Below are 141518 nucleotides of genomic sequence, written 5' to 3' on the forward strand. Positions count from 1 at the left end.
GTGGCTTATGCTGTCAACAGATGAAGCCAAAAATTATTAAGATAAATGTCAACTGTATCTAGAAATTGGTGAAAAATTAATTAGATCCTAATTGGGCTTCGCCTGCCACTCAATTTAAATTTGGTTCCTTATTCCATATAACCAATCCTCGCTAATCACCGCCAGCAACATCATTTGCTGCCCGTTGCAATCACCAGAAGAAGTCTAATGAATGGCCGTGCTCAGTCACGGCCTCATCACATGATGGATAATGCTTCTTCTTCGTCTCTTCGTCTCAGTCTCAGCCTAAGTCTCTACCACTGCCTCAGTCAGTCACAGTCGCTGTTGTTGCTGGCTTCGCATTCGAGTCACTTCTTGTTAGCCAACATGGTTTGCCTTCGTCGCAGCCGTTCAAGGCGCTAATTAGGCACGTTGTGGCGTCTTTGGTGATAGCTTTACTGATGCCTTTTAGCTTCAGCTCTAGATTTTGGACAAAACAAATTGCTGCCAGACTAAAGAATGTGCAAAAGAAAATGAAAAAAAAAAGGCAACAGAGGGCGGTTTAATGCTTGCTAATAAAAGTGAAGAATTTTCAGTCTTTTACTCAAATCAAACTAGTCATTTGCTGCAACTAATGGCAATTAAATTGAAGAGCAGAAAGGATCCCTTGGACCGAATCTATGTACTGCAAAATTTCTCCATCTTATTTTCTAATTTTGACGTTTGGTTTCTATATATTAAAAGGTGGAAATTCTAAATAAAAATTACAGATAATGAGGCTCACGGTTTTCAGGCATCCTAACTCTATGTAGATATGCGTGTCTTTCTCTGCACAATTAAAACAAACATACTTATATGTATATAATTAACTTTGAACCAGTAAAATATAATTTCCTTTGATTACAAAGTTAAAATCAGTTCAATCTTATGCCTCTCATTTACAAAACTTTTTCACTTTTCCAGCCACCTGTGGCCATTTGCTATCAAACCAAACTATTTCCGGATGCTGGTATTTATCTAAATTCGTGTATATAAACACAAAACCTGTCAAAGTTGAAATCTGTTTGGGCCAATCAATTTCCCATAGAAAAGCTAACGGTCTCTCACTGTGATTAGTCTAAGACTCTTGAATGATAAAAACTAATTAACAAGAAAAGAAGTTAAATCAAAAACACATCGCATCGCATCGCATCGCATCACAAAGCAAAACAAAACAAAATCAACAAAAGATTATTCGCTTACTTTGAATTGAAATGGTGAAAGGTTATACCTTTTGCTCTGTTCCCCCATTTGTCGCTGCGATCAGCTGACTGAATGATGAACAGCCTCCATGGGACACCAAATGAAGACCGGAATGAGGGTGAGGCAAACGGTCGCAGCAAAAAGTAAAAGCCAGTTTAAAGAAAGGCCACTGAAAGACCTAACATGGCAAAAAAATATTTAGAACAAGCCCAAATAAAAAAAAAAGATGTTTAGTCTATGCGAGAATGCGTGTGTGTGTGTGTGTGTGTGTGACAGTGCGTGTGGAAAACTGGAAAATGTGAAAAACTGGACACTGGTTGATCTTAGCCTGCTCCTGCGGCTAATGCTGTCATAACGATAGCTTTTGGTGTCAGACTAAATAACACAAGGCGCCCCAAAAACTAACATAATCACAGAGAGAGAGAGAAACAGAGAGGCAGATGGAGAGAAAGAAAGATGAATAGAGAGAGTCACCAAGTTAGAGACTGTTTGAGAGAGATGAGAGTTGAGAGAACGGTTTATTTGAAGAGTTGTCTCAATCCGCTGTAAAGTAATTGAAAAATTTCTTATTTTTGCTAGCAACAGCTTAGTTATTCACTATATAGAAGATAGTCAATTAAAGTTCAGTTGAGATTAGCACACTAACAGATTACTAACAGATGGAGATGGATATAATAGCCTGATTTTAATGAAAGAGATATATACTAGAAGGTCCTTCTTGAAGTCACTCTTTGAGTGTGAATAGGAAATTTGAATGATCCATTTAATATTTTTCTGCAATTTAGTTTTCTAATGGCTTCTCTTATGTAATTCGATTGATGATTAATTGAACTTTCTGCATACAATGTATATTGTAACTTTCTTGCTGATCTTTAAGCTATTTTTTTACGCTTTCGCGGCAAAGTTTCACTTTGACTTTGACTCTGAAATGTGCCACAATTCGTTGCAATCTTAATTATTGTCATTGCATTAAGCTGATCTCTATCAATTTATCTCTGTCTGTGATCTAAACGTCTTATGGCCAATATACGGACACATCATACATGCCGATGCAAATCGAAGAGAACTCTGTGTGTGTGTGTTAACAGAACTCTGTTAAGTTAGTCACAGGCTGTTACTAACAGCATGCCAATGACCTGTGTGCGTAAGTAGTATGAATGTTTGCCTCTTGCTTAGAGTTTAGTTTACTTGGCTAAAATTCTCATTACTCACAGACCTTACCTTTACCCTTACCGCCATCGCATAACCGCTTGTATTGCCTCCCCATTCCTCCTTCAACTCGACCCCACTCCGACCTTAGCTCACTTTAATGTTTGTTTTCTTCATTTCTTGCTACTTTTTACTTTTTTTTCGCTCTTACCCTGTACTTGCTGAAGGGTATACAAGGCAACAGTTGCATAAACGTCTTGGCATGAGCATCTGACAATGGCTTAGGGGATATTTCCAAGTCGATATAGAATGATGTATGGCACTTGCCACCCGAGATCCACCACCACCAGCAGCAGCAACAGCAGCAGCAGCACCCCTTTGCCCTAACTATCTATGTATTATATATCTCTCACTCTATACACATTCCCCTAGACCTGAACCTGGGCATGGGCCGTTAATGTTTAATGCAAATATGTGTTTCACGTCGTTTTTCTTCTTTCTTTTTTTTTTTTGTGTAGGCATGTTGTTGTTGTAGAAGTAGTAGTAGTAGTTATATGTAACCACATATGAGTACTTACATTTATTTGCCTGCTGCTTTTATATTTTTCTCTTCTTTTACTCACTTAGTTTAGAGTTCAAATAAAATGCCGCTTAGTTTCGTTTCGCTACGTTCCGTTCTGCTCTGCTCTGCTCTGCTCTGCTCCATACTGGGCGGTCGACAATCAAAATAAAAAAAAGAAAATTTGTCGTAAAGGCTTTTCCTTTTCATTTAATTGGATATATAGTAGACAAATATACATATAAGTATCCCATTCGACGCCCCTTTGAAATGATAATAAATATAAAAACTCTTCTATATTTTGTTTTTAAACTTTCCTTTGAAATAAAAGAAACTCTCTCATATACTTTCCATTCAATTATGTCGATCAGTTTAGCTGACTTTTCTTGAATTCGTCGTTCTCTAAGAACTCTTTTATCTAGTTCTGTTCTATTCAGAAGAATTCTTACACATAAATTCAATAGATTTACGGGTTTTGAGTTCTATTCTGTATCAAGTCATTCAAGGTTCTCTTTTTTTGTTAATTCTATTTACATTTTTCTTTGCTTTTTGAATATCTAGTTATATTATTAAACAAAATAAGATGCGGATTTGTGCTCCGGTTAAGCTAAATGAAATGGGTCAACGTTTCGGTTCATGGTTTGCTTTGCTCCAAATCAAAGAAGAAAAGACCCAAAGTCTAACTAACTGCATCACAGAGGATGACAAAAGAACATATGTATACACAAATTAGTAGTATAATCTGCTAAGCTGACTTTTCTCCAATTGTTGTTGTATTTAATTTGAAATCAATCAAAATTCTGATCCGTTTTTGGGGCCCTTTGCTGGCTGGTCTCATACAACACGGTAGCACAAAATGCAAATGGCCAGGGTCTGAAGCAGGTGCCATTGCAATAGAAGGTCGGTTGGTCGGTTCGTTTGCGTTGATCGGTCGTTTGGTTGGAGTTAGAGTTGGGTTAGCTGTTGCTGCTCCATCTCCAACTCAAGTTCAATGCTACGGCTGCGGTTTTGGGTCTGGGCTATTAAGCTTGAGGTCGGTCCCCCAACTCTACATGAAGATGTAAGTTTTTCTTCTTGTATTATGTTTGGAGAGCCGGCTCTCCTGGTCGCTCTCTCTTCCTCTCTTTTACACTCTGTCTCTCTTTCTCTGTATATCTGTGTCTCGGTCTATCTTCAGGTTATTGTGTGGCCCTGTAGAGCGTGCGTGTGGGGTTCGTGTTGGCTCTCTCGTTTGCTGCTTCGTTTGTTGGCCAAGTAGAAATGAGCTCGCTGCCGTTGCTTTAGCCTCTCGGGTTTCTGCAATTCTGTAGCTGTCGCTTGGCGTCTTCTGCATGTCTTGGCCATGGCCATGGTCGCTTTCTCTCTGTTCTTCTGCTCTCTTTCTCTTGCTCTCTCTCTTTCTCTGTGTGTGTGTGTGTGTGTGTATTTTTCTTTCTCTGATTCTTTTGGAGACCTCTGCCAGTGGGAAAGGCATAAAAGTGGCGAACAACCAGGCAACTTGGCCATTGCGCGTGATGCAATTCAAGTGCTAACAGCGAGTCGTCGAGTCAATAGTCTAAGCCAACAGCAGCAGCAGCACCACCACCACCAGTGTCAGCAGTAGCAGCAAACAAGCAACATCATCGTGGACATAAACTGATTTTTTTTTTTTATTTGGATTTGCAACTCCTTCCGCTGCACCAAAGTGAACTGAAAGTTGAAGTGTTGTTGTTGTGTGAGAAAAACCAAGAATAATTTTCACCAAAAACAAGTGACGGCAAATGACCCACCACCAAACGAGTGTGTGATTGTGTCCCAGTTTCGAATTATTGATACGGTGAAGAGTTTTTTTTTTATGTGTGTATCTTCCTGTTGACTATCACCCACACCGCCCCTCATAAGAAAAGAAAAAAATAAACAAGGATTATAAATACAATTTACGATTAACAAAACATAAAAACAATTGTGCAATATTCCATTTGGACGCTTTAAAAAAGGTAAGATTAACACAAAAAAAAAAATTCTTATTTGACCAAAAAATGAAGAGGGGAACAGAGAAAATTTGTTGAAAAATGCATTAGTCCCGAGTTCAAAGTGAGAATTAATAGACTTGGGAGGTCTGCAGCAATGTTTGGCCAACTAATTGTCACATTCTTGCCTCGAATCATCCACCTATGATTATTGTTGTCTTTAGTAAGAGAAAAAACAAAAGACTTAGACAACGAACTTGACTCGCTGCAACTTGAAATGGTCAAATGGTTTTTTGACTTGAATGTAAAAAGGTTTAACAAAGATAAAAACCAGATCCGAACAGCTTGCCTACTTATATCACCCTAACCGTTATCTTACTTATCATGTGCATTATAATCTTTAAAGTTTTTTTTTTGGAAATAAAAACTTCATTAAACCAAAGAAAGTGCAAATTTGTTACCAATTTCCATTCATTTAGAGAATTACTAGTCCCAAGGCTATCATTAGCATTCTCCACTGTCGGCTAGATCATTATCTTTAAGTCGAATCAAAAGACTTAGACAACGAACTTGATTGAAATCGATGAAAGTGCAAATGCTGGTAGCCAACAATATATTGGATCTTTCCATCTCTTTTTTTTTTTGAGAGCACATATGACCTCCTCTGGGTAAAAACCCCCCTCATCATTTCTCTCTCGCATTTCTCTCAATTTTTTTCTCCTTCGTTTCTGTTGCCGTATTATTAATGCTTGCGCTTTATATTTTCTGTTAAAGTCATTAACGCAATTAACCGTTATTACCGCCATAGTAGTCGTCGTCGTCGTCGTCGCCGCCGCCACCGAATGGTCACCCAATTCATTAAGAAAGCATTTAGTGTAAAAAAGAAAAGAAAAGAGACAGCAAAAATAAAAGCAACGGGCCAAGAGCATGAGAAACGCATTAAAAACTAACATAAGAAGAAAAGAACAAAAACAAAAAACGCAGCAAAAAAAAAAAAAACTAAAAGAGGAACAACTGTCGAACAGATTCAAAAGGCAGCCCTCATTCAGCCCGGCGTCTTGTTTTATGTCTTCATACACACTTCGACACACACAAACACACACACACACACAGATATCAGAACAAGTCGACACTATCAAAATACAGAAGAAAATATTAAAAAACTTTATTGTTTTGGGCCGCCCGGAAATAATGTAATAATGTTGCATAAATGACTTGTTGTTTTATAATCGAATCATAAAAGCATATACTTGTATGTATGTATATAGAACCAACAGGAACAGTAGTAAAATTTTTGGGTTATTAAAACTAATGAAACAACGGACACAAAAGTGGAAATGGAAACTTGAAGCTGCAAAACGGAACCTGAAGCACAGCCAGAAGTCGCCTGTTTAGAACAAGACCAAGATATTAAGCTAAAGAGAAAGACAGAAGAATAAAATGGAAAAAAAGGGGGAAAGAATAAGAGTTGGAGTAGCTAGGGACTTGCGACACAAATGCCGACATGTAAGCAAGTCTTAAGATGCTCCCTTCCCCAACCCCTAAGGGGCAGTTGCATTAGCATTAGCCGCCCAACAATAAACGATTAATTAATGCCACAAAAGAGTCATAATCATCTTCTATATCATCATCATCATCATCATCATCATCATCGTAATCATCAACGGCAATCATTCATCGGCAAAACTTTTCTCCTCATTAAAGACGGATTTTTCTTCCACTTTAAACTTCGAAACTTGAAACACGTAGAAATGCAACAAAAAGTAAGGAATATAAATTTCTCTCTCTCTCTCGCTCCAAATTGACCCAATTCAATTCACACCAAACAAAAAACAAGAACTGAAAACAGCATTTAACACTGAAATAGAGAAGAAGAAAATGGAAAAACAACAACTTAATGCAAACTTTTCAATTGATCTAGTTTAAATTGGTAGACAAACATGATTATTGCTTGTTTATTTAACGGAAATTGGCAATGGAGATTATCAATTTATCAATTATTTTGGTACTATTCGTAAATTCCAGTTTACTTTGGCAAGTTTTGTAATTCTCACGTTTTCAGTTCAAATGCTACTAAATGATTTTCATTAACAATCTTTGGTGATAACAAATAACTTTCTCTTAAAAGGTTAGTAACAGACCAAATGGAAACATATAAACAATGGAATTGGGAATATTAATTGTGAATTGGCATAAAATATTGCACTTTCTGGTTAAACGATCTGCTTAACCATACATTATCTGTCAGTGGTTATTTAGTTCCTCACTTGACTACTTAATAGACTCTTTAAGTGCTTCTAAAGCCCATTATAAAGATTTCATTAGCATCTCGGATTTCATTAGCCATGCACCGAGCCATCTCCATCTCTCCGTCTCCCCTTCGTTCATTCCCTATCTGTAAGTGGCGTTTTTTTTTTCTTTTTTTTTTTTTGTTTTTTTAGTCATCGGTCTCCTCTTTTTTGGCTTGTGCCGCTTGGCTGGGCCGCATTTTCGTTTTATTTCATATGTGGGTCAGTTTCTGATCTCTGTTTTTTTTTTGTTTCTGCACCTGTTCTAGGCCAAGGCGACGCATGACAAAATAAATTTATAGGTAGATATGGGCCACAGACATGAGACATGAGAACAAATTGTAGTGGAATAATTCGCAAAACATAAGTACAAATAAATACAATAGCGATAAATAGCCCCCAAAACATACTTCAGAGATCAGACAAAGATGAAGTGGCTGTTGAATGGTCAGCGATACGAGTGGTAGACAGTCCGAGTGGTTTTGCTTAGAGAATCGAGAAGCATGTTAAATATCTCAACTCTCAAGTGATGAAGCGCACTCTTTAAAAACTCCCACTCATCACATGCTACTCTCACTTAGATGATACTTTTCTTCTCAAATCCATTTCAAAAACAGAGCTCTGTATAACACAGAAAACTGTTCTAAATTCCAATTATATTGTAGAAGCAGAGACTATATTTAGGTATAGATAAAGTATAGGCCATCTTTATCTATGTACATATATTATGATCTGACTAATGATGATGATGACGATGACGATGAGCTGGCACTTTCCAGCAGCGTTCCAGCTGAAATCTTTTCGTTTTCTTTTGGAGTCGGCCCTGCGGATCTGAAATCTTTCACTCTGTCTCTTTCCCTCTCCTTCTCTCTCTCTCTGTTTCTCTTCTCCCAATCTTGCTTGAGGAATCTGTGTTATTCAACGGTTGTTTTTTCTTCTTCTTTTTCTTTCATTTGTTGTTATTTTTTTTAGGTTCTCTTCTTCATTTCCCCGCCCCATATCCCGCTTTAATTTTCTTACCATATTCGGGTATTATAAGCCATATTAACAAAGACTCCATGGCTAACAAAAGGGGAGGGGGTTAGTAGAAGAAATGGTTTTCTGGGTGCTTTGCTTTGCTGCCGCTTCGTCGCTTAGATGAGGCACAGAAAGATATTAAATAGAACCAGAATGTGGGCCAAAGTGTCGTCGAATTTGTATTTGTATTTGTATTTGTATTTGTATTTGAATCTGTTGGCTTGTCACAAAAGCGCAGCAGCTAACAACTTTCCTTTCCCTACCTTTGCCTTGGCCTTCCTCTCCCCGGCCCAATTAGGCCATTAAATTATTCATCATTCTTAGTTCCCAAAGTAGCAGTAAAAATCTACTATATAACGACGACAATGATGACGATGATAATAATGATGACCCAGATGAATATATTAGTCAAGTTTCTTGGCCCTCCCCCAAATGAATAATTCATTTAAATATTTAGTTGTATTGACTTGAAACTAAATCAATCGAAACACTCAACACCTTTAAGACATCATTCATCATTCATTCTCGCATGAATATTCATAGAAAGTATTCACTTTTTGGCAACAAATGTGACATAACTCACTTTCTCGTTATTCGGGATCACCTTCAAATCAATTTTGCTTTTGATTAATGATGCTGTTGAAGATATATAAGTATTCAAATTGATGGCCAAGAACTTAAAGTCAAAGAGGGGCGGAAAATTCAAAATAAAAAACGAAGAAGAAGACTGCTAAACAACCGCGTATAAGCACTTGTCCAATGGCCCATGTGTGAAAGTGTTCCCATTTTTGGGTGTCAATTTCAAGTTTCTACCGCGTGTGTGTGTGTGTAATTTCAACACGTTTTTAGTTTGGCTACGACATGATATCATTCCACTTGACATGCCTCTGCAAGTGATAGAGCATTCTGAGAGGGGGGAGTGGGGGGAGTGGAGGTACTTGTATCTGTGTGCAATCACAATGAGGGGGAATGGCTTTTCTTTTGGGTTCATACACCTTCAATGCTAGTCAAGTTCTTGTTCAAGTTGTTGTTGTTGTTGTTCGCCTTCCTTTTGTAGTTTTAATGAGGCAACAAAACGTTAATTAGACTTGAGGCATATGCAAATGTCTCTCTCTCTGTCTTTCTCTCTCTCCATCTCAGTGTCTGTCAATGGCTTATTTGTCTCCCTCTGTGGAAAGTGTGTTTTTAGAGTGTGCGAACTTGGATTCATCTTGGTCAGGTGCTGCTCCTCCTTCGCCTTTAACTCCCACAAATAGAATTGAAATCTTTCGTTTTGAATATCCAGAGCAACTTCAATCTTCAGCCAGGCGTTGCAATGCAATTTGCATAGCAATTTCATTTTGAGTTTGAATTGAAAATGATTTTCTAATTTTCTTCTGTTTTCTTCCTTCCCCCTTCAAGTCTTCAATTCTTTTTCTTTTGTTTTTTGGATTTCTCTCATTGAGAAGTCTTTTGTTGTTTGTTTGTTTGTTTCTTTTGTTTTATGGTTGCGACCCGTTTGCAATTCGGTCAAGAAAATAAATTTATTTATTTATTTATTATTGTCCACTCCCTCTCTCTCTCTCTCTCTCCATCTCTCTGTTGATCGAGTGCAAATTGATTGCAATATATGTACACATGCCCCATGCCTCAGCATTTCCTTCTTCTTCTTCTTCTTCTGCAGGTTTGTGTTGCTGCTGTTATTTTAATTACTCAGCATGTTGCATGCAAAATATCCGCTATTTCGTTTTGACCATTAAAAATGGGTTGGCTTTCGCACTTTCCACTCGATTTTTCTTTGGGCTAGGATTAGAAACGGTTTAGCTATAGAATGACTGTGGATGTGGATGTGGGTGTGGGTGTGGTAAATACATAAGCCAGGAATATCAATTGCCCATTAGGTAAAGCAGAGAGAAGGTAAAAGATGATGAAGAAGAGTCTTCTAAGTCCTCCTCTGCTGTTGCGGCTTTCATCGAGCCAACATCTTTGGTTTTGCTGCATTTTTACCTACTGGAAGTTACCGTTACGCAGCAACATTTCATTTTACAAGACACAAGACATGCTGTGTGTGTGTGCCTGTGTGTGTGTGTGTTTGGAAACCAGAAATTGAGAATCTCATCATTTGTTGATGGCAAACATTAGGTCAATATGCATTCCCTCCTCGCCCCAGCCTCAGCATAGACACAAAAAAAGAAAAGCGAGAAAAACTTGTTTTATGCATTTTCTGAACTGATTACTATTAATATTAGAAGAAATTTTTTTGTTGAAGTAATTAAGAGCCATTGTTTAAGCTCAAGTGCATTTGCATTAGCTTATCACTGCATCAATTAAGAGTGCCACATCTGCGTGTGTGTGTGTGTGTGTGTGTGTGTGTGTGTGTGTTACTTTTTCCTCTTTCTTCGTATCCATCATTGACAATTACCAGAGTAAAACATTTTTTTACTAATGATGTGTATTTTCTTTCTTTGAATAAATAAATCATGATGATTAACTTTCTAAAAAACGTTTGAAAACTTCATCACAACAAACACCAAAGAAATGTCTATATATATATATATATATCGGACCCATTGATTTGTTATTATATAATGACTAAATCAATTGACAATTTCTCTTATGAAAAATAAAAAATTGATACAAAGTTTTTTGTTAATAATATTTTCACTACTTTAATTACTGTTTTAAGCTCTTACAAAAATGAAAGCATCTGAGACTATTTTTAATTTAATTTTCAGAAATTTCATCTTAAATTGACAGAGTTCTTTCAAACACTTGACTTAAGTATACAAATTTTGTTCCTCCTTTTTTAATTTCAAATTCTGGCAAAAACTTTTGATTATTTTCAATTAACTTTAACATTTTTGTTGCATTTCTTCGATCGATCGTTTCTAAGTGAAAATCTTAATCAGATGGAATAGAATAAATTGTTATCACTCGATAGAAACACTTACAGTCATTTTATCTCTTTTACCTAATGGAAAGAAATGTATTCATAAGAGTTTATAAACATAAAAAGTTAAGATTTTTATGCTCTCTAGTCTTCTATATGTGAAATAAATTCTAATATAAATATTACGAGTGATTTATAGCCATAACGATGTAATTACATTATTCAGCTATGTAGAAACATATTTTTTTAGGGTTTTATTTTTTGAATATCTGGTATTTACAATATTTTAATATTTAATATTAAAGTGAAACTGTTTAATGACAATTAATTTCAATCTGATGAAAGATGATCTCACGGTTATTATGCGAGATCAAGACTTAAGTTGTAGGTTGGACTGAATTTATTTTTAAACTTCATTCACATCTTATAGAAGAAGGTTGTGTTTTCTTATTCTAAACTCCCGAATAAACAAAGTTCTTCTGTGCTTAAGACTGACTCTCTTATCCTTATCCTTTATAAAGGACTAGACTTTCCAGTGAGTTGTTTGAAAGTATATACATATATAATCAAGTATTAGCTTAGTTTGTTTTGAGGTTGATTAACTAACTTAATGATCTTCTAAAGCAATAATAAAAGAAAGTTGACATTAGGCAATTTTTTCCCATGTCTTCTCTAATTGATGTCAAAAAGAAAGTTCTCAAAAAAAAAATAAAACCTATTTTATATATTTTTTCTCTCTATTCTCTTTTCTATTTGCAGACCTTATTAAGCAGTTCTAGTTGAAGTAGAGGTAAGCAAACTAAATGCATAAATAAATATTAGTTAATAGAACGGAAATTCTTCATCGTCTGATGGGAATACAAGAGTCATAAAGTTGGATTTGTCTTTCCGCCATATAGCGACAGCGACAGGTGTTGAGATGTTAGAAAGGTGGAGTTTAAGTTCGCAAAATGAGGTTTGAAGTAAAAAGGGTCTTTTAATCATTCGAACCAAGTCTATTTATAAGACACATCTGTGGGCAATCATTTGGCAATTAGTCACTCAAAGTGACTGGAGTTGATCAGCTTTGGTTCTGTTTGGTTCTGTTCTGTTAATGCTTACCCTCAATAGTGGCCATACTTCACAATTAGAGTTTAGCCGCCGACTAAAGTAAGGTTTTTCTTCTTCTTCTTTGAGATAAATGTCCAGTGGCTTAGTTCTACCTAATTGACAATCAACGCTACGCGGCGTTGGAGGCTCTTTTCGGACTGGTGACATTGAGTAATGCCAGAGCAAAGAAAAAACAGATTCCAAGATCTTTGTCTTCGTCTTCACAGTCTACATCTTCTTTCGTGGTCATCATCAGCAGAGGCAGCAGCAGCAGCAGCAGCGGCAGGAACATCAGCCATAATAGCCGCCCATTGACCAATGTCCAATCTTTGGGGCCTTTGGCTTTTGATTTGTTGACGACTGGGCCAACAATTAAGTTTTGTTGCGGTTGCAGTTTGCCAAGTTTGCCAGGCCTGTTTGCCTGTTGCCAGTTGCCCCGTTGCTCCGTTGTCCTTACAAAACGAAAATGAATTGCCGCTTTCAAAATAGAAAACAAAGGCGGCTCCCCGCTCTCAGGCGGGGCAACAATTGGATGCAGGTTTCCAGGCAGGCATCCAACCACAAGGCAGGCTCAAAACCAAAACCATGATTCCCTAGCAACCCCAACCAAATGGCCAAATGGCCAAACGGCCAAAGACGAAGGCGCGTCTTGTCTCACTAATTTATTATCTGATGATGATGCTGTTGCTGTTGCAACTTTAAGCTGCATCTGCCACAAAGATGCGTTCAATGTGCCGCACCTTTCCTTTCCTTTAATTTTTCTTTTATTTAGCTTCGGTTCGTTTTTGCTTCTTGTGTATTGTTTTTCCTTTTTTTCGCTCTCTATCTCCCCTCTCCACTCTTCTCTCTTCGCTTTTACTTCTTTTTTTTTTGCAGTTAAACGTCAACGTCGCTGCCTAGGCAATTAATTTTCTATGTCTATTTTTATAACTAATTCGCTATTTTGATTGTTTTATGCAGTTTGTAACGGGTTTAGGACGTAGGGCGTAACCAACACAAAGAGACCTTCTGATTGATGATAATCGATTGGCAACCTGCCGATGTCTAATTATTCATTTCAAATGGCAAATTGAGTGCAAAACAACTGAAGGTGAATCTGTTTGGTATGAGGAAGTTGGCACCACATGCCCGTCTCCAGGTGTGTGTGTGTGTGTGTGTGTACTAGCTTATCACCAATTTAAGCATCATGATCATCATCATCATCATCATCATTATGGGTTTTTATTTCTTTCAACTCAATTCAACTCTTGGCCATAAAATACTTCGCTTTCATTGCTCCTCTCTTCACCTTCGGCTTATCGAGATCTCTTCAGGCAGCGGAAGTTACTACGAATAGGCTAAGCAAAAGGAGTGAGCAAAGAATCATCATTAATGACCACTAAATCTTTTTCCTAAATCATATTGTAATCCTTTGTTTGCATCCTTGAATCAAAAACAAGCCTCGCCTTCTCTTTGCACAGTGGTACAAAAGTGAAACAAAATCTTTCCTTTTTCATTCATTAAAGTTTGCCCTTCTTAGTTTACCCTTTTATAAGTTGGCCTGTTCTAGGACATTTAAGGCCAGAATTTAATGTGTTTGGCAATTAACTTGGTCAATAGTAAACGAAATACAATACTATTCATAAATTATCCAAATGGTCCTCAGTTTGAAATTCAATTTCCCATTGATTAACTTTTTTTCGACTCTTTTTTTCTTTTCTTTTTTGTTGTAATTTATTGTTTTGTGAGCAGCCGCAAGCATTTTATATTGATTCAGTTTGCCAATTATTGTGCAAATAAATTCCAAATTGCGTGAGGCAAACAAAAAAAAAAAAAAAGGTATGTACATTCAACCAACAGAACACGACAAAAGTGTAAAAGAGCTACATGAACTTGGCTCAATTGTGTTGCCTTTTGCCTCTGCCGCTGATGGTTTTGCTCTTGTGCTGCTGTTGCCAACGGCCATCTACAAGCAAACTACCCAAACACACACACATACAAACATTTTTCGTACTTTATGGCCAATTTTGCAAGAGGAACGAAAACATAAAATAAAAAAAAAACACAGAAAAAATAAATGTTTACCGACCACAAAGTGCGAGTGGAAGCCCGCAAGTAACGGAGCCCTAACCAAGAGGGGCAAAAATGGCCCCAGCTCCAAGTCTTTTTTTTCGGGTAGGCAGTAACAAAGCCAATCCATTGTCACATAGATACACACACACACAGAGAGACAAAAATGATCTCAGCAGCTAATGAGATAAGCCACAACATGAAAATTAAGAGCACCAGATAAATTCTCAACATCATGATCCTCCATCTACAATCCCCCATCATAATGTTGATGATCATTGGAACCAAAAAAACAAAAAGAAAATAATAATAATAATAATAATAAGAAGGAAGAAAAAAAAAACGACAACATACTATATAGCAGTGTGGTTGTGGAGGATCAGATTATCTGGAATGAGATAGCCTCCTAGTATACAGAGACTGAAACAGAAGCCATGTTGGCTGCCACATTTCATTTGTTTACTCACTTTATGAAACTGCCTTCTTTCTGCCCACAAAACTTCAACTAGAACTCGAGCTCCGATCTAAAAGCCAAGCTCTCCGACAGTCAACTTCATCTTCGTTAGCAATAACAGTAACAATAACTTGAACTTGGACTGGCTGCTGTTGTTGTAGCTGTTCCTGTTGCTACTCCGCCTTCTTTGTCTCTCTGTCTTATAGATGGACCGACTGACTGACTGACAGACAGACAGACAGACAGACAAACAGACAGAAAGACATTCGATTAGCATGCAATTTCAGTTACTTAAGGCCCATCAGTCAATCGGGCCAAATGCTGCAAAAGTTACTTGCAGCAAGTTCTCTTCTAACCTGTTGACAGCTTTGCCTTTGCTTTGTTTTGCCGTTTTCGGTTGAGTTTTCTCTGCTTAAAGTGTGAATACCTTTAAGAACTAAGAGAGAGAAAGACTAAAAGAGAGAGAGAGAGAGAGCTCGAGTTCGAGTTCGAGTTCAAATGCTTAATTGCCCATGAAGGCATTCAGTTAGTCAGTTACTAAGACTGACCTAAATTCCCGTTACACTAAAATGTGTCGCCAGTTGGACAGCATTTGATTAGAAACAGAATTTAACAAACTAAAAATGGTATTAATCATTAGCCGCATATTAGCCTAGCTAACTATATTTTCCCAATCAATTTAATTCTAAATCGTTTCGATAACAAACTATAGCCAAAAGACAAAATGGTAAAAGCAACACAAAAGCCAAATTTAGCAATTGAGCCATAAATGAAGCCAAACGAAATTGCCATTGGCGTCTAACTTGGCTGACTGCTTCTGTCTGGAGTTGAAGTTGCAAAAGACAAGATGAGGAACCGAAATAGCAAAATGACTGGCAGCACTGGGAGTCTCATTAAAAACGCCCCAAAATCCAAAACTTCAAGCTAGATTATGGGGGATTGAATAGGGGGCAAGGGGCAGTTGTGGGCAGGGCAGGGCAGGCCAAGGCAGGGCAATAAAGTTTCCTATCCCTTTTTTGAATGTCGATGGATGTCGTTGTCTTGGGGCTTCATTATTGAAATGTGCTCGTAAAATATGAGAAATAATTGCAATTATTGAATTTCCCCTCGTTTTGCTTTTGTTAACAAGAGCCGCAAACGATATATAGCCAAGCAGACAGACCAACTCACAACTAAGGACATTCAAAACTCCATCTATGGTGCGCCCACGCGGTATTCTCTTACCACCGAGACGTGCACAGACAGACGTTTTAGCCATGGCCAAAAGAATCATGGCCAAAGAGCTAAAGAGCTACAGCTACAGCTAGAGCTAGAGAGTTGTCTACTACCACGTTTGCCACGTTCGGACTCGAGCAGGTATGCCAGTTAACATTTGGATTTGTTTTTTTTCCACATCTTTTTGGGCTTTGCTTTAGTTCTTGGCTTGGCTCTCTGATTATTGTTGTTGTTGTTGTTTTTGCTGTTGTTTGTCAGACTCATTTGAATGCAGTTACTATTTATGTTTTATGCTAAAAGGGGCCAACAAGTCCGCCACAATCCATGAGAATGAGAGATAACACGCAACCGAGTTGGCCCTTCCTCTCAGTCTCAGTCTCTCTTGTGCCTTTAGATGGGGCTCCAAAATGCAATTTAAAATGTTCTGTTCCTCTTATTGTCCTTTCGCATAGCCAGAAGAGATTTCTACTCATCTTTGAATGAAAAGGGTCCCTTCTCCCTTCGATCTTCAATGTTGTTTACCTTGTTGTATATTTTTTTTCTTCCAACCTCAACTTCATAACCAACACTCCAAGGGGTTAAGCTGATCTTTTATGTAAATACATATTCAACCATCCATCCATTTGACAGCCGAGTGAAGCATGAAGGCAAAAGTGTTATTGTTGGTCAGTTTGATGTTAAAGCATTTCTTATTGACTGATCCCAGGGTTCATAAATCAATCGAAACCCATTTGACCAGACCAGGCATCTTGTTTTAAATCCGAGTCTCTGCGTGGCCGTATCTGAGCAGCAATTTAACCAACTGCTACGATATTAGGAAAGGCATTACACTCTAAAGCAAGCCCTAAACTCACTGGCAAATGCCATAAAGGGTGCAATGCATATTATGCATTCCATTTCCGTTAGCCAAGAGTCGCAGTAACAATGTGGCATGGCCAAAAGCAATTTGAAAATTGTATCAAATTTCCAACATTATGCCATGGCGACAAAATGCAGCTGCAACAAACGATTTGCTCCATTTCCACGCTATGCTGGCCATCATCATCATCATCATTATCATCTTGATGATAATTTTCCTTATTGTATATAGAAACCACATTCATTGTCGCAAAAAAGCAAAGCATTGGGGCAATTTCTTTGGCTTTCATAAAAGGAAATCGAGCATAGAAGTTAGGCCAAAATAAAGAAACCACAATTCCACGCATTATCCATTTAGGTTGTAGTTTTTGGCGAAACTCATTCTGTATTTGTATTAGATTTATGAATTACTTCTTTGTATTCCAACTAATCAACAGTCCTGCGTATGTATATCTTTGTTTTATCCTGTTTAATATATTATGTTGCCTTACAATAATAATTTATTACTTAATTTTGACGTTGATTTCGATGGCATTGCATTTGGGAAATCTTAAGTCGTAAGTAGCTAGTTAAAGACATTTTAAAAACAAGTTAATAGCTGATGAAATTGACTGGCCATCGATAGGAGACTCAATGTCAGCATTTTAAACAACGACAACAACAATTTTGTGACATTTGCATCGTTAGAAGGAGTCAGAAATGAAAAACAACAGACGGCGACATGTTTTGGCCTCTATGGTTGCTCCTTGTTGTTGCTTCATTAAACGAAATGAAACTGTTGCTGGTTAATAAGGCAAATGCCAGTCAAGTCAATCAGCAACCGCAGCAGCAGCAGCAGCAGGAGTAGATGGAAAAGTTATCCAAATGCCGTTGCCATTGCCATTTGATTCGTTGTCTGCTCCTTTCTTCTTCTCCTCAGGTTGCCTTCTTTGCCGCCTTCTCATGATCATCATCAGTCTCCTTCTGCATTTTCTTTCGCTCCCCTTACTTCTTTTACTTCTTCCATCTTATTTTACTGCTGCTGTTGCTTTCAAAGCTAACCAAACCGGTCAAAATTAACCTACTTAGCTGCTTACAACCAGCTGCCATGGCCTTTCCTTTGGACTTCCAAATAAACCCCAAAAAAAAAAACACACACACACAAAAAAATATGTATAAAATTGTGTAGGAAACAAAACAACAACAACATCAACAAATCTTTTGTACGTGCCACAAAAGAATACAAACAATATGTATGTATGTATGAATAAATGATGAAAATGAAGATGCAGATGCAAAGAGATTGTTTTCACCCAGTCAATCTTCAAGTCAAATGTCACACGCAAGTTTTTTTTTTTTTTTTTTGGTTATTCAACCACGCCCAGGAACAGCAACAGCAAATCCACCCCACCACAGTCCGCCCCCCTCCTTTGGGCTTTGTTTTTCGGATTTAACCGCAATGAAAATTGAAAATTGAAAATGCTGCAGAGAAAACCGCAATCAAATCCGAGTCCATGTCCAAGCAGGAAAATCGTCATTTTGTGTGGATCTCTTGGCATTTCTCTCCAGCGGCGATTGTCCATTGACCAAGGTTAATTGATTATCATGGCATGGGGCCGGTCCATTTGGTTGGCGCTGATGGCGTTGCTGGCCAATTTGCCAACCCGAAAACCCCTCCTCTCCTTTGTGATTATAACCGTGTCCATGACCATGGCGCAAATGAAGATCAACAACTCGCACGGCGGTCGTCTTTTTGCCGCCACCTTTGCCGCCGTCGCCGTCGCCATCTCCTTCTCTTCCTCCTCCCGGTTTGGTCTTAATCCTCCGAATCCTTAACCGCAATGACAAGCGTCACGAGATCAAAGCATAAAAACCAAATTAGAAGGCGAAAACTTGGTCGCAAACCCAATTGCAATTGCATTCTTGCTGCTGCTGTTGCCCCAACCTGGTTATGACCCTAGCCTGGCCTAGCCCCTCCTCTTCTCTTCCATCATTTTAGATGTTGCAGATGTTCTTGTTGTTTCTGTGGCTGTTCCTGCTGCTGCATCTTGCCTAACAAGATTTGTGTTTCATTTGTGTTGCTGCCGCTTTTGGTAGCACCTAGAGTTAAACTTGCTACCCTCCTTGCCGCCATGACCGCATCTGTTGCTGCTGCTGCTGTTGCTGCTTGGCATTGGCTTCATTTTTACGTTCGTTTCGTTTCGTTTTCGTGTCTTTGGGATCTGGTCTGGTCTTGGCCCAACCTGGCCTGGCCTGGTCTGGTCTGGTCTGGCCTGGTCTGGTCTGTGACATTAAGGCCGCGTCCAGCCAAACACTAGAAAATCAAGTGATTACTGTCTGGCATCACGAGTAATGAAACGTGACTCAAATCGTAGTTAAACACCCCAAAAAGAATCCCAGAATTTGGCTTTGGATTCATCTTCAACAGGCTACGGCACACACACACGCAAGGGGGAAAAAACAACAATTAGAACACAGACCGAACAACAAAAACAAAAAAAAAACCTTGTGGTTAATGATGGAACTTGGCTGGAAGGTGGTAACATCGAGTTGGCTAGTTGGATAGATAGATGGATGGATGGCCAAAATGGCCAACTGCGATGCGAACATCATCAATGTCGGGCCATGTCAGCCATTTGGTTGTAATGTCCTCGTTGGCCGATTTTAATGGTTAACCATTTTCCAACGAGCGAAAAGATATCGAATTGCTTGGCACAGAGACTGAAATGAGATACCCATGGGTAGGGTAGATAGCAAAAGTTGTTACTTTGCCCTACAGGTGGTTAATAAACATTTACCAACCATTTGCCCAATTGAAATGATGCAAACCCCGCGCAGTGCAGCGCAGCTCGGCCCCGAACGACATTAAAAACATCTAAGCATTTATATGGGAAAATCTATGAAAATAATGAACCAAAAAGTAATGTGTAAAGATAGATGGATCCCAAGCTTTAGTTGTTAGACAGGCCATTTAAATTGGCTCATCCATCGATTTATGGATTCTTTCTCTTACTGACCACAAGGACTTGGCCATTTTTCAATCACTGAGCCCAAAAAACTTGCCCTCCATTACTTTCATTGAATCTGAAAACCGAATCAATTATAAATGCCCCTGAAGTTTGATGTCTAAAACAAATTAATATCATGCTTTTACAAGATGCCTGTTGAATAATTAACTAAACAGTCATCCTGGAGAACTCACACACACACACACACACATCCGTGGCTAACATATTTGCCTAATTGAATGGGACAGGCTAATCTAAAACGGGCTTCAGAGGTTTAGATGTCTTTAAGAATCCAACTAAGCGGCTAAGATCTCTGCTACAAATGGCCATTTCCATATCCGTTGTATTCGCATGAGATCATGCCATTTTCCTCAGAAGGGGATTTACATATGAAAGAAGGAGAACGAAAACGAAATAAAATACGACTACGTTGCACACAATTGTGTGTGGGCAATGGATTTTCAAAGGGGTGGGGGGAGGGCAGTGGAAAAGTCAGCTCAACCAGCCAGCGAACCAGCGAGCCATCTAGCCATATAGCCGTTAGGGCAAATGCAAATCTCTGTAACTTGCCCTGTCCACGCCCAAACTGCATGGCGGCGGCCATATGTGCTCTGTTTACTCATGCAAAGATGACACCGCTATGGCCACAGCAACAGCCAAAGCAACACCAGGGTAAGTTACAGACCTGAGATCGCTGAGTTATATCTATACACACACACTCACACAGAAGTAGGGAAAAGACATCCACTCAGAGACAGACACGATCTGGTGTTTGAAATATTGTTAGCTTTTGGCTTGCTGATTCTGCCGCCCACCGTTTTCGGACAACAATGGCCATGATCACGGACCTGGGACAAGAGGACAATTGTATAATACTTTGCTAGACCAGTTGTAGGATCATAAGGGGATACGAGTCCCCCTGTTAGTGGTTTTTCCCAAAGTAAATGTAACAAACTCAACTTTTGAAATCAAACATTCTAAAACAGGTTGAGAATTATAGCTAATTTAGACGGAAAAAAGGGTTCATTACTAAAGCTTATGTATGACGTTTGAAATGAGAGGCACTTGTAAAAGGCATTGCCCAACCCCTTTGGTCTACGCCACTGATGCGGCAGCAGCTGGCCTTAGTACTAGAATATAGGAGCTTCTTTTAACTACGAGGCAAATACATGACATTAAGCACACAGCACACAGAGGCCTCAAAATGGAAAATTGCCATGCATAACATTTTTCCGCCTCGTCCTCCTACTCCTACTTCTCGTTCACCTCTTTTACCTGATCCTCATCTTTATGCTCGTCCACCCTTTTCTCCTCGTTATTTTTTGTGTGATTTTTTGTACCCTTTTTTTTTTTTGCTTTTTTGGTTTATTATAAAGAGTTGCAAAGTGGTCAGTTGGTTTTCCGCCAAGTGGACGGGGGCAACAATTTATGCGGAGCGAACGCAATTCAGTTTCATTTTTTTCTTCTTCTTCTTCTTTTTCTCTCTAGCACTCTTGCTGGGAAGATCTTCTGGCGATTATATGGATGCAAATCGCTTGCGCTTTGCTCAAGTTTTTCTTATCGAATTTTTTTCATTTTTTTGTTGTTTTCTACCCATTACATGTTTGCTATTTTCCAGATTGCCGTTAGAATGGAATGTGGCGGAAATTGTTGTGGCAATCGTTTCCAGTTGTTTGTGTTGAATTATGATTGAGCTAGGCCAGTTAGGGTTAGGCTAATGTTAGCTTTGGCTTATTTCACATTAGATGAGGTTGCGATTATTTCGTGTTTACAAGTTGGAGTTTAAGTTGAAAAGTTTCACGTTCTGGTCAATTGACTTTCACTATGGCACAACGCCCGCACGGCTTGCCAAACTTCACACAATCCTCCCCCTCCTCCTCCCCTTCTGTGTTTGGTTATGCCCACTAATTGCGATGGTCCTCCTCGGAATGGTTAATGACTTTCGACTGGGCTTATCTCAAAAGTGTTTGACTTTGCATGGAAGGAGGGCAACATGTTTTGCTAAACACCCCATAAAATCCATCACCACTCCCCTCACCCTGCCTTCCTTCCACTGGTCCCCCCTATTCTGTTCTTGTGTGGAACGTGTCGTGTGTCATTAAGTAACGGTAATTTAGCAATTTTTTGTTTTATTCCCCATTTTTTTTTTTTTTATAGTCAACTTTACATAGTCCAAATGCGGGCTTGCCTCCATAAGTTGGCCATTTTCTTTAGTATGGCCAAATTGAAGAAGAATTTTTATCTACACACACATGCACATGGACTTTTATACACTTACACACACACACACACACACATCCACATGCATATGTGAATGTGACTCACACAAAATAAAACAACTTAAGACACAAACTTGGCCAACTCATTTATCAAATTTATATGCTTCTCTTGATGTATATGTCTATTAAGTACTACCTAGCTATAAATCGTTTTCTTTATATACAGCTCATTAACCTGCTTTACACATTTCGCTTTACTTTCAGATTCCCTTTCTCTCACATTTTACTTTTTTGCGAACGCGTTCGAAATTAAATACAGGTAAATCCCCAAAAAAAAGAAAAAGAAAACTAATTTATTCTTCGCATTAACAAAAATTTCAATTTCATTTTGGTAAACAATTTTGCTTTCATTCTTTGCTTGGTCGAAACTAAATTAATACATATATATTTTAAAAAAAATACTAATACCATGCATTTAGAGCTTAGTTAGTGGGCCAGACTAAAGAGATCAACTTCGGTCAAGAAACAAAAAGTAAATTTTGAATAAAATAATATAATATAAAAATCAATTGAAAATTGTTTTAAAAGGCTTTATTTGGATATGCCAAAGCTTTGTTGTTGTTGGGGTCGATCTAAAAGATTATATTCCCTTGCACATGACAAATTAGTTGCTTAGTTTAGGTCCAATGAGAAGTTAGAGGAGAAATGAAATGAAACTTGAAAAAATAAATATTGATTTGATACGTATTAGACAATTAAAACACAGAGAGAACTAAGAACGAAGAACTAGACCCTTTATAAGGTAGGTAACATAGACAGACAGGGAGTCGGTCCATCAGTGACACGATTTTTTAAGGTTTTTTTGTTTATTTTCTTGCACTTCCATCTTTAATACAGTTTAGTTCGAGCCAAACTTCAGTTTCGAACGGCAGCGATCAGTTGTTGTGTTTAGTTCGTTAGTTCTTGTTCGCTTTCACCGAAAAACTCATTTTATTTATATGAATTCTCTGCATGTCGGGCACGTTTGCACGAATCGTTGAAACAGACTGACATTTGGCAACATGTATCCCGTGAATATAACAACAACAACAACAACGAAATACATACTTACATACGAGGCAGATGGGAAAAAGAAAAATAAACCACAACTAGCAACAGCAACAGCAACAACAACATGCGCCAAGTGTTAAATAAATTTCAAAGAGAATGAGAGCCAAAGTGAATTAGGTACTATCGACACCAATAGATGAGGCTGCACAGTGGTAAGAAAACCTACTAAAATGTTTGACAATGCAAACACTTGGAAGAACTTGTTAGTTATGCACACTGTGACATCGGACTCTATAGAGTCCAGTCCGCAACAGGAGCAAGCTGTACACGTACACGAATATGGCCACGATCTTTTAACCATCTAGCCAAAACGATGACGACCAGGAGAGAGATCAGGCCGGTCGAGCTGGCCAGGCCGTGAGTGGCATGTGAATGTAAATGTGAATGAGAATGAGTCGCTGCCGCCAAAGAAAAAAATTGGTACACAGGGGCAGGTCTCGTCTAGCATGGCAATGGCAATGGCAATGGGTCTTGGCAAGCCAAGCCAAGCCAGGCCAAGCTGGTCTATGGGGCAGATTGTCTTAGGTCGTGCCATCAACTGGTGTGCATAATAAACAAAACGACAAAAAAAAAAAATAACAAAAACCCAACTCAAAAAAAAACAACAACTACAACAACAAATGTTGTCGCTGCAAAAGAAATGAAAATGAAAAGTTCTCAAGCGACACAATACAAATACACAGAGAAAATCTTTTGACAAAGCACCTCGAAAAAGATTTTCAAGTTTCGCTTGGCTAGAAGAGGGAGGGGAACATACACACACACATGCATAATGAGCATTTTGGGTTAGGTCGAATTGTTGTTGTTGTTGTTGCTCTAGTTGGAAACTCCGCCAAGCAATTAGAGTTGAAAACAAAAGAAACCAAAACAACGGAAAAAAAAATAACAAAATTGGGCCAAAAGGATGGCTAATGGAAAATAGAGACGTGTGGGGGAGAGCTAGCGAGAGGTGAATAAACAATGACTTTCAATTTATCTATAGGGAAAATTTGGTTACTTAGATATCGATAAGCCATTAACATAAATGCTTGTAATTCTCATCTAATGCTGACCGCAAAAACTTATTTACTTAAGTGACAATTGAGAGCCATGAAAGGAGATACACACACAGGAAGAGAGAGAGAGAGAGAAAGAAAGAAAGAAAGAAAAGGGGGTGGGGTAGAACCACAGATGCCGAGCAGATGCCATCATTGAAACTGGTTCTGATTTTGGGCAAAAGCCAAGTTAACCGGCTTTAGCAACTGCAACACTTCAAATTCTTGTGCTGCAACCAACGAAGGGGAAACTGCCAACACCAACAACAACAACTTGGTGTTGGCAAAACTAAACGCCACCCAAATTAATATCCGGCTTAGTCTGACCCACATACAATGTAGAAATTTTTATAGCCCAGTACCGGAGATTTGCATAGATTCTCTGCTGCTGCTGCCTGCCGTTGATGTTGTCTGTTGTTGCATCAGTAACCATTTCTTTTGACATGGTCCAATCGCCACTGGCGACATTGTTGTCAGCTGCTTACGCCGCTCTAGTCCGCTCGACTCTCTAAGATAAGTGTGTGTGTGTGCGAGTGTGTGTAGAACTTGGCCTACTTCCATATGACCGCTTTTGGTGCTGATGCAGTCAGTTGAGTGTCAGTTATTGTCGTCAATGGTAAGCCAAGAAAGCCGCACTCAGATAGACTGAGAGGTGGGGTGAGGTAAGAGTTGAAAAAGAGAAAGACCCAACGGATGGGCAACAACAACGCACTTTCCCATCATCATCAATCGAGCAACAACAAAAAATTGTCTTTTTCTAAACACTTGCCAATGTGTGCCTCCTTCAACTGGGCCAAGTGGCTTAACTTTAAAGTGATTAGGACTCCAGTCACTTCAATCTAAGCCAAGAAAGTTAGCTATTGTTGGCATTGATAATGGAACTTAAACATCCTTTTGATGTGATTTCTTACTGTGCCAGTCCCAAGGGATGCCATTGATGTTGTCCATCATTGTCATTGCTTCATTGCATCCAATAAAAACTCTGCAAAAGCCAAAAGCCGCTGTTTGGCGCTGTTAATGCGACAGACGTGGATCATGATGAAGCGGGCCTTTTGCTTGGCGTTGGCAATGGCATTGGCATTGGCATTCCTTTGCGTCATTAACATGCAGCGTCGTGAGAGCAAGAAGTTGGCAAACGCAAATAAAGTGCAGCATAATCAGTTGATCATCAACATCAACATCATCATCATCATCATAACGATCATGACTAATGGCAATAGCTGAGCATATTCTATTCCTTGTCGGCCTTATCCTAAGTACGTGCGTTTGATAATAATGCGGGTTGACCTTTTTGCCATCTGCATTGTCGGCCAGATGCAAAAAAGTAGAAGGCAAAACAGAAAAAAATCAAATCAAAAGGTTCTCCCTCTTCCTTTCTCCCTCTCTCTCTCTCTTCGCCTGTATCTCCATATCTATCGCTGCCCCGTTCACCTAGTCCCCCCAATAATTTTTCAAACACTCTTCACTTCACTTTGGTTTTTGTAACTGAGTCGCTGGCATTGCTGGGTCCACTTGCTTTAAGCTGTTTTACCTCTATTCTTGATTTCCTTTGCCATGTTCTAGCACGCGGGGCTTATCTCCGTTGAGTCTCTCGCTCTCGCTCTCTCTCTCTTTCTTTCTCACTGTCCTAACCAGGTCAACTAACGGCAACATCCGCAAGCTGTTAAAGCCAACTTAAACAAATAACACTTATTCATTCAGACTCACCATCATCTCGCTTACTCGCTATCTCTCTCTTGCTTGCTTGGCATCTCTATCGCTCTCATTTAGCCCGCATCAACATCATCCCAACGGATCTGTTCTCTTCTTTCTGCAATTTACGCACAAACAAAAGCAGTTAAATGTGGAAAAAAAAAATAGACACATAGAAGAAAAGCTTTCTTTCTTTTAGTACAATTTGTTTAAGTTTCATTGAGCAGCGGCGGATTAATATGTTCGATAATGATCAATAATTGATCAATAAATGCTGCGCTTTCTAAGCTGATTTCGCCTAATGGCCTTAAAATTGATAGAAAATTATCTAAAATCTATTTGTCTCTCTTTCTTGCTCGGTCTCTCTAAAATATTTGTAAAGTTCGTTGCTTAAGTCTTTTGTTTTCGGTTCTTAGCAACATGTTGCCAAGATGTTTTGTTGTTGGTTTTTCGGCAACATAATGACAATTTAACCTAATGGCATGCCATCAATAGACACACAGAAACGACTATGGACTATGCCCCGCTTCTCTACTTGCCTCTCACCCCACTCCATCATCCACTCCAGTCATCTTAGTTTCCATTGCGTGTCTCTGTTTTTTTCTAAATGAAAAGTGTTTAATGTGTTTGTGTGTGTGTTAAAATCACTCACAACAACATTCTCAAGAACATGAAACGCTAATCCACCCCACCACATACAAAAGATGCGCAATCATTTCGCATGCAAACTGGCAACTAGCTTGGTATCCAATTTCTGACAATGGCCAAAAGAGATGCCACTATTAGACACCATGTAGCAGCAGGTGAACGTCACGTGCTCAACTTGGCTCTCAGGTGGTGTTGGTGGTGGTGCAGCAGCTTTTGCATAACTTTTAATTAAATGGTGTTCTTAAAATTGCAATTGCTAAAATGAACCACAATGGGCCACTTAACCAGAGCAGGTGTTGAACAGAGAGAGAGAGAGAGAGAGAGAGAGAGTCTGTGGAGGGAGTGGTATAAGGAAGTTTACAACATTTGCTTATTTAGCTTGGGTTTTTAAGGTACCATCCTCATCATCATCATCATGTATGTATGCCAGCAAATTGGTCATCTGGTAGATATTCTCCCATTGCTAGTACTGTTGCTCTTACTGTTCCTGTTTGCCTGCTTCAGCACCTCCTTCTCCACCTCCTTTTCCTTCATCTCATGTTGTCTGCTGGTTTTTTTTTTGCTTTTGCCTCGCTTAGCTTTACTTGGCGCATTCAATTATTTCCATGTCCTTACCGGTCATGTCGTGCTATAGCGCAAGATTTTGCATTTTTAAAAATAGGCCGGCTTCTTCTTTTAAATTGCAAATATTTTTAATGAGGCATCCGATCCAGCCGCACCAACATTTGCCTGATCATGGTGAATGTCTAGCGCCAGCAAGAACCAACATCATTCAACATCCATTTACCACCTTCCAGATGCAGATGCATCTCGAACTCTATCCTACTCGGCAAAGTGTCAGTCTGCTTGTAATGAGCGATGCTTGTATCTAAAAATACATATGTAGTCAGATATACTTATATACATACGTAAATATATCTTCCTATAACAAATCGGTAGCATAAGTAAAAATGACATTGGTCATGTCATAGGGGGAGGGAGAGGACAGGCTCTGAATACAATTTAAATGTATGTAAATATTTACATGACAGCATTTTTTTAAGACTTCTCACGATCACCGATCCACTGATCATGATGCCAACCAAACGAGCATTGACAGAGTCTCGTTCTGAGTGTTTTTGATCAATTCAAAGACACCAGAAAGATGGCAGGGAGAGAGTGTGGAGTCCACATCGAAATGTCTGAATTTATATGCCTCAGTTAGCATTCCCATATAGTCTGAGCTGTGGCTAAATACTTAAATGAACGGCTTAGTGGCAACTTTGTTTTCATTTTTTTTTTTTTTTTCCTCTGCTTTTTGTTGTCGGTGTCATTGCTGCATTCCAGGTGTATATTTTTCGCTTTCTTTATCTCTTTTCTTCTGTCGCTGTAAATGCTAATTCCTTGAAACATCATCTTTGGTCATGCATTGCCTCTGTCTCATCCTACCTAGCCCCCATTCCACATCATTCTAGGATTGCAATTGCAATTGCAATTAATTGTGGCTTCTTCAAGCCTGCCCTCATCATCATCATCATCATCGTCATCACAGTGATGATGATGAAGTTGATGTTCTCATAATTGCCATAAATCATGCAAGGCTTGAAGTTGAACGTTCAAGTTAGTAGTTGGTAGTTGGTAGTTGGCATACCGCGTCAGTTTGAAGAATTGTCCAGCAATGTTATCCACACTACCTCTCTGACTCCTTGCCTGTGGTGCCCCTATCCTATCTATCGTTGTGTTTAGAGTGTAGCTTCAAGATGAACTTCAGCTTTACACATTCCGCCTCTAATGACTCCTGTTCTTTGTTGCCTAACAGCCCCTCCTTCTCCTCGGGCTTGGCTTCTCCTCTCCCTTTCCCGCTTTTTCTCTCTCTCTCTATACCTCTCCCTTTCGGTCTATCTCCATTCCGATTTCCAATGGCTAATGGCTTTTGTAGCATCACTTCCGCGTAGCCATAGCCATTGATGAAAGCCAATGAAGTTGAAGTTGGTGCCCAACTTCCAAGAACTTGACTTGGTTCGATGGAAATCGGTAAAGTCAAAACATGCCTCCTGACAATGAGCGATTGATTGGCCAACTGCCAAAATAAGCAGCGGCAGTGGCAGTGCCAGTGCCAGCAACTCCAACTCCAACACCAACTCTTTTCAACTGCCAGCTCCATTTGCATCCTGATACGCATCTGTTGCACCAACAGTCCAAACTAAGAAAAGAAAAAGAAAAGAAAAGACAAGAGAGAAAAAAAAAGTAACAAATTTCCAACATTCTGTAGAAGAATTTATGAAATGTTTTCAACCAGAGGCCAGCTTCAGCTGAAGCCCCGGTTCCCAACCAACTGGGCACAACCACACCCGTTTTTGTCCCTCTCTCTCTCTCTATCTCCCTTACAGCTGCTCCTCTCTGTTCGCATAATCTGGAGTCTGTATCGCGGACTTGAAAACTTTCAAATAACTCTCCTCCTGGACCATGCACATATAAATATATATCTATATATATTTGTATATATATAAGAACATATGTATGTAATGGAACAACCTTGAGGCTGGAGCCGACTCCAGTTGGAAACGCTATAGCTATCATGTGATAGCCAACGCCAACTTGTTATGCAATAAATTTCCGGTTCTAACCGAAAACAACAACAAGAAAAGTTAAAAAAGTAGAAAAAGGGGAATGGGGAATGGGGGATGGAGGAGGCGAGTAAGCAACCATTTTTCGCATAGCCATCCTCTATTCATCTGTTCCATTCGTTTAAGCCTTTCTCCTTCTTCTAAGAGCCACACACTTTCCAGGCTTTAAAGTTCCGTTTAGATTTGCTAGATCATCGGCTTTGCTTTTCATTTTATATGAAATGCTTAGCAAATTTCAACACCAAAAAAAAAAAAAAGAGAAAAGCGAAAAAAACAACAACATCTACACCCAAAGTCCAAGCAAGTGCCAAGATATCAGGATCAAGTCCAAAACCGGGCAGGCACCTGTGCTCGCCAATATCATTTAGCCTGATTCGCAGAAGTTGTTTTCTTAATATACCCTGTTGTTGTTGCTGTTGTTGTTGTGCGATTAAAAAGTGCAATAGTAATTGACTTAGAACTGGATCAAATGAATGAGTGACTGAATGAGTGAATGCCAGAGATAGTTAGTTTAATCCAAAATACAATTTCCACTTGAATATATATAGAGGGTATCTTTAAGTCTGCAAGAGACGCCCTCATCTTAACGTTTGTTTCCCCATTCTCCTGAACTTGTTTTCTCTGTTGAGAGAATGAGAGGCTCTCATTTTAAGTGGGTGTCAACTTTGAAATTAGTAACGGTATTTAATAGGTACACACATACATACATAGATGCTAATAGATGGACGCTCCTGTTTCAGCTGCAGCTGCAGCGCAAGTTTGTTTCTTAAGTCTTTTGTTTTTTCGTTTCGGTTGTGGTTGTGTTCGGTTTTTCTTTTTTGTAAATGGCAATTTAATGCATTTTGCAAGTATCTTTTTGATATGATTAAATGTACATATGTATAGATGATCAAACTGGTTCATGTCCATCAACTGTGATATTCATTATAAAATGCCTGCCAATCTGTCAGGTGCAGAAACTCATGACACTTTTCTGACTCTTGGACTCTCTAGCTATCTATAGATATATATGTTTGTATGTATGTATATGTATCTGCCAGAGTCCATTGGCTGTGTTCCATTTAATTTCTTTAAAGTGTTTTTCCCCCCACCATTAGCCACCAACCAACTCGACTACTTTGTATCTTGTGTGTGTGTGTGTGTGTTTTTTTTTTAATTATAACTTTTAATATTTTTGTTTGAAAGCTCGAACGCAACGCACACACGATGCACGATGCCAGCAAAAGAGATCGAGTTCGAGTTGGGAATGAGAATGGGAATGGGAATGAGAAGCCAACAACAAGAGAATGGTTAGGGGATATGGGAATGGATCTAGGAGTAGTAGTAGCAGCAGCAACATTGGAGCTGAGGCATCTGGTGGTAGGCAACCATTGTTCGATAGCAATTATTGTTTCTTCGCACTTCTATTGCAGAAGAGGAAGACAAGGAATGAGGCCTAAAAGATATGGTGAATCTTGCTAGACTTATACACACGCATGGCAGGTGCTTCAACTTCGCTCGGTTGCACGTTTCGCATCTTTAAGCTGCGATGATTGAAAATTACATAATTGCAAACACACAAACACACACACACACTCATACAGATATAGAAAATTAAAAGAGAGGGCCACCAGCTGAGTGGTTCTATCACTCACACACACACACACACAAGTCGCGTGTTGTGACAACAAATTGCAAAAATGAAAAGGCCTTCATTTCCGCCGGCTCAGGGACTCTGAGAGTTGATCGAGTGGACGCGTGAAATGCCGCACAGCTCACCAAAAGTTGTCAGACAATCCCGACATCCGTTCGAGTGGATATCCCTCGCCCCGACGACCCCTTTACTCACTCTCTCACTCTCTCTCCATCTCTTTTTGTCTCTCTTTCTTTCATGCACTTAATGTTTACATTTGGCATCGACTCTCTAGTCTCTAGCTTTCAAGTGATATTTGCGGCTAAAAAAGCTAAGCAAATCCACGAAGAACTCACAAAGAGTTAGCTAGAAATAATATAAGTAAATGTTATTCCAAGTACCAAGGATCGTGTGCACTTGACCAAATGCCAAAGGGGAGAGGCGGTGCCAGAGGAAGGTGTTCTGAAGGTGAATTGGAAATGCATGCCACTGACTCGGCAAATGACTATTCACACAACAAATGTGTGTTAAAGGCGAAGGATTGATACTTGTTGGTGTGATCAGGGATTTCATGGAGGGGGGAAGGTTTGGTAATTGTTTGTTTAACTGAATATGGCGAAATCGATTTTCATGCAGACGTCTCATTGATGGAAACAACAATTTAGAATATCATTGCGAATTCCGAAAGTGCAAATGAATCAGTCAGTGGGTTTTATTCGAGTGTAATATCATTTTCTTAATATTCCCAATTTAAAAATACTTATTATATAGAAGAATAGGTCAATTTCATTCCCTGCTAAGAATTTCAATGGTTTCTCAATCACAATAATGGACATTTGTTCGTATTTATAGGAACATTGGCAAGTACTTTTCATTCCATTGACTAATTTTGAATCCAAGTAAAATCTGATTACAAAGGAATCATTTGAATTGAAATGTAATGAAAATCTAAGAGAGGTCAATTTTATATCACTTCTTCCTTGAACAAGTCTCCATTATTATAACTAAAATATTCATAATTTCGTATTGCATTCAATGTGCAGAATGAATGAATGAACTCTTTAGTCATTTATACTCAAAGCAAAAGACTGACAGGCAGAAATTCAACGCAATTGGCATGACCAATTATTTGGCATTTATCTGCCTACGACTTCTCTCGGCCTCCAACTCCAACTAGTATAACTCCTCCTCCATTTGCTTCATCTCGTTCATCAGCCATCTGCTTTGTTGCTGTCTTCGGTGTGGGCTAATTGGTTATACATTTACATATATTAATAAATGAAGGGGTATCCATAACTGATTCGCTTGTTTGCCTGTCATAATTAAACCACAAGAATAATGAAATAAAAAATTAACCCGAAAGCGAAAACTATAATCTTGTTGGCCATTGTTTAGCTGCCTTTTTTTTTTTTTGGTCATTATTTTGTCACATTGGCAACGCTCTCAAAAAAAAAAAGTGGAAAGAAAATATAAAGAAACGAAAAGAAAAGTTGCCTCTAGCACTATATATACATTTTTTTATACATTATGAACATCTTCTTTCTCGTTTCATTTCTCAACTCTTTTATTTTTTTAATAGACTTAATTGCATATTATTACTTTCACTGGCAGTAGTAACTTTTTTTTTTGCTGTCCATAGATGGTTCCGTTGATATTCATATATATGTATATATATCTAGTTTTAATGATGTGGACATGTGTCGTCTGTTCCGCTTTCATGGAGAATTCATTACCTTTTGCCTTGGCTTTAAGCTTTGGTTTCTAAATTCTATCTTCTGGGCTCAATCTTCTTCTGCTCTGCTTCTGTTCCAACTGTTGACTGACCTTTGAAGGTTTCCCATTGCCGATCCAATGATGATCATGTTAGTATCTATAGTATATAGTAGGGAGTCATCTTTTGGCTTCTTTCTCTTTTTTTGTTGTGTTGTTGTTGTGCTGTGCTTATGATGGCATTGGCATTGGCATTCACTTGGTTGTAATTAGAGACAGCAAAGCAAAAAAATAAGAAGAAGAAAAAACAAAATCAGAGGGAGAAAAAGAAAAGAAAAAGAGGAAGTAAGCGTGCCTAATGATAACCTTTTGCCGTTGCCGTTGCTGCTGCTGCTGCTGCGGCTTCTTCATCATCATGGCCCCATACAAACCAATCTGGCAGAGGGCCCCCAAAGCCAAAAGAACAGAACCAAAATGAAAGCAAACCCCCAGCCCATTTGCCCATCGCCCATTGCCCATTGCCCATTCCCCTGGCCATACCTACAATTTTCATGATTGCTGGGTTGCCCAGTACATCCAAGTACGCGCCACTGGCCACACTGCCCACTCTCCTCGAAGAGCGAGAAAGAGAAAGAGATCTTCACATCTGATGATGATGACTTTGGTTTGGCTTGGTTTTCGGTTTATAGTTTGGGATTGGCTTTGGCTTTTTTTTGTTTTTGGATTGCTTTCGCATTACCCGGGATACTTGGGATAGTGAACACATTTTGTTTCCTTCTCGCTTATCTCCAGCATGCATTAATGTTATTGATTGAGTGGGTCGAGTAGAAGTGGCATAGGCATCCCAACTATTATCTAGTTCCATGATGGCGCCACCACTTGACAGTGGTTGACTCATATGCAGAAGAAACGAATGACCTTCAGTCAAGGGGGTATGCGAATGATCATAAGGAAATTGGAATGGAAGATGATGCCTGCCCCCATTGCTAATACCTTTATCACTGTAATTATACAACTCCACTCCATCAACTGGTGCTACCTTCCATCTTGCAACCATTCCCACAAATTAGAAATAGCCAAGGACGTGGCATTGAATTGGATGTGGCAGTAACCAAAAATAAACTTCATTTGGGCTATAAATAAAATGCCATCGTGAGTTGGCAATTCACAAGAGAATCGCATGGAAAAACAAAAAAAAAAAAAGAATGGGAACGCCACTTGCACTTGCCCAAGTAGTCGTAGTCGTAGTCGTACTCGTAGTCCTCCTCAGCGTCATCAAATCCAGACCAAGTGCGTTTATCAGCTGCGATCTGTTGAATCTGTTTGGCTGGATTCACTTTGGTTCTTGTTGCTTTTCTGTTGTTTATCCCATGTAATTGGCCTTACCTTGGCTTGTTTTCTCCTTTTTCTCCTTTTTTTTTATTTTGTTTTTTGTTGTTAAATTCAAACGCATTTCATTAGCGATTTGAAACTGGGACTGGTGCTCCTGGCCTGGGATTGAGATTGGTATTGGGATTGGAATTGTTGTTGGCCAGAGTCTCAAATGCAGATTGTGCAATTGAAGCAAACACGAACATGCTGCTGAAATCAGCAACATCAGCCACCAACAATCTCAAATGAGACCAACAAACAATATAGACAAAAGTTCTTGAAAGTTTAATATTCGATATCAATATACCCTATTAATTTATCGTATCAAGGACTTATACTTGTTAAGATTTTCGATTTAGTTAATAGATATGGCATCCTTTACGTTTTGAATGCGGCTGGGTGGGGGGTTGAGGTAGTAAAGGGGGACATAGAGCATAAAACCAGAGCATTGCAAAGCAAATACCATAGAAGAGGACAGAATACAGCTCCCGTGACGATGCTGGGTGGTTACAAGCAAGAGCAACTGCAACAACATAAAAAAAAAAACAAACCAAGAACCAACTGGCTAGTTGCAACTGGCAACTGGCAACTGGCAACTTGCAACTTGCAACTGGTGTCGTGCTCTCAAGATCATGCTATACATTCCGCTGTCTTTGCCACCTATTTCATACTGAAGTAGTACATTTGTTGTCGCTGTTGTTGGCTTGTTGCTGTTGCTGTTGTTGTCGTCGCTGATGTTGCCGATGTTGCTGTTTGCCGTGCAATTGGACACACCGGCAACAAACACAAACTGTGAGCAACTGGTAAAACTAGGCATGCTCAATTCGATGCGCAATTCAAAGTTCCAGACTTTGTTGTTTTATTTTCTTTGGTTTCCTTCTTATTTTGTAGTTATGCGGACAACTGTTGTGGCTTAAAGTTAATATTGTTAGTAATAGCCACGTTTCGTTTCGTTGTTGCTGTTGTTGTTGCAGTTGTTGAAACCCTTCTGCATATAGTTAATTGCCAGGTTTCAGTTTTCCTCCGTAGTTCTGACTAAACAAAACAAATTGAATTCAATATGTAAATCCACTATTTTTTTTTTTTTTTGTTTCGAGGGCGTTTAAAAGACCATAAATTCAGACAATGTCTTTAAGACATTGGTAAGAAGGGGCCTAACTACATGTTTCAGACATGCCATAAACTTCCGCCTGTCTTCTACAGGAGAGATGGAATAAATTATTCGAAATGAATCAATAATTGCAAGTGAATGAAAACTGTTTGAATAGCAATTGATCGTTAATATGAATGAATTGGCAAAAAAAATAAAATTTAACATAGACAATTTCGCTTTTTCTCTGCTGAGGAGGAGTTACTCTAACGTCTGGGTCAAGCCATGTTAAGTGTGAGTGTGTGTGTGTGTGTGTGAGTGTTTAGGGAGGGGTATTGAGCAATCTTCAAGGAAACCAACATCATTTCCCTCATCACCAGCAGCAGCAGCAGCAACAACATTGTGATCATCATCGTCATCCGCGTTTGGGGTCAAACGCCAGACACAAATTGACTATCAGGCAATCCACAAAAGCAATTTGCTGCATGCTCCACTGGAAACCACAAGAATGCTGCCGACGCTGGCAGAGATTGGAATTGGAATTGGAAACGGGGCCGTTAGAATTTCTAACCGCAGATCGTCGTAGTCTTCGTAGTCTTCAGCGTCGTCAATAAAAGTAGTCAGCAGTAGCAAGTGGCAAGTGGAACGCACTCTCTCAGGTGGCTCCTCCTGTATTCCTCTAACTATTTCTCTTATATTCTTTCTTTCTCTCTTTATGTATGTTTCTTTTTCGCTACCATTTGCCTTTCATCGTATCGTAATTTTGTACCCCACGCCCTGACCAGGCAAGCCAAACTCTTGGCTCATTAATGCCCTAACAAATGCACTCCATGTGGATGTCGATGTGGCTGTGAGCCAACGAACTTCTTCCATGGTTGGGCCACTCTTCTCTTGGGGGTTTGAGGCACAACGTTTTTTATTGGTTCGGCTGGTTCAGTTGGCTTGGCGTTTAGTTAAGCGTGTAATGGGCCAAGTTGAGAGCGGAAGTAGCAGCAGCAGCAACTTTATTTCTGAAAAACGCTGTCAGCACTCAGCAATTAACGTATACACTGAAGTAAATGTAATGCACTAAAACAAAACACACAAAAAATATGAAAAAAAAGAACTGAAAAGATTAACCAAGGAGTAAACATTTAACATTTGATTTGTGGCATTTGGTGACCCCGACGAGGCGCACTTGTTCTTCTTCTAGCAAATTATTCACAGTGCAGAGAGTGTAGAGCGAGTTGAAGCTTTCTCCGACCAACATTAAACCTCTTTTCTGCTCTCTTTCTTTTCTTTTTTGCAGTTCTCTCTCTCTCACACACACACAGAAAACTCTCTTGTGCTTGTGGTTTTCTCCTCGCAAACCAAAGTTGTATGATGAAAACGATGCATTCGACAACGAACAACAGAAGAATACACACAGCAGCCATCCCCATGCGCTTGTTGATGATCTCGGCCCTGGTGGGTCTACTGGTGGCCTTGCCCGGCCAAGCAGCAGCCCGCATGGCCTTCGAGAAGTTGACAGATTTCGATTTCGCTGGAACCACCTACTACAGCGTTAAGAATCTATCGTTGTACGAGTGCCAGGGATGGTGCCGAGAGGAGGCCGACTGCCAGGCGGCTGCATTCAGCTTTGTGGTGAATCCATTGTCCCCCTCGCAGGAGACCCACTGTCAGTTGCAGAACGATTCGTCGGCGGCCAATCCATCGGCGGCACCACAGCGCTCTGCCAATATGTATTATATGGTGAAATTGCAACTGCGCAGCGAGAATGTTTGCCATCGTCCGTGGTCGTTTGAGCGTGTTCCCAACAAGGTGATACGCGGACTGGACAATGCCCTCATTTATACCAGCACTAAGGAGGCTTGTCTGTCGGCCTGTCTCAATGAGAAGCGTTTCATTTGCCGTTCCGTGGAATATGATTACAATAACATGAAATGTGTACTAAGTGATTCGGATAGACGCAGTTCGGGTCAATTTGTTCAACTGGTTGATGCCCAGGGCACCGATTACTTTGAGAATCTATGCTTGAAGCCCACTCAGGCCTGTAAGAACACACGCACATTCTCCAATGCCCGCATGGGTGTGTCCGAGGAGAAAGTGGCCCAATATGTGGGACTCCATTACTATACCGACAAGGAACTGCAAGTGACATCGGAATCGGCCTGTCGTCTAGCATGTGAAATCGAATCGGAATTCCTGTGCCGCTCCTTCTTGTATTTGGGTCAACCGCAGGGCGCTCAATATAATTGCCGGCTATATCACTTGGATCACAAGACTCTGCCCGATGGACCATCGACCTATTTGAATCATGAGCGTCCTCTTATCGATCATGGCGAACCTATTGGACAGTATTTCGAGAATCAATGTGAGAAATCCGCTGCGGGAGGCTCATTGCCGGGCACACAGGACAAGGTGGATACAGGAACTCTGCCCGTGAGTCTGGACACTATTGAGGATCCTAATCTAACGAACCTGACGCGTAACGATGTCAATTGCGATAAGACTGGCACTTGCTATGATGGTAAGATTTGACATTCGAATAATATGGTTTCCCAAGCTAAGGATTCTTCTCATTTTCCTCCTCCATAGTCTCTGTTCATTGCAAGGACACACGTATTGCAGTGCAAGTGAGAACCAATAAACCATTCAATGGACGCATCTATGCCTTGGGTCGCTCGGAGACTTGTAATATTGATGTCATCAACTCGGATGCCTTCCGTCTCGATTTAACCATGGCTGGACAGGACTGTAACACCCAGAGTGTGGTAAGAGTAGCGAGATAGGGCCCTTACGATTTGCACTCCCAAGAGTTTCATCTAATTTTTATTCTGTAGACTGGCGTTTACTCGAACACGGTTGTCCTGCAACATCATAGTGTCGTCATGACCAAGGCCGATAAAATCTACAAGGTCAAATGTACTTATGACATGAGCTCCAAGAACATCACATTCGGCATGATGCCCATCCGTGATCCTGAAATGATTCACATCAATTCTTCGCCCGAGGCCCCACCTCCAAGAATTCGCATTCTCGATACACGTCAACGTGAAGTGGAGACAGTGCGCATTGGTGATCGCCTCAATTTCCGCATCGAGATACCTGAAGACAGTGAGTACTGGCATCATTTTGACTAATGTCGAGTTTGTCTAAGCCGAATTTTCTTCCACCAGCTCCCTACGGTATCTTTGCCCGCTCCTGTGTCGCCATGGCCAAGGATGCACGCACCAGCTTCAAAATCATCGATGACGATGGCTGCCCCACCGATCCCATCATCTTCCCCGGATTCACTGCCGATGGCAATGCCTTGCAATCGACCTATGAAGCATTCCGTTTCACCGAAAGCTATGGCGTCATATTCCAATGTAATGTCAAATACTGCCTGGGTCCATGCGAGCCAGCTGTGTGTGAATGGAATGCTGAATCCTTCGAATCATTGGGCAGAAGGCGTCGTCGTTCCATCGAGAGGTAATGCCACGCAACGTCTCTTGGAAGTTTTGAACATTTTCTCACATGCCTTCTACTTTTGTGTGTTTTAGTAATGAGACTAAGAGCGAGGATGATATGAACATCTCACAGGAAATTCTGGTCTTGGACTTTGGTGATGAGAAGAGAGAATTCTTCAAGGCAGATCCCAGCACAGATTTTGCCAAAGGTAAAGTAGAGTTGCCCTAATAACTGAGCATGCACTGACATGATCTAATGGACTTTTATTTTGATCGTTTTTCAGACAAAACTGTCACCATTATCGAGCCATGCCCCACAAAGACATCTGTGCTGGCACTGGCTGTCACTTGTGCATTGATGATCCTGCTCTATATCTCCACCTTGTTCTGCTATTACATGAAGAAGTGGATGCAGCCCCACAAGATTGTAGCATAAGGACTCGTAATGAAGAATTCAATCTGAATCTGAATGAAGAAGACGATTATATACAGAAGAAGAAGAAAAGAAAACAAAACAGAGAATAGACCACAAAATTGTCACTCACACTCACACACACACACACATACACATACACACACGAGCATATCCCTCATTCTAGCTGCGCACTTGTCATCTATCTATGAATCTATCTAAGTATCTATCTCTCTCTTTCTTGCCTTAGCAGGCACTCACAGCTCTCGCTCTCTCTCTCTCTCGCACTGCAGAGCCTTTGAAAGAGTAGAGTAACTGCGCCCCTGCCCGAAACTAGCTGACAAATTGAATATTTATTTTTTTTTTTTTTTTTTTTAATTAATTACCTAATATACAATTTATTTATTTATATTTATTTAGACTTAGAACTCGAGATAAAATTCCAGAAATGGTAGAAAAAAGAACAAAACAAAACAAATAATCACCATGAAAAGAAGACAAAAAAAAAAAAAACCAAGATGTAAGGTGAAGAATTGCACACTAATATGCAAATAATGATGATACTACGAGCGCGTACTTTCTATAAAGTTACGAAAGAGACAACAGAACGTACAAGAATGAATCGAACATACAGAGGGAGATTGAGAGAGAGGGAGATGAAAAGAAACGCTCAATCTCTTTTTGTAACTTGTATAGAGACTGCGGCCGTAGAAGCACTCTCACACACCCACACCCCCACACACACACACACAAGCACGCACGCAAAGCATGCGATCAGCTGATTTCCGGCACAACACCTACCACACACGCACACACACACAAACACCCACACAACGCATACGCATACATATTCACACACGCACTCACATTTAATTAATTTTAAAGGAAAAAACGCAATAAACAATAACGAAAAAAAAAAAAAGAAACAGCAATCATGAAATTAAGGAAAACAAAATGAATACATAAATAACTAAAGAAATGAGCGATGGACAAACAAAAGTAATGTATGTAATTTCATGGATATCCATGAAATTGTGCTTAATTGTATTGCATTTATTTAATTTAAATTTATTTATGATAATAAAGAATGATAATACAAATGGAAAACTCAACAGTTTCAATATTTAAAAACATTAACAAACATGCAAATATCCTTGATCTGTAAGAATTGGCCCATCATCAATAATAAACTGCATTCTTTCACTAAGGATTCTTTCGCAAATATTTTTATTAATAAATATCCTGTCGGTGAAAATAATGAATTTTTAAAAAGCAACAGATTGTAGAAAAATAAGAATCTCACTTACACATTATTGGTTAGGTTTTAATTAACTAAACAAATCTCATTAATTGGACGGAATCGTTTATTGGTTAGACTCTAGCATATAGAAGAAAAGAGTAATTTCGTATTCATATTTTCCTTAAGGATTAAGGACTGCTTCAAGGAGCAATACAGAATGATACCATGGAAAAATCTATGGTTTCGTGTCTCTCTAGCTGCCACATCCAAATGTGTATATGCATGTATTCAGACAGATAGATCGATAAAGACTATGACAAGGTTACCTATTTCTAATTATTTGTTGCACACTTTTTTCACTTAAAGCTAATAAATCGTAAGCTAATTGGTGAGCTTAGTTTTTGTGTGTTGGTCAACCAACGTGGTCCATTGGTCATCTTAGTTTAAGGGCTTTCACTTGAGCGACCCCATGATCCGGCACTGGATGCTTTGCAGCCGCCACGCAGGTCTGTTTGAGGGATTTACCAGGTGGGCGTTTACTGCACTCGTCAAAATAACATTTCTCCACATTATGTAGAAATTCTATTAGCAATTTCGCATCCGCACCATTAGGACCCACTGAATATTCACACTCGAAATTATGCATCTTTAGATCCCTGACACAGCAGTCCAAGTTCTCTGAATTCGGTGAGAACCAATCGTTGTGCCGCTTAAGAGGTATGCCCAAATGTTGTCGCACCACGCCTGTCAACCAGGTGTCATCAATCCAAAATATGGGCAACCGTTCGGCCTCGGCAACAAGTCGGGCGGCTGTTGGTACATTGGTGATATACAGCCAACCGGATAGATAGGCCGGATAGAGGGCATGCGGATATTCTTGTCGGGTCACATACCACTTGTTGGCTCGAAGGCGTATTGGTGGCTTGGCGTCCAGCACATAGCCGGCCAGAAGAGTATTTGACGTGGCCAACGAAGGTTGGCTAACCTCCAGAGATTCCAGATAACGACGCAGATGAAAGACATCATAAATAATATCATCGTCCAGTTTGATAATAAACTTGACTCGATGCTCGCATTCAGTGGCCGCCCACCGCAGCCCCATCACATGTTTGTAACTGAGATTGCGATAGTCCTCAATAAAGTTACCCTGTAACAAATCGCCAAAACGTGTCTGCTCACTGACGAGCTGCGCTTGAGTTAGGAAACGCTCTCGTTTCGGCAGGGCGGCGAGTAGAAAGATCCGTTGTAGACCCATTTCAGCCAGTTTGCTTTGCGGAATAGCCTGACGGTGGGCGGCACGCAGTGAATCGTGGCCCGCATATGAGGTGACAATCAAAACAGCTGCGACAAATTGGCAAACAGTTAGAGCCTAGGAATTAATTGGCTTTTGCTAGTCACGATACTTACCCAAGAGCTCTTTGTCAGCACTGCGACACACATTACTTGGCAGGAGATAGGCAAAGTCGGTGAGATTCAGCAAAGGACCTGCCTGCTGTCCATTTGCAACTGTTGTGGCCTCGCTCTCACTATCTGGTAGATGGACCAGAAACTCATCACTCTCCTCGGAGGATGACGAAGACGATGAACTCTCATGCAAATGATTCGAGAAATAGCTGATGCACAACAGAATTATGATCAGCAATGATAATACAATTGGAAGCAATCTGCGGCCGCGCATGCGCATCTTCTCACATTCTATTTGTGGATTGGGTGTAAGATATAGTGCAGGAGCTGCATATATATTGGGTATGTTGCTAAGCACTGCAACAACTGCAACCACAGATACCCATTAATTAACTAATTTATTATGATTCTCAACAATAAACAATAAAATAGCGATTTGTGGAAAACTTCTGAATCGATAACGATAACGCGGATTTGAGATGATACACTGTTAAATTTAACATTTCTGTTCTGCTAATTAACATAGTGCTCAAAATTGAGTCTGTTAAAATTTAAATCGAATTTGGCGGGAAAAAAATTTAAGTTGTTAAAATTACAAATTTTAAGTTTAAGACCCCATATTTGCATAGTGACACTACTAAACAGATTTTTTCATTGGCATTTCCTAGAGGCTGCACAATTTTTTTGAAATTTATCAGTTGCTATCGGTTAACATTTCTCTGTTAGCCTTCATAACAGTGTCATCGATAGTATCGATGGTGCCATCGATGGAATTCCCATCTCTATTTGTCTTGTTTTGGTTGTCGAGGTGAGCGGTCGTGCGCGCGGTCGTGTGTGTGTGTGTGTGTTTTCCTTTATATTTCTTAATAATAATTATAAATTGTGTGTGCTCTGCTCTCTACCACCACCACCACCACCACCCATGTGCAAATATCAAAATATTGAATATAAAAAGATTGATCCGTGACTTAAAACTGAAAGTGAAAAATGAAGCAGTGACCAGCAGCAACAGCAGCAGCAGTCGTCGCAGAAGGATAGCAGCAGCAGCAGCAACTAACCAACCAACGAAGAGAGTAAAATTGAAGTTGTGAGTGCGCGCGGTGAGGAAGAGAAATATCTCAAACTCAAATTGATTGTCGAATTGTCATTGTGCGATGTCGATGCGTCGACGTCGACGTCGCCGTCGGTGATGATGATGATGATGATATCTCTGTCCCCGTTGACGTCGACGTAGTCGGTAGTTTCTTAGTTTTTTTTGTATTGTTTTAAAACCAATCCAAATTAGCCAACACCAAAACATGAAAAGCAAAGCTGTTGGCAATAAGAATATGCACTCGATTCTTATTGGGAAAATATTTCCAATTGTTAAGAAAGGAATATTAAAATAATAATAAGAGCAAAAACAAAATAAAAAAAATCTAAATCATAGCACCCAGCACCAACAGCAGCACCAGCAGTGAAGAAAAAGAAGAAGAAGAAGAAGAGAGAAAAAAAGCAAGAAAACGACAGCATGTTGTGTGTGAGCTAATCAGCAGCAGCGATTTCTACAAACATTTTTTTGTTGTTTTGTTGTTTTTTTTGAAGAGAAAAAAAATGAAGAAGAAGAAATAGCAGCACCAGACGGACAAACGAACAAGCAGAAAAAAAGTAATAATTGATTAATAAATTATGTATCAATTACAAGTTAAAATGCAATTTAAATTTTTTATAATATTGGGGGATCTGATAAATACCTACCCCTCCCCCGCCCACATACATACTCACACACACACACACACATTGTCACCCTCTAACCTCCACTGTCACTCTCAACCTCCCCCTCATTTCTTGGCAGCCAACAACAACAACAGTGTGTTAACCGTTAACTGCGACAGTAGGAGACCAAACGTTACCGTCGCTGCCGACGTTGACTGCGCAGTAGGCGTTGTTTATTTGTTGGTTTTCCTTCATTCGCTCGCTTGCTTGCGAGAGAGACATTGACGGAACGCGTGAGTGAGCGAGTGAGAGGGGGGAGGTAAGAGAGTACGGGAGTTGTTGTTGTGGGACAGGATGTTGTGTCGTACGGTATCGGTAACGCGGGGGGTGGTTAAGGTAGTTTTCTGTTAGTTTGTTTTAATTCTCAGTTTAGTACCAAACTTAAATTTATTTTGTAGATAAAAAAATAAAAAAAAAAAAAACCAGCGTTTTAAGAGGGAAATGTGTTTGTTGTTGGTGTGTGCAATGTGTGAATATTGATTCTATCAAATTGCTATACATTTAGGTGATTCTAGGAGAGAGAGAAAGAGGATCAAGATGACGGACTTTGTGGAGCTGCTCAATAGCATGTCGACAACATTTAATAGTGATTGCGCCACCACAACGGCCGAGGGCGGGACACTCCTTAATTTGGATTTGGCCGAAGATAAGACGCTAAAATGGCGCAATTTGGCCAATAATCAATTTGCCTGTAAGGATAAGGAAAAGAAGCAGCAGCCGCCGACGACGGCGACGACGCAGCTAACTAGCAGAGGGTCAGATGCAATAATTGATAAAGATGAAGATCCAGCATCAATAGCAGCTGCAGAGCAGTCAACGCCAGCAGTGACAGAGCGGTCGGACGTAACAGAAAAGTTATCCTCTGAACTGCTTGAGGAGATTGAGGATAATGTCAAGGAATTGTTAGCGGATGTAATTGATGCAGCTGCAGTTAAAATGGAAGAAGAAGAAAAAGCTGCAGCTGTCGCTGCTACTGCCAAAATAGACACAACAGAAAGCGAAGAAGGAGCAAAAGCGGCAGCGTCGGCATCCATTGCAGAGTCAGTAGACCCCCCAAAACTTCGTTTAACGAAGCGAAGCAACCAGCAACCGAAGTGCCAGCCGATGGTAATGACAACGCTCCGACGGCCACAACAAATACACCAAATGAGGTGACAGCAGCCGCTGTTGACGCTGACGTTGACGTCGATGTCAACGCTGCTGCCTCTGCCGTGGAAATAAAAATTGAGGAAACTTTGAGAATCGCTGCCTCAGTCGACTGCAATGACGACAGGATCAAGACTGAGACGGAGACACAAACAAAACAAGTGGCTAACAACCAAGATGATAAAAAAGAAGAAGAAGCGAAAAGCAGCGCAGAAGCAGAATTGGAACTGACCACAGCAACCAAAGCAACAGTAAAAGTTAAATCTGCATCCCCAACAACAACAATAAATTCTCAGCTGCAATCAACAGCAGCAGCAGCAGCAGCTGCCGTAGCAGAGATACCAACAGAAGCAGCTTTAGTTTTGGCTCCACTTGTTGTCAATTCTGCCAACGATAGCGTCGACGTCGATGTTGAGGCTGACGCAACAACTACGATTTTGACAGGCAATTCTGCAGCAGCAGCAGCAGCCGAGCCAACGCCAGCAGCAACAGCAGCAGCCGTGAATGCTGATAAAAATGTACGTACATACAAACAAGTAAATGTGTGCCTTGCCTTACCATGCGTTCCCCCTATATACTTATGTATGTATGTATATATACTAATATGTACGTATGTATGTAGGTGTCACTCGCCCCCTTCACACTTTATCATTTTTTTGGGGGTTTCCCCCAGTCACAACAAAGGAGTCCTCTATTATCAAGATGACTATTCATGATAAGCCTTAAAATTCGATTTCTTCGATGATTATGATGATGATGGTATCGATTAGCAATTGCAAATTGCAATTTAAATTGAACTTTAGTTCTGAGATTTCTCCGATTTGTCATATTTACATACACATAATTCTATTTTAAGGTTTTCTTTCCGCCCAAAGCTTTCTCAAGCAAGCTTTAAGCTCGATTGGTTTTATATATATATATATATGTATATACATATATTAATTGGGTCTAAATACAATAATAAAAAATACAACAACAAAAAATAATTAATAATAAAATCCAAAAAAAAAAAAACTAATGCCAAAAAGACTCTAGATGATGAGACAAAACTACTTTGTTGCATTTTGAAAGTTTTGCCCCTAGTTAAAGATTGACTCCACCCCTCCAATAGATATCTTGCCCCCCGCCCGCCTTCTCAAACTTAATGCCCTTTAGATTAGATGGCCATATGTACATATGTATGTATGTTTGATTTAAAATTGTTAAATTTGTTTTCTCAAATGTTCAAGAATCGAACTAAATACACAAAAAGTAATTCGAAATAGACCAAAGATCCATCAAGTTAATGTTATCTTGTAATAATTGCTTTTCATTCAACAAATTTGTCTTTGGGGCAAACATTTACATTAACCGTGCAAAGTTCAGTTTGGTTTTTGTATAGTTTTCTTGTTGGAATGGTCTCTTGGCTTATATTAGTTTTGCCCCATTATCAAAGAGATAATAGCAGATACGATTAAATAAAATGCTTAAATTTAAAAAAAACAAGTTTTATGAGTTTTGGCTTCAATGTTTCATTCTTAACGTTGACTGGATTCGTTACATTTCTTAGTTTCAAATCTTTCCTGGTAGAAACGTTAGTCATCTACCAAATATGTAGATGGGATAGAATCTTGCATCACCCTGTATTATATGGACTTATTTAGGTTAAAATAATCAACTGGAAAAATAATCCTAACATGTGGTTAAGGATATCAGTGACCCAATTGATTAAAGTTTCATTCATTCATGTCTTACCTGATGGAATATTTAGCTTCTGAAAAACAAACAATAAGAATAACAAAATTCACAAGGACGTTTAGAGTGAGATGTTTGTGTATCCTTTTAGTTCCGGGCACCCCAACCACTCAATATTCTCATCCTGCCCATGCATTGGCTAGTTGTATCCTTGTGTTTTGCAAGCCATAAATTACCATAGCAACCAGTGTTGAATAATTCTATTGCACATTCCAGTCCAGTCTAGTTGTGACTAAAAAAAACCCATTTCTTGGTTTTTTTATGCCTTACAGGAACAAATTTCACCTGGCAGCAATACGCGTCGTTTGCGACGCACTCCGAGGCCCACAGATACACCAACACCAACAACAACACCCACACCCTTGGAGGAGCCACAAGTTGATGGTGTGGATATTAGAACGGAAGTGAGCCCAGGCAAGGAGGAGGAAAGTTCACCCATAGAGAGCAACGAGCTGAATGATGTTAAAAAAGAACCCGAAAAATCTTTAGCAAATGTCGATGGAATTGGCAGTGGAGATGATGTTGATGCGGCAGCCACTGCCACATCCACTCCCACAGCTTCAAACCCAACGGAGCCACCAGTTGTGGCAACTGTTGTTGCACCACCACCACCACCAAAACGTGGTCGTGGACGAGCCAAAAAAGATCAAACTCGATGTAGAACCGCCAACAGGTGAGCTGATTGATGGTGAAAATGCATACGGAGAGGAGACAATGGCCACCGCCATATCGCCTACAGTTGTCGTTGAGCGTAAACAACCAGGACGTAAGCGTAAACTGCCCGAAGAGCAACAGGAAGCGGCATTGATTGCCGGCGAATTGCCCACATTGGTGGTAAAGACGGAACACCAAGACTCAGAAGCCAGCGAAATAGCACCCAGTGGTAGTACTGTCGATCCGAAGCGAACGAGACGCAGTGTTCGTTTGGGCAACAGACATCCGACTGATCCTATAGTCAATGCCATTGCCAGCAGTGGTGTCACCACCACCTGGAGTGAAGAGGTGAAAACGGAACCATCTGTTGGTGGGATGTCTGGCAATGATTTGGTCACCACATTAAGTGAGCTACCAATGCCCGTGCTGGACGAGAAGACGCCGCCTAAGAAACGCGGTCGTAAAGCTAAAATACCACCAACAGTCAAACCAAATGAATCCCAGTTAGCTTCAACCACCACCAATCATCACACTGGTCAGCCACTCACAAATGGTAATAAGCGAAGCACACCAACCACCACCAACGCCGCCGCCACCACCACAACGACATCATCATTCTCAAACGTTGCTGGCCTGAGCGGAAGCGGTGAAATGCAATTGCCAAAACGTTCCAAGCGTCGCATAAAACCCACACCAAAAATTCTAGAAAACGATGAACTGCGCTGTGAGTTTGAAACAAAACATATTGAACGCATGACCCACTGGGGAGACAGCCGGAGCCGACAGTGATTCACATTTTGAGACGCCACAGCCATCGTTTAGTGGTGGCGGTGGTGGAGCAGGCTCAAACTCATCCACATCACGACAAAAGAGCGAGAAATCAGATGGCAGCGGATTTGATGTTGGCGGCCAGCATCCAGCTGGGACTAGTGCAATTAAGAAGCGTCTCTTTTCCAAATCTCAACGTGATATTGAGAATTCTGGTGCAGCTTTGGTGGCCAAAAGTAAAGTCAAACCCTGCCCCAATGTAGATAAATTTCTTAGCGATATTAAGGCGGCCAAATTGAATGCCAATCGATCGCCAGAGGAACGCAAACTTAACAAAAAGCAACTACGCAAACTGGCCAAGCAAAAGGAGAAGCATCTCAAGCATTTGGGCTTGAGACGCAACAACAGCGAGGATGCCAGTGATGATGATAGCTCCAATACGGATAACGAGGAGTTTGTTCCCGCCACTCCGGTGCAGGTGGGCAAACCCAGTTTAACTCTACGACTTCGTAATGCTGCTCCCAAGGAGCAGCAAGTGCCCACCACCTCAGCAGCTGCTGCCGCAAATGCCTCTCACAAATCCCAACATCCTTCAGCAACTTCAGTTAAACTAAATCGTCGTGTTGGCGTTCGTACTGGAGCAGCTGGACTCCAAGCTTCAGCAGCTGCAGCAGCGGCCATGCAATCTCCATTAGAACCAGAGCAACTTCATTCGCTAAACAGTTCCATTTTGGCTGCCGCCGAACTAAACGATACGGATGCCATTCCTACCACCTCCAACTCCATTAAGGTGAAGCCATCAAAGTTTATTTGCCTATGCCAGAAGAGCTCGCAATACTATGCCCGCAATGCCCCCGATTCTTCTTATTGCTGTGCCATCGACAACATTGATGAGCAGAAAATTGGCTGCTGCAATGAACTGTCCGCCGAGGTCCATAATCTCTTGCGTCCCAGTCAACGTGTCGGCTATATGATACTCTGCGATGATCACAAAAAGCGTCTACAATCGCACAATTGCTGCGCTGGATGTGGTATCTTTTGTACCCAAGTAAGAGACATAGAGAGAGAGAGAGAGAGCGAGAAATGATTCCCAATTACAGATAATATCTAATTGAATCTCATATTTTCACAGGGTAAATTTGTGCTCTGCAAGCAGCAACACTTTTTCCATCCGGACTGTGCCCAAAGATTCATTTTGAACAGTCCCTTTGAGGGTCAACAGCTGCTCCAGAGCAATAATAGTAACAAATTCCACAGTCCAATGTTGGTATTAAAGTGCCCCCATTGCGGTTTGGATACGCCCGAACGTACTTCAACTGTCACCATGAAATGCCAAACATTGCCCGTTTTCCTGCCCACCCAAAAGTCCAAAATGTAAGTGAAATAAATTTGCATTTATTTAAGAAATTTCGTTTAAATTAAATGTCCTCTTCATAGAAAACCTGCCAAATTGACCACCTCAGCGCATTTGGCACAGTTTGCTGCTGGTAGAAGTAATAGTGCAGTGGCTGCAACCAAATCATCTACCACTGGACGTGGTAGACCCTCATCGACAGCTAACGCCAGTAACACAAACACCACTTCTACATCGGCTGGAGCAGCAGCAGGAGCTGGAGCTGCAGGCAAGAGCAATGGTATTCGAGGAGGAAAAACAACAACGACAGCAGCCAATGCGACCGCCAACTCTCATCATAGTGGTGCTGGTGGTCATACAATCACGTTTGAACAACTCATACCCGATTCGGTGTTGAATGTGGTGCTGCGTGGTCATGTGGTATCGGCCAGTGGTCGTGTTACCACCGAATTTACCTCTCGCGACATGTACTATGCCGTACAGAACGATGATCTTGAGCGTGTGGCTGAGATATTGGGTAAGAGTTAACCCCGAGAGAGATACAGACAGAGAGATGTCATTGTTGAATCTCTTTCTTTTAGCTGCCGACTATAATGTGCTAGCGCCAATGCGTGAATATCCTGGTACCTGTCTACATTTAGTTGCCCATTCGGGAACACTACAAATGGCCTATCTGCTGCTATGCAAGGGGGCCAGTTCACAGGACTTCGTCAATGTGGTGGACAGTGAATTGCGTACGGCTCTTATGTGCGCCGTGATGAATGAAAAATGCGACATGCTTAATCTATTCCTGCAATGTGGAGCCGATGTGGCCATCAAAGTGAGTCAACGAAGATGATTATAGAGAATTCGAATATTAAATGGATGACTTTTTCAGGGTCCAGATGGGAAAACTAGTCTGCATATTGCTGCCAAAATGGGCAATGTGGAGGCCACTCAACTGATTGTGGATAGCTATCGGGCTTCGCGTAATATTAGTAACTTTTTAAGTTTCATAGATGCCCAAGATGAGGGCGGCTGGACGGCTATGGTATGGGCAGCCGAACTCGGTCATACCGATATTGTTAGGTTTGTTTTTGGAATCTGACCTATATATTTGATCACAGTGCTGACTTGCATTTCCCCATTCATAGTTTACTACTCAACCATGGAGCCGATCCCAATATCTGTGACAATGATAACAATACCGTGCTACATTGGTCCGCTTTGCACAATGATGGACTGGAGACCATAACAGTGCTCCTACAAGCTGGTGCCGATTGCAATGTCCAGAATGTGGAGGGTGATACTCCACTGTAAGTAGTTGATATTAATCCGCCTCCAGGGAAATGATTAATTTAATGTTTTTTTTTCAGTCACATTGCCTGTCGACATTCGGTGACCCGCATGTGCATTGCCCTTATTGCCAATGGAGCCGATCTAATGATTAAGAATAAAGCCGAGCAATTACCCTTCGATTGTATACCCAATGAGGAATCGGAATGCGGACGAACTGTTGGTTTTAATATGCAAATGCGTAGTTTTCGTCCTCTTGGACTGCGGACACGTGTCGTCTGTGCAGATGCATCGAATGGCCGGGAAGCCCGACCCATTCAGGCAGTACGCAATGAGCTTACCATGTCCGAGCATGAGGATGAGGCAGATACTTTAATGTGGCCGGACTTTAAGTACATTACCAATTGCATTATACTACAAAACTCTGTACAAATCGATAGACGTGTATCCCAGATGCGTATCTGCTCATGTCTCGATAGCTGTAGCAGTGATCTTTGCCAATGCAATGGAGCCTCCTCACAGAATTGGTATACGGCCGAAAGTCGTTTGATTTCCGACTTTAATTACGACGATCCGGCAGTCATATTCGAGTGCAATGATGTTTGTGGCTGCAATCAGGTAGATTCAATGATTGATTAAATAACTTAATTTGCCAGTTGACGTTGTGATTGTTTCTTATTGTTTCCCTTCAGTTATCCTGCAGAAATCGTGTTGTCCAGAATGGCACACGCATTCCATTGCAAATTGTTGAATGCGAAGATCCCGCCAAGGGCTGGGGTGTTCGTGCTCTGGCCAATGTACCCAAAGGCACATTTGTGGCCAGCTACACAGGTGAGATACTAACTGCCCCGGAGGCAGATAGGCGCACTGATGATAGCTATTACTTTGATCTGGATAATGGGCATTGCATCGATGCCAATTATTATGGCAATGTGACACGATTCTTTAATCATTCGTGTGAACCGAATGTCCTTGCCGTTCGTGTATTCTACGAGCATCAGGATTATCGTTTTCCTAAAATTGCATTTTTTGCCTGTCGCGACATCGATTCGGGCGAGGAAATCTGGTAAGATTATAAAGAGAAACCCATTTACCTGGAAAATAACTGAATTGTCCCCCTTAACTAGCTATGACTATGGCGAAAAATTCTGGCGCAATGAACAGCGCGCCAACAACGGTTGCAAGTGTCTCACGGCGGTGTGTAAATATGCCGGAAGACTGGCAGCAACAAGTACAAATCCATCACCAATGGATAGGGAGGGATTTGATGGCGGGGATTTGGTAGTATCATCGGCTCCTCCAGACGAAGATTTCGATGTGAAGGCGTAGGAACTATCAAGAAGAGGAGGTATCCATATAAAAAGAAACCACCCACCAAGGACCACTGGACATAGGACAAGGGGAGATAACTAGAGGATACCAAGAAACTGAAAGAGAAAAGAAAGAGAGATGGAGAGAGAGAGACAGGCAATCGACATCGACTCTCTTGGCCAAGCCAAGTTGCCAATTAAACATCACATATATAACAAAAAGAGCGCCATATTGTTCATATGCATGCATCTATATATACATATTTGTATGTATATATCGAAATCAAAGCCAATAACAACAAACATTGTTTGTTTAATTGGCCGTCTTCGACTGCCAAATGTTCATGTTTATTTAATTTTAACAAAACATAATTATTGTTTATTATTATTTTTATTTTTTTTCATAGATATTGCTTTTCTATATTTACATATAGTTTTTTTTTACTCTTTGTTTTATTATGCATTTGTTTTTTGCAATGATTATTAATTATTATTATACATATATAAAGTTTACACAAAACTAAATCTAACCAATAAGCTTGGACATGTTGTCGCAATGTACAATCCCCAAAAAAGTCGTTTAAAATATATGTGTGTGTGTGTGTTTGCTAGTGTGCATGTGGTTAATTGTATAAGTGTATGTGTGTGTGTGCGGGTGTGTAAAAGTTATATGTTAAACCTTAAAAACAATGGCAAACAATTTGTATCTAGTCATAAGAATGAGAGAAATGAAAGCAAAGTTTTAGCGAGAATGAGACAGAAAGGGAGAAAGAGAGTTAAATTATGTAGAAAGGTAAAAACTTTTAGAGAATTTTGTTTTCTTTTTTTTTATAAATTGCATTTTGTAAAAGATTGTATGTATATAGTCTCATTATATCCGACTGATGAGTTAAAAATAATCGGTCAAATATTTGGTAACTTTCTTTTTGTTGTCTTTCTTTGATTTTGTACACACATATATATAGATACCTATATATATATATTAGTATTTATCCAGACTTGGTATTTATTAGTTTTTTCTGTCCTTCCTCTAAATAATATCAACTAAATATTACAGAGCTTCTATATCCAGGTCCAAGCAATTAGTCCTTTTAGACGCAAAAGCATTTTCAATATCATTTCACATTGCTCTCTGATAGGAACAATCATTTAACAATATTGCCCATTAATTAGTAGTTGGCATTTTGTTTTCTAATAAGCATACATATCCCTTTTTACATATACATATTTATATAGATTCTTGAGTATGTCCTATGTCCTCCGCCTGTTTACTAGTTTCGTTCTATTGCAATAACTTTCCACTTGGATCGAAGAAATATATCATATGTATGCATGGCAGTCAGTCGCTCGCTCCCACAAAAAATAAATATACATATACATATATAGATTTTTTAGTAATTTTACATTATGCATTTTTTTAAATGACACGTGACATGGAAAACTCAAAGTAAAATTCGATACATTTTTTTTATGTCAATTGTTGGTTTAAAACTAAACAATAATGAAATATTCACAATAACACTAATTGTTAAGAAATTTTTTGTAGAACTATAGACTAATAATAAATCTGTTTAAGTTGAATTCCAATCAAAATCACTGAATTTGTTAAAAAAAAAAAAAAACACAAAAAACCAAACAACAAAACCTTTTTTTTTTATCTTTCCCCATGTGACATTTTGTGGTTTTGTCTAGAGAGCTTCTTTTTATCGCAAGTGGGCCATTAATTAAAATTAAATTTACGTGAATGTAACAATAAATTTAATGACAAAACCAAAAACAAAAAAACATAATTGTTATAAAAGAAACTAGAAACTTAAACCTTATAAGCAAAAATTATTTTAAAAAGGAAAATTATTTGGGATTATTATTATTATTTTATTTTTTTTTATGGAGAAATCAATTGAGTTGTATTGTATTTAGTATGTATATATAGACGTTTATTTTTCTTTAGGTTTCTAAAAATACAAAAAGTACAACCAAAATATTGAAATCCTTACGAATGAACCCAAACAAAATTTTTAAAATTAACTTTTTAATTTTGCCAAGCAATTTAAAGCATTGTCGCTTTTTAAAAGAAAAGTGCCACAAGTGCCTCGTAATGATTTATAAAATATACATACGTCCCCGCCCAACCACTCTCCCCCAATACTACAGGAATGTCCTTGAGCATGTGGAAAGGAAAACACATGGTAAACAAAATTGCAATGCATTTTTACTTTCATTTGATGTTTTTTTTTTTAAATATCTTCATATCTTGTTGTCTAACGATTTAGGTATAAGATTTATGTATTTATGGCCACTTGACTTATTTACTAATGCAAGAACAACAAAAACTACTACTATATACATGCATATTTGTATATCTCGGTATGTAACAACAATTGTAAATGTTTGTACTGACAATAGGGAATTGGCGGCAAGGAAAGAATTCATGGGGAAACACTTTAAACCAATTTATAGGTTAAGTTGAAGCGATATAAACAAAAGATAACAACAATAATAAGAATAACAAACTGCTGAAAATGTAATCAATGACACACGCGTGACACACACATTTCCAATTGGATTTGTAGTGTTAATTCCTAGACAAAACAAAAAGTAAATGAAAACAGACTTAGATATTTTGTAAATGTTTAGTAATAGTTTATAAGCAATTAAGATGAAGTAAATTAAAAACAAAACCTCCCCCACCACCAGCACCCCTCCCGCTGTCGTTTTCAATCAGTCAAGAAAGGAACAATTATGACGTTTCCCACAATTTTGTCTGACTGCGATGGCATTATACATAGGTATATATCTGCATATGTATGTATGTATGTTTGTTGTGTGCGTATGTACCTATTGTTTAAGCAACCTATAGGTTATTATAATAACAAATTTTTCATGATAGAACAAAAATACATGCATAATATTTCTGCATTTGCAAAATATGTGTGTATATAAAGGTTTCGATGTATTAGAATTTAAACAGGCAACAACAACAACAACAAAACTTAGAATATATAGGTACATATATATACATACATATATAACTCACCGTTTTGAATTTCATTGTTATTCATTATGATAGAGCAACAACAAGAAAAACCTGTTGCCACATTTTAACGATTATGTTATTACTTTTTTTCTCTCAACATTTTGTACACCAACATTGAGATAATTAGTTAAAATTTATATACATATGTGTATATCTTTAAATGGCACACTTCGTTTGCAATAATGTTAAGTATAAGAGATATGAAATCAAATAAAACGTACTATAAAGTATTAAAAAGTTGAAAAATTCAATTCAAAAGAAATTCAAATCGAAGCGCCCATAAGGCTGTGCAGAAATGACAGCTACAGTTATCGAGCGCCTATCGATAACCTATTTGCCAGTATTTTCACATATGTTTATCTGACATTAGCACGGTCGCCCTGTATCCAGGTTGGTTGGTTTTGTAATAGAATAATATACTTTTAGAATTTGTTGTTAAACAATTATATTAATTAATTGTAATTCCCCATAAACCCAGGATAAAGCAAGGCTGTGAGCTTTGAGGGAAATAAGCTAAATAACACTGCCTGCCCATCACCTGCCACAATGAGCTTTCCGGACAAATCCGAACGTGCAAAATGCTGGACGGCACGGGATGATTATTGGAAATGTCTGGATGAGAATGCGCCCAAGCACAGTTCAACAAGTGGCGAAAAGGTTCCCAATGCCTGCCAGATCCTACGTAAGGCTTTCGTGCAATCCTGCCCGGGTCAGTGGGTGAAGCATTTTGATCGCAAGCGTACCTACGAACAGTTCAAAGAGAAAATGGCCAAAGGCTATGATCCGCTGGAGGAGCGCGACAAGGGTAGCGAAAAGTCCAGCAAATGAGATGAGGAGTGGACAGAAGGAATGATGTAAATTGTTGTTACGCTGCTTATTTTAGTTTTTTTTGTAACTGTTATAGTGTTATAGTGGGAAATAAAACAAAACACGAAAGAAATTCAAACAGTTGGCGTCAGTGTGTACACACTACGACAGAAAAAAATTAGCCGGCTCCAGAATGTGCTAAAAATGACCGAAAACGCGTTGCCTAGTAGGCTGCTAAACGATAATTAAACAATTTGAAAGTTAATTGCTGAATCGCAGTCATCCAGTAAAATTGACAGTGGAGCTTAAAGTAATGCTTATGACGTAATGGAGTCCATAACATTTGGTGTATTGACAAGTGAGATGACAGCTATATGAGAATCTTATGTGAACCTCTAACCTAATACCGTATACGCGTCCTATTCGCGCCCCTCCTGCTCCTTTTTGCTAGTTAGTGACACCTGTTTCCAGGAGCCGTCCAAGGATCGTAGTGGACCCAGACTGGTTAATCTTATCCATAGAGATTTCCAGAATTCCAGCATCATAACCAGTTGTCTTCCCGATGAGCGCGATCTCATTCAGCGAGAGTTGCGCAAGTGGATCGATCGTCAGGATGTTCGTGTTATCATCACCACTGGCGGCACAGGCTTTGCCCCACGCGATGTCACACCGGATGCCACCAAGCCGTTGCTGGACAAGGATTGCCCACAGTTAACCATGGCCATTGCCCTTGCCTCGCTGCAGAAAACCAAATTTGCCGCCCTATCGCGTGGTGTCTGTGGCATAGCCAACAACACGTTGATTCTTAATTTTCCTGGCAGCGAAAAGGCTGTGGTTGAATGCTTCGAGACAGTTAGTGACCTGTTGCCGCATGCCCTTCATCTAATGGGTGACGAGGTGGCGTTGGTGCGACGCACTCATGCGGAAATCCAAGGTACAGATCAAGCTGTCAAGGTCGACTCCAGTCCGGCTCTACGTGGTCATGTGTGTCCGCATAAAACGGGCGCCGGAAACGATCATGATCGAAATTCACCATTTCCCATGTTGCCGGTGGATGAGGCCTTAAGCATTATATTCAATGTAGTCCAGCGTAGCACTGAATTGGACAAATTGGTCAATGAACTCTCATCTCCGGTGAATATTCCACCATTTCGTGCCTCTATTAAGGATGGCTATGCAATGAAATCCACTGGTTTCTCGGGCACCAAACGTGTCCTGGGATGCATAGCCGCTGGCGATAAGGTTTGCAATTAACCCAATTTCTATATCAATTCAATTCTAATCATAGAATCTTTGGTAGCCTAGTGCATATGCCTTGCAGGAAGATGAATGCTTTAAAATCAATACAGGAGCTCCTCTGCCTGAACATGCTGACTGTGTCATTCAAGTGGAGGACACCAAGTTGTTGCAACGCGATAAATATAATAATGAAACTCTGGTAGAGATTATGGTCGAACCCAAGGCTGGCTTAGATGTGCGGTAAGTAAGCCACCTTTTTAAACCGGGAAACAATATAAAATTATTGTACCTTTCAGACCAATTGGCCATGATCTGACCAAAGGCGATGCTATATTTCCCAGTTTGGATGCCTCACCGGTTGTGGTCAATTCTCTGCTGGCATCTGTGGGCAGTCGTCAGATTATACGCAAACCCAAAATAGCAATTATCTCAACGGGTAGTGAGCTTCTCTCGCCCAAGGATTCGCCAACTGTTGGCAAAATCTATGACTCGAATACGACCATGTTGGAGCAGTTGCTGACCTACTTTGGCTTTGAGTGCATACAGGCCAGAGTTCTCAGTGACAGGTGAGTTGCCTAAAACTCTCATATTGAGGACGTCTTTTCTAATTTTTTTTTCCAATTTTCCCACAGTATCGAGGCTATTAGCGACACCTTGGCCGATCTATTTAATGTGGTGGACTTTGTCATTTGTAGCGGTGGCGTCTCCATGGGCGACAAAGACTACATCAAAACTGTGCTCGAAAAACTTAATTTCCAACTACATTTTGGTCGTGTCAACATGAAGCCCGGGTAAATTTAAACCAATTGGTTGACTAACTTATCTTTTATAAAACTTTTGCTTTTCTAGGAAACCCATGACATTTGCCAGTCGCCAACAGAAATATTTCTTTGGACTGCCGGGTAATCCGGTTTCTGCTTTTGCCACCTTTCATATATTTGCCCTGCCCGCCATACGTTGGGCTGCCGGCTGGGAACGGACCAAATGCAGCCTGCCCATTCTAAATATCAAGGTATTGAAACATATTGTGAAATAACACATTCAATTCGGTGTCATACATTGAGACGAAACTGTTTTATGATTGATATGTATGGGATCTCGATCGAAATGTCATTTTTCAAAATGCCATTGCTCTAGGTCATCGTACATTTGAGAATTTGTTTTTGTTTATCATCACATAGTTGTGCGTCAAGTGTGGTCTTATCTCTCTCTCTCTCTCTCTCTCTCTCTTCAAGTGCTTCAAGGCGATAGCAAATCAAATTGAATCCAACCAACATACCAAATGAAATTCTATTCATTCTGTTATCTGTTAAGGCATAACAAACAACTCAAATACTATGCAATACGTAAAACCATTAAGAAATATTCTAGAAAACCCCCAAAAAGCCACAATCACGATGAATCGAAAAAAAAAAAAACCTCACAAAGTTTGCATATCTTAAACTTTACATTATATCTTAGACTGATGGATCGGTGGGCTTTAGTTAGATTACCCTAGGAACTTAGCTAAGTATGTTAGTTTTCATAGGAGTATAATAGTTCCTTAGATTCTTCATTGGATTGGACTGCAAGAAACACTTGTTTGATTTCTGTTTATCTACACAATGAAAATTAAGGAAAATTAATATCTTTCAAATCAAATTATTTGAGGAAACCTTTTATTTTTGGTTGTAAATCTTAACCTTATTAAAATTAATGTTTTTGTACATTTTCATGTGGCAGCTGCTCAACGATATTATCCTAGATGGCCGTCCAGAGTATGTGCGTGCCTCAGTAATATGCAAGAGTGGACAACTTTGTGCCATTGTCACAGGGGATCAGGTAAGTGAGGTGTGCAATTGAATTGGCGTTCATCTGTTATGAGTCAACTATTATTACAGATCAGTAGCCGATTGCAGAGTATAGTGGGGGCCGATGTGCTGATACATTTGCCAGGCAGCACTTCAATCAAAACGCAAGCAAAGGCCGGTGATATTTATTCAGCCTCTGTATTGCGTTACGATTTCATATCAAAATACGAATAATCTGTGGATAAAGAACCATCTGTCCCCTTTGCGTTTCGAATATAATTAATGATTCATGGTGTATGTGTATAGATTAGCACAAGAGTTACATTTCTTTTTTATTTTCATTGTTTATATTGAAACCGTAAACATTAGGTTTGCTTAATGTTCTCTTTTTTTTCATTTTTGTCCATTACATTACACCTGTTGAGTGTGTACAAAAGTAATAATATAATATATAAAGAAATCCTTGCAAAGGATAAGAAATTCAAAACACAAAAAAAATTATATATATATCTCTCTCATATATGTGAGTGAGAGGGATCCAAAACAGGTTGCGGTCTGTGGTTAAAACAAGAGCAAAATTGAAGGATAGGGAGGGAGGGAGTAGGGATATGTATATACAGGAAGAAAGTTCGTGGGCTTTCGGTGCAGTTTAAACAGATTGTGTGGCAGATGCCTCATTGGCCACGGCAACGGCTGGCCTCTGGATACGCAACGAGGAGCGACATGGCAGCGTGAATTGATACTTGTTGTGCGAGAGCAGCGTGTAGCGTTGTTGTGGCGCGAAATCCCACAATGCCCGCTCGATCACTTGGAGGGCCGTCGGACTAAGCACATCGGCCGTGTATTGGGTGGGTGCACCGGCATTTGCTGACATGGCTGCGAAAGAATTACGATCAGGATGAGAGTCTTTAAAATACGTTTGTGTTGTGTTCACTTACTCTGAGCGACTGGCGCCTTGTACAATGATTCGGCTGTCATGCCGCATGTGTCCAAGGCCACAACACTAACACCATATGGCTGCAATTCCTTGCGCAACTCCTCGGCACATTTATCGACAGCAACACGCGATGCATTGAAGGCCACCAGGCCATCACCGCTCGAATTGGTCGAATTGGTTCTGGCCCCACCATTTGTGCCGCCCAAATATAGAAGACGTCCCCTGGTTGGTCGCAAGAAGCCCACAAAAGCCTTGGCCACACGCAATGTACCCAGTATGTTGGTCTTCAGCATGTGTTCCCATTGCTGAACATCCTGGGACTCGACACGGCCGCGAAATACACTGCCACTTGTATTGATTACCGCCGCAATGCCCCTCTCATCGGCATTCAGATGGGCGCCCATGGCCACAGTTGCCTCACGCAACACATCCTCGCGGGTGACGTCCAGTCGCATGGGTATGATGGTGCCACTGATGGGATCCTCGCTATATTCACGGATTTTCATCCAGCCGCAAAGCAGTTTCGCTGGCAACGAATCTTGAGCCTCCTTCATTCCGGCAAACACTCGGCAACCCTTGTTCGCCAGATGTGTGCACAATTGCAGACCCAATGCCGTATCCGCACTCGTGACCAGGACCACACGACTTGGTTGCGCTTCCGCCGTACAGATTTCATTATCCTCGCGCACTTTGCATATCAAATAGATGAGCAGCGCACCGGCAATCGAGAAGAGTGCCAGCAGCTGGAAGGCCAACACCAGCATGGTCATTGGCTCCATTATGACATTTCTGCAAAAGCAACAAAGCAAAAAAAACAAATTAAAGACTTCTTAAATAATTAGTAATTAAGTAATCTACAAATGACGACTCAAAAGATTTGTATGCGAATCTTCTATTTCCGATTCGCAAACAACGACTTATTTTCTTATAAGAAAGTGATTCGATGTGATTGTTTTAGTCTAGTCAATGGCGATTCAAGTAACGATTTAGTTAAGATATTTGAAACCTAATCCATAAATTAGTTGACCTATCATCTTTTAGCTACATTAATTTTCAAAAAGAAAATAGAAATTTAAAAACTCGATCGAAATAAAATTGCATCTATGGCTTTTCTTCTCTAAATTTCTAATATTCACATCTTTTTAGTGGATTTGTCTTAAACAATAGTCAATAGTCTAATCATCAGCAGATAGAATCTAATTATAGTCATAACCCGATCCTAGAGCACTCGATTTCCATTGAATTAAACTGACTCACTGAACCAAGTAGATAAAAAGTAATAATAGAAACTAGAAAGGGAAAATCCTTCTATTAAAATCGTTGCCAATTGGCAGATGCAATCTGCAATGACTGCAAGACGAGACGACGCCATCAACACCGTCAAGCTTGGCTGGATGAGGGAGTTAGTTTTAGTTGGTATATCTATAACTAAGTACTTGAATGTATTTCTTCTTCTCCTCCTCACCTCACCTGTCCACGATGTGGAGCATTTTCACTTTAATTAATACTCGTTATGCAGTGCAAACGTATTAAGTTACAATTTAAGGCAGAGTGGAGTTGGGGGAGGGAGTTTTTATAAAATATTTTACAGATTTTAATTCGCTTAATTATTGCAAATATTTTGCTACCTCCCTCCGTCCCTCCTTGCTATAAACGACACGAACAGAAATCGAAAAGCCACAGTCAGAGACTTTACTTTTTGTTTTCTTTTTGAAATGAATGTATGTATGTACCTACATATATATATATGTATATGTATCTATGACCATACGATATACAATATACACACACGGAACGTGGCCAACGATGCGTGTCCAGTAAATTTCGTGCATTTGGCAATAAATTATGTCTACGTGCTTCTCAAGTTTTCACTGCACGCGTCAGCCAAGAAAAAGAAGGAGGAGAATGAGGAGGAGGAGGAGTAGTAGTAGATGGAGTTAAAGTTGGAACAAAGATCTCTAAGAGGGTGATGCCGATCTACAAAATGCGTTGCCCAGTTGTTCCGGTGCGCCTCCTCTCTCTGTCTTGAAGAAGAAACAAAAATTTCACTGCAACGCATGGAGGACCCCTCATCGTTGACATGCGGAAATGGGTTTGCCATATTTGGTGTGCAGCCGGGCAGAGGGTCGCCTCTCCACACTTGGTTATGGAGTTTTGGCTTTGGCGTTTTTGGGTGTGCGATGCATCCGCACAAAACGTTGCGTAATTACATATATGTATATATGTACATATATCTATCTATATATGAGCTCCCTCCCAAAAAAGGAAATGCAAAAAGTTAAAAGAAATATTAGGAGAAAGGGAAATTTCACTATGCACTTGCAGCTTGACTTAAGTAACTTTTGTTTATATACATAAATTAATCGGGTCAAGCAACTGTCTGATAAGTTCAATGATCAACATTGATTAAATAAATTAATAACAATTAACCATAATCAATTGCCGGTCAACTGTAATCCAATTGGGTCGACAGCACAACTGAAGATTGAGCTGAGATTAATTGACTAACTGACTGACTGACTGACTGACATTAGAACACAAAGAGTTCCGTTCAGGTTTTTGACATAACCAAGTCTTAACCACAACGAAGAGGCCGACAAAATTAACTATCAGCACGATTATTTACGCAACGGACACGACAACAATTTCATTTTCTATTCCAACTTTAACTTATGCAATGCAGTCGACTTATTCTTATACGTTAACAAACTGTCAACCAATCGGCCACAGAAGATGCCAATTCCTGGAGTTCATTACATTGACACCTGAGAAACAGGGATGAGGTTCGTTTCAGTCAAAATAAAAACGGACTAACCTGATTGGTAATTAAATAAATCTTGCTTATATGGCTAGTCCGGAACAGATTAGAAGAGAACACAACCCTGGAAATACTTGAATCTCGGATAGGGAAGGGATCCCCTTTAAGAGCTCTAGATCTGTTTAAGCCACTGAGTGGTAGTAGTAGTTCTTTTTCAGGGCACAATCACGTCTACGTCTATATAGGAATGTTCAGAATCTTGTTTTTGTTTTGTTTCCTTCAAGTACAGTCTCTCTTCAAATTGCTATTAGAAAACTTCTCGCACCATTTTCAACTACATCGACATTTAGAGGTCTATGCCGCTTTTTGACTCAAAATTTAACAATAGAATATTTGAATGCTAATTTGAACGCTAATTGAAATGTTGAGAGATTTCTCTGAGATATCTATTGATGGCAAAAATTTGTAGTTAGTTGGGTGCCTTCCTTCCATCCCCCCGGCCACCTCAATTTGGTTGGTAGTAAATGCCACTTGATTGTTTTCCATTTTTTGGTGCTGTTGTAAAATAAGTGTCTCCATGTATGTACATGGCCATATTTATGTGAGTTCCGCCTTAAGTTGGCTCATTGCTCTTCAGGACATTGCCTTATGGGCGCTCTCTCTCTCTCTCTCTCTATCCGATGAGAAGGAGTGTCAGAGGAAGGGGGCTAATCATTTAAACAAACGCTTTTGTTTCTTACGAATTGCGAATCGTGTATTATTACTCACAGACTCTGTCTCAAACTCAGAGATGGAGACGTTTATATGTAGTCATGTTTGTTTTATGGCCTGCCACGTTATTTGGGGTGTGTTAGTGCTTACACACACACACACACATACAACACAAATATGTTAATTGCCACATTTTGCTGATTTTGTTGTGGCCAGCAGCGTATTCATAAGATCGTATTTGTTTTTTTTTTTTTTTCAAGTTTTTTATTCCAACATCTCAACCCAAATATGTATGTATGTCAGACCCTGCGACTGTTGAGTCTGACACTGGCTGGCAACTCTTCTCAGACATCAGTCTGGCATCCCAATGCCATGAGACACCGAAAGAGAGAGAGACAAGACCGATCGATCAATTGTATAGCGTATAGGTTACGTATACGCAGCGTGGGGCAGGTTAAATGTTTTTTGCTTAAATGCCAACTCACATAATCAGAGACCTCCCCCGCCCCCTATATACTGATGATGGATAGATGAATGACTCTACCGATGGATCAATTGTGGATCGTTAGAAAGATGCAGGTGTTTTTTCTTCTCTTTTTTTTTTTTTTTTTTTTTTTGATCAACTGACAGGAAAGATGTTAGCCATCATCGGGTTAATTTACCTGCTCACAGTTGAAATAAGTTTTTTTTATTGGTTGAAGAATTTCAAACCAGTTTAAAGACAATTTCAAGTTTGTCATTTGAAAGCAAATAAAGAATATCAAATATTTAGGAATTTTTAGAATTTATTTAAGATTTTTATATCCTTTCGGGGTATTTTAGCTATCAATGGAAATGTTTTGTTGGTCTTTTATAGCTTTAGATTTCTGTTATGGCCGGAACTAAGGAAAATTTGCCCCTTAAGATATGCAATATGTTTGCATGCCTCAGTATTTGCAACAAGTTTAAGACTTTTCGTATGCCTTTTGACTTAAAACTTTTGTGTACAAGCAATGCTCGCCTGAAGGATTCTTTTTCATCCACAAAGTATTGAAAAACTTCTTTATATGGCTCAAAAAATACTTGAATACTTTTTGATAATTTAGGCAGAGGTTTTCAAATCTTTTGTCCTTCTAGACCTTCGAGACCCATTTACCAACAAAACATTTACTGTCTCCATAGTTGGTAGTCACGTCATGGCTAGTCACGACTGAGATAGGTAACTCTGAGGTGATAAACTGGAACCCTCTAGCTCCAGCTACTTGAATTGCATGCCAATGCATAGCCTGGACTAGTACACAAATACAAATACAAATACATATATATATATATATGTATATATATAACACGAATATTGAAATTCATATCAGTTGCCACCCGCGCAAGAAACCAAAACAAACAAAAAAAAAAATCAAACTAAACGTACGATTTCAGCATATTTTCACCTTTAAAAACAAAAACAAATATTCATGCATTCATGTATCTTATATTTACATCTTTATGGTATTTGGGCCACAATTCGGAAAGTGAGGGAGGAATCAGACACAAAACAAAAAAGGGGACACAAGAGAAAGAGAGAGAGAGAGAGAGGAGGAGTGAAAGAGTTGAGTTATCCAAATTAGCAGCCATGAAAGAAATCTCCATCTGAGATAGAAACCAATCCCAAAAAAAAAAAAAAAAGAGTTTACTTCAAGTTGGATCACTCGACTTTTAAGTTACCTTGTGTTAAGTTGATCGTCTATTGCTTTAATTGATCTCTTTTGAGATCTTTCTTAAACCAAAGATTACAAAAATGATTCTCTTTTCTCAGACAATTCGAACTTTTATTTATAAGTACCAAAAACCTTTGAACGTAACTCTATATACTCATTTGGGCCAGTCTTTTGTATAGGGTAACGAATAACCAACTAAAACTATTGAATGACTGGCTTTATTTACATATAAGTAAGACATACATATACATATGCATATGTATATGTACATATATATGGCATATGGAAATGTGCCAAAGTCCAAGCTCTCCCCACTTGGCACTTGGCAATTGGCCGTCGTTGCCGTTGCTGAGGTGCAAATTAATTGGACTACTTCAACTTTTTCAATTCGTTTCGTTTTGTTTTCATTTTTTTCATCGATTCTTCAATTATGGCAATTAGCCAATTTTGCGCTTTGCATGAGGAGAGCACAAAACAAAATAAACTAGTACCAAAAGGTAGTTGGCTTTGGTTTTCTTTTTTTTTTTTTTTTGATTATTGTTAATCAACAATACATATTTTCCACATGGCTGCATTTCGGCCAAATTGAAGCTGTTTTTCATCATTTTCATTTTCTTTTTCGCTTGGTTATGCGATCTTATCAAGCCATTTTCCCCCTATTTAAGCCCATGATAGGTTCAATGGTATTTCATTGGCCTTTGCTTGAAAGCAGCTAATGAAGTTTTTAACTAACTAATTATAGTAGATACTATCGTATATATCGTAATATATGTATCTCTCTATGGCTGTTTCTACTTTAAACTGGAATTACTTCAGCTTTGATTAAAGTTGATCTAAAGAAAACTATGATATGATTGAATCTTTAAGATATAAGGCATAACTTTAAAACTAATTTAAATTGGTTTAAACTCAATTCAATAACAAAGTTTTTCATTCTAGTTGTTGATTGATCAGTCAATCTATGTCAGCTATATCATATGGTAATCCTATTTGGATTAGAATCTTAAACTATTTATGTAGGATTACCTAAACTGCGAGCTTGAGAGTGATTAAGCTGTTATTTTCGTTCTTTCGTGGGACAAGGTGAAAAAAAGGTATAACTTGGTTAAATCTTTATGAAATTTTTTAGTTAAATGAATAATTATAGTAAATAATAGTGTACCAAATTTGATTACAAATACTTAAAAAAGTGACCACTAAATTGATCCTTCTGTGTTGTTGTTTCTGATCAAGGAATCGTAATCGTAATCAATTTGAATCAAATCAAATGTGATGGGTAATCTGAATATTTCAAGGTGGCGGGGATTCCCGTTTGTCCATGACTATGCGAAAATGTCACCAAAAGTCTAGCAACATCAACGACATTAACAACGTCAACAACAAAAACAACAAGATCAGCAATAACAACAAATAAACACTCAGCAATTTTTCCTTTTATTCATGTTTTTTTTCTTCTTCTGAGTGCAATGAACTTTTAGCAAAGCAAACCATCCACAACAAAACCACAATTCGTTTTCTACACCAACTCCAACTCGGATCCCATCTCCGTTTCCATCTCCGTTTCCATTTTCGTTGTCATCGCATTGTCTTTGAAGTCAAGTTTGAGGCGAGGCTTCAAGTGAAACGCCGTCAACGACGACGACGACGATCAAGTCAAATGATTGCTATCATTTCGCCGCCGCCAACCACCAACCATCACCACCCACCGCCTCCGATCCCCAAGAGCAGTCTTCTTACAGCATCCAATTGCCACTTGAAAAACAGTTTTCAAGTTCAAATGTAAAACTTTGCGAAGATTGTTTTTTACTTTTTCCGTGTCGATTAGATCATTCACTCGATGGAGGTGAGCTAAGCGCGGGCGTTGGTGGTTCGGCGGGGAAGTGGGGCGTATGGATGACAGCATGATGAGCGCATCGTAAAAAACAAAAATGGTAGCAAAATTGTCTTTATAATTTGTTAATTGATTCTCAATACCTTTTGAGAGATCCTCAGAATGTAATGAATCCCTTGATATTATTGCTATAACCAATCGTCCAAGACGACATTATCTCATATATATAATTTTTATGAGGTAATATACTTAAAGTTAGTCGTCTCATCATTATTTTTTGTTTTTGTGTTTTATGTTATTTCTCACGCTGATTTTCTGCTACATCTCTCTCGCACACACACACACACACACACACACTTTCTTTCTTTCTCTTTCACACTGTCATCTTCCAGTTTTTTGTTTAAGATATGTATATAGCCTAATAACATTATGCATTTAAAGATTTAGAGGCGTTTTATTGGCCAACTTAAAGTTGATTCGCTTTGCTTTTTCATATTTTGTTTGTCTTCAAAGAAACCAAATACAAAATAGAAAAAGAAAACCAAAAACAATATTTGTAAATTGAATTTGTAAACTTTTTGTTTTGATGACACAATCATCATCATCTCATGTTAACTATTCATAATATTCATCGTTTGATACGTTTGATTGCGCTTTTTGCCCAAAGACTTGAACAGTTTTTATCGATGATTAACTATCCAAAGAGTTGAATTCAAGTAGCTGAAAGAATGCATAAATATCTGAAGGTTGTCTCCATATATACATAAATATATGTACATATGTAGGTATTCCAGATAATAAAACGTATCTGAAGAATGCGAAAGAGTGTGTAAGCATCTAAAGAAAAAAGTATCTCAAGTCTGAGTAGCTGATGAAATTTACTTGTATCTTGAGATGCAATGTAAATGCCATGTGAAGATATCTTTCACATATAATCTCTCAAAAGTATCTCAAGTGGCAATAAATACCAAGTATAGACTCCAAGTTCATAGACAGAAACTGTATCTAAGGTTATTAACAAGAATGAACAATGTAATTTGAATTACAAATAGTATCATTTATAGACAGAAGGAACCTGGACTTGGATGATAGTTTTGGAAAGTCCTTTTCGAGGCCATCTATTGTTTCACATAGAAATGATAGAATTATGGCACTAAAAGCAGTCGAAAGTGGTTAAAACACGGGATTATAGGCAACTCATCGAAGAGAATTTCAATTAGGCTAAGGAGGATCACAAGAAGAGGAGAAGCTGAATGGGAAACAAGTAACTCAAAAGTGCAATAAATTCACACAATGTCAGTTGAAAAGGGTTAAAAGGAATGCAAGAGAAATATCTTAAGTGGCTATAAATAGAAGAAGTCACTATGAATAGATACTATCTAATACTATCTATCTTTAGATAGCTTCTTGTTAGTTGCATAGAGTTTTCGCAGTGTGGTGTGGACAAAAACGAAACTTGCAACAATATTTGTATGCAACATTCAAACAACAATTGGCATCACACAAAATTTGATTGTGTACCAAATATAATTGCACTTTGTTTGCCATTTTTTCTCTCTTCTGTTTTGTTTTGCTTTTTTTGCCGTTGACTTTAGCTTTGACTGTTGCTGTTGTTGTTGTTGGTGCTTTTGTTGGTGAATTTTTAAAACAAAAATCCAATGCAATTGCAGTTGAAAAACTTTACGCTCCATTCAGCATTAAAATTACTTTGTTCCACTTTCAAAGTTATTTCTTCTTCTTTAACTACCAAGCAACCTGCCTTCTCCTTCAATGAATTGTTATTTTGTTGCTTTTGCATTTGTATTTAGCAATGATTTTTATTGCGTCTTGGGCATTTGTTAGCCATGAGTTGGCAACAGGTGGATTCAGTTAACCAGAGAGTCCATTTCTCTCTCTCTGAAAACATACACATTGAACGGAATGTCACGAATGAAAACAATTGTAGACTGCGTTAGCGGAATCGCTGAGGCGTTAGAACGATAATGAAGATCTCTACGTGATGTTTCAGTTTATTTCTAGTGACCCTTATCCTGATTTGCTTTGCTTCCAGTATGTGCCACTTGGCATTTTGAACGTGCCAAGCATATGTAGGTATGCTTGTTGCATTTTTCTAATCGATAGACTTGAAGTTGGTTTTAGCCAATTAAAATGTGATTTAAAAGGCATTAGTATGTTAATTGTGTGTGCATTGGGTCAAGTTTTTTGATAATAATACCCTACCGATAACTAATTCTAGACTAGAGATGACACAAGCGTTGATTGTTATCGAATTAGTCACGCATTGCACGTCGAATTCGCTATTTAAAGTGATCTACCTCAAGACTATGTAAGTTAACATCGTTTTAGGCGATCTACCTTAAGTTATTGTTGAATTTCCTGTTTCCTTGACACTTTCAGTTGGTTTTTCAGATTGACAATTGATCTGTGGCTGTCAATTAGTAGGAATTGCAAGAGTTTGGCTCACTCTATTCAGGAAACTAATTGGCAATTGTCTCGAAATTTACCACAAATCTTTTGGTATCTTGTCATACACACACAGACACACGCAAATATCCCGTGAGCAAATGAAATTTACACCAAAATGTTGAATAAAAAAAATAATTGCCTCAAAGTGTTTTGGCAGTCTTTTTCGATTTCAGGTGCGCCTTGCCTTGCCTTGGCTTGGCTTGGCTTGGCTTGCCTCTAACAGATTTTCTTTATTAGGCTGCTTGACTTGGCTTTATGTACGCGCTGGGAATTTCAATTATTTTGTGTTTTTTTTCGTTGTTATTATTTTGATTTTGATTTTGAGTTTGAGTCTTTTTTTTTATGTACATGGTTAATTATTTGGTTGTTGGCTTGTTGCTTTTTTTTTTTGTCGGCCAATTTGATTTCCATTTCAATTCGATTAGCAAAACAATTATTGCTTTTTTTTTTTGTATTATTGTTATTTTTCGTTTTCTTCTTTCTTTGGCGTTTTTTTTTTTGCTTATTTTTCTTAGTTTTGTTTTCGACTGCAAGTATATTTATATTGGCTCCGATTCCGGACTGTATGGCGCTGAGTCTCTGCGACTCCATTCAAGCGTCCTACTTATGGTAGTTGTTGTTGTTGCAGTCGTTGCTTTCCGCCAATTATTATGGCCAACATTCGACGGCAAGTCGACGTTTGTATGAAATTTCACTTTTTTTCTTTCTTTCTCTCTCTTTCTGTCTTCTGTTACTTTATTTTTGTTTGAATGTTTGAACTTTTTTTAGCCAACGCACTGAACTGCAAAACAGGATGAAGGCGGCACAGCCCAGAGGAACAGATAAGTGCATGGCGAATGATTTGCAAAAACAAAAACCATTCAATAAAACTATATTGTCAACGAATGACGACTAGCAAAATACCCTAATTCGGGCTGGAATATTTAGATATACATATTTGGGATAACTTATGGATCTTTCCTCAGACCTTTGCCCTTTTCCAAATGGCGGATCCTATGTCCGTGTTAAAACACTTAAAATTCCATCATAAACTCAATCTGAAACCCATCTGACGTCGATCTTGACCTCCCCTATATACCCCTTTAACGCAAATGTCTAAGGTATAAATAACCTTATAGGAAACCCGCTTAATGGACAACAACAACAACAATAATAACCAACACCACCACCATCGAAACGTTCAAATAATTAAACATTTTCGCTTTCACCTTGTCGAATTGTTGAATTGTTTGTTTCTAATAAATATTTGTTTGAGATTTTTGTTTTTGTTTTTGCATTTCGCCCTGCAAAACGATTCACCAGGATTAAAATAAATAAAAGACCGCACCCAAATAACCAACAATGACAAAAAACTTGTACTGAACATTAACTAAATATGGCTTAAAAGTTATTAACATAAATTTATGGATACATAACCATAAAACTGGTTAAAAAAAAAACAACAACAAAATTTGAATTTCTGATTTGTCATCTAATTAACATACAAAAAAACTCAAATATTTTCAGTTTTTAAGCGATTTTTATCAATCATACGACACGTTGTCCAGCATCTATTTACAACGTGGCGAATTGTGATGATCTTTAAACCGATATTGAATTGTGTTAGTTCTTTATCGATATCACTCATACGACATGTCATCCAATATTCAAAGGGCTAACAGAATGTTATTTCGTCTACATATTAGTCTAATGCTAACTAGTTTAATTAAAATTCATGGTCAATATTTTATTTGCCCACTTCTCTCAATGGGTTCAAACTCGTATTTTAACATTTTCTTTGGCCTTTGGCAAAAGAACACACACAACACAAAAAAAAAAAAGGCAAATTCATTACCTAGTCTTGGCCCAAGCTAAGCATTAAGTCATAAATGATCTCTCTATATACACACACACATGTACATATACATACACATAGTGTGTGTGTGTGTGTGTGTCTTTCTCTAGCAACAACATGTCCATAGCGGACCTTTCTTCCTGCCTTCCATCACTCATTTGCTTTGCTCTTAAAATAAGTTAGTGGCCGCCGTAACTCTATTTCTAAGTCTAACAATAAGTTACTTCTACCTACTAAAATTCCACTCACTTAACTCAACAAGACAAAAAGCGGGCACTAAAATGCAAAACAAAATAAACAAAAAGGCTTAACAAATGAAAAATCTTGCTTCGAAGATCCAAATACTCTTTCTTTTTTTTTAATTTTTCAGTTATGAGCATTTTAAAATCAAAAATTAGCACCTTTTTTTTTTGGAAAATATTTAGTTTATGTTGTATTAAAGTCTGAAACAAACTTATATTATTAAATGTAATATTTACTGACTTTTATTTATTGAAAATTTTTAATTCATTTCAAAACTTTATAAGCTTTCAGAACCTTAATATTTAAATTAAAGTGAAACTTTAAATAAAAATTTTGAAAATTTCCTTTTTTGGTATAACATTTCTCTACAAATTCAAAAGAAGCGGAAACAATTTAACAACTTTTTCTGATAATTTAGAATCACAATTTTTAAATTTGTCGAAAAATTAAGAAAATATAATTTATTTATTCACTTAATTTGCTTTTAGGCCAACTGACAAAAAATTGTAATTTCGAATTCCAAAACGTCAAGGGAATTGAAGCAATTTAATTTTTTTTTTTTTTTTGTCACTAATTGACAATTTTATAACTTACTTGTTTTTCTCTTAGTTATTCTTATTGCCAATTAAATTTGTTTGAAAATGTTTAAAAAAAAGTTAAGAAATATTAAGGCTTCAATTTAAAATTTTTTATTATAACCTGTTATCAGCAATATTATATAATGATTACTTTTTAATCTAATACTTTAATGACATTATTATACAATCATTTGAGTGATAAATTCCAATTATTATTATTTTGTAATATTTTCAAATCAAACTTGATAAAGTTAATAAAAATAACTAACCGCAAGTAAACAATATTTTGTTTTTAAAGTTTTTCCTAAGTGCTAGTTAAGGTAATTAACTAATTACAGCTAAGTGAAAAGTTTTTAACCGTTTTCCAATTTGCGTGTGCCAGAACATGAGAATTTTGTTTTCATCTTACAGAATCAAGACATACATTTTAGTAGGTAAGTAAGTAAGTAATACTTAGGTACATACATATGTGAATTTGTTTTTAACTTTTCTTCTTTGTCTCATGCCAACAACAACAATAAATTCAGATGCCAAAAGTATGATAAGTAGCTGGTAATTTAGAGATTCATTATACCATACACCCATAGGGTGAAATGGTATATTAAAGTCGCCAAAATGTATGTAACAGGCAGAAGGAAGCTTCTCCGACCCTATAAAGTATATATATTCTTGATCAGGATCAACAGCCGAGTCGATCTAGCCATGTCCGTCTGTCCGTCCGTCCGTCCGTCCGTCCGTCCGTCCGTCCGTCCGTCCGTCCGTCCGTCCGTCCGTCCGTCCGTCCGTCCGTCCGTATGAACACGCAGATCTCGGAGACTATAAGAGCTAGAGCCACCAAATTTGGTATGTATACTCGTGTAGTATGCACATGTTCAGAGTAATTTGGAATTTCGGCCACGCCCCCTTACGCCCCCAGGAATCACATAAAACTGTTTTTCTTAAAAAGTATGACAGCTAGAGACATCAAATTTAGTTTGTATACCCGATTAGTTAGTGCGCAGAAATTAACTGTTCAAACTTTTTGCCACGCCCCCTTACGCCCCCAGGAATCACACAAAACTGTTTTTCTCAAAAAGTATAATAGCTAGAGACATCAAATTTGGTTTATATGCTCGTTTAGTTAGCGCGCAGAAACTAATTGTTTAAACTTTTGCCACGCCCCCTTCCGCCCCCCGGAATTTACATAAAAGTGATTTCCTTCAAAACTATGATAGCTACCGACATCAAATTTAGTATGTAGACTAGCTTAATATACGCGCAGATATTGGCTATTTAAACATTTTGCCACGCCCACTTCCGCCCCCGCAAATTAAACAAAACTGATTTTATCAAAAACTAACAAAGCTAAAGTCACCAAATTTAGTATGTATACTGGCATAGTATGCGCGGAGAATTTAGATATTTTCACATTTTGCCACGCCCACTTCCGCCTCCATAATTTAGAAAAAACCGATTTCCTCCTTTAGTTTTTTGACTATCGCATTTAAATTTGGCAGACTAATTTATCTTATCTATTTCTACCAAACTACCAAATTTTATTGAAATCGGACTAGAAACATGTAAAATATGCGTATGAACGTATTTTACTACGCGGTCCACAAGGCCAGAATTGGACGTTGGCTAGTAGCGGCGCTAGAGTGCTCGTGTGTTTGTAGAGTGAGCGAGATAGCACATAGTATAAGACATGTAAAAACAATTTAATAGACATACATTTGGTCTTCGAAATAAGAAATATTTGTTTCACCAGGTGTATGGTATACCCAAGTCGACGAGTCGACTTACTTGCTTCATTTTCTTATGACAAGCCCATACGCACACGTTCATAAGTATGTGTGTGTGTGTGTGTGTGTGTTAAATACTTTATTCCACAAGTCGGTCGTAGTCAGCATTTGGGCTCGTCAGAAGGGGAGGGGGAGCGGGTGGGTTTCTCTGTAAATATTTTAAATGCTTTTTAGCAATGACCTCAACAAAACTGACTGTTATTGTTGTTATTGTTGTTGTTGTTGTTGACAGTGGGCTATTAGGAATTTTCTTACAATTATTTTAGAGATAGAAATTGTTGTCTCTCTCTCTCTCTCTCTCTCTCTCTCTCTGTCTTTCATGTGACCTCATTTTAATTTAAAGAACAAAACCTTAAGAATACTTTTAATTTGCATAATTCTATTTATTGGTTGTCTTTTTCCTTGTTTTATTGATTATTGTTTAAACAAAGATTGATGGCTTTTTGGCACGAGCAAGAATTTTTCAAATCGTGTTGTATATTGGTCAAGTCTTTTGGCCAAGTCTGATTTCGATATACATATATACAAAAGTTTTTGAAAGTCAAACATTGACATTGAATACGGCTTCGACAGGTTTTTTTTTTATTAAATATTTATTTATTTATTTTTATGTGTGTATTAAAAATATTTCTTATATATACCTTTTTGCGTATTTTTCAGATATATTTCAAATATATTGATATCCTTTTTAAAATCCTTGCTAAAAAAGCAACGAAAGACAAAAATCACATTAATAAGTAAGTTAATTAACAAAAGTTGCTGTAATTTTACACCCAATAGACACACACACACACACTTACACACACACACACACGCACACGCACTGATCTATAGAACAAATTCAGTTATTCAATGACCGTTAAATTTGTTTATGGGTTTCGTTTTCAATTTCGATTGCAATTTCGGTTCTTTTGGGCTGTTTGATATTTTTTTTTTTTTGCGGTTTTTGCTTTACCAATTTCATGCACAGTTTGGCCACACACAAAACAAAAAACAAAAATGCGCCTAAGCTCGGCTTTGATTCATTGATATTCGCTCACACTCTCCCTTACTAGCTTGGTTCTCTGCGCTAGCGCTCTCTTTTCGCTCTCTTTCTTTGTGTGTGTGGGATTTTAAGTATCACGACTTGGCTGGCGGAGCTCACACCGAAGACTGGCTGGGGATTTGGCATCAAGCTGGGGCTTCAGCCACTAGTCACGAAGACGATATGCAAGTGTGTTCGGTTTTGTCTTCGGTTTTGTCTTTCGGCTTTCGCGTGCTGGCCCCAAAGGCGACAAAATGTCAAGTAAACGCCATGCACATGCATGCACACACACACACACACACACACACATAGAGGGGGTCCTCTGCATGGATTTCAAGTTTTTAACCCAACTGGTTTTACAGTTGTAATTGCTTAACCCCCAACCAACTTTACTCTTACCCTCTTTCCCACCCCTTTCCTTGGCTTTGTGGCTTCTCTTTGCCTTAAGCGTATTCAACCTGTTCGACAAGTGATTGTTACCAGTTTTTCTTCTGTCTCTTTTCTTTTTAAGCCCTAAGGACTTTTGAAGGATCTGTATAGATTTTGTTAAGAATCTATTCTTCGTATAATATATAAGATCAAATCAAAAGGTTCCTTAATCCTTCCTTGGAACTCATTTACCAACCAAAATAGAATATCATGACAAAATTTCTGCTTAAAATTGATTCATATAATTTAGAAATGGAACTAAATGGTTTCTTTAAATCTTAGTACCCTTAGAACTAACCAGTTTTAGTTTAAAAGAAATCAAACATTTAAGAAGCAGAACTAAACTAACTTTAATCTGTAATCACACAACTGATCTTTGATTCCTTTAAATTATAGTTTCTTAAGCAGAATTCAACTGATTGAGTTCTAAAATATCTCTGTGAATCTCTATGAATTTGTATTGTATTTATTTGGAAAATGGTTTCTGAAGGACCTTAAGAAGCAGTTACAGGCTGGGAAGCAGGGACCAATACAATTTAGATCCGATCAGTGGCGGATCCTCTTAAATTTCTCTTATTTTCCTTTCTCCTGGATTGAATTTTCATATTCAAATCGGCCACTGAATGCTTTCCTGTTTAAAGTTTCAAAATCGATCACAATTTACTAGGAATTCCCGACTAGTTTTGAAAAATGCAATTATGAAGTTCTTTAGCTAAGTTTGGCCATGATAGTTGATTGATTGATGGTTCTTGAGACAGTTTCCGTTGTTGGATGACTCTCGATTTGGCTTAATACATTTCAAAAATGTCAAAATCTTGACAAATATTTGAATAATAATGTCTATCTTAGAAACTGGAAAATCGGGTTGGATAAGGCAAAATTGATTTCAGGAGTTGTTCTTTCCTTTTCAATTTCAGCTTTAGGACTTAAAGAAATTTCAAAGTTTATAAGTTTAAAATTTTAGGTAAGGAATTCAATGAATTTCTAAAATAGAAAAACTTTGCTTGAGGATCTCAAAGTTTAATGAAGATGTTGATGAATCTTATGACAATATATCATTATTTAAAATTGTCATTAATGAAATATATTCATCTGCATATGGAATATATATATATATATATATATACATGTATTTGTGTGTATATACCCTCGAGTCATAATTATGTTCATTATATTTTAGTGCTTCTGTTTTGTTCTCTCGTTTCGCATGCTCATCTTTTGTCCGAGTGAAATAATATAATATGATGATGATGATGATGTTGATAATGGGATGGGATGGGATGGGATGAAAGGTTATTGATCGATTAAATGTATGCAACATTCTGGGCATTCCAATGGAGGTGGAAGACACAATACCAAAATATGGACACCGGCCACAGGTAGATTATGTTGGTATGTATATGAAATGCATTTTATTTTTTTGTTTTCCTTATATTTGGGTTTTGCAGATGGGCGACAATCGTTTGCTGTACCAGATTCCAATTCAGATGTACTGGAAAAACTTGTTTCTTGGTTTTCTTCTCGATGACAACGACAACTACAGCAACGTCGAAGACGACCACGACGATGGCGATGGCGACGGCGACGGTGACGATGATGATGCTGATCAAAAACGAATCTCTGGCAATTCTCACATTTCCCAATCAGCGCAAAGGCAAAAGACACCAACAGGCATTATTGAAAGTTTTTAAAAGTTCCATCAAAGAGACAAACAAACACAGATAGAGACACAGAGAGAGAGAGAGAGAGAGAGATAGAGACTCACACAAAGTCACGTGAGTTTTTCCTCAAATTGGTAACAGGTTTTCGGTCATCTTGGCCAATTCCAAAGACTGCAGCTGGCAGAAAGTTTTCTTCTCTAGTAACTTGTGCATTTTGGACTTGCCATCAGCTTTGTGGTCAGAAAAATATGCGGATGTCTAGGTGTGTGTGTGTGTGTGTGTGCCTACAAACGATGTCATTCCGTTCCAGAGATGGAGCAGCACATCAACTTGTAAATTTACCAAGTCATTGCTGCACATTCCAAGCGCCACTTTAAATTGAAAAAAAATAAGAAAAAAATATGGCCAATCATGCAGTCGAGTTGTATCTAAAAATGGGCGTGTCACATCTCCAATTAGAGCGGGACAATTTTGAAATTAGGCCAAACGGGACGTTGATGTTGACGTTAACGTTAACGTTAATGGAGCAACTGCAACAGCCAGAAGAGGCCATCTAACCTAATTGCCAAGTATGTAGAATAGGCGACCATGGAAATTGAGAAAAATGCAATCGCATTGATTTGGTTAGTAATAGACAATTTGTTTTTGGCTTTAGAATTCACATTATAAATCTCTTACTAAAGAATATTCATTGATTTCTGTCCCATCATTAAATTGCCCCTAGAAAATCATAATGTTAACCTTTTTCGTTAAGAGAAACTTCTTTGGATAATCCTTTTTTCTCTTAAGGATGCTGAGAACCAATGAAAATCCAATTTATTCAGCTGGATATAGTAGAGCAGAGCTGATGTCTCATAAGCCTACAATAAAGTAGTAGATTGTTAAAATGGCGTCACATCGTGCGTATACGTAATAAATGCAAGTCAGAAAAGGATGCCTAAGATTCGAAGCTCTATGTGGCTTGTTTTAAGAATTAAAAGTAAGATGCTTATAAGGAATTTTAAAAATTGTAGCCAAATAAAGTTTGCCTCTCTCTCTCTTGACGAAACATGAGACTTTCAGGAGTCCGAATTCAAGTCCAACACGCTGAAGAGGATTGCTTTGGTTCTGAGGATTGTCTCGCATTCCGGAGTCTCTTGAGGCAGTTAAGAACTCTTCTTTGAACAGGCATCAAAATATCTTAGTACATTGGCTTTAAGGGTCGCCGCCTGACAAGAGAGATCACACTTGGGAACTACCAAAGAGAACGGATTAGTACATGATCTCAGCTCTATCCATTCCACATCCTCTCAGCACTCCATTTCCTCATGATATCACATCTTAAAAGCAATATTTCATCAGTAAGAAGAATCTATTCAAAATATTCTCAGTTTTAGGTATCAAATGACATTCTCCGCCATGAATCTGAATTGAAAGAGATTTTTGGCAACTATTTGACTTACAATGGGATTTTGGCACACTTCCAAAGTCAAATTCATAATTCGCAAATTCAATTTGCGAAATTCCTCAAATATATATTCAGTTAAAAGTATTGAAAACTTGCCAAGTGTCTGGCATTTCGAAACGCGTTTAAATTACATTTTTTTCTCCTCTTTTTTTTTGATTTTTTCAAACTGGTTTTCTTGATGGCGATCTGTGGGTCTATATGGTGGGCATGGTCAATATTAACTTGGCTTTATGCTAAATAATGGCGAAAATAACACACACACGAGAGGCGAAAAGATGTTTGAATTGGTTTCATTTTGAATCAGAATTCGATTTGAATATATCGAAATTGTGCATCTTAATTTGTTTATTCACAAATCACAAAGAGAAATTGCTTACATATTATGCTGGAAATGGGAATTGTAGATGCTTAACCGCCCCAACTGCCGGCATAGGCATTGGCCGATGCTTTGGCATAGGCTCCGTTGCCTCCACCACCTCCACCGCAGGAATTACAGCCACCGCCGCCTCCGCCATAGGAATAGCTATTGGCACTGCTGCTTGCATAGGATCCTCCACCACCTCCGCCGCCGCCGCCGCCACCCCACTGAGGATAGCCACCACCACCGCCACCGCCGCCGTGGTAGCCACCACCACCTCCACCGGGATAGCCACCACCACCACCGCCGCCTCCATGATGTCCACCACCACCACCGCCGCCATGATAAACAGGCTTTACCACATAGACATCGATTGTGCTGCCGCCTCTTCCGCCTCCGCCTCCGCCATGGCCATAGTTTCCACCTCCTCCGCCATGACCATAATTGCCACCTCCTCCACCGCCCCATCCGCCACCGCCACCACCTCCCCAGCCTCCGCCTCCACCGCCTCCCCATCCACCGCCGCCTCCTCCATGGAACAGCTTCTTCTTAAGTTGCAGCAACGATGGCGACACCAAAGTTAAACAGCTGCCCAAAAGCAATAGCCAACAAAGCAGAATCTTCCCTTGTCTCATTCTCAGTTTTCGTAGTTCCGGTTAATAGTCGAACAAATCCTCCAATTGCAGTGGCCGTTTGTTTTCAAACTGATCGTCCAGAAGCTTTCAACATTTCAATTTATAACACTTCGACCGATTGTTTCCAGTACTCAGCCTTTAGAGGTAACGTCATTATCATACCCCTCGCTCGATCTCTTCTCACAACGGAAATCCTCTCCGAATCGTAGCACTGGGAGCGGAACTGTTTATACAAAGCACAACAACAACAACAATAATAATAACACAATAACCATTAACTACATTAGTCAATGGGTTAGATGAATTCTGGAATCAATCCAAACTAGTCTAAATCTAACTTCAAGATACACTTAAATTTTATTTCAAAAGATTATGACTAAGTTTTCAATAACCGAAACACCAAAGAAGAAACTTTTCCCAACGGTTTAAGGACACAACTCTTTAAAAGAAGAGGGTCCTTGGGTTCCAAAGTAAAGAAAGGATTTAGATACATTTCAACGACATTTATCGGCCTAATCTTCTATCGGTACTCAAATCTCTTAAGCTTGACATTAAAATCAATGAACCCATTTGTAAGGGTATTTAATGTAGGTATATAGAAAATCATAGCCAATTATATACATGACATTTGTTATGAGCTGGAAAATCCCTCTTACTCATCTGCCTAACAAAAGAGTGAGAGAGAGTAAGAGACAGACGCAGAGAAACTTGAGCGCCATAGGGAGACCAACTAAACTATGTAATTAAGCAAATACTTACTAATATTGGAGGGTATACAAAAAGTTTGGCCATTCTTTCTTCAAACATTATATCTCATATTATATATATAGTTATCAATTACAGGCCGATATCCAAGAGAACTAACAAAACCAAACTAGCAATCTGTTTGGGTTTCCATTTTGGGTTAATTCTTGGACAATAGTTTCATTTTCATTCACTGGGTATTCACTGGGTCGACTTCTTTACTTGATGTAATAACAACAACAACAACACCTGAAGGGGGGTGCACATTTGGGACTATTGATTAATATATGTGAGAACAACATCAAGCGACCTTCATCACCAGGTGAATCTTCACTAGAAATGTTGTAAATTTGGTAAATAACAGAGAAATCCCCCGATTTAGATAGTATCAGAAAGTCCCCCAAAGTTAACACAGTTTAGATACGGATGTTGCTGCAAAAGCATTATCAGGGATAAGGGAAATACCCCGATATCCCAAAAACAGAAAAAAAACCCAAAAAATACTGTACAGATTTTTAAAAACTAGGAACCTTTAACTGATATACTTATGATTGAATCGGCTATATATTTTCAAATTATTTAAACTATTTGTTCAAGTTTTTATTGTTGTTTGTTTATTAATTATCCATTATTATTAAAAGGCTGACAATTCATTTGATTGTCAATAAACGAAATGACATTTCGATGAAGCTTTTCTCAAAGTCCTTTCTTAGGATATGTTGGGCTGTGGGAATCGCTCTTGAATTTTGATTAAGTTCTAGGTTGTAGTTCAGATCATTTGAAGCCTATTTGGAATATTAAGATTTAAACTTCACTTGCTGCCTGATTCAAAGATTAATCTCCATAGATAAGAGTTTTAGGAGACTGGATTTACCTTGAAATTGAATTTGAATTTCTTGGAAAAGACTCAACTGGTTGGTCCAAGAATGTGTAATCCGATTGGTCCTGGCCGGCCATGGCTGTTGCCCAGATTATCTCCACAGACTTCGCTTCGAACCAGAATCCACAAGGGCAGTGTCCACAAGGATGATCCCTGAAAACATGATCTCCTTTGAGGCTTTGGAACCCAAAGATCACAGGCATCCCAAAGGCAATCCCTCTTGTGGTATAACAATAGTTTTAACAAAACAAAACAATCTGGTTTTTTTTTTCCATCATTTCAAATTAAATATTTAATTTAAAAATATAGTCATATTTATATATATTTTATATACATACTTGTATGTATGTATGTATGTATATATGACATTTTGGAATGATTATTATGCATTACATCAGTTATGTTTGTATATATATATATATATATATGTATGTGTGTGTGTGTGTATATGGGGGGCAGGAGTGTGTGAATGTGTGTGTGTGTGTTTGTGTGGAGTTGTAATTAAGTTTTAATCGCTACATAGGCACGTCAGTTCTATTTGTTGTTGTTGTTGCTGTTGCTTGTTTTAATGGATTGCTTATAAATAAATCGTATATATATATATATATATTTATGTTGATGTATGTATATATATATATATAGAAGATATACTTTATATATATATATATTTTATTGTTTAACATGTTTTTTGTTTTCCTATTTCTCATTTTGCATTTCATACAAAAAGCTACACATTGAAATTTAACACATATTAAAAAAAAAAAAAAAAAAAAAAAAATGTATATATGTATGCATAAAATATAATAATAATTTCACATATGTATATGTTTTTTTTTTTGTATAAAATAGAAAATACTATGCACAGTTCAGCGCTTCGAGAAATTCCAATTCGGAATGCTGTGTGAAGGAACCAAAGCAAAGAAGGAACAATTTTTAATTGTCATACACAAAAATAAAAAAAAATTAAAAAAAAAAAAAGAAATTTTCCTACAGCCATTCTCAAAAAAAATTATTAACTTGGAATTCCCCCAGCAAATTCTTATATCCATCTCTCTATATCCTTTCTCTCCAAATCCATTCGCTTGCATCGAAAAAAAAAAAGGTTTTGACTTATTTGCTATGTTTATGTAAATGTAGGACAAAAAAAAAAATAATAAAATATTGTATATATATGATCGCAAATAAGTTACGATTTACAAAATATAACTATATGTATGTATGTATGTATATTAGGTATATATAAATACAGATTATTTTTCAATTATTACATCATACGCAATCTTACATTCTGTTTGTTGTCTTGTTTCTTTGCTTTTTGTCTAATTTAATGAGGGGAAAAGGGGACGTTTGGATGATTTTGAATGGAAAATGGATCTAACATTCTTCATTTCCGTTTTGTGTAGGAACCAACGAGTAGGAAGTGATGGCGATGGCAAGTAGAAATGGGGGACGGGTTAAAAGCTGCTTTCAGTGGAAACATTATCCAACGTTTCTTGATTTATATATATATATATATAGATGTGCTAAGTTGGACGGGAAGTGAAGAAGAATAATACAAAATTGATGGCATTTTGACAAGTGATGATATGAAATTGAAAATAACTTGCCTCTGGGAGGAGACAAGTGACGGAATGGATAAGCCAGAGGTAGTGAATGAATGCAGAGAGAGTATAAGGATAATGGAATTCTACTTATTTGTTTTTGTTGTGTGTGAGTGTGTCTCTCTCTCTCTCTTACTCTCTTTGAGTAGAATCTGAATTTGTCGCGACATTTTGTTCGATTTACTAATTTCTTAATATACAAGTTTATTAATTAACAATACATTTATTTGTTGTTTTTTTCTTTCATTTATGTTCTTTTGTTTGCTTTTTATTTCTAATTCTATTTCTCTGCTTCATCTGCTGCTGCTGCTGCTGCTGCCTTTACTCTCTTTTTGTTTTATTTTAATTGTTTTTCCTGGTTTTGTTGTATAATTGCACTTATGTTGCTAGCTCATAACACAAAAATTCATCATTTTATTGTTTATTGTTTTCTTTCTGTTTTGTTTGTTCTACTTGTTGTAGTTGTTGTTCACCTAAATTAAAGTTCAGTACTGAATAAATTGTCGTTACAATTTATATGCTTGTGGTGTGTTTCTGTGTGTGTGTGTATATAAAAAATAAATACAAATGCAAAAACTAAAGAAATTATAATGCAAATTTTGTTAGTTCAATGAGTATGAATATAATATATATAGAATATATCTATTTAGATGCATTTAGAAATTGAAAATAAGAATTTCGATTATTTTTGTTTTGTTCATTTGGAATGACCGCTATAAATGTGTATGTGTGTGTGTGTGTGGGTGTGGGTGTGTAGTAACATTCTAGGAATGCTTAGCAATATTTAATTAATATATATATATATACATGTATATGTATATATATATCTAATACAAAATATATAAATTGGATGTATATTGAATACAAATACATTTGATGTAGTTAATGCAAAGCGCGATCTGCATAAATACTATATAAAAAATACAAATTGTGTGTTGCTCTAGTGCTTATGTCTGTGTGGATGATTGGAGTGTGTGTGTGTGTGTGTATGTGGGCGAGTGTTTTTTACTCTTAACATTATTATCCATGGTGGAGGCGGAGGGCGAGCTTACGCAATTGGGATAAAACTGGGGTCCATATCTCTATATTATGGTCTATATATATATTTCATTTTTTTTTTTTCAATAATTTGATAGTCCTACGTATTATAGGGATTTTAGCGCGTAAAGGCACTGAGAAAATGGGGTCCACCCATATCGAATTGCTGCTGATCATAGCCATCATCAATGCCGCCGCCGCCACCGCCTCCGCCACCGACATTACCATTGGCCAAAGCGAATCCGGCAACACCACCATTGGCCGCCAATGTGGCAGCAGCTGCCGCAACGGTTGCCGCTTTCAGGGTGTTCATAGCCAACATGGGTGGCTTATCGCCTGGCTTCCAGCGACGATGAATGCCCATCGATTTAAGCTTTTGGCAAACAGATGAGGGCGATATGTTGATACCCTTCTCGGCCAGGCGTGCCGATACCTTCCAATATTGTATGTTGCTATCCTCTTTGATTAGTTCGAGAATTTCACGTGTAATCTCTTTGTCGCGCAATTCGCGTTCGGCAGCCTTTAAACGACGGCGAGGATGCAGCGATTTGCTCATATTTGATGATTGCTGCAGGTTGGCCGATTGTTGTTGTTGTTGTTCCTGTGATTGTTGATAGCGTTGCTGTGATGTGTCCGCTGGTGTGTGATGCTGTCGAAGTTGTTGTTGTTTATGTTGTTGTTGTTGCTGTAAATGTAATTCTTGTTGCTTTCGCTGTTGCTTAATCAATTCCAATTGTTGTTGTTGCTGTTGTTGCTGCTGCTGCTGCTGTTGGCGCTGCAACTCCTGTTGTTGTTGTCGACGCTGCTGCTCTTGTTGGGCTTGCTGCTCTTTGGCCGCCATGGCAGCAGCCTCCGATAGACGCACTTCATCGACCAATGTTGATGGACGTCCGCCTTCGGCACGTTTATTACGATAGGAGAGTGGAACTCCCTTCAATATGGCATCACGCACCTTCCAGGCCGTCATCTGTGACACATTCAGGGCTCTTGCTATTTCCATAGTCGATGAATTCTGTGCCACCAGCAACTTGGCCATGGCATATTTCTCATCATCGATAAAGACATTCGGTTTGCGTGGCTTCTTACCCGGCTGATGGACACCACTGGCTCCAGCTCCAGATGTAGGTGCAGCCGGATGAATCGCATTAGAATTTGTACTGCCATTGCTATGGGTAATAAATTATGAAAGTTAATCCCATCCAGATTTGGTCAACATAGTCACACTTACCTTTCGTTGCTGTTCAAGTGGGAAATAGAACGCAGGGACAAATTCACGGGCAGGGCATGACTAGATGGAGAAAAAGTTTATATATTTTATAGATCAAAATTGTGGAACATTTTCACAGGATCCACTTACTTAACAGCTGCTGGTGGAGCATAACGTGTAAGCATCGGTAATCCTCCGTTGTGGGCAGCCTTTTGTTGCTGTTGTTGCAATTGTAATTGCTGTGCATTGATTATGTGTGGAAAACGTTGCGATTCCACCAGAAGACGTTTATAGACCTCCACATCTGGACGTGTTGCTTGTGATGGACCCGATGCCAGTTGTGGTGGCAGTGGCGGCGGTGGCGGTGGCGGTGATGGTGGTGTCATCGATGCATCCCTATTTGAATGATGATCATTATCAATCATATCATCGCCGCCAGCATAGGAATTCTGATCAATTGCATCGTTATCAACATCGCCACCGCCTGATGGCTCATAGCCATTGTTTAGGAGACCGCAAACATCATCTTCACCCATATAGCCGGCGGTCTCTTCGGCTCCGATTTCTGCCACACATTCCTCGTTAATGGCCAGTGCATTGCCGCCGATATGCTGCTGTTGCTGCTCATCGTCGCTATCGCGTTGCTCTTCTTTAATAAGTCCTAATCCGAGATGACCATATGCCGGCAGGGACATTTGGGAATGTTGACGTTCACGTGATCTTTCACGCTCGGCCTCCAGTTCCTGTTGCAACTGCAGATGATGCAGTTGTTGGAGTTGCTGCTGCTGTTGTTGTTCAGATCCTTCATTGGCCTGATCGACAACACGCTCATGTAGACTGACTCCATTGACAAGACTCTTACGCAAACGCCAGGCAAATGTTCGCGATATATTCAACTCATTGGCAATCACGGTCGTGGTAGCTTCACGTAATATTAATTGCTTGGCCAGGGCAATTTTCTTGGCATCCAACTTGATGCGAGTGCGACCCTTGCGCTTATTAGCCAGACCGAGTCTAAAATGTAAATCCGAATTAATTGCCATTCATTTGACTAATGAGATTTAACCATTTCATTTACTTGCGATTGCTCAAATGCAGAGCATTGGCTCCATTGTCGGAAGATGTCACTTTGCGTGGCCCATTAGATATCCTTTTGGGGAAGTTATTAAACTGCACAATGTTCTGTTTGAAGAGCTGCTGCAGGGGCCTGAGAGTAAACCAACAAAATTGATCATTAGAATTAGTTCTCTCTGTAGTTTGGGTTACTTACATTTTAGCCGCCTTGGACGGACAACCGGTGCGCTTATGCCAGCCAAGATGATGGCCAGTGGGAAAGAGGACATGACAATCAGAACATTGCATGGGACGCCTGACCAATAGAAATTAAATACATTAGTTTATTGCATCTTTTAGGGGTTACCATCTAAACTTACGTCTGATTGCGGCGCTTCTTTACACAACGACCACGTCGAATGTGCTTCTCGAGGAACCTTTTGTAGAAGTAGGTCTTGCGACAATTGCTGCACTCATAGACTGGACCGGGAGCTCCATGAACACTCTGCATGTGCGCCTTGAGTATCTGTTTCATTTCAAATATCTGGTAGCAGTGCGGACACTGGAATCCACGCATATTGGGATGCATATGGGCCGGCCCATTGCCATTGCCACCACCAGCAGCATTGTTGACACCACCATGATCTGCCTCCGAGCCAGGCAGTGGCTCATCACAGGGAGTAATTAATTCAATCTCTGGGATCAGGGGCAGAGACATATCCTCATCATCGTCATCATCATCGCCATCATCGTGGCCATTGTTATCATGGTCCACGCCGCCAGCGCTGCTGCCGCCGCCACCCAAGTCATTGATTGAACCATTGGGGAACTTGTTCATCTGATGCTGCATATATTCATGCATCAGGCGTATTGAATTAAAATCGAATGGCTCTTTGGTATGGCCATGTTCCTTGATTTCGCCATCATCGTCCTCAGCCTCATCATCGTCATCATCATCATCGACGTGCTGTTCCTCTACACCATTCATGATGCCATGATGATCAACGACAACAGAGCCGGCATCTAAATGGTGTTCCAAATCACCGCCGCCATTCTGTGGCTCTGGCCCATCCATCTCCTCCTCTTCATCTCCATCTTCCCCTTCATCATCATCGTCATCATCATCAACTTCACCAAGTCGTTGGGCTTGAGGCTGGCCATTCATTTGATGACCCTGACCATGACCATGGCCATTTTTCAGTCGTGTCTGAGCTTTAGCACTCTCGCGCACATTATCCCCATCCGCATCCTCTTCCTCCTCCTCATCGTCGTCATCGTCATCGGAACTGCTGCTGCTGTTTGTGGCACTGCTGCTACCGCTGCTAGTTCCGCTACTACTGCCGACACTACTCTTCGCCAGACGCTGTTGTTGTTTCGATGATGACTTTAGTGCTTCGGTGGCGGAACCGGCGATACCGCCCGCAATCACAGTTCCACCCAGCGTCGCCTCGCCAGCGATCGGTGCATCTTGTTCGCCGCTGCTGCTATTGTGACTGCTGTGGCTCTCGATCTTCTTGATCAGCAACTGTTGCCGATAAAAGTTATCCGCATCCTCGCACTTCTTTTTGAACAAACAGGCCGAAATGGCCGTTTTGGCGCAATTCACGCAAACCTGTTGCGGCAATGTGTCGTTTTTTGATATCTGAAATGAACGATGAATGTAAAATTTTATTTCATTTCGTTTTAAAAACGATAAAAAACAATTTACTATGCACGGAATGCGTTTAGCGAAGGTACAAAAAAGTTTAATGCATCGTATAAAGATTGAAATTTAAAAATATTTCATTCGAATAGGAGGAAGAGAGGAAAAACCTGGACGAGAATGATCCCTCATTGAATTTCATGCATAAGAAAAGGTTTTCAACTCCATATTGATGATTGATGATTGCTATAACGTCTATAGATAGTTATAGCTACATCCTATGGGATGTAAGCTGATAAATTTAGAAGAAATCTATTAACAATCAGTTCACCAAATTTCATTAAACTCGGTTTAATAATACCCAAGTTGGACAACTAAAAGGCTGAATTGATCGCTAGAGGCGCTGTAATGCTTGCGTACATCACGAAAGAGTGAGCGAGATAGCCAGTGGTTTTTGGGTTTGATCTTATGATTAAAATAAAAATGGATTAATAGGTGTCTCAGTTGTAAGTCCCATAGACTTTAAGTAGTATTATATAATCAAAATTTAGTCAAATAATAAATCGCATTAAAATTTTTACTTTTACTTGGCTGATTCGATTGCTGGTATCAAAATCGATTAATTAACTTCAAGTAAACTACTCATGTGGCAACGCGACTTGATATTATTATTATTATTATTAATTGCTGCAATAGTGAAACAAAACTCAACTTAAACAAGAAATGAGAAACCAGAAAACATTTCACAAAAACAGACAAGAAACAAAAAACAGAAAAAAAGCTCACACTAAACTAAACTAACAATATGAATTGAAATTGTATATGTCTTATATATACAAACAATACATAAGAAATCATACATATGTATCCCATATGTATGTACATATAATCCATACATACATACGTACATATGTACATATGCATGGATGTATGAGTTAAAAATGGAAAATGGAAATGTATGGAATCAAAGCGAAACAACAACCGCAACAACACACCACCCCATTCACACACATTCCCATTGCCCCTCCTCCTACTCCTCACCAGCACCCCTCTCGTCATCGTCATCGTCATCATCATCATCCTCAACCAAGCAAATATAAAGATCCCCCGCCCCCCGCTGCCCGAACCACCTCACAACCCTCTTCTAACACAACATACAAAAACCGCCCGCCCAAATGGGGGCCAACGAACGTCTAAGCCGACTTAAGTAAGAAAACAGCAAGAGCGACAGAGAGCTAGAGAGCCACAGAGAGTGAAGAGGAGAGCGGGAGAGCCAAACCGAGAGCCAGAGAGCAAGCGTATAGCACTCAAAGTAGAAGAAGACGGTAGAAGAGAGACAAGAAATATACAAGCCAAGCACAAAATTGTAAAAGAAAAATTCCGTGTAGTTAGTAGTTACGTCACGACTTATAGACCTGCCGATACCCTAGACACTTATGTATCTAAATGACCAAATGTAAATGTGGGTGGCGCCACCTACAGTGGTTATATGGCTGCTGGTGATTTAATATCTAAACGTTTATTAGGAACGCGGTCTAAGCGTCCTCGCAAGTTTTACAAGAGTGAGCTAGTGTTGACTAGGATTAATAATACTAGGAATTCCGTTTAGAATTGGGAAACGACGAACAGAGGGCGAACCAGTATTTTCGGTGTCGCCACAGTTAGATTCGTTACATATGTTCTGTTAGTAATAACCATTTTCAACTCGTTTCAAATGCCCTTGTGATTGATCCTAATACATACATATAGGGGACCTCTAAATTATAACATCCTCGTTCAGGCGCCCCCTATAACTCCTGATTGTGGTGGTAGTGGTTGGTATCACAAAAATTTATGGAATTAAACCCAACATATGAATTATACATACTCACAAACAAACAACCAAACAAACATTTATGTATGTATGTATGCGCGCACTAACACAAGGAAACATGGAAATATTTCTTTATATCTACATATGTAAGCGTAAGAGTGAGTGTGAAAGAAAAGGCAACAACAAACACACATACACATGCATAGCAATTCAAACGGTAAATTATTTTACAAAAGCCAACCCAGAGAATTAAAAGAAGAAGAATGTATGGGGGGAGGGGAGGGGGGCTTTGGGGGTAAGGTAAATACAACACGGGAAAGAAACAACGAAACGAAAATACTAAATAAGAAGTAATAGTAGAAAATATAAGAAATTCCATAAAAATAACAACAAAAAAAATATGAAATGTTCATTCGACACAAAAAAAAAAAAAAAACAAATCAAAAGAGCAAACAAAATTGAAAGAAAGAAAGAAGAACCAACAACATAAAGGCCATTCAGGGGGAAAGGGGAGTGAACAAAAAACAAAAAATTATTGTATACACAATATGTGTATGAATAAAATAAACTAACCGAAGCGAACCGAAACGAACTGAACCGACCGAACAAATAAACAGAGAATTAAAAATACAACAACAACAAGAAGGAGAAGAGAAAAAAAACGGCAGCAAACAAGAAAAAGCCAAGCAAAGAAAACTGATTCCAAATTAAATTATAGTCACACACACACACACACACAATGTACTTGAGATGCAAAACAACCAACAAAAAAAAAAAAGTACAAATGTATCTTAAAGATTCTATGAATTAAGAATCTAACGTAACCTAAACACATAACAGAAATGGATGACAACCTGTGAAGAAATAAGTAAGAAATCGTTTTTGGGTTTTGCTTATCTTATATATATACATACATATGTACAAATATGTTATCTCTTACCTATAACTAACTATATCAATATCGTATACATGTATGTAAATGTTCAGATGCATCAAAAAAAAGAAAGAACAAAAAAGAAAACAGACAAATGTTACAACTTAGTTAGCAACGAAGTCTGCATACCCTTACAATTTGTTGCAACTACTCATACATACATATATAGTAAACAGATTCAGAGACTAAAAGGTAATCGGTCTTCTATCGGTCCTACATAAACCTTTCTAAATCAGATATCCTTATAGATTGCTTCCAGTATTAAAGTTTTAAGTTTATTCAAAACAACAGATAACAAACTATATACAGTAGAATCCGGCTATAACGAATCCGCTTATAACGTCCGTCCGACTAAAGTTCGATGAGTGATTGGTTGGTCCCAATACAAACATATAAAAGGGCCTCCGGGTATAACGACGAAAATCGTCTCTTGAGCGTCGTTATAAACGGATTCTACTGTAATTACTATAACTTATCTTAGACATTTTCTTCTATTAGTTTATTTATATACTCCTATTACAAGAGTATAATAAGTATCTCTTGAGTTTCTAAGAAGTGAAACAACTTTGCATATTCTTTAGATAACGCACTATACAATTCAGCTCTTATACTACATTTACACAACACCAACACACCTACACACACACACCCATACAGGTATCCATATTTAAGTGTTAATTGCACTCTTAAATTACACAAACAAGTCGTTTCTATGGATGTATTTGTTTGTTCATTTTTCTCGTTCACTCTGTGTTCATGGAATAGAAATTCTTTCATAGAAACAGAAAAACAAAACTCAACTAAAACTGAAACCTCGTTTATACTTAATTCGAATCTAATTGGCTGAAATGTGATAACTTTTATCTAACAATAAATACCGATATGTAATACATAGAACTGAAAAGTCAACAATTGCATCTTGAATAGTTTTTGGCCAAGCCTTTTTTCAAAAAAAATTAAAAACCGGTAACCAAAATACTCTCAATGATAGTTTTAATAATTCCAAGTGCCTTTTGTGAAATTGTTGATTATAATAACCTTTACGATTAAGTCTACAAATAACATTCGAATGAATCAAAAAACCTTCCTTCGAAAAGAAAGTAAAGTAAATACTAATTTAGCCAAGTGCCAAGCATACAGTTTAAAGTTAAACGGGCAGACGAAATGTATTCGAAACCCTAATCAATGTGAAATAAACTGAGACCTTTCAGAACCGATTAAAGATGGGTTAACTAACAAATATTAATGCATATAAACAAAATGGTTTCTTATACATATATAGATTTCAAATGCTTACCTTAACATCCGCCAATGTTGTGATTTTCTGCCATATCGAATCCTCGCCAAAAATCGATATCATTTGCATTGAGTTTGTGTGCGAGGTAATGCAAATGCGACATAATTGAGGATTGCATATCTCAGTTTCCATGTTGAAGGGTCGAAAGTATATTGGTTGATATACAGAGTTTAAGTATCTATCTATCCAGACGTAACCTTATCAATATACCAGCTCAGCTGGCTATAGATAATCAAGCAAAGGTAGCGATAGTACTTGAAATAGAAATAGAACGAGCAAGTGATGATGTTAATGGGGGTGGTGGTGGTGGCGTGGCCAGCCACCTGCATAACCCCTCCTGCAGCCGGCAGACTGCTCCTGCTACTGCTGACCCGATGCTCTCGATGACAATGATGATGATGATGATGATGCTCTGTTGACCTGCTGCTGAAATATGAGGGCGGATGGGATGGTGTAGTGGCAAGTGTTGATGTTGAACTAGAGCAACGTCTAACGCAACAAGTGGCACACGAGTTGTTTAAACGACGAGACGACGACGACAATGCGTAGCCGCAAATCTTCTGTCCGAATTGTATTTAGGGAACAACCGACTGGCCTGGCAGCGACTTGAAAACTGAAAATGAAGCCAAAGAACAAGAAACTATTTATTAATAATGAAATAAACAACCACAAAAAAAAAAAAAAAAAACACAAATACAAATAAAACACAACAACAATAACAATAAAAACCAAACGAAAAAATTTACACAAAAAACGTAAACGAAAACTTAAATAAAAGTTTAAAAAATACACACACACACACAGAGATGAAAAATAATATAGAAATACACACACTCGCACATACACACAGATGTGAAAGAAACGAGGCAGATACAATACATACCACACACACTTACCACCTACCTCACCCTGGACCCCCCCTTGCCCAAATACCGCTCCGTGTTGCCCCCCTCTATCCCAACAATCTCTCTCTCTCTCTCTCTCTCTACAATACACAATTCTTACTGTCGTAGCCGCATACAAAGTTATGAACTTGATCACACACACACACACACACGCACATGCATATAAAAATAAAATTACACAAAAGAAAACAAGTCAAAACTAAATAATAAAAAAAAACAACAACAACAATAACAACATTCACACATATACAGAGACAGAGGAACAAATAATAGCAAAAATCGTAACGAAACGAAATAAAATAAACTCTATATCTATGGAAGTGAGTCGAGTAGTAGATACACACATACATATATATTTAAATATATATATACGTGTATATGTGTGCGGTGTGATGGGGTGTGGGGTAAGGAGGGGAGGTAGGAAATGTGGAAGGAGGAGCATACACAAAGTACGATAAATTTCATGTATGCCCCATTGTCTCTCACTCTCTTATTATGCGTCTGGGTGTGTGTGTGTGTGTGTGTGTGAAAGAGAGAGAGAGAGAGAAGCTGGATTGCAGGGAAGGTTGACACACACACATACACACACTTTTGTAGCTATAGAATAGGCACATCCTGGCTTAAGTTATTACCATAAAATCATCTACACGAACTATAATTATACAAGTTTTTAGCTCAACTACAGTGAAAATGCCCCCTAATGAACCCCACAATTACAGATGGGCACTCCTTTTTTATTAATTTACTGAGTCTCTGTTGAGAGTTTTTACTGTACACACTTTTAAGAGCAGGGTGGACATTATTGTCCTCTGTATGAAAAAAACCAACAAATAAAACGCAACCACTTGCAGGATATCACGTATACGCAGGAAAAACGAAATAAAGCCAACTTTCCTCTCTCTCTCTCTTAAATTTATTGTTTGCTACTTAAAGAATACATTATAATTCCAACTACACTAAGAGAGAGTTGAAATTAACATCTTTAATAACATCTTTATAAAAACATATTACGTATACGCACCGACTCAAAGCTCAAAATAGTGTTTTTTGTTTTTTTCTTTTGAGTTTTTCCCATAATAAACAAAATAATATTATCATTTCAAATGCCTATTTACATATAAATATATGTACATACTTTAAAATAAAATTGTTTTTAGCTATACATATTATTATGGTAATGGTTTCGAGACAGGTTTTTCTACAATACAATAGTATTTAAATTCTTTATACATGATTCTCTGACCATATATGGATAGAGGCAACGATCCTCGAGCAAAATAAGATAGAAAATCATTTTTCGTATTTTAAAGATATCCCTATTAAGTTTATGCGATTATTTGCAATAGTTAGAGCTATTAAAAAGGTTTAAAGACAGAATGCGAATAAGAACAAAAAGCTCTTGGCAAGTATTAAGGACATAATTTGGACCACATAGCGGATTATTTACAATGGAACAAAAAGGATATTAATATTAGAAGAAATCGTTGATACGATTCTGGTTTAATTTTAGGTTTTGATCCTCCAAAAAGGTGAATGCACTATTCCTCCAACCATTCCAACTCATTCCATTCCATCTCATCCCATCCCATCCATCTTTGTATACACAGAGAGCAAAAGAAGATAACGAAATAGAAATGCGTAGAATACAACAACAACAACAACAGCAGCAGCAGCAGCAACAACAATTGCATTTCAAGTTTAGGAATGTGAAGAAGGAAAAAAAAAACTGAAAAAGCAATAGCAACCAGTTTTTCACAGTTTGCGAATGATATTCTTGTACTATTTAAATGATGGCTAAAAGGAGCTGCAGCCGCAGCAGCATCAACAGCTATAAAAGGAATAAGTCGGAGAATTCAAGAGAAGGCTTTGTCCTACTATTAGCACACTCACACACACACAAACACACACACGGCACATGCATGCATGAGTGTGCAAAATTTGAATTTGAGTCTGCGATTCGCGATCACAATCTGTGTACAATCTGAAATAAGAAACAAGAACATGGATAACAACGACAACAAATGCAGAGCTCACAGGTCATAATGATGCCTCACACACACACGCGAACTGGAAATGATCTGGAAACTGGAACTGCAAAAAGGCCCAACCAATTTGCAATATGAACCATTCTGCTCCCCCACCCACTAAGCCTGCACTCAACATGTACATACATGCATGCATGCAATACACATGAATATAAATCTATACACACACACACACACACACACACATGGCCAAGCATGTATCCCGTATCCATCCATGCCTTCATATAATACATCTGTATATTTGCCCGCATATGGTGTATACTCCCCTCTTTGCGTCACCCACCCCCCCACCATCTTACGTCTTGGATCCTACTCTATCAATTTCCATTTGCAAGTCGCATGTGCAGCTCACACACAGAGAGCAAGAGAGACAGAGAGAGAAAGAGACATTGTTTCGAGTTTAAAATAAAATTAAATAAAATTGAATCCATAGAAAAGAAACGACAATGACGACGTCGACGACTTGGCTCGCGATTTACACACACACACACATACACACACAGCTTTACTACTCATAAGGGGAACAAAGTTTATAACAAACAAATGAATGCGTAAGAGAGAATCCACCATGCAACAACAACAACAACAATAACAATAACCAGAGAGGAAAAACCTTTTGCGTCAAACTAAGAGAGAGAGAGAGAGAGAGGGCGAGAGAGCGACAGAGAGAAAAAGCTGGCGAGCGTGCGAGGATAAACAGATTGACAGAGAGAGAGAGAGACAGTGGGAGATCTTTAAACAGAAAAATTAAATAAAATAGTGTGCAGAAAAGTCAAGAAACTCAAGATTTTCTGTTTCTGTTTCTGCTGCTGCTTCAGTTTTGCAGCAGCATAACTTTTTGAGACGTCCCCCTCCCCCCCGCCTCTCCACCCATTCACCACGCAACACTCAGCTGTAGCCGCAATCGCAGTCGCAGTCGCAGCCGAGCTGTGCCAACCTAAAGAGCCAAGCCAACGACCAACAACAACAACAACAACTACCATTACCGATACTATGAAGAAACGACTCTGACTTATACACAACTATTAAAGAAAACACAAGAGCAAAAAAAAAAAGACAGACGAGAAAAACAAATACACACTACTTACACCACTTACTATCCCATATCCATGCCATAACTACAATACACTTACACACCTAACCTATCCATGTGTGTGTGTGTGTGTGTGTGTGTTTGTTGTTGTTGTTTATACCTCCCGTCGAACGACAAACTCTACTACGCGAGAGCCTTAAAACTTTGTTTTTTCTTTTTATATGTGTGTATAATTTTTTTTTTATTTTTTATTCTTTTCTTGGCTGTTTTGTTTTCCTTTTTTAGCTATTGTACAGTTCCACAGAAAATTTATACACCGCACGAACCAATGAGGCGGTGGGGGAGGGGGTGGTATAAGGTATGTATGCACACACACACACTCATACCCAAACATACATACACAGTTTATATGTACAATTTAATATTTGTGAGCATATTTGCGGACAAGAACCAAAAAAGAATTGAATAGAGAACGACGACGACGCCGACGACCACGAAGAACGAACATTCAGACTAGACCAGGCCAGGCTAGGCTAGGCTAGATACACGGCGGCAGCGGGCATAAGATACTCTTAGCAAGAGTCTTGAGAACGTGGAGAAATAAAACGACGACGACGACGACGACAACGAGAACTAACTACAAACGCAACGTAAATGACGACAATGTTAGCGTTATGATGATGGAACATACATACATGCATATGAGTGTGTGTGTGTGTGTGTGTGTGTGAGCACTAGATAAATTCTAAATGCTGTCGTTGACTTAGAAAGTATTCCATTCCAATGTTGAAGTAGAAAATAAGCAAAAGCCCACAATTCCAATTGCACGACACAAGATCAGATGATGATGACGATAATAATGATGAAGGAGGTAAAGAACAACGAAGCGAATGTCGACGTCATTTTCGACGCGTCGGCCCGCCGCACTCCCACCATCTTCCTCTGTCTTGGCCTTGCTGCATATTAAATTACTCTTCATAATTGATTAACTAATATATTTTAATGTTCTTGAAGAGAGAAAAAATGTTTGTAGCCTAGAAATTAGAAATGAAGAGATTGAGAAAGATCCAGAAAATATATTTTTTATGTGTATGGATTGGATATATTGGAATGGGTTCTTTAATTCAACCATTAACCGCAAATTTAATGCGTGTATGCATTTTTTAATGAGTTCGTTTCCTTATTAACAATACATTTTAAAATTTAGTTACCGGAAATGAAATAAATGATGTGCTTAGTAGGCAAAAAATCAACAAAAATCTTACACAATTTAAATCATTTGCACAGATTTCTTTAAAACATTACCCTAGGCATTATATTTTACAAAAAAGAAGGTAAATTTAAGGATATTTGGGGACTAACTTAAGTGCTTTAACTAGAAGCTTCATCATAATATCAAAATGATTCCAATATAACGAAAGAAAATGAAACAAAAAAGCAAATACAGAAGAAAATTTGAAAAGTTTAAAATGGAATAATGCCAATTTATGAAGATATGCACAATATATGCACATTAGACAAGGATATTAGTAAAGTACTCAACAATAAATGGAATCCGATCAACAGTTCCTTACAAATCCCTCTTAATAGAGGAACATTCGAAAGTGTAGCTCACATTATGTTCTTATATTGTTTCAAAAAGACCTTTTTCCTGATTTTTCCTGACATTTCACAGCTAATGTGTGAAAATAGGGTGTCGAGTCTTCGTTGTTTTTCTTTCTATGTTTTAATGCAGGCTTTTGGTATAATTACAAGCTCACGATGTTGACAATGTGCGAGGTGAAAAATTATTTTACGTGTACTTGCCATATAACAATAGGTCCGGAAGACACAACCACACAACTAACACACACACACACACATACACACAGTAAAATGTTGCACGAAGAGAGTTGTTGGTTTTGGAGAGGAAATGGAAATCCAACACTTACAAGTAACGAAAAAAAAAAACCAAGAAAAAGAAAATAAATTAAAAGAAGGGGAAAAAATGATCCAAGACAAATCAAATGAGAATGGCACACGTCCGTCCGTCTGACTGCAAAAAAGGTGTGGCTTAAATGACTTATTGAATTTACATTCATGTTACAATTTTGATATCAGAGACAAGACCCTACAATACACATACATACATATGTATGTACATATGTATAGTAGAAATTAAAAACTGTTTATGCCATTAAGAAATAAGAGAGAAAAAATCATATTGAAAATGTAAACAAAATTCGAAATTATTGTGAGCTTGGCAGCAAATTACTTGGAAGAGGACTCTTAAAAATAATAAAAACACAATTCAACATTTATAATTTTCTCAAGAAATCAAGGCAATCGAAATCGGAGAGAACAACAAACTAAATATAAACATACAGATATAAGATACAAATTGGTAGTCCAACTAGTTACAGACACAGATGCAGATACATACATTACAACCATTACAAATAGCGTAAGAATGCGTTTATATGCATAAATATGTACATATGTATGTGTATGTATATGTATATATGTTTGTAAGCGAGCCAAAAATAAACAAAAACCGATAATGAAGAAGATTATGATGATAAATAATAACGACGATAATGATGAAATAACTTCGGAGTTTGTAGCAAGTCAACCCGAGGATGTGAATGCGAAAGGTAAGCAAAGAAGAAGTTAACCAACAACTGCTTCCCAAGCCCTCCTGCCACCACCAGCCCATCGCTACATAGCAAAGGAGATGCGTGTGGGCGTCTTTGGGAGTGCCTCCTCAAGAGAGGAGCAATTGAAAAATAACAAAAGAGAGGCGGCACATGAGAAACCGAATCGAGAGAGAGAGAGAGTGAGCGAGGATAGCAAGCGCGACAAACTAAAACTAGATGAAAAACTTGGCAATGTCCGTAAAAAGATAAAAATTATATATGTATTTATGTATGTACATACATATACACTCTGGATGGAAACGAACCGAAAACGACCAAATCGAGAACAAACCAAGAATCAAGAACCAGACTCAGGTGAGGGTGGCGGTGGCAGCAGCAGCGGCAGCGTGCGCGCATAGACAAGTTTCTTTCATCCCAGAGATAGAGCGAACCAGGCAACAGGAGCCAACACAGAGCAAGGCAACCATAAATGCATTAAAAAGATGCATCCAGTCAATGTTCTTAGCTTCTCTCGCATACACACACACACACACAAACGCTTATACTTAAGCTCGCTCTCTCTTTCTCTCATTCTTAACCTCTCCCACTGACATTGCTCTTTTCAGCACTCTTTTCTGGCCACCACGGAAAGTTTCAACGCTCCCCGAAACTTGCCAAAACAATTGCAAACCTACAAGTCGCACTTGGCTATACCCTAACCGGCACCGCAGCAAATGATTAATAACACCAAATGCAGGAAACCACCAAACAGGGAGAAACATGATCTCTTTCTCTCTGTATCTCTCCCTTGCAGCCCAGCAGCTACAGGTTTTCGTTGTCTGGCATGGAATAACCCCTAAAGGTTGATAGAGAAGGAGCGAGGTAAGCGCAGAGCAAGAGACAAAAACAAATTCCGGACCATAGAGAAAACTTCACACAGCTTGAAAAAATATTTTTATAGCTTTTTTTACATTTTGTTCTAGGCTTTGCAGTGAGCGAAAGAGAAAGACAGAGAGAGAGAGCAAGAGTGAGAGCGTATTATAAAGAGAGAGGCACGTGCAATAAATGCAATTACCGCATTCAAGCTGCTGACTCTGTGTATGTGTGTATATTTGTGTTCATCGACGTACATTTTCTTTACTTTTTATTGCAGACTATTTTATACACACAATTCTGAAATGCAGGATATGTGAAAGGAGTATTAGACTTCATGAAATACGATTATTGAATAATGAATGTAGAAGGTTATATCGCCAAACTCGAGACCGCTTCAAAAGTAATTTTAGTTATAATCTAAACTAATTTTGTTGAATATTAGACATTGAGGTAAAAATAAGCCTTAACTCTTGGTTCCAAGACTGTGCAGTTACCCCGAGAGCAATTCAAAAGTTCTCTCTTTCTTTATTAAGAGGTATAACATTGGTCGATAAATTTTTGTTATGCTATACATTTTTATAGGTCCATGAAAGCAACATTGTTGGGTTGAAGGATTGGTATGTAGTATTACCAGAGTTATTACAGGTTTATTTCTACCTACTACTACTACCACCACTGCTTGCTAAAGAAAGGAGGTAATCATTTAACTGGAGTCAATTGTGGCACAAAGAACCCAAGAATCCTGTGGATATGTATGTATGTATGTTTTCTTCCTCTTCCTTTTCTAGTCTTTATTTTATTTTATGAGTTCACTCATAAAAAGAACCTTGGCTAAATGTATAAAGAAAAAATTGAAACAAAAAATGAAAACTAAAAAAATGAACGACATTTTCTGTATACTTATACATGCAGCAGCAGCAGAGCAATGCGGTAGATGGAAGAAGGAGGGGAAGGGGCGAATTGCATTTGCTGGTTTTGTTTGTTTGCACACTGCTTGCAGGTTGTTGTTGTTGTTGTTGTTGCACTTACAGTTGTCGTATAATTTTTATACGTTTTTCTTTGCTGCACATACATACATACATATGTTCATACATACAAATGTATACTTATTTTTTCTTCATATGCATTTTTATGTGCGTGTGAGAGTTGTCGACTACGACGACGACGACGAATACAAACAACAACAACGTTGTCGTCATCTAGGCATCAGTGTTTTGTGTGTGTGTGTTTGCCTCGGATCAAATTTGTTGAATTGTTTATTTAGTACGCTGGTTGTTGTTATTATTGTTGCTATTGCTGTTATTGCTTTTGCCATGTCTGTTGCGTTTTTTTTTCTTCGTCTCTTTTTTGTATACCCTGATCAACTAGTGGCATGGCGGGTAGTTAAGGCAAATACAAATATTTCCATGACATGTGAAATCTTGCTTATCAGCCTCCTAATCCTTCATACCGTGCAACTAACGAAACCAACACAACACAATATTTGAACCCAACAAATTATCATAATTATATGTTTGATATTCTAAAATATTTACTTGTTTCGCAAATTTTCCAATTCACTTATAAACAGCAGAAGAAAGAAGAGAAGTTTATATATACATATATCAAGGCTTATGCGTTTGAATGTCACTTTACACTGCGCAACAAATTTTGCACTCAGCGCTGTCTGCGATATAATTAGTGAAAAGAGAGAGAGAGGAAGACAGCCATAGAGAAAACAATTTAATTTTGTCAATTGCAACTTCTCTCAGCGTTTACTCTCTCAAACTTTGTTCGACACCCCACCCAATGATAGATTATGCTTTAGCGTGATAGGATTTGGAGAAACCCCACACAATTAATATTACAGGGTATCTTCAAGTCAGCGCCCTGAGTTAATGTATACACATGTAGGTATGTATGTATGCACATACATATATACATACATATATATACAAATACATTTTCGTTATTGTTATTATCGTTAGTTTCTGCTGCAGCTGTTGCATTCACTCTCAAAGTTACAATTGCTTCGGCTTTGACTTCGTTTGCGCGGGCCTTGTCTATAGCCATCTCTTTCGTTTTTGGTATTTGTAAATTACATAAATTGTCTTGGACTATAAATTACGGGAAGATTATTATGGATTGTTGGTTGTTTTTTTACACACACACACACACAACAGAGCGCTCGCATATGTATGTAATTGTATTGCCTTCGAAAAAAAACCAGCCACACAAAGTTGTTGTTGTTTTTTTTTAATGCTTTTATAGAGAGATCTGCATTTAATGATACTTGGTTGTAGTTATGTATCCATGCATATGGTGGATATATGTATATGCATATCGGCTGCGCTGCTGCTGCTCAGCCCGCTCGCTTATTACTATAAAGTGCACTGTGAGTGCATTTCGACGACCGCATAAAAATTGAGGTAGAAATAGGCACACACACACACACATACACATATGTAACTCTACCAAAAAGATTAAGCCAAGAGTATGGGTTGTTGTTGTTGTTGTTTTAACTGAGTCACAACATGGAAATGAAATATTTGGCGGTAAGAAAGGTGGGTGGTTGGGCAAGAGAGAGGGGGAGTCACCTTTTTGCCAGCGAAAATGTCAAATGCCAATCAAATAAATTCCCCTTCCCCCTCCTTGCTGAGAAATTCTATACATACATACATACATATGTACAATATTAACATTGACAAAATATTCTTATGCGTGCGCAAACAATCAAATAGTTAAAAAAAGGTCATAGAAATGTCAACAATCTTTATAAGTATTTCTTTTTGATGTCCTTTTTAAAAACTCTCAAAAAATAATTGTATTCCATTTCGATTCTAAACAAAAAAACTTAATCTACATACATATGTATACACATTTGTGTTTTCGTCTTAAGGGGGCAGAAGTGGGCGTGGCAAACATTTTAAATAATCACAATCTGCGTGAAAACTTAACAAGTCTAATTAGCAAATTTGGTACTACCTTTGGCTTTTATAGTCCTTAAGGAAGGAGGTGTGGCAAAAATTTGACATAAACTTCACAAGGACGGACAAGGCTAAATCGACTTAATGCGGATCAAGATACATACATATACAAATGTACATATATACGTTATGGCGTCGGAATAGCATGGTATAAAGGCGAAAAATAAGTTACATATGTGTCTAACAATATCGCATTTTACCCTCCGATTCGAGAGAAATAATCAAGTTACGATGGAAGAGCTTTTGAGATGTTTTGTGAATGAAATTTAATAACCTCTGATTGAGCGATTGTTTATGTTCGAAAGAACCTGGATTCGAACCTACTTTAAGTACACATGTACTTATCATTTTCAGATACTTTGAAATCGTGTGAAATATATGTAGTTGAGATTGCATCGAATTTTCAATAAACGATATACGATATTTTTAATCTTAATACAATGATTAACTCAATGATATAAATAGACTCGAGCAATCTGATCAATAACATTATTTAACATTATTATGCGCAACTTATAATTAAAATTAAGAGTTGAAGACTGTACATACATAACAAAAACTTTGTATGTACCTTAAGAAAATATATGTACATATGTACATACATATGTAGGTATGTAATACAGAACCAGAAGGATAAGTCCTGCTTTGCTTTATATAATAGTAAATCTAGTAACAAGAATCAAGAAAAAAACACGCTTTGCGAGCTTCTATAGAGTCGGTTCTTTGTTTTCTTTTTCTCGATGTTATGCCGATTAAACTGTATGTTTGTAACGGTATTTTGTATCGGTATTTTGATTCCCATCACATGGTCGGTCGATTTAGCTGGAACGCTGTCTGTGTGTGTGTGTAGAAATTTCCGCTAACAAATATCACTTAATTCAATTTATGTACAACAAAACACGGGGGGAAAAAACACGCACACCATTTACAAATATTAACATACTTATGCACATACACAGAGTTTTTTTTTATTTATAAACGTTAATTTTGTTGTTTAACTTTATCAAATGCTTGATCAAATGCCAAAGAACAATAAACGCACAAAATGTATGAGTAAACTGTCATTTCTTTAAAATTTTTCATAATCTTTTGACAAGGCACACAGACACAGAAACACTACACACACACACAAATACACTCATACAGATAAACGCTTTGATTTAACGTTACGAAAATGAAATAGTTTATTTCCATTTCTAAGCATAGTTAATAGGCAAAACAACAACAACAAAAAACCACTCAGCCAAGAACCTACAAGAGGAAGAAAGAGAGAGATAGAACTGGAACAGAGATATAGAAAGAGGTTGGCAAGGGAAAGGGGGGGTTTGGGGAGAGAAGAAATATGAGAATAGGAGATAGAAACAGAGAGAGGGAGAGAGATATACATAGATGGGGAGAAAGACGAAAAGAGATAAAGTAAGCGAGTGAGAGAGAGGGTCTATAATAATAACAATAATAAATTGAAGAGTTAAACTAATAATGAAACACACACATATAGTAATCAAGAGAGAGAGAGAGAATATCCATACTTACATACATACATGTGAATGTACATATGTATGTATGTACATATTTATGTATAGTAGTAGTTATAATCAAGTCAAATAACGAAATAAACGTCGTCTCACATACCTTTATTCACTTGAAATTGCTTTAGATGTATATGTATGTATGTACATACGTACATATTTGTTTTTCTCTTCTTCTCTGCTTCTTCGTTCACTTGGTGGTTCGTTAATGTAGTTGTTGTTGTTGTTGCTGTTATGTTGTTGTATTTTGATTATTTTATTCTATACATATTTCTTAATTCTGTATTTTTTCCACATACATACATATGTATGCAGGTTTGTTTTTACACAGACACACACACATACACACACGCACAATTAAATTGATTTGGAATGTGTAACAGAAACAAAAACTTATAATTAATTGCCTTTTGTTGCAGTTGTATTTTATTGTAATTATTGTTCATACTAGTTATTATTATGTAGGTATGTAAATTTCGATTATATAAAACACAACATTAAATGCTTTCGTTTCCGTTTATTATATACACTGCTGCTTTGCGTCTTCTTTGCTTGCGTTTCCGGAATACCGTAATATTTGGATTTGTGTTCTTTTACTTTTCCGCTTTTTCCCAGCCACTTGCATTCAAGACGCAACAAGACGAAAACAAACAACAGAAGAGAACACACACACACACATAAAAAAATATTAATAAAGAATATGTGAAGGCACAAGGAGCGTAGTACGTCGAGGAGTCAACTCCAGAAGGGTGTGGGGTCCAGATGGGGGTTTGGGGAAAAACTCACTAGGCACACGCACGCAACTGAATGAAAATGCCGCAATGGGGACTTTTTAATCTATTTTACATATTCGTGTGTAACTGTAACTGTATTTTAACAAATAACAATCCAATTGGCTATAAACACAGTTGAATTTTTGCGCTTCTCTATTGTTCCAGTTGGTTTTTTAATTTTATTGTTGCTATTGTTTACTTTATTTCAGTATTGTTATTATTGTTGTTGTTGATTTGCTATTATTTTTAGTAGCAACAACTACGTACGGGCTACCTGTGATTTGAATCTGCTGCAGCAGCCGCATTACAAAACCCAACACGTTCATTCGCGTTCGTTATCACAATTGACATGAAATAAATACACAACGGTGAAAAACAACAACAACGTAGCGAAATCAATTCGCTCGGCGCGCCGAATTCGCCCAAGCCGTAAAAAAGAAAAATATTCGCCGCAACTTTTTGACCTCTCGCCGCAATTTTTTTGCCCTCTCTATATGGATAATGTTAATTAACAGTTGATCATTGGATAAATGTTAACAGCTCTAAATTAATCGATAACGTTTAACGGATTTAAAAGCTAACTTTTTTGAATTATATAAAAATTAAAACAAGATAAACAAAATAAATCTAATCTTTGTAACTTTTGTATATCTTTATGCGTAGCAGAAGTACCTAATATTGATATGACAGAAAATATTAGATTCAGATTAGTGCAAATGTGTTTTTTCATTCAGGTTTTGCCAGTTAACATTTTATTAATTATTTTACATCCCCGAGAAGATTGCTATTGTAAAATAATATTAATTTGGAAACAATAACAAATAAGCAATCAACCTTTTTTTCGTATTTTTTTAATCGATTACTTTTTGAAATGCAACCATGCCGGCTCCACAATTGGAAAGCTTTTTTTTCATTGGAAATGATGCCCCCTTGGTAACGGCTGGCCCCCTCATCAATGAACTTGCCAACCACGTAGTATGGGTGTATATCTGTATGAGTGTGAGTCTGCGCTCGCGTTGAGCGCCAATACAAGACTTCCATGTGAATGGCAGCAATGGAAGTAAAGTGAACTTCCAATCAGAATATGGAAGTTTTTTTCCATATTGATTAGTTATGTCGCTTTTGTTGTTTACTCGCTGCTTATTTTTGACCAGTTAATTGCCGTGCAGACCAAAAAAAAAAAAAAACAAGAAAATAAACGAAAAAACTAACAAAATTTAATCTGGAAATCACGCAAATTATCACGGCAAAGTAAGGATTAAGAGAAAAAGCAATCCAACCAAGAAGTTAGAGCCCGCCATCGACATAGCCAAGGACATCGAAAAACCCAAGCAACTAATAGTCGCGACTCAGCGCACAAACCCCTCGATGTCCGCGGGTGTGGGAGGCGGAGGGAGCATAACCACAGATCATCATAGCCGTTTGTATTTCCTCAATTCGCCAACGGCGCCACTAACCGCACGCGATCCATTTTTCATCAAGCCAGAATACCTCAGCTATGACAGTCCCATGCACCATTTGTATCCCAGTAATCGGGGTCTTATAGAATATAATAATTATACGACAGTTGCTGCCGCCGGGGCAACAGCAGCAGCTGCAGCGGCAGCCGCATCAGCTGGCAGTGGGAGTGGTAGTGCAGCGGCAGCAGCAGCAGCAGCAGGAGCAGCAAATAGTGCCACAGTTGCGGCCGTATTGAATTTGGAACAAACGTTTCAACAGCAGCAGCAACAACAACAAGCGAATCCACACCAGCAACAACAGCAGCAGCAGGGTCATCCGCAGGATAGCAGCAATTCTGGCGGACAGCATCAACAGGCGCCGCATCCCCTGCATCATCATTTATCAACTGGCGTTGTCGTTGTCGGTGGAAGCGGTGTCAGCGGTATCCATCATCATTCGGCGCATTCATCGCAATCGTCGAGAGCTCAAAAGGCGGCACGGAGACGTAGTAACGAATCTGTCGAGGCACGCGAACGACGCTTGGAGCGGAACGCGGCACGAATGCGGGATAAACGGTCCAAGGAATCGGAGGCGGAGTATCGGGTGCGTCTGGCCAAAAATGCTGAGGCGAATCGCATCCGCCGCCAGAACGAAACGGATGTACAAAGAACCCTAAGACTGATGAAGAATGCGGCACGCCAGCGACTGCGACGAGCAAGTGAATCGAATGATGAGCGTAAAAAGCGTTTGGCCAAGGCGGCTGAACGTATGCGTGTATCCCGGGCAAGTGCACCAAAGGTGATCAAACCGCCATTAGCAGATAGGCTCAAGGGATACTGAACACGCCTGTGACCATGAGACGAATGAGAATGGATCAAACAAAAGATGGGAAAACAAATACAAAAAAGAAACACACACAAAAATGGTGGAGCAAATAGGAGCAATAGAAGGAGGAGAGGAATCGGCTTGGAGCTGGCTCCAGGCTCCACAATTTACATGGGAGAGCGGTGTCTATAAATAATTATATTTGAGAAGAGTAACAAAAACCCAAGGGAAAGTTTCAGGAGTCACTTGGAGGCACTTTTAGCTGTTAGGGCCCTGGTAATTTTTTTTAAGTTAACACTTAATAAGAGAAAAGTGAAAAAAAAAAAACAGAAAACAAAAAAAAAAAGCAACATAAAGTAAAGTATTTTTATAATGCATGCATTATATTCGTACGATATATAGTATATGTATATATATATATATACATTTATATATACGCATAGTTACATATGTATACACACACTCACACACACACACTCACACATCGTAGTCAAGTGTAAACGTATGCACGCATCCCTCTCCCCGCAAGAAGTAATGAAAACAAAAAAAAAAGAATTCATCCCCAAGCTACCCCCAATCACCCAACTCCACACCACTCCATACACACACATACACACACGCACACACATATGACTCTAAACACTATGTGTGTTTGTGTGTGTGTGCTTACATGCTAGGGTGCCTCACTGTACATAAATGCATATAGAATTGCTTTTAATAGATTCGATAACAATTGGATCCCAAAACAGATCCTTAACCCCACCCTGCCCCGCCCCGATTCTCAATTTAAGCTCGAATTCGTTTCCATGTGACCTTTTGTTCTTTTTTAACTTTATTTTCATTCTGTTCAATATTTTGCAAAAGTTCTCGAGGCACCCTAATCCTTAATCAACCCCCATATGTGAGCACACATGCATGTATATAGACGTACATCCATACATGCATAAGCCTCAGTGTGTGGTACAAGGATATGTGTGTACACACACATCATAATCCACACCCAAGTCCTCAGAGAAAAATTATATATATATAAATATATATACATATATATATATATATATATATATATATATATATACATTACGAAAGGTAAAAATAAAACTTAAGTTCTAGTCGAAATTTTAAATTGTTTTCTTTGATTTTGTTTCTTGTAATATTCTATTAATTCTTTTGTATACTTAACTCCTTTTATCAATTGTTTATTTAATGTATACTAAAACAAAAAAAATAAAACACAAATCATTAAAAACCCCAAACACAAACAAAAAGAAGACACAAAAACCAACAAAAATAAAATGAAAGTGTAATAAAGTTGCATTCACAATTTTTAAATTTTTTACTTTCTTTTTTGAATTTCTGGCGCCCATACGAAAAATCTTATCGATTTATCGATAAGATGAATAGAGGAACAAGTGAGTAATTGCAGGCTTTATGTATTTTTTTTTATATTACAGGGCTATTATAAATTAAATTCTATTTTTCAACTGCAAACTCGAGACATATATTTGAAATGTACATTTTTTTTCATAAATGCCGCGCCTGCTAAACTATTATCCAGCTATCGATAATTCTTGTGTTTGCATTTGCTGCCAGACTGGACTGGAAGCCAAATACATACACACACATACACACGCACACGCACGGCGGCATTTGTATTTATTTTTTTAATGTGTGTTGTTGTGCGGGCGCCATCAGGCATTTGCCGGAAATTTTTAATCGTTTTTTAAGTTTTAATTGAAATAAAATAAGTAAATTGTGAATACAATTTGAAGAATTGGTTGCAATATGCATATAATGCCTATTAAGCGAGGACATAAAAAGGAAAATCTACACAAATTTGATAAAATATGCCGGAAAGAGAACAATCTGTCTCTACTGCTTCTTCTTTGAAATGAGCAACAGAGATAGTTGAACGGAGTGGAAGGGAGAGAGAGAAAGAAAGAGCGAACGATAGGCTAGCCATTTTTCTGGTGTTGATTGGAAAGTGGAAGCGTGGAAAATTTGGTTAAAAACGCATAATTACATATATTGAATTTGATGTAAATCCAAAAGACAAATGTAAAAATAATATTATAATTTAACAAAGTCTATGCGCGAGTGTATGTCGCTGTGTGTGTGTGTATGTACATGCAAATTATGTGAAAAATCGATTGGAAACTAACTGGAAGATTGCTTCATTGGAAAGTAAAGGCGCGCGGGGCGCCAATTGTCATTGCTATCGAACACGAAGAAGAACAAGAACAAGAAGAAGCAGCGCAAACGGCACGCTCTGGCTACAAAAAAAATATAAAAAATATTCATCTCAATGAACGAACAAAAAGAGAAAAGAAGAAAATAACAAAAAGTGCAATAAAAGCGAAAAAAACACTTTGAATTGTGTGAGAGATAATGTGACCAATAGGAGTTTTCAAATTTTAATAATAATAGTATCCAAAAAGAATCGTTCGACTGGAATGAAACATTTGCATATGCAGCACCAGCAGCAGCAGCCGTGTGGATGAGTGCGAGAGAGAGGGCATCTAAGGAGACGAAGAAGAATGCGATGGTGGCGCGGTGGCGGGTCGCAGCAGTAGCAGCATTTAGAAACTTATTGTAAATTGATTGACAAGCGGAGGAGCAGCAGCAGCAGCAGCAGCGAAAGCAAAAGCAAAGCAAATGCGCAAAACAAAAAGGCAAAAAGAAGACCAATCAACAACTGGCTAAAGGCTAAAGCGGCTGAGCGAGACAGAACTAGGCAAAAGGCAAAAAGAGCAGGGTGCAAACGACAAAGATAGAGCGAGAGAGAGAGAGCAAGAGCGCGAAAAAGTTGTTAAAAACGCGGGCACAAAAATATACCAGAAGCAGGCAGCAGCAGCAGCAGGCACACACATTTCTTTATATAACTAATACACTAAAAAAACTCTTGAGAAACGGAAACAAAACAAACACGCCAAAAGTAAAAAAAAAAAAGAAAAGAAAACGGGAATCCGGGAGCAGAAGAGAAGAGCAAAAAAAAGTAATCCGCCAAAATAAATTGGTTTTTCTTCGATTGTTTTTTTTCTTTCTCTTACTTTAATGCGGCGCCAAACTGCAAACTGCAATTATTACAACTGAAACGAAAATAAGACGACGACAACTTTGATTGTTGTTCAGGCCCTGGCCAAATAATGGAACCAGATCCCAATGGGATAAAAATAGAGCCGACACTTGACCACCATCAGCAACAGCAGTACGCCACTCATGTCCTGGCCATCAATGGACCCAATGCCCGTTTACTTATCGAGCATCCCTCAGCGCTGTTGGTACCTTTGTCGACGCATCATCAGCAACAGCTTCAATTACAACAACAGCAGCAACAACAACAACAGCCACAACATCATCATCAACAGCAGCACCAACATTATCACCTCCAGCAACAGCAACAGGATCAACTGCAATTTCAAAATTCACAATTGCAACTTGCCTATACAACAACAGCGGCAACAACAACGGCCGCGCAACAACAACAACAGCAGCAGCAACAATTACAATTATCATTGAAACAACAACCACCACCAACACCCTTGGGTCCTACATCAAGTGTTAGTGCCAGTTCAGCCGCCTCCATATCAATAACACATCAGCAACGGTGGAACGAAAGTCCCGAGGCACGGATACGCCGTCTGGCCAGAAATGCTGAAAGGATGCGCGAGCGACGACAACGTGAGAGCGAGGATGAGTACCGAAAGCGTTTGGTACGCAACGCTGAAGCAAACCGCCAGCGACGACAAAACGAATCTGATATCGAACGAGCCATGCGTCTGGTTCGGAATGCGGCACGTCAACGGCTGCGACGAGCGATGGAATCACCGGATCAGAGGGCCAAACGTTTGGCCAAACTGGCCGAGCGTATGCGCATGTATCGGGCCAGCGAAACGACCGATCAGCGTAAAGTCCGTCTGGCCGAGATGGCAGCCCGGGCGAGACAGAGGATTGCCAACGAATCTGTGGAGGAGCGTAAGGATCGGCTGAGAAAGCTAAACGACTATGCCAAAAAGGTCAGAGAAAAGAAAAAGGTCATGAAAGGTCATGGCAGTGGCACGGGCATAACAACCGTAAATGCATCTGCATCAACGTCATCAGCAGCAGCAACCACTACGGCACAGCAGCAGGTATTGGCCGTGGCCGCTGCTGCTGCTGCCGCCGCTGCTGCTGCTGCTGCAACGGCGAGCAATTGTAATAATGAGCATAATTCAACAATAATTAATTTAAATCAGACAGCACTAAATCACAATCAGGCGACGCCGCCAACTCCGCCAACAGGTGGCAGCAGCAATGATACCACGACGACAGCAGCAGCAGCAGCGGCGGCGGCAGCGGCAGCAGCTGCCTATCAGCAGCATCAAGCCCTAACGGGTGTCGAGTATATGGGTCAAAATATGTTTCTAACACGTCCGCCTCCCATGCAATTAAAACAGGAGCCGCAAACACAGACGCAACATCAGCAGCAGCAACAAATGCAACAACTCCAGCAACAGCAGCGCTATCAGACCCAACAACAACAGCAGCAACAGGTGGCCGTTTTAGATGCAGCGACAGGTGAACCAGGCAGCATTTTCGTACAACAAATCTATGGCGGCGATACAACGGAGCCCACTGTGGTGGGCAAGGCGACAACGAAATTACTACAGGCGGCTCATGTACCGCATTTTAGTATCACTAGTCCATTGGAATTGTATCATCAGCACAAATACGCCGCCAAGAAGCAGGACCTTCAGGTGCGTATCCAGCCAGAGCAACAGCCACAGCAACCGTAAACAAAACAAAAGGCATTATCAACCGATACCGAAACCGAAATCGAAATGCAACGTATCAAAGCATCCACCACATAAGAAAAGAAAAAAAAAAACAAAAAATAAATAAGAAAAATCTAAGAATCAAAATGAAATGAAATCAAGAACACCAAAAAGAAAATCCCCCCGAGACAGAGACACAGAAAAAGAGAGAGGAGACAGAGAGAGAGGGAGTGAGGGAGGGACAGAGACAGAGACCCAGAACAAAACGAGTCGTGTGTGCCTACCTTTAAATAGTACGTAATATTTAGGAAGTATGTGTCACGATTTATGGATCGGAAACACATTACTCTTCCTCCTACTCCTACTCCTCGTCCTCCTCCTCCCCCTACTATTACCTATTATATGCCAAAAAGTAGCACAGAAAGGTCAATTCTCTGTTTATTTTGTTTTTGATTTTCATTAAGCTTTACATCGGTTTTTTTTTTAAATAAATCAAATGATTTTTAGCAACAAACAATCATATTAACAGGCAGAAACAAAGTGGCGAATCTTGATGATAATAATTGGTGGGAGGGAAATCGTTATTCGATATCGCAATTCGCGATATCAATAGTTTCAGGATCCGCCACTCCAGATAAAGGATGTTTTCAGTTAAAAAACAAAGTCATATTCTGAGAACAAAGATGGTTTTTTTAATATTTTTTAACAATGCAATTGGTTAGATGAAGTTAGTTTTTAAACCCTTTAAAAGTAAAATATATATACTCTTATAAATATATATATAGCAGCTATATTCTTTATAGTATATATAAGTTGATCTAGTCTTCAAGGAAAGTTTCGTCTATTATTAGTTTAATTTAAAGTGCTTCATTTAGGGTCGGACTTGGGGAGGGGCAATCGGAGCTTGTAGAATCACATTTGAAGTAGGCTTTTTTAATATTTCAAAAAAATTTCTAAAATTTTCTCGGCTCCGGAGCCATAAAACATATCTCTCAGCCAGCCTTGGTTGCACTTAAGATTTATTTTATTTCATTTTTTTTTTTTTTTTTTTGTAGATTGTATAGAAAATTTATCTAATAGTATATATAGAAACAGCAGGAAATCGATGTAAATGCTTAAAAAAAAATAATTAATAAAACGCACAAAAATTAAATTAATAATTAGGTTTCTAGTTTGAATTCTTTAACCCCCTTGCGCCACCCATTATTTTGTTCTTCATTTGTTTTTGTGTTTTTTTTTTTTCTCCCTTTTTTTTTTGTAAATTTTGTTTTTGATTCCCTTGGAAGACCAAAATAAGAATATGCACAAAAGAAAGCGTCGACGTCGTGTTAACTTATTTATATGCGGATATATATATATATATAATGACTTATTCAGAGATTAAGGCCCATTCCCACAATGTATGTGCATATATGCGTTTTATGAGAATTGAGGCAATATATACATATATTACATATAACTTTATATATATATATATATATACATATATATATATATATATTATTATCAATCTGAGCGAAGATATGCGGCTTTAATGTCATAAAAAAAAAAACATGACAGATTTAAAGTTTTAACTTAAAATTAACTTAACAATTTAGACATAGAGAAAACCAAAATCCCCCAATGTAGTCATGTAATTAAAGAAAAATGCAATTTTTGTAAACCAAAATTCGAATTAAAAATTGATAAAAAAAAGAAGAAAAAAACAAAAAAAATCTAACGCAGAATTGTGTATGCTCGCAGATTTGTTGTCTCCAAGTGGCTTGAAATTCAATTTTCGGTGTTCGGTATTCCATTAAAAATAATCAGATCAAAACAATTTACATAGTTCCCATCAGATCAGATTCATCATTATCTAAAAAAAAAAAAAAAAAACGAAAAAAATCTGACTTAACCTTAAATTTTCTCTCTTTACCTCTTTCTCTCTCTCTCCCTCTCTCTCTCTCTCTATCTCTCTTTCCACTTGCACTTTTGCTCGTCGTGACCTGGGTTGTTGTTGTTGCAGTCGGGAGGAGGAAATGGCAACAGTGAGACCTCAACAACGGCGACAACGTCAGCAAATGACAACAGCGGGTCTGTTAGTCTCACCCAAAATGAGGCCAAGGTCATTGTGTCAGCCGCCGCCGGGGCTTGTGGCGACCAACAGCAGCAGCAGCATCAGCAGAAAGTACTCAAAACAACAACCGGACACGCCGCACCATTGTACAATCAGTTTCCCTCCTATTTGGCCACATTTCCGGCGAATACAACAAGTACAGTGGGCGGCACCACAACATCAGCGAGTGTGGTGACCGGCGGTGGAGGTGGCGCAGGAGGAGCCGTCACCACCGGTACGGCCACTTATTATCCCATGTATCATAATGGCTTCCAAATTGGCATCGGGCCGAATGTTGTACCGCCGCCATTTACCCCGGTGCACTTTACGAATGCCAGTGGTGGCAATAGTCCGACAACAGCGGGAGGAGCAACCACCACCGGCCAATATAATATCCTGACGGCGGCAGCTACAAATCCCACGTTAACGGTCAGCGGCCTGGTGCAACCGCAACAGGAGCAAATTGTCCATACCGTTTCAGCGGGTCGGGGCAGGCCCCGGAAAATAAGCGTTGTACAGCACGAGGATCATCTGAAGGCCAATACATTACTCGAACAGGAGTTAAATCAAATGCTATCCGGTCCACAGCTGGGCGGCGGTACACAGCGGCGTGGACGTATTCATGCACAGGAACTGGACGATGGGCACATACATGTACATTCCACAACGGGTGCCGACATTGGCGGCGGTTCGAACCCGTCCACGCCGCGACGCACTGGCGTCAACAAATACGAAACGGAGGAGGAGAAACGTATACGGCTGGACAAGATGGCCGCCCATCAGCGTGCCGTTCGAGCGAATGAATCGCCCGAGCAGCGAGCAATACGACTGCAAAAATTAAGTGAACGAGCGCGACTGAAACGTGCCCAGATCCGAGCTACCGAGAATAATGATGAGCGCAAGGAGCGATTATCAAAACAAGCGGAATACGCTCGACTGCGGCGCATGCGTAGTCATACGCCGCGCAGTACAAGTAGTACGGCCAGCGCCGAATTCCGTGCCAAAACGGAGGAGGAGCCCAGTCCGGAGCAATTGTATGAGAACGATGCCGGCGGTGATAGCTTTGTCACAGTGTCCGTGAAAACGGACTCTCAACTGGATGGCGATGGTTCCAACGATCAGCAATTGTCTGCGTTGCATTTGCAACAGCATGAGTTGCAGCAGATCACCGGTGGCATCCAGCAGCCCCATCATGAGGCCATTGTGCTCAATCAGCAGCATCGTTTGATATCCCTCAGTCAGCATCATCAGCAGCAACAGCAACAACAGCAGCAGCAGCAGGGCTATGGCAAACAACTTCACACGACCACCTCAACGGCAGCAGGAGCTCCACCTGGTTCTGGTGGCGGCAATGCAACCGGTGCTCCCGAAAATAATGATATGCTTAAGATACTCGAGCCAATCATTGTGATGAAGACCAAATGAGAATCGAGAAGGCGTCACAGCCGGCCAACAATAATTCGCTAGCCCCCGCCTACCGCCTGCTCCATGGGCATCCAGTTAATAGATTCCCACATATTATACAAATAGAAGACAGCAGAGTAAAGGGCAATGTATAGGATATATATATTATCATGGCAAAGATGTAGTTATAACTAATCCTACGTTTCAATACCCTTGCAGCATGATGATTTATACTTTAGAGATGGGTATGATGGGGGAATCGGACTCTTTAACGCACAATGTAAAGTATATATGCTATATTTGTCTATCCGTCTGTCTGTTTGTCGACTTTATTTTTAGTTTTCGACCTATCTGACTAAATGTTGAAGCATTATAGATATAGATATAAACTCCTCTTCCCCCTACCCATCAGCCTCAACCTCAACCTCAATACCAAGCGCAAAGGTAATTGGTAAAACTTATTTAAGGGATCGGCGAACTGCAAGTGTATATATATACATACATATATATATATATATATATATATAATTTTATATAACTATATATATATACAAATCGGTATACCGATAAATAGCATATGCAAATTTTACTTTGTTTTATTTTTTTGATACGATTTATATATGTAAGAGAAAGATTTTGTGTGTTAGTGAAGTTTTGTACAGAATATTCCCCTAATTCCTCATTCCTTTTTCGTTTCAATTATGTCTCTCCTCACCCCCTCCCATCTACACCAGCAGAAGATGTCTTAATCAAGCATCTTTTTGTAATAGGCTAGGCTTTTATTGAGCTTATTTTTTAAATGGGTTTTTTTTTTCATCTGATTTGTAGTTTTTTTTATTTTATGTAATTATTATGTGCTGTTCAACAAGAAATAACTTAGTGTAAGTGCAATAATTGGATGCCCATGCTGCAGATCTCTGGTTAGTGATATATGATAACAGAGGCAAAGGCGTGGCGCTAACATCCTCCCCCACACACACACAGACACACACATACTACTCCTACTTCTGTACCACCCCTCCATAAAATTACGAATTAGTTTTCTGAGTGAGCAGCTAACATTTATTTGAGTGGATAACGATAAACACACGGTGTGCAATGTATTAAGAAGAGATCAACAACCTTAACCTAAACTAAAAACTAAAGCTAATCAAGAATATTGTAGAGCATAAACAGAGCACTAAGTAGAATTACATGTATTAATGATTAATTTTTTAAAAGTAGCAAAACAAAAGCAACAAATAAATCTTATAAGAAAATATCAAATGTGATTGCATTTAATTTGTAAATTCAAATTTCGATTTAAATTGAATTCAAATTCGATTAAGCAACAGACAAAAAAAGAAAACGATTTTTGGGGCCACTTTGTGACTGAGTGGCAACTCTGAAAAATGGCCAAGTTTAGAACATTGCACAGCGTGGATACGGAGTACTCGGCTGATTCGGTGGAATGGTGTCCAGGATTGGATTATTTTGTCTGTGGTACATATCAGCTGGTCCAGGCAGAGGAGGTGTCGGATGAAGATGAAGCTACGAAACGCCGAAAGGGTCGCATTTATCTATATAAATTTAGTGCTATTGCCGACTGTGAGTTAGAGAAGTTGCAGACTCTGGAGACGGCAGCTATTCTGGACATGAAATGGTTGCCAACCCAATGCAATACAGAGAGTGGACCTCTTTTGGCCACAGTTAATGCCATCGGTCAGTTGGAAATCTATGAATTAAATGAAGAGGCGGAAGAACTGCAGAGACGCACGTGTCTTAATATAGAGGAAAGTGAATCGGAGACTCCTCCATTAGCCTTGGCCTTGGACTGGCAACGTCAGGAAAATGGTATTCAGCTTATTGTTTCCGATTCTCGGGGTAATCTGAATCTGCTGTCTTACATCCAGACGGGTGATAACCTATCTAAAGTACGTTCCTGGCATGCTCATGAGTTTGAGGCTTGGACGTGTGCATTTGATCGTTGGACACCACATCGTGTGTTCAGTGGTGGCGATGATGGTCTCCTGCGGGCGTATGACTTAAGGACCGAGCAACTGGCATGGACAAACAAGGCTCATATGGCAGGTGTAACCTGTCTACTGAGTCATCCGCGGCTGGAACATAATCTTATCACCGGCAGCTATGATGAGCAAGTGCGCCTGTTTGATACACGGCAAATGAAACAGTCTTTAGCCGAACTGAATGTAGAGGGTGGTGTTTGGCGCTTAAAACCTCATCCTGAGCGCGACGATCTTATCCTTACGGCATGCATGTACAAGAATTTCAGTTTGGTTGGATTAAAGGAAACAAATTTGACTTTGCTGGGCACTTATGAGGAGCATGAGAGCATATGTTACGGTGCGGATTGGTCACCAAAACTATCCGATGGATTATTTCATATGGCAACTTGTTCATTTTATGACCACAAACTATGTGTAAGCAGCTTGCAGCTGGAATAAAAATCCACAAAAAATATTTTAATAATTGAATTTAAATCTTGACCAAATGTTGCCGATTTGGTTATCGATAAATTTGTTAGTTTTAAAATTGATGGTGTTGCCAAATGGAAAATTAAATTCCCCGACCCGACATCTGGCAACCACGGATCGGCTTTTATTTACCAAAAATTGTTGCTAATATTTTGAATGAAATCTGCGGTATCTTAACTGAAAAGCAGCCTGGTCCGGGCAATATGCGGCTCTGTCAGTACCTTGTAGTCGCCTTCGCCCTAATGACATGCTCGGCCAGCAACCATTGGGTGCTCAAGGACGAGCGAATCGTGCAGAAGCTGGATTCCCCTTTCCACATGCGTGAGCCGCAGAATCTGGCGGCCTTCTTAGAGCAAATACGCTACAATGAATATGTGGAGCGATCCTATTTGGATTTGCTGCGCAAACGGGAGCAGATAGTCGAACATTTGCGTTTCTCAATGCGCTTTGGAGAGGATCTGGCTGAACAGGCCAAATGTGCCATGGATTACTATATGCTGGAGAAGCGTATGTCGTATTTAAAGATCACCCCGGATCAACTAAAGCGTATTAATTTGCCCGAAGGACAAAAGGATCTGAATCAAGCCCAGATTAGAGAACGATCCCAGGAAGAGCCCATATGCACCAAGTACCAGGAGCTGCCAGTGGGTCCGTCCACCTACGATCACCTGGAGAGTTTTCATCCAGATGTCATTGAGTCGGCGTATGTGGAGCGTGAGCATGACAATAATATAGGCACAGCGACGGTGGAGTTGACGCGACGCTTTGCCTCCGATGGATTGCAACATCATCCGGGATCATGGAAATTTCATACTCTGAGCTCCTATTACTGGCGTATGCGTGGCAACGCACGACAGGCTCTGCCATGTGCTCGCATTGCAGTTATGCTGGCGCCTCCAATGTTTCGGGACATTCCGCTGCTCTCACTGGGCACTATTCTTTTTCGCATGGGTCGTCTGGCGGATGCAGATCTATTGCTTACAGCCGCCGTAGAGCATGCTCCGCTTGTGGCCGAGAATCATGTGGTCCTTGCATCGGCACTGGCCATGAAGCATGATTTTAATCGGTCGCTGCAGCATTTTGATGAGGCCGAACGTCTTGATCCAAGTACATTGCCACGAACCCAGCAGGTGCGAAATTTTATCAGTTGCCTGGAGAATCTTACCAAGAAGACATCCAAAATGTACAGTTACGTTAAATATATGAAGAACGAGGTGAAGGAGTTCAAAAAGCTCAAATATCACATATCGCAGAATCATGAGCGATTAATCCAGCAGCAGTTGCCATTGGGAGCTAGACGTTTTCTCGATTTAAAGCACTCAAATAATGATGATCTACATCGTCGTGGGCAATACTGCAGTACACGGACACCAAATGGCTCCGATGAGCCGGTACTCTTCTGTGACTTCTATTCGGATATGCAAATGCGACTGGAGAGCAAAGATGTCGATATTGATGTACTCGAGCGTGATTTAAAGGCCAATACTGATGCTGTAATTCGGCAGGTGTCTACCGAAATACGCAAGCAATTTAATTTGGAGCAGCTAAAGGCCGCTAAAGCCCAAATGCCAGCAAAGGCCACCAAGACCACGTAGAATGATCCAATCCAATCCAAGGACAATGCCCAAATGCATTCCCAATGCAACAATGTCACAAATTAGCTTTTAAATTGTTTCTAGAATATTTATGTATGGATGTATATGTGTTGTGTGAATGTAGGTATATTAAATATATATTTATATCTATATAGGATTAGTTTAAGTCATCAGGTATAGTTTAAAGATTTGGTTTTTTATTTGTGCATGTTATTTGTAAATTATATATATTATTATATAGAATGTAATAAATTCCCCAAGCGGTCTTTATATAAAATATTTGGGACTTGTAGACCTACATAAAAATATATTTATAAAAGATTTTATTATACTTACTAAACAAATTAGTATCTTTTGCTTTTTTACACCATGTAAAATAATCTTATCCCTTTAATTGTTGGCCTAGGATCTATTTGGTTGATGGCTCTCGTCATAAACCGACCATCGGCTCTAGTCTATTCCATATATACCCAATACCCAAGGTATCCGACATAGATAGGAACCTGGAAAACATATTTAAATGTAACTGTCAAGTTAATGTCAATTACATCGATATGTATCGATAAATTTCACTGCAAACAATCTGGCCACACTTTCTTTCTAGCTCTTTCTCACGCACACAGAGATATGCTGACACACAGACATACACACAGCTAGGCACAATAGGGCACCCGTAGCGCGTGCAACTTTTTAAAATTTGAGCGAAATAAAAGAGATTTGTTCGATTTAAAGAAATAAAATTATATTTAACTAAAACAAATAAAATGGGTAATGTGCTAGCGGCCTCATCTGGAACTGGGCCAGGTCTCAATAGCAGTGTGGCAGCCAGCCTCGGACTGCCTGAGCCGGCCCCAGAGCAACCACAGCAGAGTAGCCGCAGTGCTGCTGCTGCCGAGAATAGTGGAGTCTCTGCCAAAACTACCTCCAAAGATGCCGCACTGGAGAATCCCGGGACTGTTGAGGAGTTGCACAAGAAATGCAAAGGTAAGTCTATGCAACATTTTCATAGAGAATATTTGCAAAAAAAAGAACGAAACTATGAGGTGATGACATAACCTACAAGGGGCATGTGTGGGGTGTTGTGAAAGAGTGGGCCACCGTTAAAAGGGGATAGGGAGGGCAGGGGACACACATACACACACACACACGCACACAATGGTGAGGTGCGTGTGTGCGTATGTGTTTTTGGCTTTGATTATGCATTATCAGTAAACTCAAAACTGACAAACTGAACTGAATTGCTCCATCTCACTCACTCTCTTTGCTCTTTTATCTCTTTCTCCTATTTTTTTTTTGTAGATATCCAGGCTATTACCTTTGAGGGCGCTAAAATTATGTTAAACAAGGGCTTGAGCAATCATTTTCAGGTATCGCATACAATCAATATGAGCACGACGGCCCCAAGTGGCTATCGCTTTGGTGCCACCTATGTGGGTACTAAACAATACAGTCCTACGGAAGCCTTCCCAGTTCTATTGGGTGACATCGATCCATCTGGCAATTTGAATGCCAATGTTATACATCAGTTTTCGCCCCGTTTACGCTGCAAATTTGCCTCGCAGGTAAGTTTAGATGCGCAAGAACAAACCAAATGGGACTTTATTAACCTGTTTTTCCTTTTGGATTAATTAGATCCAGGATTCCAAGATGGTCGCTTCACAGTTGACCACCGATTATCGTGGCGATGATTTTACCGCCTCCATAACTCTAGGAAATCCCAGTATATTTACCAATTCGGGTGTCATTGTTGGACAATATCTGCAATCGGTCACACAGCGTGTTGCTTTGGGCGCCGAATTGGCCTATCAATATGGGCCAAATGTTCCGGGACGTCAGATAGCTATTGTGTCGGCTGTGGGTCGCTATGCGGCCGGTGATTCAACCTGGTCAGGCACTCTGGGCCAAAGTGGCTTGCATTTGTGCTACTATCAAAAAGCTAGCGATCAATTGCAGATTGGCGTCGAAGTGGAGACCAGTCTGCGTATGCAGGAATCGGTGGCAACAATCGCCTATCAGATTGATTTGCCCAAGGCTGATTTAGTGTTCAGAGGTAAGTGTTTGTAAAATTACTTAACTTTTGCATTGTCATTCCAATCTAAAAGGCGTTTATGAATACTCTTAGTCTATCTATCTATCTTTCATTGATTTATAAGTGATTTAATATGCATTAGTGTATGTTACAAAATCCTTTGTCAATTTGGCATCTGTCAAACTTATTTGATTATTATGATATGTAAAATTGAAGATACATATGTACATATAAATAGCTAAAAGATATATGTATTGGTTTATAGCTAAAAGAAAGTTGTCTTAGTTCTTAAACAAACAAAAATGTAGAGAAGTGATTTAATTAATGAATTCAGTTTCCTCACTTCCTTACTTAATATCCTTATTTATTTATTTAACTCTGCATTCTTTCATTTCAGGCTCTATTGATTCAAATTGGCACATTTCTGGTGTGCTGGAAAAACGCCTACAGCCATTGCCATTCTCGTTTTTATTAAGTGGACGAATGAATCATGTTAAGAATAACTTTAGACTCGGCTGTGGACTAATGATTGGTTAAACAGCCCAATTACAAACAGTGTACCATCCTTTTCATACACACACCCAAACACACACACACACACACACACACAACCCAAAGCATCCTTCCAACACAAACGCCATCAACAGAAATCATCGACAGATAGCTAAAAACAAAAACAAACAAAAAATTAAAAAAAAAAAAAAACCAAGAAATATCAAACCACCAAACTGAACTGAATTCTTCTGATCAGGCCCTTTTTTTTGTTGTAATCTTTTTTTTTTTTTTTGTTTTGTTGTCTTTGATTAAATGACTTTTGTGTTAAACTTGTAAAATATGCAGATATATATACAACATTATGGAGACAACAAAACTGAACAGAAGAATTCGTTCCACTCCTCAATATAGAAGTCAATAATAATTCCAATTGGTCGCTCTGCGTCCCCGTTAAGGTTTTTTTTTTTTTTTTTTTTCTTGTTTTTGCAACAAATTTTGTACAATTTTCATACAAAATCTTAAAGCATTTATGGAAACTTCAAGAAAATTTTGTTTGCAATTTCCCAACCACAAACACAATTACACACACAACAAAAACAACAACAACAAATTGGTAATAAAAAGCTGCTTTAAGTTTATAATTAATAAATTAATTTTTAAAATATTATTGAAATTTGTTAAAAACATTTGATTAAAACAAATTTTTGGCCAAAGGCCAAGAAAAACAACAACAAACACAACACATGAAAACAAAAGAAATAAGAAGAGAACATGAGAAACGTATGTAAGAAGGGGGGAAAAAGTATAACTATTTATGTTAAATATGGTTTATAATATTAAAATTTGCACATTGTTCCCAAAATGAAAAAAAAAAACAAAACAAAAGATCATCAAGAACCGCAACTACCAACTGAAGACGAATGAGAAGATGTGAACATAAACTAAATAGGATTTTAGTAAATAAAAAAAGAACAAAATTATTAATTAAATTAAACATTTCAAACAGATATTTCTTTTAAAAACGTGTACAATACAATTTATATTAAAATGTGTATTCCTCTTAAATAATTCTTCCCTGCAGCTGCCATTGAATTAAGAGCTAAACTTTGAGCCTTTTGAGGACCAAATTAAAATGGGTAAATCAATAAATATTAACTTCTAAATTGCTATAAATTACAATAATTAGTTATTATATCAGCAGCAGGAGCAAACGACGTAAAACCTTTTAAAAACAAATGGAAATCACATTTTTATACTATGCGCTATGAGGGAAAAAGATAAAATCACTTAAATTAAACTTGTTCATGGGATATATTTTACGATTTTAATTGGAATTATTATATCTTATACACATAAGTATTAAACTAGTTTGTTCCTTTGCAATTGAATGTAGATTTTGTTAATCAAGAGCAATCTCTTATCCAGATATTCCTAAGGATATTAAATAGCCACAAATCAACAAGATTAAACGCATTCGACCATTACTTGGACGCCTAACAAATGGGAGTCCAATGCAATCGAATGCGAGAGCTGCATCAAAAGAGTCAGTTAAACAGGACTGCTTTGGCAATGCTTTTATCAATTTTATCGTTTTCATGTCCTGATTGGATTCGATGGGATTGACATGTCTATTATCTTGCCTCATTGGCTCTCTCGTGGGTTGACTATGTATATAGGTTAGACAAAACAAACAACATAGTCTTACCAATAGGCTTATTCTCTGTTAATCTATAGAATAGTCCAAATATTTCCTGCTGCGCCTTGCACTTGGTATATGTATGTAAGTAGAGGACCAGTCCTGATCTGGACACATCCCCACATGGATCCTTTTAGCCGGACGTCTAGTGTCGCAAAAGGTTTTAGGATAGTTCAGATTAACAAGACATTCCTTTTTGTGATGAAAACTGTAAAGGATCCATGTCTTCAAATCAAATCGCTGATATTTTTGGCTTCCAGGTATGGTATATTTCGGATTCAGATGGATCAGATCGTTATATTATATAGCTTCCACAGAAACAGGGTCATTCCTTGGAAGATTGGGCAACTATGCATATCGGCTTGGACAAAGTTATCTCTGGCTCTCTAGTTTAATTCGAGTTACATTTTAAAAGGAACCAATCTATATAATAATTCTATTGAATTTGTCCTGTAGGAAAGGAAAACCTTTAAAGGGTATACAAATTTCGACAAAGTCCTCTAGTTGTTGATGTTGTTGTTGTTGATGTTGCTGCTGCTTTGCAAGTGTTCCAGCTGCTGTCGTCCTTGCCGTCCTTGTTGTCGTCAGTCCAATATTGTTTAGATAAGAAAATGTTGCCACACATACGAGCATGGAGAATGGAGTTGCCTCTGTTTTGTGCATTGCTTTTTTGCTACTTTGCCCCGTCCAAAGTCCACACACACACACTCTAAACACCCACCCACCAACACACACACACCAAACATCGTTTTGTCTGTCAATTGCCTTTTGAACATTTTCCTTTCGTGGTCCTTTTGCGGAATGCAATTTGAACTTTGCGCCAACACACAAAAAGTAAAGAAAAAGCAACACAGAGAAGGGAAAACAAAAATGAGCAGCCCACCATCCATGCCATCTTTTGCATAAAACCCTTTTCTTTGCGATAAGCAGGACAACCAGGACTACTATGTTCATATTTTCTGCAAAAATGTTCAACGCTCTTTCGTTTTACCCTTTTTTTTTGGATTGTTTTTTGCTTTGCATTATGCAAGCTGCGAAAGCTGCTTGCCAATTCAATTGGCCCAGGCAAGAAGACACTATGGTCCTTACCAGGGACAAGTGCGGGGAAAGTGGCAAAGGAAAAACTCATTATCATATAAAATGGGCAATGCTCCAAAGGGAATAACGACTAATTACAACTGAATGGAATTCGTCTAACAATGTGCTAAAATGTTTCATTTATTTATTTTTGTAAAATGCAACAAATGATTGACACGAATTTCAAACCATTGGTCCTTTTTCAAAGGACCCCCCCCAAACCCCCCAGGGCAACGCCTATGGCCATAATGAGACCTTTGAGCGTCAGCTTAAGCTCATAAAGGCTTCATCAAGTGGCCAACCCGAAAGCTTAAGTGCTAGTCAAACTGTAAGAAAGGCAGAATGTGAATGAGCTTTCAAATGTTTCTAAGCCAACGCGTCGGGCTTAGTTAGTAATTAGTAAATCTCATCCTCATCTCCATTCTCTCTGCCGACGCGTCTTCGGTTTTGCAAATTTTTTGAAAATTAAATTTTAAGTCTTTAACACATTTGAAACTGAAATCTCATTGAAATATTTAACAAGAACAAGAATCGTATACAAATTTGAGAAACTTATTTTTGAGTTTTGAAATCTTTTCTTAAGTTTGAAATAGAATTTGTCTTAAATTTTCTCAAGTTTTTGAAGCTTACTTAAAGTTTACTTAATTTGTTGGACTAAATATATAAATATTTTGAAGGCAAGTTTTTTATTTTTGATTAGAAATTGTCTTGTTTTTTTAACAATTTTGAATTATGCCTTTTTGAGATGTTGATTGCCCAATTAGAAACAACAAAAAATTAATAGACTTTAAGCCATTTTATCAAATCCGTATGCATGTGTGTGGGTGAGGGTCTGTGTATGTGTGTGTGTGTGTGTGTGTATGCTGCATATTTACGCCAACTTTAGTTATTTGAATTACGTGACTTCAGCAACAGTTCTATGACTGAGTTAAACAGCGCCGAGACTGGCGCAAACACACACACACGCACACACACACCATTATATATATTTGCTTAAACTTTGTGCAATTTTTTAAGCACACACACACACACATACACAGATGCATGCGTATTACTTACTTACTCGTACTTACTATCTGTCTGTTGATTACACATGCACGTAAAAAAATATTGAAGCAGTCACGACACAAAGTTGAGGAAGGTAGCGGAGTACAAGTTGTACACAACAGCAAGAAGGAACAAACGAGATACAGCATGAGCGAGAGAGAGATAGAAAGAGAGAGAGCTAGTATTGAGATGAAAAAGAGTGAGAGGACCAACGAGCATACTCGTTAATTCTATTTATTCGTTGAAGAAGAGTAAAGAAATTTGTTTTTACTCGTTATTTAACTTCCTTCGATGAAATGAGATACCTTTCATACACTCGTTACTTATGAAATGGTTGACTGAATTGAGTAAAGACTGATTGAATTTTCTTCTTAATCTCTCAACCTCATTAAAGCTTAACCAAGAATCGATATCTGATTCATCAGATCATTGATCATCCTTCAAATATATTGAATATTATTTCTGAAGAAGTCTTTTAGGGTATTCAATTCTGTTTGCAAGACGTCTGCATTATGTCCTATATCTTCGTCTACGCCATTTGAACTCACCAACTTGCCGCTGCTGTTGCTGTTGTTGTTGTTGTTCTTGTTCTTGTTGTTATTTATTTTTTATTTTTTTGGCTTTGAGTTTTTAGCCTTAAGCCAAATAAGTGTTTTAGCCATCATGCAGTCGAGAGATAGTACTTAGTAAGTAGTAGATGGTAGCCGAGGAATGTATGTTCTAGTGAAGAAGTGAAAGAGAGGTTTAGTTGTGCGGGAGGAGGGGATGGCGGAGAGTGAAAAGGAGGTTAACATGGAGTGTGAGTGGAAGTGGCACTGGGCCACGTTGTTGCAGCACCAGCAGAAGCCGGATGTTGCCACGACAGCTGCAGGAAACTCTAACTCACTTACATAAACAGCCAAGCAGCTACCAGCTGCACCTTCATGGCATATCTCTCTCTCTCCCTCTCTGTGTGTGTGTGTGTCTGTGAATTGTTGAAAAGTTAGCAATAGATTTTTAACGGAAGTTGCACATGTGCGCACGTGTTTTGCCCAAAAATAAGGAAAAACAAGCAGAAAAAAAACGGAAAACAGAGTGAAAAAAAAAAAAAATGTTTCTAGCCATCTCTAACGTCTTGGCTGGGTGGGGGGAACAAAACCCTGTAATTAAGGCTTTTTAGAGTTGGGGGCGTGGCACATCATCATCATTCAAAGCTCAACAAAGATTAGGCCCACCAGATTATTGCTGCTGTCTGCTACTTTCCTCATCTATTCTCTCTCTCTCTCTCTCTGTCTCTCTCAACTCTTCTTCCTTTACATTTTTGTCTCAAGCTTGCGTTTCGCATTTCATTTTCTTCTTTCAAGTCTTCTTTCTTGCGTGTGCGAGTCTACTTAACGAAAATTTATGTCTCTACTGCTGCTGCTGACATATTTACCACTTTAGTGGGTAACTCATTCTCCATCCCCTTCACCAATTATGAGGGGAAACGAAGTGGAATGAATTTCCATTTCTTTCACTGACATTCTCAATGTTTTTCGCGTGTGTAATTTAATGGAAAACTCGTTGAGGATCCCCTAACTGTCTCTCTCTCTCTCTCTGTCTCTTTCTCTTCCTCTCTGTGTGGCTCGTAAATGAAAACGAAAAAGAAATTAATGCATAATAAATGTTTGTATGTTCAAATGATATGCCTATTTGTCACTCTTCATGCCCAAAGGGCACAACAGAGATTGTGAGGTTGAAGATGTTGGATGTACATAGTTGAGGGCGTGGTCGTCCTCCTCCTCATTGCTGTTTGTGGCAATCGAGGCGTAAATAAGTTAATCTTAGCCTTATTCTTTGCCACAATTATCGCTAAGACAGCTGAAACTGAATGGCAAATTTTTTGTTTGTGCTGAATTTCAACAATTTATGACCCATGGCCATAAAATTGGCTAAATACATTACTATGCTGGTTGCCCATATAAGTATGCTATACTTTATGCTTAGTCCAAATTTTACGTAAAGATTATTAAGTTCATTTTCTGTTGATTTGATGTGATAAATGACCTAATGACTCGCTACTCTTTCGATATGGTTTTTAGTTTTGAAATGTTTCATTGAACTCATCTTTCAAGACATTTGAAATCTTTAGAAATAATATTACGCATACGCCAGGTCAGTTTAGTTAAATTTATTGCAAAATCAATATAATTCCCCGTAAATCCAGAAAAATCAATGGATTCAAGTTTTTTACTCCATTTTTTCATAGGTCATTAGACATTTTTATGAAAAGTTAAAATCTTGCCTAAGTTTTTAGTCATGTATTGTTAGTAGTTTTATTATTTTATAGAGAGTCCTTTGACTGGCAATTGATAACTTTTGTTTAACTGTTAGACGTAAGGAGAAGAATCGATAGAACTGATGTGCCATTGAGAAGACAAAAAAAGGTATTGAAATAAAAGTTGAGTCAAACATAAATACTTACAGAGACTTATAGAATAAATAAATAAATGTTTGTTTTGTCTCTTTCAACATTGATTCATGAGTCAAAATGAGAAAATTCTAAAAAAGGAAGTAGTATGATTGGTTGAGAGTGTGTGTGTATCCAAGGTATTCTGTTCATTTTGCTTCTAAGGTCCGGTTTCCAGTTGAAAATTAAGATTCAATTGTCTGCTTTTCAAAGTTGTCAATGTTCATTATCAATGGAACAAACGTATTAAGCGTAGACGAAATCGATGCGACAGACTGTCTTGTGTCTGAAGTGTTATTCCGTCTCACTAGCCATCTGTCTTTTTGTCCATTTGAGACTCTCAAATGGTGTGAATACAGTGACTAATCGTTCGAATCAATATGTTAATTGAAAAGTCATTTCAATATTTATAAGAAGATTTCTATTCGTTTTCAATCTTACTAGGCATGGAGATTATTTTCTTTCCCAAGAAATGTAGTCAATCATTTTTAGATTAGAGTTGACCATTTTAAGCGGTTCTTACTGTTATATTTGTGGGCGTGTATATGCGTGTGTGTGTGTGTTGATGTATTGATGAAGATAATTTTGCTGGCTGGACTCTGGTATCCGGCTCCTAAATCCTGCCTCTGGTTGAGTAACGATGTAACGAGCAGGCGTACGCTCATCAGGCGGGATTAGAAAGCCAGGATACGACAGGCAATACCCATGCCCATACCCATGCCCGTGGCCATGCCCACCTCTTAGTTGAAGCAATTGTTGTTGGTGTTGCTGCATTCGCTGCACATTTGTGCGCTTAATGGACTTCGTATGTCATTTTCAAATTGCAATAGACTTTGAACGGGGTCAAAGAAGGGCAAGAAAAAATGTCACCCACAGACATAGACGATGAGACAGAGAGACAGACAGACACAGATGAAGTGAATCAAGGGTTCGAGGTAGAGGTAGAGGCAGAGACATAGGACAGATAAAGGCAGGCAACCTCTTCACACACACACACACTCACGTAGATAACTGTCAACAGCATGCGTGTCTATGTATGTGTGAGCTTCAAATAGCGCTAAATGACCGCAAAGTGTTTTCATTATTTGTGGCTGCCAACAATTTATATCGTTCATTTAGGAATTTCTCTCTTTACACTTTCGGCTTGTACATATGTATATATATGTCTCTCCCTGTGTGTGTGTGTGTGTGAGAGAGTGTGACAAAAAAAAAGGGATAAAGTAAAAGTGGAAAAAAAGGAGTAACATGGCGGACATTGGTCTTGCTGTGGCCATGACTGTGGCCGCATGTGCATGGCTTCATTATTGTCCTTCTTTTCAGTATTGTTGTTGTTGTTGTTGTCGCCATCATCTGTAACATCATCAGCATCATCATCATCCCCAGCATCATCGTTGTGTGTGTCTTACTAAATTGTCAAATGAAAATTCTTTACTGCTCAGATATTTATTTATTGTTTGAAATCTTGGTAAAATTTTTCGAGAAATCCGACAGAAAAATATTCAAAGAATGGAAATGCCCTTTCGGTTTGGTTAGCTTTATCTACTTTTGCCGCGTTCAGTTGTGATTCTCAACTAGTTTAAGTCAATTTTATGTAGGCTTAAAACCAAGCTTTGATTTGAAAATATCTACAAGAATATTACCTAGTTAGATGAATTATAGAAGACATTGAATTGGTTCATTTTGTGACCTGTATAGACTGGAAAAACTTTTCTAACTATTTTTGTATGTCTGTGTGTGTGTTTCTGTATAGATGTGTGGGGGACAGTGTTTTGTGTGCAGTTTATAAATGTCGATGACGATGCGGTCGGAGAGATGGAGATGAGAATGAAGATGGGAATGAGAATCGGTCGGTTGGTTGAAGGAGAATGGGGCAAAAACAGCAGTTGTAGCTGAGGTTCAGGCTGAGGTTGCTGATAATGGTCGTGGTACACACAGAGATTCAAAGGGAGAGAGAAAGAGAGTGAGACTCTCGTTCCGTTGTGTTTGTGTCTGTGTGTCGATGCAAGGAATTTTAGTTGATAACGATGGGGAATGGATTGTTGGAGTTGGAGTTTGAATTGAAGCTATAGTTGGAGTTGCTGTTGTTGTTGTTCGAGTTGATGATGATGATGGTGTCGTCGTCGTTGTTGTTGTTGCTATTGCCATTGCTGCAATTGAGCTTGTATGTGTGTGTGTGTGTGTGTTGGGTTCTGAATCGCAAGTGTCAATTTGGAAAATGTTTATTTTATGCGACACTTGGGCGTACTTGCCACGCCTCCATGTCCAATTCCCCATGTACAAGTGTGTCGGTATGTGTGTGTGTGTGTGCGTGTGTCTGTGTGTAGGGGTTATTAGTGTATTTGCCATCTGGGAATGTTACCATTATGTAACCGATAACCTAACTATTTATTAAAAAGTCAACGAAACTGAATAATTATTTTGACAAAAAAAACTTTAACAACGAATCTCATAAGCGTTTTCTCTTGCAAAGAGAGAGAGAGAGAGAGTAATTCTATTCTGCTCGACATGGCAATTGCAATTGTCAGCAATTCAATTGCAACTTTAGTGAGCTCAACAAAAGCCCATCTAATAGCCTCCGTTAGTTCCCTTTGCCCCTGTTGACTTGCTCATAAATCTTTTGATGCGATAGAAAATCGCTAGATAAAGTCGCTGCGCATCGTCTATAAGTTTATTCCACTCAATTGAATTGCAATTTTTGAAAAGCTAAAGAAAGAACGAAAAAAACACCTCTACTTTAGTGACATTTTAAAGTTGTTGGAACAAATCTCTTGGGCAACTAAGTAAGTAGTAGTTGCCAAAGAGATTTAAGTGGCATCAAACTAGTTAATTCTGTAGTCTGAATTTAAATGTAATTTGGCTTTAATATCAATTTTAACACTCTGCCTCTTTCGTTCTGCTCATCATCCGCAACTCGTAATCAGATAATTACATTAGCCATGCCCTAAATTTTTGTTACCAACCATCCTAAGCCCCACCCCACACCTCGATGCCATCGTATCAGGCTCATTAAGTAAACTCTGCGGTATCCCAAAAGGCTCTTCAGTTGCAAATCGGTAAACAAATCTCAAGCTGAGCCCCCCTTCCACAAACCAAAAAAAAAAAAAAAAAAGTCTTAAGCAAAAGAAGTAGCAACAAAAAAAAAACGACAACAACTGAACCTAAAGAAGTAGAAGAACGGTCATAAAATATTTATGTGACCGGGATTTAAGGCATGGCCATAATGCTTTTTCCTCGCACTCTAACACCAGCTTCCCGCTCCCAGCTCCCAGCTTCAGCGTTTTTCTCCTGACTTCCTTCTTATTGATGAAGCTATTTGAACGCACAGAGGCAATTTATTATGGCCATGAAACGGATGCGGATGCAGGACTCGAAAAGTGTCGAAAATATTTGCTCCTGCTATTGGTGCTGATGTTGCTGCTGCAGTCACATAATAATTGCTGCCAGCAAGTAAATCTCAGATTTTGAAAAAGCTTCATTAGTATCGATTATGCATTTAATGATAGAATGGGCAAAGGGCGATCTGATCAGCTCTACTCCCGCCTGGCAAGTTAAGCAATAGCAATGACAACAACTGGGCATGGGTAGACAGAGAATTTTCTAATGCTAAACAAAACAGCGAGAACTTAACTAAATCATTATTAACAAATCAATGTATTTACGCCATAGATAGAACGAGTAATCTAGAACAACGAGGGCTTTAGAAACTGCCAGAGAGCTAAGCTTTACTATAAAAATGATCGGAACCTTTTGCAACAAGTACGACGAGATCTTTAGTGACCTGTAAGAACGACGAGAACTCATGACAACAACGAGAACTCAGAGAACTTAGGATAGGATATCTTATGTTCGTTGCTTTGACAAAGTCAAATATTTTGCATATCTTAACTTATTTATACATATATGTATTTTAAGTATATTTGTAACTTTCTATGTGTGAGTGAGTCAATTTCTCCATCTCTCTTTCTTGTGTCTGTGTGTGTGTGTGTGTTGGCGTGTGCAATTTGCAAAACTTTTAGCAATGGCGGCAATAAAACAAATGATATTTTACAAAAAAAAAAGAAGAAACTTTTGCGCCAGGTTTTAGTTTTTTTGCCTCCCCCTCCCATCCATAATCAAACTTTACACATTTACCGAATGCGAGAATGGGCTGTCGTTTTAGACAGCTAGACAGAAAAAATGCCAGACGAATAAACGTTTAGACTGACGGAAGATTGTCTAATGTTAAAAAAAGAGAACAAAAAATTGGGCGAAAGAAAGCAAAGAAGTGAAAAATCTATAGCATACTTATTTGGGTAAAGGCAATACATTTAAGCCTTCAAAAGCCAACGGGAAAAAAAAGAAACTAAAATGAATGAGAGTTCTTTAAGTAAATCGAACCTATGAAGCACATTCATCTCATTTGGCGGATGATTGGAGTTGGGGAGTCAAAGACTGGAAGATCGATAGTGGCTTCTATTGAAAGGCATAAAGTTCTGTCTTAAACCATCGAAAGTGTACGATATACTTTAGCCAACTATTGATAGTAAACATTTATCCTACGTCCTTTCATTTATAATTAACTATTCTGTTCACGCAGGATTCTCCAAGTAACTGGGCAATTAGAAGACAACTAATTGTGAAGTAAGTGAAATTTGTATCAAGAAATAACTAAAATATATTGTAGGAAATCCTTTTAAAATAGGACTTGCCTTGAAATTTGGGCTGCTTATGGCCAATTAGTTGCATTTTCTATGGCACGTTTCAGGCTCATGGGCACAAAATGATTCTCCATAAATTTTTGAGTAGCATTTCATTTTGTGTGGCTAGAGCTAAGAGAACCCTTGGTCTATCGTCCATAGGACACAAAGTGACGACAAAGCCAAAGGACATAGACAGACTAAAGTTAGCTTCATGCATGTGGTATGTCTGCCTCTGTCTTTCTTTCTGTTTCAGTGTGTGTGTATGTGTGTGTGTGTGTAAAGTTTTGGACTACTAAAGTTTTGCTTGGAAGGTACATATCAGTGGCAGCAACTTGCAATTTCAAGTGGCTTCAAAGCAACTCAGGCCCAGCTTCTCGAGTGGCGTTTACCAAAATTTGTTCACAAGTCGTCGTCATCGTCGTCGTCGTCGTCCTTACAACTAGTTGCAATTTGTTTGCAAAACTTTTAACACCATTTAGTTGGTTTCATATGAAGACAATTAAGCGAACGATTAAATTTATATTATCAAGGGATAAAGTTGCAACTCGATGGCTTTGTAGCTTCTGTCCACAAGCTACCCTTCTCCATCCTGTTCCACCCTTCCCCACACATTTCTCTCTGTCTCTGTTACTGGAAACATTTTGTAAGTTTTAACCTTGCCAAAACATTTCATATTCATATACATGTTGGCATTCATTTTGTTTATTTTCTTAATTTTTTTTTTATATTTTCGTTCAAGGGTTTTTATTCCCTTTGCTTTCCCCCGCAGGCTCATTAAATACGCATTAAAGTTTAATTATAAACATTGTGCGCTTGCATTTGGCAGCCAGAAATGACCAAAAATGGCCAAAAGAGCGCGCAAGCAAACGAAAGTCAAAGTAATTTCGTCCTTTATGCACTCTACCAAGCAATGCTCGAGGCATCTCGATATGCAAAGAAGACCGAACTGATAACTTCAGTTTTTAATGAAAATTGAAATATAGAAAAGTTGGTCAAGATCAGGGCAATAAGTCCATACTAACTATTTACCCCATAAGTCAACAAACCCCAAAAGAGAGTAGCTAAGAACTTGACTTTGCGTTGGTTTAGTGTAGAGTATGGGGCATTCGTTGATGTTTTTATTAACAACTATTTGTAATGGGGTAAATTGTTGTTTTGCATCTCTCTCTCTCTCTCTCTCTCTCTGGTTTCTTTTTTTTTTGCGAGTGGGAATGACTTTTATAAAATGCCATGAATATTTGCCTCCATGTTTGGTTTTTTTTCTGTTTTGTTTTCTTTTTAGCCAAACCCCTGCCGCCACACACCTCTTTTAGCCAACCGCTTGCTCAGGAATAATTTTTAACGCAGCATTTCCTTTTGCTCTGGGCCACATGCAAATGGCCATTTAACATTTTGGGGGCCACAGTTTGCAGCTAATTTTCGTTGGACATGTGCTCCGTACTCTCCTGCTCTCCTACTCCTCCTTTTTCTGGTTGCTGCAGCTTCTTGTGACCTTTTTAAAGTTGCCTTTTCTCGTTGGCTAATCAGGCAACAAGAAAAATGAAGACCTGCAAAAAATTTGAACATTTTCTATTGGACAATGTGAACGATGCTTATCGGCATTTAATGTGGTGGCTCAAGAAAGAAGGCTCAAACAGAGGATGAAAAAAAAAGGGATACGATACACACATTCAATATCGTTTTACTTATCGTTTGGCCATAAAAATTGCCAGCACAGAAAATTGTTTAGTCCTTTGGCATGTTGTCTGTGTGCCTGTGTGTGTATGTGTGTGTTTGTGCGGATTGTCTGGGGCACTTTGAGAGATTGGGCCCAAGGAAGAGAGGATTGGATTGTTGTTAGCTGTTGGCTTTATCGCGGCCTCACTTTGGGCTTGTCTTGTCTATTTTTATGGCAACGGCTAGGACCGAATATTTCGATTTATTTGCGGCCGAAATCTGCACATCGACGAAAATGATTCCGCCCGGAGACCATTTTGTAATTTTAGTTTATTGCATGGCATTTTCTTTTCTCTCTGTCTCTAGTTTTGTTCAGGAATTTCTCGACATTGAACTTGATGAGTGCCCCAAATAAGTGAGAATGACCGAAAATGAGAATGGATGTAAAATGTTAAGTATATTTGTAAGCCAAATAGTTAGAAATCTCTTTCTGCAAATGTTTCGCTTCAGCAAATAACTATTGACTATTGAATTACAACTATTCGCTAGGTTCGACTATTTGAGAGTCTTAAAAGTTTCTTAAAAGCAACTAACGAATAATTCTCATGAAATTTAAGGAAAATAAAGCCATCTTTGAGTTCGAGGAAATAAGTTTGAACCAGCATTTCCTTCTTCTTTTGTATATGCATTATTTGCGGTTACAAATATCTATAGTATACTTATCAGGGCAATGAATGTGTTAAGCCAATGGAAAACAAAAAACTAAAAGGAATGAGAATTCCTTAAGTAAGTCGAAACTAATGACTCATATTCATGAATACATAAACATATCATATGATAGAGATAGATGATAATGAATGCCAAACGAAGGTGATTATCATTGGAATTTGATTTATTTGAGAATACCAAACATTCCATCAATGTGAATATTCTCGTAATTACTTCAATTACAAGTTCCTCGAAACTTTTGGTTGTATCCCCCATCTCCATTCACCCTCCGCCCATTACTTACCCACCCTCCCATTCAAATTCAACAGAACAACCGCTGTGGTTGTCACTGACAGCAGCTGAGTTGGCAGCGTCGGCAGCGTTGGCTGGCAATTAAAAACTTTGAGAAATTTTTCGGTTGCCATTTTCGCAAAAATATTGTTTGTACATGGAATAGAATTTTTGTGGTTCAAATACTCTTTTCATTTATAAAGGGCCAGCCAAAGGTATAGATAAATAGAAAACAGAAAGAAGATAGAAAATTTTATAGAAAACATGAGCTTTGGATTTGAAGTAGATGTACTTCCTTTAATATTCTTTTTACAATTCTAGAATATAAAATCCAAATTTCAATTTGAGTTCAATTCTCTCTCTTGCCATCTATTTATGCTATTTATTCTAATGCTCCTTTTCAAGTCCTTGTTTTTGTATTTTAAGGGTAAGCAAAGTTCGTTGTAGGTGAATTGATTTCCTTGTGGGGAGAGGGTGAGGTAGGTCATTACAATCAGCATGCAAATTGCAAAACTTAAATTAAATGTCTGACAAAAAAAAAACACATACACATTTACAAATACATACAAATATAAATACAAATATACATTAACAAAGAAAAGTGTTGAAAAAAAGAAGTGAAAAGACATTAATTCAAAGAATGCAATTCTTTTTGACTCTGGCTATTTGTGAGGCAGCACATAATGAAATAATTAATTGCTTCAAAACGTTTCGAGGCGTGGCAGGCAAACTTCAACTCCAACTCCAACCCCAACTGCAAGTGTGCGTCCAACTTTCGCATCCTGTTGGCCAATAAAACGGTTGCACTTGGTTATTAAGTGATTTATGTTAAGCACCTGGACTTAACTTTAGTCCTTTTAGAGTTCTATCTACGATATTGGGTAACGTTCTGACCCGTTGTCCTTTATCCTGTTTGCCCTTTGTTGTGCCCTTGCACTGTGTCTATTGCCTGGCAGCTCAATTAGTAATTTGTGCTAATGAGTGTGTTAATTTAATGCCTGATTAACGTTTGCGGCGAATGCGGTGAAAGTGGTAAAGTGAGCCAAGATGGTTCAAAATGTCTGGTTTTGCCCTTCAACCAAACCAAACCAAACCAAGCCAAACCAAAGAACAGTCAATAGGTCAGTAATTTTCTGGTTTTGCTGGCGCTTACAAGGCGCTTAACTTCTCCCTCTCCCCTCTCTCTCTCTCACTCCAGCTATATATATCACCTTGTATCTCTCTGTGTGTGTGTGTGTGCGTTAATTATGATTAATTGTTATTATTGCATGTTTATTTTTTCAATGAACTAAACATAATTTGGTGTGAAATCACATTTAAATCTATGTATATATATATAAAGAAACAATGCACACATATTCATTATTATGAATAACAACAACAAATGAATCGAATTAAAATGTTTTTAATTGGAAAATGTTCATAGCTTAGTCTATAATACATATAATACGAACTAAAACCCCTGGTGAGAATAAAGTATACAAATATATATAAATATATACATATATATATGTATATACTTATAGATCAGCAAGCATTAGGTTTCTTCTGTTTATGGGTGCTTACAAATAACACAAAAAACAAAAAGAAAAGCAAATCAATACTTTCCATTTCCACCTTGTCATTACGATCTAATAGGATCGAATTACTATAACATATAGTTTCCATAAGGACAATGAAGATACAGTTCCCTTGGGCATTGAATACTATAGAAATTGGTATGAAATCAACATTCAATTTAAATGTAAACTAAATGGTTTTTTTTTTCATTTGTTTAATAAAAAAACTTCTGTAGGATGAGCTTGAAAGTGTGTGTGTGTGTGTGTGTGTGTGTAGAGAGAGAGAGATATAAAACTCATTTATGCGCTTCTTCTATTGTTATTTATATCGATGCCTTAAGCTTAAGAGCCGAGTGAGCCGCAAAAACCATGATGGGGTGTGCACTCAAATGGATACATTAGTCGGTCGGCACTTCATAATCACATTGATAGCTCCCCCGTTAATACACGGAAAAAAAGATAAAAGTTTTTTTTTTCTCTCCCAGATTCCTTTTTGCTCTCTATCCTCTTCCTCGTCTTTTTCGTGTGGGCAACGTAAAACTTTTGCTAGTTACTTTTACAGTTATTATTGAAAGCTGCAAAAACTTTGGCTTATTTCATTACGCCCAAAAACTTTTCATTACCACATTGCCAGATAGGAGAAGATACAAAGAGCAAGAGAGATGGAGAGATGGAGAGGGGGGGACATACATACATAGATCTTTCTTATACTCTCTGCCTTATCAATGAGAAAGTTTGTTAAGGCAACAAATGAACGAAAAAAAAATAGAACAAACTTGATCCAAAAACTATAACCGACATATCATGTGACCGACCCTTCAAAAGAAAAGAAAAGAGAACAAAAAAAAAAAAAAAAAAATACTAACGAGAAAGAGAAAGAGAACAAACCATTTGAAACGTCAAGCAAATTGAATTGAGGCCCAGTAATGGCCCTGATAATTGGCCAGAATGTGGTTGCAAGAAGTGGTTGGCCAACGGTGGGTGGAACTACTTACTAGCCAACTGTCACATAAAGGTCTGTCAATTGAATTGCGTTTGACGTGTGAGCTTTTAAGGTTTTTTATTACATTTATGGGCCCAAAAGTTGAGTGCCTTTTAACAGCCAACCGCCAGACTAGACCAGCCTACGCCAGGCCAGGCCACACACGCGTATCTACCTAACGGCATATCATATGAAAATTGATTTGTTTGTTGATTAATAACAATAGGACAAAATATTATTCATGTCACGCGTGTCCATTTCGAGGTTCTTATCAAAGGACATACAAATGGGTGCATATACATATAAGACTTGCCATATTAATTGCCTTCTAATTGTCGCCAGTCACGCAGCAAGCCCCCCTTTACTTTTCTCATACAAACACACACACACATGAATCTACATACATATACATATAGCATGAGAAGGCTAAAAGGATGTTTGATGAATATGTTTTATATGTAGTTAAGCCTTTCAAGTAGGAAGCTGTCTATGTTCTAATGAGAAAGTTCTATCAAATATGGTAATACTCCATATAAATATACAAGGTTAGAACTTAATTGCCAAAACTGGTTGTGAATTATAGCTAAAGAAAGCCAAGCTTACAATTCTACAACTCTTAAATTAACCAAACAACTCATTTAATTGAATAAAATGAATAAATTTTTAACTTTTTTGGATTCGAAAATAGATTTAAATCAATAAGTTCTTCTAATAAGAATTCTAATTAAAATAAAGTTTCCTTTTAAACCGAAAACAATGGACATGCATACATACATACATATATATTTTATATATTTAGTTAAAAAAAAAAGAAAAGCAAATTAATTTGTACTACAAACTTCAAGTAAACTAAAAAAAAAAAACTGAATAAAAAATGAAAGGAAAAAAAATGAACAAACATTTTCACACCATAACCAAATTAAAAGTTCTGCCAACTAAAAAACAATTTGTAAGCCAAAGTTGCTGCCACAGTCAACAGACTTGTGGGTGCTCCAAGGGGAGATGATTGGGGAATGGGAACATATATATATATATATAGTGTTCTCTCAGATCCCGTGGGGCATTTTGCTGTTGCTTATCTAATCAGCGCAGTTCGTTCTACACTTTGGAAAGCTCTACGGGCAAACAATGTTCCGTTTTGGTTTGTTGTGCTTTGTTTTTATTTTTATTTTTATTCTTCTCTTGTTTGGGATGCCATTTGAAATTTCATTTTTCAAAATGAAATCAACGAGTCAAAGCCAATTGAATTTTCATATGGCACACATTTTTATACATTATTCTGTTGGTCAATTCAACAGGTAGAGACATTTGTGTCATTCATTTGGAGATTATTAAAGGTTTTTATTATTGATTATAATGATAGGCATTAACATGTTTATTTATTAAACAACCCTCGTATGTGTTATAGTTCTCTCTCAGTCTCTGTTCGTTTCTGCTTCTTCTACAATCCCTTCATCCTTTTCCCTTTCACCGTGAATCCATGAAAACCCTAATAATTGTCTTTGAGCATTATGTTTATGTTTATTGTTGTTGCTGCTGTGGCTGTGTCTGTGGCTGCCATTTCCATTACTAATTGTTTAATGATAAGAAAAGACAAAGCATTTAACAACAAACAAAAGAGGATGATGTTGGGGCTGCCGTTCTGGTTCCCATTTCATTATCCATTTAACGTCGTTTACATGACACTTGAGGCTTAACCCTTTTTTGGATCAAAAAAAAAAAAAGGAGAAGAAAACTCGGCAGCTTGGAGAAAATGTGTTAAACCATTAAATGAAATTGAAATTCTTGCCAAGTTTACTTGATTATACTGTCACCAATAATTAAATGTAGCAACAAGTTGCCAGTTGCGCCGTAAAGACCAAAACCCAAGACCTAAACCCAGCTGCTACGAAAGTAAACCAAAAAAGGGGACAAGCAAGGACAATGTTTTAAACTGTTTAAACCAGCTTGGCAGCTTCGCTGGCTTCCCTGGCTTCGCTGGCTTCTCTGTGATAAATTGTACTCATTAAAATATTTTAATTTACTTGCCAAAAGTGCGCGAGATGCTACCAAAAGCCGGGACAGGGCACTCGCGGCTTTGGTGGGTCGGATAAGGATTCTGAGATGGCTAAATGTGACATTTAATGAATGCCAAACACATTTTTGTGAAGGGTGGCGGGGCGTAAGTAAAAAAAAAACGCTTTTGTTTATTTATTTTGAGATGCGTTGGCAGGCCTTAATTATGTTAATTATCCGCAAAATGTCATGAAGGCAATTAAGCGAAATAATTAACATTTCAGATCGATGCGTTTCGCATGCAATTGCCTTACAGGGTTTTCTTTTTTTCGAATTAAGGCAGTGCATTAAGGGGTAAAAAGGACAAACAAAATGCCATAAAACTTTAAAAATGGTTTTCCCTTTACTTACATTAAGAAAGAAGAAATTCACGAGAGAGAGAGAGAGATACAGTTAGTGAAAGGATTAAATCTAGTTAGGGTTTTGGTAAACAATTAAATAGGATTTGGTTTCTTTTTTAGGGATAATCAGTGCAAGCACTTTGAATTCACATTTAGTTGTTGTGTTGGCATTAACGCTTAATAAAGGATAATCGAAATTGTGTAAATTACCCGAAAAATGTCATCAAGTCAATTTTCGAAATGAGAAAAGTAATCAGTAAAAGAACCAGAATATCCGAATGAGCGACAGAGTAAGGGAGAGCGAATAAACTCGCACACTCACACACACACACACACACACACAAAGTACTTAAAATTTAAATCACTTCAGTACAAATCCTCTGGCACACAGGACTTTTTCGTCTTCACACATACAGCCACAATATAAATTATATTTTGAGGGTAAATAAAACACTTAACGCCCTTTTAGCGGTTGACACCCTACGCCCCAACCCCTCCACCAAACGACACAACAAACCATAGACCCCTGCCCACCACACCCCCCAACCCACATCTACATCCTGCCCACTGCCACATCTCTGGCTCCTTCATCGTCGACACGCTTTGTTAACGGCGCGTCCTCGCGAAGGATTCATTCCACTTCTCGGAGCTAGCGAGAAAAAAACAAACACATTGTCGCACTGGGGCGTCCTTTAAGCCATCATTACTAAAATGGCATGCGGGCAGAGAGAGAGAGAGAGAGAGAGAGAGAGAGAGAGGGGCTAGGGGAAGGGCTGTGGGGTTTAGATGGAGTGAAGAGACAGACTAAGACTAAACAAATTTGCCCCGCTGATGTCTTCGTCAGCTTTACTTTTTCTCATAACTGTCAGTTGACAGCTTCAGAGTTGCGTTTTTTTCTCGCCCCCTCCCTCTCTCTCTCTCTCTCTCTCTGCCGCTCTCTCTCGTCCTTGTCCTCAATGTTGGTCCTGGGCGGTTGACGAAAAACTTTGCCACTTTTGCCGACATTTGTTGTCATTTCTTTTTTGTTTTTGGTTTCTTTCTTCATTTTTCCATTTTTTTTTTTTGTTTTGTTGGCTTTTTGGTTTTGGCTGCGCGATTTGACATTAACCTGTCAGCGAGTTGGCTCTGACTCTGTCTGAGCTGCCTTGCATTTTATTTATGGGCGTATATACTGCGGGCGGCAAGTTGTCTGACTTTGCTTGATAATGATAATGATGATGATGATGATGGCTCGCCAAAGGGATTGAACAGATTTTCCACAATATGCAAAATACAATCACAAATACATGTCCACCTAACTTTTATCGATCAGTTGAAATTTGTTATGCTAGCTGATCCCAACACACACATGTAAAATGGATTGAATCTGTTGCAAAGTCAAATGGAGTTTTAGATTATGAATTTATCATTTAGGGATAAGAAGAATGTTTCGACTGTTTCGAATTTCATATGCTTCTTGTATACTCTATGCCCACAGACATACATATATAGGGCTATAAAATGGGGCAAACAGTGCGCCTCAAGCCTTTCTTTCCAATTGTAACTTGAAAACTGTCCATATAGAAATTCTGGGTCAAAAATTATCTTTTACGCCCAGGATATTGTAAAATTTGTTCATTTATACAGGGAGTTCAAGTACTTTAAGTGCTATTGCATACTTCAGAGGGCATCCTGAGATACATTTGGTCAAAACAAGTCTGCAGAACAAAAACGTTGTAAATGTAAATGTAAACCGTTGTAAAGTAATAAATTTTAAACTTTTATTAAAAATATTTCAACAAAAAACTATTACAAAATGTAATAACTAGAATATAATTATGGTTCAGCAGTCGATATTGGCTAAAAAGGAATGCCTTTTGAATATCTAATGTTTTTATTACAGGATTTAAATCACAACCTTTTGACTCATTAAATATATTGCAATAATTTTATTTTCATGCGTCAGAAAGTTCAAATGTTAAATGCAAAATGTTTACAATATTTATGAATAGTTGAGAAATCGGAAATCAGAGAGGAGAAACCAGGTTACATTTCATCTACATACATACATACATACATACATACATAGTGAATGGTCCCAGCATCAGGCAGCAATGGAAAATGGCCCTGAAGCGGTTTTTCAGTTATTAAATTTATTTATTGAAAACACAATTCATTCAGCTTTGCCCAACTACTGCAACTTCAGCACCAACGGAACCCTCTCCTCATAACCGGATAGTGTGGTCTGGTCTATTGGTCGATTGGTTTAGGTCATCGATATCGAAATTGATTGACATCAAATCCCCTTTAGCATTCTCTAAACTTTGTCAAACCGCGCAAATAACCAGCTAACCCCTTTCCCTGTTCCCAATTTGACACCCTTTTCCCTTTTTTTTTTTTTTTTTGGGAAAATTGTTTATAT

At 38.5% G+C, this 141518-nt stretch overlaps 13 protein-coding genes across 18 annotated transcripts; 9 read left to right on the forward strand and 4 right to left on the reverse strand.

Annotated features, from left to right (window-relative positions):
- Positions 1 to 36094: 36094 nt before the first annotated feature.
- tyn (trynity) lies at positions 36095 to 39746 on the forward strand. The gene is made up of 6 exons (XM_068303547.1): positions 36095 to 37305; positions 37374 to 37549; positions 37619 to 37892; positions 37955 to 38249; positions 38321 to 38436; positions 38512 to 39746. Exons 1-6 carry the CDS (start codon positions 36156 to 36158, stop codon positions 38661 to 38663), a joined length of 2163 nt encoding a protein of 720 aa, XP_068159648.1. The 5' UTR covers positions 36095 to 36155; the 3' UTR covers positions 38664 to 39746.
- A 239-nt stretch (positions 39747 to 39985) lies between these two features.
- LOC137587223 (beta-1,3-galactosyltransferase brn) lies at positions 39986 to 41751 on the reverse strand. Its single transcript, XM_068303548.1, has 2 exons — positions 41287 to 41751; positions 39986 to 41220 (listed from the first exon to the last, which is right to left on the reverse strand). Exons 1-2 carry the CDS (start codon positions 41561 to 41563, stop codon positions 40313 to 40315), a joined length of 1185 nt encoding a protein of 394 aa, XP_068159649.1. The 5' UTR covers positions 41564 to 41751; the 3' UTR covers positions 39986 to 40312.
- A 327-nt stretch (positions 41752 to 42078) lies between these two features.
- G9a (histone-lysine N-methyltransferase G9a) lies at positions 42079 to 53975 on the forward strand. The gene is given in 14 exon segments (XM_068298187.1): positions 42079 to 42370; positions 43544 to 44160; positions 44163 to 44702; positions 46191 to 46593; positions 46595 to 47337; positions 47339 to 48388; positions 48473 to 48714; positions 48778 to 49211; positions 49276 to 49514; positions 49572 to 49762; positions 49828 to 49989; positions 50050 to 50587; positions 50662 to 51035; positions 51097 to 53975. Coding segments are annotated over 13 exon segments (5703 nt in total). The 5' UTR covers positions 42079 to 42370; positions 43544 to 43575; the 3' UTR covers positions 51299 to 53975.
- A 713-nt stretch (positions 53976 to 54688) lies between these two features.
- Positions 54689 to 55256, forward strand: LOC137586760 (cytochrome c oxidase assembly factor 6 homolog). The gene is made up of 2 exons (XM_068302910.1): positions 54689 to 54706; positions 54795 to 55256. The coding sequence occupies exon 2, from the start codon at positions 54863 to 54865 to the stop codon at positions 55142 to 55144; it is 282 nt and encodes a 93-aa protein (XP_068159011.1). The 5' UTR covers positions 54689 to 54706; positions 54795 to 54862; the 3' UTR covers positions 55145 to 55256.
- Positions 55257 to 55331: 75 nt separating this feature from the next.
- cin (Molybdenum cofactor synthesis protein cinnamon) lies at positions 55332 to 58462 on the forward strand. The gene is made up of 8 exons (XM_068302906.1): positions 55332 to 55481; positions 55575 to 56365; positions 56424 to 56602; positions 56659 to 56928; positions 56995 to 57153; positions 57212 to 57374; positions 58085 to 58183; positions 58243 to 58462. Exons 1-8 carry the CDS (start codon positions 55451 to 55453, stop codon positions 58384 to 58386), a joined length of 1836 nt encoding a protein of 611 aa, XP_068159007.1. The 5' UTR covers positions 55332 to 55450; the 3' UTR covers positions 58387 to 58462.
- LOC137586759 (uncharacterized oxidoreductase SSP0419) lies at positions 58456 to 74127 on the reverse strand. Of its 3 annotated transcripts, none has more exons than XM_068302908.1 (4): positions 74035 to 74127; positions 73624 to 73682; positions 59091 to 59878; positions 58456 to 59028 (listed from the first exon to the last, which is right to left on the reverse strand). In XM_068302908.1, the coding sequence occupies exons 3-4, from the start codon at positions 59866 to 59868 to the stop codon at positions 58802 to 58804; spliced, it is 1005 nt and encodes a 334-aa protein (XP_068159009.1). In that variant the 5' UTR covers positions 59869 to 59878; positions 73624 to 73682; positions 74035 to 74127; the 3' UTR covers positions 58456 to 58801. The 3 variants fall into 3 exon arrangements, with proteins under 3 accessions (XP_068159009.1, XP_068159008.1, XP_068159010.1); XM_068302907.1 differs by having other exon boundaries at positions 73938 to 74122; XM_068302909.1 differs by lacking the exon at positions 73624 to 73682 and having other exon boundaries at positions 74035 to 74054.
- Positions 74128 to 77951: 3824 nt separating this feature from the next.
- LOC137584185 (uncharacterized) lies at positions 77952 to 78536 on the reverse strand. The gene has a single exon (XM_068299450.1). It carries the CDS (start codon positions 78534 to 78536, stop codon positions 77952 to 77954), a length of 585 nt encoding a protein of 194 aa, XP_068155551.1.
- A 2233-nt stretch (positions 78537 to 80769) lies between these two features.
- Positions 80770 to 103826, reverse strand: LOC137583676 (uncharacterized). Of its 3 annotated transcripts, XM_068298777.1 has the most exons (9): positions 103762 to 103826; positions 102818 to 102943; positions 90746 to 91358; positions 85440 to 86701; positions 85277 to 85375; positions 85085 to 85213; positions 84157 to 85020; positions 84028 to 84087; positions 80770 to 83965 (listed from the first exon to the last, which is right to left on the reverse strand). In XM_068298777.1, the coding sequence occupies exons 3-9, from the start codon at positions 90875 to 90877 to the stop codon at positions 82918 to 82920; spliced, it is 3594 nt and encodes a 1197-aa protein (XP_068154878.1). In that variant the 5' UTR covers positions 90878 to 91358; positions 102818 to 102943; positions 103762 to 103826; the 3' UTR covers positions 80770 to 82917. The 3 variants fall into 3 exon arrangements, with proteins under 3 accessions (XP_068154878.1, XP_068154885.1, XP_068154870.1); XM_068298784.1 differs by lacking the exon at positions 102818 to 102943 and having other exon boundaries at positions 103762 to 103782; XM_068298769.1 differs by lacking the exon at positions 103762 to 103826 and having other exon boundaries at positions 102818 to 103737.
- Positions 103827 to 104582: 756 nt separating this feature from the next.
- LOC137587027 (zinc finger protein 821) lies at positions 104583 to 107084 on the forward strand. The gene has a single exon (XM_068303265.1). It carries the CDS (start codon positions 104856 to 104858, stop codon positions 105765 to 105767), a length of 912 nt encoding a protein of 303 aa, XP_068159366.1. The 5' UTR covers positions 104583 to 104855; the 3' UTR covers positions 105768 to 107084.
- A 322-nt stretch (positions 107085 to 107406) lies between these two features.
- LOC137587312 (homeobox protein prospero) lies at positions 107407 to 115271 on the forward strand. 2 transcript variants are annotated; one of them, XM_068303654.1, is made up of 3 exons: positions 107407 to 109768; positions 109988 to 110488; positions 112512 to 115271. In XM_068303654.1, exons 1-3 carry the CDS (start codon positions 108899 to 108901, stop codon positions 114024 to 114026), a joined length of 2886 nt encoding a protein of 961 aa, XP_068159755.1. In that variant the 5' UTR covers positions 107407 to 108898; the 3' UTR covers positions 114027 to 115271. The 2 variants fall into 2 exon arrangements, with proteins under 2 accessions (XP_068159755.1, XP_068159756.1); XM_068303655.1 differs by having other exon boundaries at positions 107408 to 109882; positions 110189 to 110488.
- Positions 115272 to 115376: 105 nt separating this feature from the next.
- LOC137587314 (diphthine methyltransferase) lies at positions 115377 to 116465 on the forward strand. The gene has a single exon (XM_068303657.1). It carries the CDS (start codon positions 115397 to 115399, stop codon positions 116447 to 116449), a length of 1053 nt encoding a protein of 350 aa, XP_068159758.1. The 5' UTR covers positions 115377 to 115396; the 3' UTR covers positions 116450 to 116465.
- A 107-nt stretch (positions 116466 to 116572) lies between these two features.
- LOC137587313 (tetratricopeptide repeat protein 17) lies at positions 116573 to 118351 on the forward strand. Its single transcript, XM_068303656.1, has one exon. The coding sequence runs from the start codon at positions 116683 to 116685 to the stop codon at positions 118072 to 118074; it is 1392 nt and encodes a 463-aa protein (XP_068159757.1). The 5' UTR covers positions 116573 to 116682; the 3' UTR covers positions 118075 to 118351.
- Positions 118352 to 118703: 352 nt separating this feature from the next.
- On the forward strand, positions 118704 to 121265 carry Tom40 (Translocase of outer membrane 40). Its single transcript, XM_068303291.1, has 4 exons — positions 118704 to 119058; positions 119374 to 119636; positions 119707 to 120124; positions 120501 to 121265. Exons 1-4 carry the CDS (start codon positions 118839 to 118841, stop codon positions 120638 to 120640), a joined length of 1041 nt encoding a protein of 346 aa, XP_068159392.1. The 5' UTR covers positions 118704 to 118838; the 3' UTR covers positions 120641 to 121265.
- The last annotated feature ends 20253 nt before the right edge of the window (positions 121266 to 141518 follow it).

Source organism: Drosophila tropicalis, unplaced genomic scaffold, assembly GCF_018151085.1.
Source record: "Drosophila tropicalis isolate 14030-0801.00 unplaced genomic scaffold, ASM1815108v1 contig_158, whole genome shotgun sequence".
NCBI lineage: Eukaryota > Metazoa > Arthropoda > Insecta > Diptera > Drosophilidae > Drosophila > Drosophila tropicalis.

Excerpts from the sequence above, each read along its gene's own strand:
- tyn (XM_068303547.1), top strand. The coding sequence starts at position 36,156 with ATGATGAAAACGATGCATTCGACAACGAACAACAGAAGAATACACACA. Across the intron at positions 37,550-37,618 it reads ACTGTAACACCCAGAGTGTG|ACTGGCGTTTACTCGAACAC; the intron begins GTAAGAGTAGCG and ends TTTATTCTGTAG. Across the intron at positions 38,437-38,511 it reads CAGCACAGATTTTGCCAAAG|ACAAAACTGTCACCATTATC; the intron begins GTAAAGTAGAGT and ends ATCGTTTTTCAG.
- LOC137587223 (XM_068303548.1), bottom strand. The coding sequence starts at position 41,563 with ATGCGCATGCGCGGCCGCAGATTGCTTCCAATTGTATTATCATTGCTG. Across the intron at positions 41,221-41,286 it reads TGCTGACAAAGAGCTCTTGG|CTGTTTTGATTGTCACCTCA; the intron begins GTAAGTATCGTG and ends AATTTGTCGCAG.
- LOC137586760 (XM_068302910.1), top strand. The coding sequence starts at position 54,863 with ATGAGCTTTCCGGACAAATCCGAACGTGCAAAATGCTGGACGGCACGG.
- cin (XM_068302906.1), top strand. The coding sequence starts at position 55,451 with ATGGAGTCCATAACATTTGGTGTATTGACAA. Across the intron at positions 56,929-56,994 it reads GCCAGAGTTCTCAGTGACAG|TATCGAGGCTATTAGCGACA; the intron begins GTGAGTTGCCTA and ends ATTTTCCCACAG. Across the intron at positions 57,154-57,211 it reads CGTGTCAACATGAAGCCCGG|GAAACCCATGACATTTGCCA; the intron begins GTAAATTTAAAC and ends TTGCTTTTCTAG.
- LOC137586759 (XM_068302908.1), bottom strand. The coding sequence starts at position 59,868 with ATGGAGCCAATGACCATGCTGGTGTTGGCCTTCCAGCTGCTGGCACTC. Across the intron at positions 59,029-59,090 it reads CAAGGCGCCAGTCGCTCAGA|CCATGTCAGCAAATGCCGGT; the intron begins GTAAGTGAACAC and ends ATTCTTTCGCAG.
- LOC137584185 (XM_068299450.1), bottom strand. The coding sequence starts at position 78,536 with ATGAGACAAGGGAAGATTCTGCTTTGTTGGCTATTGCTTTTGGGCAGC.
- LOC137583676 (XM_068298777.1), bottom strand. The coding sequence starts at position 90,877 with ATGGAAACTGAGATATGCAATCCTCAATTATGTCGCATTTGCATTACC. Across the intron at positions 85,376-85,439 it reads AAGAAGCGCCGCAATCAGAC|GCGTCCCATGCAATGTTCTG; the intron begins GTAAGTTTAGAT and ends TCTATTGGTCAG. Across the intron at positions 83,966-84,027 it reads CACTTGAACAGCAACGAAAG|CAATGGCAGTACAAATTCTA; the intron begins GTAAGTGTGACT and ends TATTACCCATAG.
- LOC137587027 (XM_068303265.1), top strand. The coding sequence starts at position 104,856 with ATGTCCGCGGGTGTGGGAGGCGGAGGGAGCATAACCACAGATCATCAT.
- LOC137587312 (XM_068303654.1), top strand. The coding sequence starts at position 108,899 with ATGGAACCAGATCCCAATGGGATAAAAATAGAGCCGACACTTGACCAC. Across the intron at positions 109,769-109,987 it reads TAAACGACTATGCCAAAAAG|ACAGCACTAAATCACAATCA; the intron begins GTCAGAGAAAAG and ends AATTTAAATCAG. Across the intron at positions 110,489-112,511 it reads CCAAGAAGCAGGACCTTCAG|TCGGGAGGAGGAAATGGCAA; the intron begins GTGCGTATCCAG and ends TTGTTGTTGCAG.
- LOC137587314 (XM_068303657.1), top strand. The coding sequence starts at position 115,397 with ATGGCCAAGTTTAGAACATTGCACAGCGTGGATACGGAGTACTCGGCT.
- LOC137587313 (XM_068303656.1), top strand. The coding sequence starts at position 116,683 with ATGCGGCTCTGTCAGTACCTTGTAGTCGCCTTCGCCCTAATGACATGC.
- Tom40 (XM_068303291.1), top strand. The coding sequence starts at position 118,839 with ATGGGTAATGTGCTAGCGGCCTCATCTGGAACTGGGCCAGGTCTCAAT. Across the intron at positions 119,059-119,373 it reads GTTGCACAAGAAATGCAAAG|ATATCCAGGCTATTACCTTT; the intron begins GTAAGTCTATGC and ends TTTTTTTTGTAG. Across the intron at positions 119,637-119,706 it reads GCTGCAAATTTGCCTCGCAG|ATCCAGGATTCCAAGATGGT; the intron begins GTAAGTTTAGAT and ends TGGATTAATTAG.